The 142,622-nt window shown below is 37.4% G+C and overlaps 11 protein-coding genes, 1 long non-coding RNA gene and 1 pseudogene across 29 annotated transcripts; 9 read left to right on the forward strand and 4 right to left on the reverse strand.

Moving 5' to 3' along the window:
* Positions 1-3,926: 3,926 nt before the first annotated feature.
* LOC9330114 (exocyst complex component SEC3A) lies at positions 3,927-10,789 on the forward strand. 2 transcript variants are annotated; one of them, XM_002891320.2, is made up of 25 exons: positions 3,927-4,298; positions 4,798-4,868; positions 5,025-5,105; positions 5,265-5,332; positions 5,447-5,549; positions 5,723-5,871; positions 6,290-6,407; positions 6,519-6,623; positions 6,890-6,991; positions 7,086-7,223; positions 7,405-7,533; positions 7,619-7,699; positions 7,779-7,853; positions 8,034-8,204; positions 8,298-8,454; positions 8,544-8,608; positions 8,705-8,875; positions 8,963-9,042; positions 9,217-9,298; positions 9,555-9,652; positions 9,744-9,852; positions 9,931-9,999; positions 10,119-10,184; positions 10,268-10,357; positions 10,460-10,789. In XM_002891320.2, exons 1-25 carry the CDS (start codon positions 4,124-4,126, stop codon positions 10,568-10,570), a joined length of 2,664 nt encoding a protein of 887 aa, XP_002891366.1. In that variant the 5' UTR covers positions 3,927-4,123; the 3' UTR covers positions 10,571-10,789. The 2 variants fall into 2 exon arrangements, with proteins under 2 accessions (XP_002891366.1, XP_020870995.1); XM_021015336.1 differs by having other exon boundaries at positions 4,020-4,298; positions 8,705-8,878.
* Positions 10,790-29,364: 18,575 nt separating this feature from the next.
* LOC9327430 lies at positions 29,365-40,412 on the forward strand. Of its 4 annotated transcripts, none has more exons than XM_021015339.1 (6): positions 29,365-29,535; positions 29,616-29,802; positions 30,114-30,231; positions 38,759-38,786; positions 38,917-39,138; positions 39,237-40,412. In XM_021015339.1, the coding sequence occupies exons 4-6, from the start codon at positions 38,762-38,764 to the stop codon at positions 40,223-40,225; spliced, it is 1,236 nt and encodes a 411-aa protein (XP_020870998.1). In that variant the 5' UTR covers positions 29,365-29,535; positions 29,616-29,802; positions 30,114-30,231; positions 38,759-38,761; the 3' UTR covers positions 40,226-40,412. The 4 variants fall into 4 exon arrangements, with proteins under 4 accessions (XP_020870998.1, XP_020870999.1, XP_020871000.1 ...); XM_021015340.1 differs by having other exon boundaries at positions 29,638-29,802; XM_021015341.1 differs by having other exon boundaries at positions 29,365-29,531; positions 29,638-29,802.
* Positions 40,413-45,961: 5,549 nt separating this feature from the next.
* Positions 45,962-46,903, forward strand: LOC9327431 (putative F-box protein At3g24580). Its single transcript, XM_021015342.1, has one exon. The coding sequence runs from the start codon at positions 46,075-46,077 to the stop codon at positions 46,390-46,392; it is 318 nt and encodes a 105-aa protein (XP_020871001.1). The 5' UTR covers positions 45,962-46,074; the 3' UTR covers positions 46,393-46,903.
* Positions 46,904-47,771: 868 nt separating this feature from the next.
* On the forward strand, positions 47,772-51,669 carry LOC9327432 (annotated as a pseudogene).
* Positions 51,670-53,018: 1,349 nt separating this feature from the next.
* LOC9327433 (E3 ubiquitin-protein ligase CHFR) lies at positions 53,019-58,165 on the forward strand. Of its 2 annotated transcripts, XM_021015337.1 has the most exons (16): positions 53,019-53,219; positions 53,339-53,424; positions 53,554-53,705; positions 54,078-54,175; positions 54,414-54,458; positions 54,540-54,601; positions 54,696-54,787; positions 54,879-55,002; positions 55,160-55,246; positions 55,468-55,558; positions 56,291-56,398; positions 56,814-56,914; positions 57,239-57,304; positions 57,374-57,461; positions 57,632-57,692; positions 57,784-58,165. In XM_021015337.1, exons 2-16 carry the CDS (start codon positions 53,359-53,361, stop codon positions 57,980-57,982), a joined length of 1,440 nt encoding a protein of 479 aa, XP_020870996.1. In that variant the 5' UTR covers positions 53,019-53,219; positions 53,339-53,358; the 3' UTR covers positions 57,983-58,165. The 2 variants fall into 2 exon arrangements, with proteins under 2 accessions (XP_020870996.1, XP_020870997.1); XM_021015338.1 differs by lacking the exon at positions 54,414-54,458 and having other exon boundaries at positions 53,020-53,219.
* Positions 58,166-64,601: 6,436 nt separating this feature from the next.
* Positions 64,602-66,011, forward strand: LOC9327434 (putative lipoyltransferase-like protein, chloroplastic). Of its 2 annotated transcripts, XM_021015275.1 has the most exons (5): positions 64,602-64,777; positions 64,875-65,139; positions 65,232-65,382; positions 65,469-65,792; positions 65,920-66,011. In XM_021015275.1, the coding sequence occupies exons 1-4, from the start codon at positions 64,644-64,646 to the stop codon at positions 65,774-65,776; spliced, it is 858 nt and encodes a 285-aa protein (XP_020870934.1). In that variant the 5' UTR covers positions 64,602-64,643; the 3' UTR covers positions 65,777-65,792; positions 65,920-66,011. The 2 variants fall into 2 exon arrangements, with proteins under 2 accessions (XP_020870934.1, XP_020870935.1); XM_021015276.1 differs by lacking the exon at positions 65,920-66,011 and having other exon boundaries at positions 65,469-65,816.
* Positions 66,012-66,072: 61 nt separating this feature from the next.
* LOC110225464 (pentatricopeptide repeat-containing protein DWY1, chloroplastic) lies at positions 66,073-66,894 on the forward strand. Its single transcript, XM_021015277.1, has one exon. It carries the CDS (start codon positions 66,094-66,096, stop codon positions 66,835-66,837), a length of 744 nt encoding a protein of 247 aa, XP_020870936.1. The 5' UTR covers positions 66,073-66,093; the 3' UTR covers positions 66,838-66,894.
* Positions 66,895-66,911: 17 nt separating this feature from the next.
* On the reverse strand, positions 66,912-120,903 carry LOC9327435 (putative purine permease 20). 4 transcript variants are annotated; one of them, XM_021015272.1, is made up of 2 exons: positions 120,849-120,903; positions 66,912-68,139 (listed from the first exon to the last, which is right to left on the reverse strand). In XM_021015272.1, the coding sequence occupies exons 1-2, from the start codon at positions 120,886-120,888 to the stop codon at positions 67,004-67,006; spliced, it is 1,176 nt and encodes a 391-aa protein (XP_020870931.1). In that variant the 5' UTR covers positions 120,889-120,903; the 3' UTR covers positions 66,912-67,003. The 4 variants fall into 4 exon arrangements, with proteins under 4 accessions (XP_020870931.1, XP_002894053.1, XP_020870933.1 ...); XM_002894007.2 differs by lacking the exon at positions 120,849-120,903 and adding an exon at positions 68,229-68,319 and having other exon boundaries at positions 66,912-68,136; XM_021015274.1 differs by lacking the exon at positions 120,849-120,903 and adding an exon at positions 68,229-68,313 and having other exon boundaries at positions 66,912-68,133.
* Positions 68,309-70,271, reverse strand: LOC9330115 (probable polyketide synthase 38). 2 transcript variants are annotated; one of them, XM_021015270.1, is made up of 3 exons: positions 70,117-70,271; positions 69,229-70,025; positions 68,309-68,931 (listed from the first exon to the last, which is right to left on the reverse strand). In XM_021015270.1, the coding sequence occupies exons 1-3, from the start codon at positions 70,211-70,213 to the stop codon at positions 68,440-68,442; spliced, it is 1,386 nt and encodes a 461-aa protein (XP_020870929.1). In that variant the 5' UTR covers positions 70,214-70,271; the 3' UTR covers positions 68,309-68,439. The 2 variants fall into 2 exon arrangements, with proteins under 2 accessions (XP_020870929.1, XP_020870928.1); XM_021015269.1 differs by having other exon boundaries at positions 68,309-70,025; positions 70,117-70,268.
* On the reverse strand, positions 114,609-115,269 carry LOC9330119. Its single transcript, XM_002894012.2, has one exon. It carries the CDS (start codon positions 115,128-115,130, stop codon positions 114,609-114,611), a length of 522 nt encoding a protein of 173 aa, XP_002894058.2. The 5' UTR covers positions 115,131-115,269.
* Positions 117,758-119,907, forward strand: LOC110225465. Of its 7 annotated transcripts, none has more exons than XR_002329807.1 (6): positions 117,758-118,177; positions 118,774-118,837; positions 118,923-119,099; positions 119,178-119,226; positions 119,375-119,430; positions 119,522-119,907. It is a non-coding gene; the product is annotated as an uncharacterized LOC110225465 (long non-coding RNA). The 7 variants fall into 7 exon arrangements; XR_002329803.1 differs by having other exon boundaries at positions 118,956-119,099; XR_002329806.1 differs by having other exon boundaries at positions 118,774-119,099; positions 119,362-119,430; positions 119,511-119,907.
* Positions 120,904-123,249: 2,346 nt separating the features above from the next.
* LOC9330121 lies at positions 123,250-126,114 on the reverse strand. Of its 2 annotated transcripts, none has more exons than XM_021013820.1 (2): positions 125,459-126,114; positions 123,250-123,776 (listed from the first exon to the last, which is right to left on the reverse strand). In XM_021013820.1, exons 1-2 carry the CDS (start codon positions 125,470-125,472, stop codon positions 123,341-123,343), a joined length of 450 nt encoding a protein of 149 aa, XP_020869479.1. In that variant the 5' UTR covers positions 125,473-126,114; the 3' UTR covers positions 123,250-123,340. The 2 variants fall into 2 exon arrangements, with proteins under 2 accessions (XP_020869479.1, XP_020869478.1); XM_021013819.1 differs by lacking the exon at positions 125,459-126,114 and adding an exon at positions 123,984-124,454.
* Positions 126,115-139,058: 12,944 nt separating this feature from the next.
* On the forward strand, positions 139,059-140,510 carry LOC110224613 (protein JINGUBANG). Its single transcript, XM_021010935.1, has one exon. It carries the CDS (start codon positions 139,235-139,237, stop codon positions 140,285-140,287), a length of 1,053 nt encoding a protein of 350 aa, XP_020866594.1. The 5' UTR covers positions 139,059-139,234; the 3' UTR covers positions 140,288-140,510.
* The last annotated feature ends 2,112 nt before the right edge of the window (positions 140,511-142,622 follow it).

A 142,622-nucleotide genomic window follows, 5' to 3' on the forward strand; every position in this document is an offset into this window, starting at 1 on the left:
GCTAGTTGTTACGTTTAAACTCATTGAATTATCTCGAGTTTGGCATGTACAAAAACTGCCCTAGCAAAAGTTCCAAAGATATATCTTAATGTAAAGCCAACCAATATTTTTGAAATACCACACAAACCTATCCTCGAAACCAGTTTAGATATACTTTTTGTCGATGTAAAAAAATTTGATATATCTTTTGTCATATTTTTAACTAGTATGCAAACATATTTACTATTTACTTTGGTAATATTTTTTCTCAAAAATGACTATGATTAAGGCTTCGGAATAATCATCCAGTTTTTAACAAGTCGAGTAAAAATTCGCAAGAACAATTGTTTTAGAAAAAAGTTTGTACTTAAGCCTAGCTGATCCATTTAGTGTGAAAACCGAGGTCTGCATAACAGCCCTAATAAAGCCTCACTCCAATCTATCATATTCCTTAGTTATGTCTGTTTTCACCGCCATAGAGCATTTCTTCTTAGCACCAGATTTCTTCAACAAGTGGAGAATTTCTTCTTTGCGTTATCAATATACATTATCAGAAATTGCTCCATCCAAGACCAAAAGCATATTGGTTCTCAGACACAAGGGCGAGGAGGACATGCTGGAGTCTGCAAGATCTTGGAGATGATTTTGTAATAGACAATGCATAAATCAATAGGCCTATACTCATAGACTTTCTTTGGTCCTTGGACTCTAGGATTCAACTAAATGTGGATTTCATTGATAGCAGTTGACATTACCTCTGAGATGAAAAAACCTTTGAAATCTATACTAAAATTTTAAAGAATTTGAAATATATCTTATATTTTTAATAATTAGATGTTTGTCTTTAATTAATAGTGAACTAAAAATTCACAAAAAAATAATAAATAATTTGATTAGTATATAATTACAAGTTAAATCAAGCCAAAAATTTTAGAAATATATGTGTGTATATATATATATATATATATTTATATACAATATACTTATTTGTAAAGTAATTATGAATATAAATTATATATTTTAAATGTATTTTAAAAAATAATTACCTCAATTTTAAAAAATAATTCAATAGTTCAAAAAAGTTTACAATGTAAAAAATATATCAATTAATCCAAAAATAATTCAACTACTTTGATAGAATTCAATGAAAAAATTAAGTCGACAAAAAAAATAGTCAACAGTTCAAAAGGTCGACTATATAAAAAATAAACCAAGCAGAATATAACACACGATGGGGAACAATGTTAAATCAACGGTTAAAAATATTGATCTTATTAATTAATCAATGTGTAACAAAATAAGTCTACAAAGAAGAAATTAGTAATGAGGAAAAAGTATAAATCAACATACTAAAAAGAATTAGTCAACAATTCAAAAAATTGACTGCATAAAAGATTAATCCACGAAATTATAAATCAACTGTTCTAAAATAAATCGATGAAAAAAATCTAGTCGGCAGAACTGAAATAGAAGTTCACATTTCAATAAACCGACCTTTTTAATAAGTCAACATAGAATGAACTAAATTTACAATGAAAAAATAAGTCGACGGAAAAAAATTAAAAAATCAATTTACAATGCAAAAGTACAAAACTGTGGGACTTAAGTATTAAACCCTGGTTTAGGAGTGTCAATTCTATAACGTTTTACCAACTGTGCTACAAATATTTTACGTATTCTAAAGCATTATAATACACTATATTTGAATATTTAACCTGAGTCGGTCGACCCACCTCTTGCCTTAGTGGTTCCGCCAATGAACTCGCGTAGACCACAACGGTCTAAGAAATTCAAAGCTTCTATAGGTTCGTTTTTTCTCTCTTTTGATTTTGACATTACAATATGATCTCAGTGGCGGACCTACGTATTGTAAAGGTGGTTCAATTGACCCACCATTAATTTTGATCTTTTTTTAAGATTATATAGATTTGTTAATAATGAACCCACTAGATTTTTGTTTTTGATACCCCATTAATTCTGGCCCAATGTTTTTGTTTAATTAGAAAAGTTACAAAATGTCCACAAGAGATAACTATTTAATTTTTACCTATTTAGAAAAGCCCAGTATTAACCAACAAAGCCTAATAACCTAAAACACAATAGACCTAACTAGTTTTCTACGGAACTTGAAAAGTTATTTTCCAAAGCATCATCAATTCATCATCATCGGAGAGAAAAAGAGAACCACAAGTCCACAACAATCAATATATTATTTGTCTCTACTATGAGTAAGTAAATATATAGATTTAGATTTTAATTTCGTTTTGATATTAAAACATGATATAAAAGCTTGAATGGGTTTGATATTAAGTCTTGAACTCCAAGATTTTTACCTTAAAGATCGTGAAATGAAGTACTGGACAAGGTTAATCACATGCAAGAACTTGACTTCAATTTCGTAAGCATTAGAGTCCCATAATTCCTAAAGAAGGTCTCAAATGCAAAATATGTTGCGAGAATCAAATTAGGAAAGATTGAACAAAGAAATCGAATGAATTTTTGTTACGGCCAACTTATCTATTTGTGCTCGCTGGAAAACACCCTTCACGATAGTTTTCTGGTGACATTTTGACTCGAAGAGGTTGAGGGTATGTCAAATAAGTGGATATGAGAAGTTAAAGTGTAATAAAGAAGGAGACGAGGCTTGCAAGCACCTTTTCCAGCAAGGTGTTTGCGCGACGGCCAATGAGGAGAATGAAGTGGGGCGGAGATGGTGGTGTTATAGGAGGTGAAATGCTCAAAAACTTAGAGAAAAGGGATAGGATATGAAGTTAGAGTGAGCAATTATATAACAATGAAAGAAATAAAGGAGCAAATGGTTTTGATGCACGATGATGAACACATTCTCCCCTTGATACCTATACCAACACTTGGCTCTTGCTCCTCTTTGTTGTAACAACACACTTTCTAAGGTGACATAGACAAATCTTTAAGGGTTCTAACCAACCTTTTAACTAAAATGTCAAACCAATTAACAGGGCCGGCGGCCGGCCCGGACCTAAAGCCCATCAAGCAGATACTTTAGACAGCAAATCTTATATGTATTTTTAAAAGGCATTAAATTTACAAAAACGTCGTGTAGTTTAGTGGTATTTGGTATGTTTAAAAGTAGACAGTTGTGGGTTTGATCCTTGGCAACCATAAATTTTAACATTTTTTTTATTTTTATTTGTTGTAAATGAGCATCAAATTTTGTTGGGCTTTAGGTATCATGAACCTTTGGGTCGAACCTGCCAATTAACGTAAAAAGGACTATATATATAGGACTTCGATCATTTTTTTTTGAAAATACAAATTAAACCGCCTATTATAGGTTGATTGATCGTCATCTGTTTTAATTAATATTGCAAAGGAAATATATATTGTAGAATTACATATATTGGCGAAAAAAGAAAAAATTTCCGAAAACTAATTAGTCCCAGAAAAGGGAAACTAAGCCCAAACTTACATAGAAACTAATTAAAAAATAGAAATAAAAAGTGATGCAAACCACAAAACTTTTAACGAAAAATCAAAAGAAACAGGCTTGCCAAAACACTTTTAGCTCCAAAATGAACAAAAACCTACCACAAAGGACACAATAAATCTGTGACTGTAATGCAGCTACTAAAACCTGTTATAGCGAAAACAGGGTACCTCTCAAGTTGATTGAACTTAAATTTTTATCCGACAAGAAATATACGAGACACATAAACCAAAACTAATAATTTTATGAAAACTGCGATTACTGCGACGAAGACGGCTTGTTAGAAATATGGTTTGATTCTAAAGTTAATCAAATTGACAATTCCATTTTAGAATAAAATATTACAAAAAATACTAATATTTTATTTATTAATGTATATAAAGTTTGCAAAAATCTAATGAAAATCATAATTTTTTTGAAGAAGTAAAATTTTGTTTACATACTTGAATTTTCAAAGTTGTATACAAAGTCGTTTTTATTTTTTTTAATTAACGTTTTATTTTTATTTCTCACATTTTTGTTGGCATTACAATAAAAGCTTGCCACGTAAATTCGGAACCAATTTACTGAAATGGGAACAAAAGAGAGATTCAACTTTCTTAATCCGTAAGCCTAATTTTCTCTCCTCTCTTTTACCGGTCATCACCATCACCTCCTGGTGGATCCGCAACAATAACAATGGCGAAATCAAGCGCCGACGATGAAGAGCTCCGGCGAGCTTGTGAGGCGGCGATCGAAGGAACCAAGCAATCGATCGTTATGTCGATACGCGTCGCCAAGAGTCGCGGTGTTTGGGGCAAGTCTGGAAAATTGGGTCGACAAATGGCTAAACCTAGAGTTCTCGCTCTTTCCGGTGATATATCTTTACCTTCTTCTTCTTCTTCTTCTTCTCTCTTTTGATTCTTCAAATTTGATAGCATTTCTGTATTCATTTCACCTTTAATTACTTCGTTCTTCTTCGCGTTGTTTGGCTAGTTCTAAGGATTTGGATTCGGTGTTTATTGCATTAGATCGGAGTTTTATTTCCTGTACAGTTTGAATTATGGCATTACAGTCGCAAAGTTGAAGTCTACGAAAGTTATCGAAGAGAACCTGTTGAAATTCTACTGTTCCTGGCCCTTCCTAGACTCGTGAGAGCTCAATTAGGTTTTCCTGTCAACAAAAAGGATTTTGGTAGTGTCTATTAGGTGAATCAATCTAGTGTACTCGAGGAGAATCTGTGTTGTGTTCTGATTCAAGTGGAAGATATGTTGCCTCTGATCCATGTTTCAAGCTTTCTCGTCCAATTACTTTTTAGGTTCTTAATTGTTGTAATCAACTGAGTATGCTTTTTGTTATTCTGCTTGTTACAGTCAAATCGAAGGGTCAACGGAAGAAAGCGTTTCTTCGAGTGATGAAGTATTCAAGTGGAGGAGTTCTTGAGGTAATCATCATTTTCTTTATCTAAATGAGACACACTTTCATGAGACAATGTGATTTGGAAGAAAATTGATTGATAACAATCAATGCATACCATGGTAGCAGATTTCTCGAAGTTCAGATTGATTGATGATGCTTTATAATTGTTTTGTTCATCCAGCCTGCTAAAATGTATAAACTCAAGCATCTGTCGAAGGTGGAAGTCATAACTAATGACCCAAGTGGATGCACTTTTACCCTGGTAAGATTTTAATGAAGTGGTCAGTACCTAAGATTTCAAGAAGAAATGCATGCTTACTCAAATAATTCGTAGCATGCGGTCTAAGAGATTGTGTAATTGTAAAATACTGTTCAATATTTTCTATGTTCCCTCTGCTTTTGCTGATGCAATATCTTTTAGGGGTTTGATAATCTCAGGAGTCAAAGTGTTGCTCCTCCTCAGTGGACCATGCGCAACACTGATGACAGGTACTGCAATTAGGAACATTAGTGTTAACTCTTACAAGAAGATGATAAGCGATGATACTTTTGTTGAGGTAGTTTTCCTCATTTAATGCATACCTTTCGCTGTCGTGATTGTAGGAACCGACTTTTAGTTTGCATATTGAACATATGCAAAGACGTATTAGGCCGCCTTCCGAAAGTTGTTGGTATAGATATCGTCGAGATGGCCCTTTGGGCTAAGGTGCGGAATATAACTCATTTTGCCTTTATATTTTGGTCTGAAGTCTCTTATCTTCAAAAGAAGCTTTTGTATATACTTGTTATTCTCATTTTCCCTCCTTTCAGATATGCGAGTGCTTTTCATATAATAATGTTATCTGTTTTTTGTTTCTTTGTTTCATACCATTGTTCTAGGATAACACTCCAGTAGTCACTACTCAAAGAAGTACAGAAGATGGGGGGCCTGTTGCTGAAACTGTAACAGAAAGTGACTTGAAAGTTACTGTTGAGAAAGAACTAGTCTCTCAGGCCGAGGAAGAGGATATGGAGGCTCTCTTGGGAACGTATGTCTTTTTTGTTCCTTTCATCATTTGGTTAAATCCTCTTTGTTCACGCATTTGCTTCTTTTATTTGAATGTAATTCAGTATATGTCTTACATAGGAGGACTTCTTTATCTACTTTGTGTTATTGTTATATTGAATGAGGAGAGAAGAGTAAAATTACAGAGGACTCTTTCCGCGTGAATCTTAAGCTTGTGAGACTAGGTTTCTGACTAACTTAGAATTGCTTATATGTTCTGCATACTTAGTGATTCTAGAATCACTTCCTTGCATTTTTCTTCTTGATTGTATTTAGTTTACACTATTGGCATTGTTTCTTTGAGAACTAGCTGGCTGGGGATAAAAGGATAATGGAAGGAGAAATCTTTTCCACTTATTTTGTCAGTTTAATAACTCAACTAATATAACTGACATATACAGTTATGTAATGGGCATTGGTGAAGCTGAGGCATTTTCTGAAAGGCTAAAGCGAGAGCTCCAAGCGCTTGAAGCGGCAAATGTACATGCAATTTTGGAAAGCGAACCATTAGTAGATGAGGTAATTCCTTTTCTGCTAATTATTATTCTTAGGACTGTCGTGGAATTGGACAGTTCATGGGAAGACAGTGTTTAATTTTCTTGCATATATGATCATCTTCATGCTTTTCAGGTTTTGAATGGACTAGAGGCAGCAACAAATATTGTTGATGACATGGATGAATGGTTAGGAATATTCAACGTTAAACTTAGACACATGAGGGAAGACATTGAATCGGTAGGACTCTTGACCTATAAATGATCAATTTTGGTTTGTTTTATTATGAGGACAATGTCACTGCAGTAAGAAATTAGTTGTTGTATGTAGTCAATAAACTCATCTCATAAATATGCATTGCTTTTTTTTTTTTGGCTGGTAATTTCTTTATATTACTTCTGAAATCTGCAAGAGTAAGAGAGAAAGAGAAATTGATTTCAAATATTTTTGTTGCTACCTTCATATGTCAACACATGTTTCTCACTTTTTTATTTTGTGGTTACCAGATAGAAACTCGAAACAACAAGTTAGAGATGCAGTCTGTAAACAATAAAGCTCTTATTGAGGAACTTGATAAAGTTATTGAGAGACTGCGTGTGCCTTCTGAGGTTTGTTTCACTTTATTTTAACCAGATATATAGTTTTTGTGCTTGCTTCTCATCTGTCTAAATGGTTCACTTATAGAAGCGTTGTTGATTTTAGTATGCAGCATCCCTAACAGGAGGCTCATTTGATGAAGCAGACATGCTCCAGAATATTGAGGCTTGCGAGTGGTTAGCCAAAGCTTTAAGGGGTCTTGAAGTGCCCAACTTAGACCCGATCTATGCTAATATGCGAGCTGTATGCCTAATCACTTACATCTTTCTTATTCGCTATCTCTAGTTATTATTCTAATTTTTCAGTAAATCTGCCTGGCTTATTACATTACGTTTTGTGAATAGAAAAATACATAATAATTGTCTGATACATTCATTAAAAATGTCTATTTTTTTTTGTAATACTCTTGCTGGATTTTCTTCAGGTAAAGGAGAAACGAGCAGAACTAGAAAAATTAAAAGCTACTTTTGTGAGGAGAGCTTCAGACTTCTTGAGAAACTACTTTGCTAGTCTGGTAGATTTCATGGTCAGCGACAAAAGCTACTTTTCTCAGGTACTACTTTTATAAAATTCTATCGTTCCAATATGAAGTCTAGTGATTATAATTCTGAATAGTTATCACCACATCTTTTAAACAGAGAGGGCAGCTGAAGAGGCCTGACCATGCTGATTTGCGGTACAAATGCAGAACATATGCTCGTCTTTTGCAACATTTAAAGGTAAAACCGAGAAATAACTAGGTGACATGCTAAAAGCTCAATGCATTACATTGATTCCTTGTCTCCTTTCTTGTTGCAGGGTCTTGATAAGAATTGTTTGGGACCATTGAGAAAAGCATACTGCAGCTCCCTGAACTTGCTCCTTCGTCGAGAGGTGAGGACAAATATATCTTTCTTTATCAATTTGACCTGACTAACTGGAACACTTAATTGACTAAAAGGCTGCTAAAACCTACGGAATGATAATGTATGGAAATTCAGCAAACATTTTATTTTCTTCCTTTAGAGCGTTAAATATTCAGTTACCAAAGATTTGTTTCTTCAAAATATACAGGCTCGTGAATTCGCGAATGAGCTTCGTGCAAGCACAAAAGTATCACGAAATCCTACTGTCTGGCTAGAAGGATCTACGGGTTCTAGTCAGAATGCAAACACTGACACCTCTGCAGTGTCAGATGCTTATGCCAAAATGCTAACAATATTCATCCCGCTTCTTGTAGATGAGGTAATTGTTAACCGAATGATTTTCTGTTTGGTCTTTAGATGCAACTGATATATGTACTAAATCCTCATGTTTCTTTTTTGCTTCATACTACAGAGTTCCTTTTTTGCGCACTTTATGTGCTTTGAGGTACCAGCTCTTGCTCCTCCTGGAGGTGCTGGCAATGATAAGAAAAGCCAGTCCAACAATGACGATGGTAATGATGATGATGATCTGGGGATCATGGACATTGATGAAACTGACAAGAAAACTGGTAATCTTAAACTGCTTGCCATCAGTAAAGCTTTCGCTACATCCTCATATTCAAATGGTTCTGAAGCAAACAATTTTCCAATCATGCAGGTAAAAACTCCCCAGACCTGACGGCATTGAATGAATCTCTACAAGATTTACTTGATGGTATTCAGGTAAGACGTCCCTCAGTATAATGTTTCTATGTTAAAATCTAGAGTTAGCGTTCATTTATCTTACTAAATAAGAGATTTGTGTTCTTGTCACTGCAGGAGGATTTCTATGCTGTTGTTGACTGGGCATATAAAATAGATCCCCTACGGTGTATATCAATGCATGGTATAACTGAACGTTATCTATCTGGTCAGAAAGCTGATGCTGCAGGATTTGTTCGCCTTTTGCTCGGAGATCTGGAGTCGAGAGTTTCTATGCAATTCAGCCGTGTAGTCCGTCTACTCAGAGATTGTTTTGTTTTTGTTCCTGGCATACCATTCCTACTAATCAATTCAAGTTGACTTCTTTAACTGCAGTTTGTGGATGAAGCTTGTCACCAAATTGAAAGAAATGAACGTAATGTTAGACAGATGGGTGTCTTGCCATATATTCCAAGGTAATCAGGAACTCCCTATTGTTCAAAACAGTAAATTGCCTCGTGAATACATATTTTTTTCCTCACCGGATAGTATTTCCGTCCACCTTGTAAACAATTTCAATCAATTTTTTGGTTCAGATGGACTAAGTGATCAAAGAAAGCTATCCTAACACTATTACCTCATTTTCATAGATTTGCAGCACTTGCTACTCGTATGGAACAGTACATACAAGGGCAATCTAGAGATTTGGTTGATCAGGCATACACAAAATTTGTGAGTACTGCTATTCCTATGAGTTTATAGCATTTGACCAGTAAAATTACACAAACCATGCAAGCAAAGAATAATGTTTGCCATGTCAAGCAGAACAGGCAACCAACCTCTGCATCTGATCTTAGTTTACTTACAATGTATAAACCCACCTTTAGTTTAGTTCATTCTCGGCTTGAACAACAACAACAACATATAAATAAAGCATATCTCAGATATTCGCTTTAGCTGACAGAGTCTGACTCATAATGTTATATAGGTAAGCATAATGTTCGTGACCCTCGAAAAAATTGCCCAGCAAGATCCAAAATATGCAGATATTCTCCTTTTAGAAAACTATGCTGCTTTTCAAAATAGGTAGGTCCTTTTCTAACCCTCTGTCTCTTGGTTTATCTTCTTTTTCCCGACTACTCATATTCCCTAACATTGTACTTTTTTTTGTGTGCAGCCTGTATGACCTGGCTAATGTTGTACCCACATTAGCCAAGTTCTATCACCAGGCAAGTGAAGCATATGAACAAGCTTGTACGCGCCACATTAGCATGATAATTTACTACGTAAGTGGTGCTTCCCATTTGCAGCTAATAGCATAACACCCGTTTTTGTTTACTTCATGCGTTCTTTCGTCCCTGCAGCAATTCGAAAGGCTTTTCCAGTTTGCTAAAAAGATTGAGGATCTCATGTATACTATCACCCCTGAAGAGGTTAGTTGTTAACTAGTTGCACCATAGTTTCACTTTCTCACCGTGTAAACTATGTGTTGGCGTGTTTACTTAAAGTTTCTAGGGGGACAAAAACCTGATACATTTTTTCTATATTTCAGATACCATTCCAGCTTGGTTTGTCGAAAATGGAACTTCGGAAGATGTTAAAATCAAGCTTGTCAGGGGTAAAAAAATGTTCATTATGAGTGTATTAATTGTTCACAGGCCTGCTAACATATAGCTTCCCACTTCTTCTCTTTGTGTTTAGGTGGACAAATCGATTGCAGCAATGTATAAAAAGTTGCAGAAGAATTTAGCATCGGAGGAGTTGCTACCATCGTTGTGGGATAAATGCAAGGTACCAAAATATAAACTGAATTTATTAAAAAGTCGTTGATTAAAGTGTGAAAATGTGCGCTCAATGTTTTGAATAAATGTGTTATTGTGTGAACTTAAACAGAAAGAGTTTCTGGACAAGTACGAGAGCTTCGTGCAGCTCGTAGCCAAAGTATACCCGAGTGAAAACGTTCCTGGAGTAACTGAAATGAGGGGACTTTTGGCTTCCATGTAAAAAAAAACAAGTGATAGAACCAAAACTGAAGGCAGTTGTTATATATCGCCCTTTGTTACGACGTTCTTGGTCATTTCACATTTCACGGATACAAGTCATGTTACAAGTACTGTATGAGCACTATTAATTCTTTCTTTCTTTCCATTTTTCCAGTTTTATTTGTTGTAATGTTAAAGCCTGCACTAATCTAAAATGATTGTTTTCATTCAATACACGAAAAACTAGGTGTATACCCAATGTTTGGAGTAATGCGTTTAGTGTATTGATTTTGGAGTAATGATGTTCCAACTACTCCCTCCGTCTCACAAAGATAAATTTTTTAGAAAAAAAATTTGTCTCACAAAAGATAAAAGTTTTATGTTTCCAATGTCAAATTTAAACCTATTTTACTCTTATTAAACAACAATAAATAATATACTCTTTAAAATATATTAAAAGGTTAAAAGATTAAAATTGTCATTAACATTATTTCTTAAAGAATATGAAAGTTCTAAAAAATCTATATTTGTGAATATATATTTTTTTTGCTCTCGACTTTAAATTCGTTTGCATTTTAGTGGTTGAATATACGATTTTAATTAGTGCATCTACCTTTTGTTTTTTTCTTTTTAAAAACACAAATTGCATCTACTATGTCCAAAAATTTGCAACTCACAAAACCTAGAATTGGAAGAGGTTGTACGATTAGGACTTGAGCTCTTACTCTTTGACTCTTTGTAGCTGAATCGATGTTATTGTTGGGTGACATTCATACTATGTTATGTTTATGATATAGTTTATGGAGGGAGATGCAAATAAGGACGTGATTAATGAAAGTCACGTACGTGGTGGATAGGCTGCTTCGTGTTATGCATTATGTGTACACAAAAGATATCATACCGAAGAATGGACTATATCAGAATGATGGCAACAATTCGGTCCAATGGGGATTTATCACGACGGCTAGGGAGAATTTTGCTACTGGATTTAGAGATCTTGATCGTCGTTGTCTTCTTTCTTAGAACAGGAGGAACATGTGGCCAAGATTTTACGTGTATAATATTGAAGAAGGGGTGAAGAAGGTAGAGGAGAAGTTGGGTGTGTGAAAGCTGTTTCAGAGACGAACGGGTATGCGAGGGATGTGATGGAGTATATATTTGCTCTCACCATCTCCCTCTTCTTGCTCTCTCGACCCCTCTCACTTGTAGTCTCGATCGTTCTTCCTCTTTCTCATTTCTTTCACTCTCCGTTTTAAGGTTTCGGAGTCGGAGTAGTGGTGTAGTGGTGGCTCCTGCGTTTGACGTGGAAACAAAAAATGTATCTTAAAAAAAAAAAAAGTTTGGTAGAGTAGTCTAATTAGGGATTTTATTGCCAAATCTGAACTAATGTAATTATTGGACCAAACAAATATTTTTTTTGAGATGAGGCACTTTCAAAGTGTAATATACTTTTAAGATGCTTTAGGGCCTGAGTAGATTCATGGCAAACAAGAGTTTATGTTTATTGCTTTTCATGTTTTTGTTATGTGACAAACTCTAATTGAAGCCTTCTTTAGAGCATGTGCAATGCAAGTCTCTCACCATAGTTTTTCAACTATAAAAGTAATAATAAAATAAAAAATAATAATATTTAATTATATGAGTCTCTAAAAAAAGTGGAGAGAATCTCTCAAAGTCTCTCCTATGAGAGACGCTCTCAACTTTTTGGAGTGATTCACATAATTAAATATTATTATTTTTTATTTTATTATTATTTTTGTATGTAAGAGACTTTGGTAAGAGACTTGCATTGCACATGCTCTTCTATTAGTGTCTTCAATTTGTTTATATACCTTGAGGGGGAAAAAACATGTAATTAGAGGAAAAGAAAATATATATATATTTTTTTTCTTTTTTAAAAGTTATTGTTTTCTCGTTATGGAATCTTTTCGTTAAGAGTTTCTGTTGTTATATATATTCACAGAGGTGGGAGAGAATCGGTAGTCACAGAAGCATATAGAAAGAGTTTTTGAAAGTTAACGTAACGTATTTACTACGTTAACGTTGTTTTTCTTTTTGAATAAAATGTAAAATTTATTCGAAAAAAACTTTTTTACATCAAGTGCAGCGTTTGTTTTAGCGGTTTTTGATTACATAGGTCAGAAAAAAAACAAAAAAAGACTTTGTTATCTTGATCCAAACCAAATGGCCATACAACCGTCATACCTCCTATCTCCTTGTTCTCGAATGGAGGAGATTATGTTCCGGATTTGCTTGTCAAGACCCCGGAGTAGATGAGCTGAAGGAGTGGGTGTTTCTCCATGTCGTCGACTGTTCCGTTCTTTCCAAACAGAGTGTACCGTGAGCTGAAAGGTGTATCGTATAAGGAACAAGCACTCGTTCCCAAGAGACTTGTCTGTGAGGAGCTTTATGACTGTATCCCAGTTTGTGGTGAAGTGTTGTGGGAGGAGCTTACGAGTAAGTCCTGACCACACCTCCTTCGTGTAATGACATGTGAAGAACAGGTGGCTGCGTGTTTCCAAGGGTTCACGATAGAAGATGCATGAGGGATCAACCCCTATATTCCAACATAACATTCTATCTCCCGTGGTTAAACGATTCTTTATCGCAAGCCAAGCTAGAAATGAGTATTTTGGCGTGGCGTGTGAAAAATTAATTCTGGACCCTCACAAAGACGTGAGAAACTATCAACTGCAACAACAAGCTTCGGTTACGGTTGATAGTTGCGGATAGGTGGTGGATGTTGCGGTTGATAGTTCTCAAGCTGATTCCGGACCCTCACAAAGACGTGAGAAACTTAATTATGGAAAGAATCAAGAGGTATCATGATTCAGATGATGAATACAATGCCACACCGTTTCAAGCTGCTGGTGGAAAGATTGTTCAAGAAAAGTTGAAAGATCCTGGATCTTTCACTCTGTCATGCTCCATTAGGCATTTAGCTTTCAGCAATTGTCTATGTGATCTAGGAGCTTCAGTCAGCTTAATGCCGCTTTCTGTGGCAAGGAAGCTAGGATTCGTTCAGTATAGCATTGTGACCTGACCTTGATTCTTGCTGATAGGAGTTAAAGGAGACCTGTTGGCCTGTTAGAGGATCTGCCTGTAATGATCAATGAAGTAGAAGTGCCTACTGACTTTGTTGTGCTTGAGATGGATGAAGAATCTAAGGATCCTCTGATTTTAGGAAGACCTTTCTCGGCTTCAGTAGGAGTGATGATAGATGTTAGAAATGGGAAGATCGATCTCAACCTTGGGAGGTATATCAAGTTGCAATTGGACATCAACAACACTCCGAGAAGATCAACAATAGAGGGAAAAACTTTTGAGATTCAGAGAACAGTTCCAAGAGAAGGATTTGAGATTGTAAGAGTAAAGGAATCCGATTGGCTAGAGCTCAAAAGAAGGTCTGACGTCCAAGAGAGAACCATACAGAAGCTAGCCTGCACTGTCGAAGAGCTTAGAAGCACTCTAAGTCGAATTCAAGGAGGAGTTTAACCTCAGCCCAACCGCGACATTACTTCAAGAGAGAAAGTCATTTCGGAATCGTCAGAAGAAAAAGATTATCCACCAGAAGATGAAGCAGCCTACTTTGAGGAAAGAAGGATTGAGTACTCAGCTGTGGAATTATCAAGAGATGATGTTGAGTACGATGATAACCTCAGTGAGGAAGAGGAATTTTTAAGTCCTTTCTGTTATACTTTCCCTGCGTAATAAGTGTGAAGAGTCAAGCTAGAGACTTAAAACAAGCTCACTTGGGAGGAAGTCCCACGTCTATCCTGTACATATCTTTTATTTTTCCTTGTTATTTTTGATGCATTTTGTTAGTGTTTTCATGAGATGAGTGTAAAGAGCTGAGTGAAGTGGATTCTGTCTCTAAGTGTAAAGTATACTCGACCACATCCTACAATGAGCACAAGAAGTTGTGATCGAGTATAATTGGGGTCTCAGTCTCAAGATTTCTGAAGTTTCAACATTTCACTCTATCACGCAAGGTCACATGCTGATGAAGAGCTGTGGTCAAGTATAGGAGTCGACGTTAGCCCAAAAATTTCTAAAAATTCAACATTATACTCGACCAACAGAAGCTACAGAGACTTACAGAGGCTTGGATGAGCTTACAGAAGGTTGCAGGAGATTCTGGGATCTTTCCAGGAAATAGTACTTATAGAGACAAACGCATGGCCCACCACCCATAGTGCTTCCACGCGTTTTTAAAGTCAAGATAAGGAAATCTCCAACTCTTGTTCTCCACACACCTTTCCCATCCCAAAACCGACCCTATCTCCTTCCTTTCATTTACTCGACCTCCATCACTCACCTTCATCGTATTTCTCGCCCTCAATTACACACCACACACTCTCGTTCCTTTCGCGAACGAAACATCACCTCCATCAGTCGACCATCTTCTCGCCATCACTTCCATAGCTTTTACTTGACCACCATACGAAGCAACTCTGAAATTGACCTCACAACCTAGCTCCGCCACCTTCGATTTCACTCGACCACAGAGAGGAAGACAAGAAGCACTCGATCGCAGCTTATTTTCGACAACACCGAGAGGAAGAAGCAGCCGTGCTCATCTCCATCACCGTCTTCACCGCTCTCGCAATTAACCAAACACCACTCGACCTCTTCTTGCTTTTGCCTTCTCACATGCCGTCAATTTTGTCATCTCCTATCATCCATCTCTCCACTCGATTTCAACCAAGCAACCTCCACGCCGTTAACTTCTCTTCACCACTCTCGCACCACTCGACCACCGACCGCTTCTTGACCATGGTCAACATCTTGTCTTCCTCTCCACCGCTTGCAAACGCTGATTTCACTTTCGCCACCGTTTTCTCGCATTTGCCGGATTCACTCGACCACACCATCCTTGTATTCACTTGACCACCACGAACCGGAGAAGCCACCACGCATCACTCGACCACGAAAGAGTAAAAGCACTCGACTTCACCACTGCTCCCCTGTCTACCGATTTCAGTCGACCACCTCAGAGCAGAGAAGCGGAGCCATTCACTCGACCGCAAGCCCGATACTCGACCACGGTTCACAAATTCACTCGACCGGTTTGCTCTAAAACATCATACCAAAACTGGTTTATTTGATTTAAAACAAAACTGGTTATTTCAGAAAACTTGTTGGAACTAACGTATTAACATTTAGCTTTGAGTTTCATCTCTTTTCAGGATTCGTCATGAGTAACGCCACTGGAGGACCGTCTATATCTGTAGATGAGGACTACGACGTCAATGAAGCTGAATCCTGGTCCACTAGACTAGAGAGAGAAGAAAAAGCTTACGAGAGTTTCAGAGCTGAAATGGAACACTCAGCAGCTGAACAAAATCAGAGAAGAGCTGAAGTCGCTAGAGGAAAAAGAGCGATGACTGGAAGATACAAATTGGTTGATGAGGACTCTTAGGGAGAGTATGTGCCGGAGCAGCTGTACAGGGAGACAAAGCTACTGAACAAGCCTGATGAGTTCACGACAGAAGAGTTCATGGGGACGAGGTATCCCTGTTCTGAGACATTAGCCCACCTGGGGCTACTCGAGGACGTTCAGCACCAGTATGAGAAGTGTCACCTGGAGACTCTCATGTCATACCCATATGTTGCTTTCTAGAAAGAAACGATTCATTTTCTCTCCACACTGCAAGTGGAGCTGTATCACGGTCTGACAAAGGATGAGCTAGAGAGAGAGAGATTAGGGTTCATCACGTTTTCAGTGGAAGAGCAGAGCTATCAGTTGTCGATCCATCGTTTGGAGGGATTGTTTGGTTTCCCTAGTGGAAAGGGAACCAAACCCAAGTTTGAGAGACAGGAGTTGAAGGATTTGTGGCTTACCATCGGGAACAATATACCGCTGAACTCTGCGCAGTCCAAAGCAACCAAATCCGAAGCCCTGTAATTCGCTACTTCCAGCGCTCTCCAGCGAATGTTCTTTACTCTAGAGAGTCTGCAGGCATGGTGCCTAACACAGACATGGAGAAGATAGATTCAGCTCTCAAGCATACTCTCCGTCAAACAAGGAACGGGACAATCCTGAAAGGTGACCTCAATGACGCGCCTCTAGGGATGTTTCTTTTGATCCACCTGTGTGGATACAAGCAGTGGGCGGTGAACAGAAAGAGAGTGCGAGGAGCACTGTGTGTGGGTGGCGTTGTGACGCCAATTCTGATAGCATGTGGAGTGCCCATCACGTCTACAAGGATAGACGCGAGGGCAATGAATTTAGAGCATTTGCGCCGCATTGAGTTTCTGGAGCATGGCATGGTTGGGGAGTTCTATCGCTACAGGTTCGAGCATCCATCGAACAAAACCGCCAACATTCTTGCACCGAATCTACGAGTATACTCGCGGGAGAAAACATCGACTTCGAGTCTGCGCTCGAAGATCTTTATATCGAGTTCACTCAACCGATGGAAAAGGATGTTCCTGCACCAAATATTGCAGAAGATGAGATTGATGACATGGATGTGGACAAGGATGAGGAGTATGATACGAGCATGTATCACTTTGGCGAGCATGTGGCGCCATCTAGAGAGAGCAAGAGCCTGAGTGAGGCACACAGACACAACAACCAGTTGCAGAAGTGGTGCAAGAAACATGATAAGTTCATCGCCAAATGCCTAAAGAGTATCAAGTCTTTGAAGGCTATGGTAAGCTGCTCCTCCTCCAGCACAGTTATACCGCAAGGACAGCCTCCTCAGGATATGCCTTCGAGGAGATATGACGAGCCTGAACCGAGTCAGCACAGGCCTGAGGCCAGTGAGCAGGGAGTCTCACATGTCCCTGCGAGGCATTCATCACACGAGCCTCGAGAACACAAGAGGAGAAAGAAGGCTGCACTCGCTCGTTCCAACAGCACAGGGCGGCTTATCCGCTCTAGGAGATCACTCGACCGCAGTGCTGGCCGCAGCAGGAGGAATGAGGTCGAGTACCCACGCGGAGCTGAAGCCGAAACTGAGCAAGGAGATTCTTCAATGGCCTGGCAGGAATCACAGGCAGACATTGATGATCACCTCCGCTCCTTCTTCCAATGAGGTAAGTATCTCACTTCACCATTGTTCAATACCATCTCCTGTTTTTGTTTTTGATTTTTGTGATGTGTTTTGTCTTGAGTACTCTCTTCCAAATTTGGTCACACAGAGGACTGTGTGATTTAAGTTTGGGGGAGGGCTCAGGAAGTGTGTGAATTGATGACTCTTTTCTTTTCTTATTTTCAAATTTCTGCATTGTATATACTCTTGAGTCTTCATTCATCTAAGGCATAGAAAACCCATAAAAATTTGAAATTTTTTTGAAAATGTATTCCACCAAAACAGAGTGTTCATGTAGTTGCATTACATTTAGGATCGAGTCTAGAGCGTTTCATTTAGGATTGTTGCATATGCATAGGGGACAATGAGGATATAGCCTTGTAAGCATGTTGATTTACTAGATAAACTCAATGCCCTCGTTATTAGTTGTCTGATGCATATGAATGACTTTGAAGTAAGACCGCACCATGCTCTATTAAAACCACTCGATCGCATGTCATGACACCATTCCCTATCAACTTGAACTTGAATCTGACTTATAATTATCATGTTTGCATCGGTTTTGAACTCATGGATAGAATACATACTTGGATTTTCTTTCACCTCTTCACCACTCTTGCTAATCCAAGTAGCTGCTTCCTTGATTGGAGTAGTTCCCATTACCCTTAACCAACCTTTCTTTCAAGCCTTGTTATTTCTTGTGTGCATGTGAGGCCTATTTCAGGATTGAGCTCGGTAGAAAGTGTTAAGTTTGAGCCGACAAGAGTAGTATCTCATGTAGTTCCAGGCCACGGTTTTGGACTTGGTAGGACTAGGTGGGAACTTGAATGGGGATTGCTATTGAGTGTGAAAAATAAAAGAAAAGAAATGGGTTAGATTCTTTAGGAGAAGGAAGCTGAAATTCATATTGATCTAGTGAATTGTTTGGGAAGCATAGAATTTGCTAAGTTATGCTCTAAAAAAAAATGGCAACGAAAATATAAAAAAATGATAAGAGCCATAGAGTTTAAGAAAAACCCAATTCACTAGACTAGACTCATAGAGTTTAAGAAAAACTTCTCCTTAAGAACAGAGCCAAAAGAAAAGAAAAAGTGAGTTGATCCGAGAAATAATCAAAATACGCCTTTAGTGCAAAAGGGTAGACTTAGGATCATCATGGGTTTAGAGATAGGACGATCTACTTGTTATTCACTGCTTATGTCATTTGGTAGATGGGATGCTATTCTTGTATGCATAGGTTGGCTCTTACCTTTAGCATTCTTCTAAAGCTCATTCCCTTTTCATTGAGAGTCCCCTGTTTTTTGAAACTTAACCACCTCAAAGGAACCATCTTTGTCTCATAACCTGTCCTTAGCCAAATGAGTTCACTATCGATGTATTACTTGATTCATGTTTTTGAACTTAAATGAATGTTAAAGGGATTAGTTAATCTTGACGCTCATTGCAATCAGGTATAGGTTTACATCATAACAGAGCATGGCTAAAGTTTTTAAGTCGAAGTCAATCGCATCGCATCTTAGAACTATTAACTTGGACATTGAGTTTATCTACTTTATCTTATGCTTTGGTTCTGAGTCCCCAACTTCAAACCTCTCCTTCTTGCTATGTCTTCATGTTTGCTTGAGGGCAAGCAAAGACTAAGTTTGGGGGAGTTGATGTGTCTATAATTTGCATGTTTTCTGTATTCATTCATCATTGTTTTGAGTCTAGTTTCATAACATTCATCACTGTTTCATATCGTTCTTCATCGTTCTTGCATACTTTGCATGATTATGATAGGTTTGCATACATTCTGCATTTCTGAGTTGTTTTCAGGTGATTTGGAGCTGTTGGCGATCAAATTGGAGGAAGCGAGCCGGAGTCAACAGAGTGTACTCGACCACAAGATCGAGTGCCTCCTGCAACGTTTACTCGACCTTGTGGTCGAGTGAAAGTAGCCATAATCTTCCTCCTTCACTCGACCGATTCACTCGACCATATCACTCGACCACGTGGTCAAGTGACAACAGCCACCGTCCTCCTCAAGCACTCGACCAAGTCACTCGATCACACCACTCGACCTTGTGGTCGAGTGACACCAGCGTCAGGATTCCTGAAGCACTCGACCACATCACTCTGCCATTCACTCGATCACGTCTTCAGAGTCTTCTCAAATCCGCACTCAAGCTGAGCATAAGGAAGAGAAGAGGAGAAGAAGAAGTGTTTGGGAAGCAGTCTGAAGTTTCACTCGACCACAAACCCCAGCTTCTGCCCATTACCACTCTACGGGTCAATTCAGTGGATTCCCGATCCATCTTCTGTCGTTTTAGTTTTGCTTTGTATAAAGAAGTCTTCGAGGGTTTGTCCCGAGACATCGACATTTTACTTTGTTTTTGCTTCGAGTTTTTATTGCTGTTTAACCTAGTTACTCTATCACATCGCCGCTTTGCTTCTGCAACTTGTAATTCGAGATTTTTCCTATTTATTCAGATTTCACGTTTGATTGGTTTTATCACTTTGTTTCTCTACTCTCAATCTCTTTACTTATGCAATCTTCTTGTTTATTCGCGATTATGTTTTTGAGGATGTTGTCTGAGTGGACATAGAGTTCTTAAGGATGGGATAGAATGGTTGTGGAATCCGTAGTCTTTTAGATGGTTAAGTTTTAGAATTGATTGAATCCCTTATGGACTAGCTGTGTTTACTGCTTATTTCTTTCTTATCAACTGGAATTCGATCCTAAGCATTCCCGTACCCAGAAGGTGTTTGATGGAATGCTTGATCTACTAGTTCCAGAGATATGCGTCTCTATCCCAAGGGATTGGCCGTTTAGAGCGTTTATTGACTGTAATAGGTTGAATCGTATTGCCTGCATAATTAGATTCCGTTAATGGGAATTAGTCTGGGCTAGCTTTGCTTGAGGGTTTCTGTCACGGGAGTGAATTGATCTGTTGTTGAACCTGTTGTCTAGGGATAGCTTGATTGCGCTTTGTTAACCATCTGAATAGGCTAAGGAGACCACTCCATTCGATTACCTCATCCTCAGGAATTTCTCGTCTATTTGATTACTTTGTTTTCATTGCTATTGATTGATCGTTATCGTTGCCTGTTTTCGTATTTCTCACCTGTTATCACCACAGTACTCGACCACACCCAGTGTCTGGCAACAGACTGTGCAGTCGAGTACTTCTGTTATATTTTCTGCCTGTTACTCGACCACATCCTGCTCCTGGCATCAGCTAGTTGTGGTTGAGTGATTTCTGTAATTCTGCAGTTTTTCTGTTTTCTGCATGATCACTTAGAACTGCTAGAAACACCAAAACATGCAATTGCTTGGCTTGACTTAGTGACTTTTGATCACATCTCATTTGTTTGCATCACAACCATTTGGATTGACACCTAAAATACTACAACGACACGATAGTGTTTTAAGATTAATTGATCGTAAAAACCTATTATCAAGTGTCTTTGTCAAAATTATCTTGAACAAAAATATTTGTTACCTTCCTCTATATGATGACACTATACATCACAATAACTCTTACACAAGGCTGCATGGGGACTTGGATTTCCTTATTTTTAAATAGATTTCCTTTCCTTCTTTAGCATAAACTATGTCTCACATTTTAAAGGCTGGAGGAAAAAATTTACTAACTTTTTTTTGCAATAGTCGGCTATAACATTTCATTAAAAATGGGTAAAGAATATGATTTTATGAAGGTTTTTCATGTCTCTAGTTCTAAAATGCATACATATATCTTGACAATTTCATTCGGGTCATTTCCATTTTATTTTTGAAAGAATATAATATCTAATTTATGACTCTTTCTTCTCCAACCTGGTTGACGATCTTTATCCGTTATATCAGTCATGGTGGTGTCTTGCGCACCGGAGCCCAGATTCGCCAAATCGCTCTCGTACTATTGAAGCTCAATTTTTTTTTAGTTTGCTCATAAATTCAAGATTGTTAATTTCTTTCTTCTTATGGAAAAGAATATTTGAACGCACTACAAGAAATACAATGTTTTTCTACGGCCAAAATCGTAAGAAATTGGTAGGAAATAGATGTTTCCTACAATTTCTTACGAAAAATATTTGAAGGAAATCGCCCGTAGGAAATAGAATTTGGTAGGAAATTTCCTACGAAACCGGTTCGTAGGAAAGCGCGTAAAAAATTTCGTAGGAAATTGGTAGGGAGCTTTTCACCATCATCCTTCCAAATTTTCGTAGGAAATTTAACTATTCCTTCAACTTTCCTACGAAATATTTTTCACTAATTACCTACCAAAATTATCTTAATATTTTCCTATGATACACTTCCTACTAAATTCCTACCATTATCCTTCGAAATTTCAAAGACAATTTTAATAAAATTATTTATATTTATTTGTTACAAATTTTTGTCTTTTAAATAAAGTAAATTTAAGATTCAAAAGAAACTTAAAATTATATTTAAAATTAAACTCCATACAAATTAAAATTTATTGTACAATCCATTATAATATAAAGATTCAAATCATAATCATCTACTCTTGAGTCTCGTCGTCGTCGTCGTCTACGCTCGTGTTCGTTGTCTTCGTCACGTTCGTTGTCTCATTCGGGACTGTTCGATAACGCGGTTGTTGAATTTGTGAAAATTGTTGGAGGAGGAGCTTGTTGTATTCCATAAGATATGCGAGTTGACGATCTTTCTCAAAGTCACGATCCTTGAGTGTTTTAATGCATATAACATCTTATTTACCAAATATGAATTATGGAAACGTACCTAAATCCCAAACCTGAAACTTGATATTGTTGTATTGCACAGGAAACATATACTTTAAAATAATATGATTATTTTTTTTAATCTATAACTTAGAATTTGTTGAACTTATATTTCTGAACTATAAACTATGTAACACATGGTTTCAACTAAGTTTTTAAAATGTTATACTCTAAGTAGAAAGCTTGAAATCGGAATATTATAGATAAATAACTATGACACACATAATTTTCAATCTACTTTTTTTCTCTCATTATGATGTAACTTGTAAAGAAGATATATGGTGCCATTACCTAGGGTTGGGAAAAATATCAGTTAGATTTACTTTGATCCGTTATTAAATTCGATTCGATTCGATAAATCCGGATATCCTTAAATTTATGAAGCAAATCAAATATTAAAAATTAATATTCGTCAAAAGCGGAGCAAATCACAAATACTATAATCAATATATGCGGATATCCGCTTTGCTCCGGTAGACATATACATATATATATATCGATAATTACAAATATAAGCTATAATTATAATTTCTAAAATGGACCATTTAACAATTCTAATTATTATACTGGTACCATAAAAGGAAATTTGTAGGAATAGTACACTTTTAGGTGGAAATACAATGTAGCCCATTCCTTTTCAAAATAATAACAAAAATGCCATTTGTTCTTACATTTTTACGTTAGCTAGTAATATACTTTAAATCCATGTAACGGATAGGATTGTACTTCTCCCTCTCATCTCGCTTTAACATGTTCTTGCCTTTCGGTGAAGGATCCGGCTTATGTCTAACGACTACTAGCTTTTACAATGGTGAATGGTCGGCTTCGCTTTTCGTCGAGTATCATCTAGTTTTTCTAAGCGGTGATTAGCCCCGCTTATGGTTTAGTTCCGACGTATTCCGTTTTTCCAGTCTCTTTTACGGTTACTTTTAAAACTCATTTGTTCTGTGTTGGCGACAGCATTTGTCTATTTCCAGCTCTCGTTCTTAGTATGCGTAGACGTAGTACAAACATATCACTAACAAGAATTAAACCCAAAAGAAACAGAAGTTGATTTTATGGAAGAGACTCAGAAACTACGTCTCTGCAGGTGCAGTTCTCTACAGTCTGCAGAATGGAAGCAGTCTCGTTCTTAGTATGCGTAATTGTAGTACAAACATATTACTAACAAGAATTAAACCCAAAAGAAACAGAAGTTGTTTTTATGGAAGAGACTCAGAAACTATGTCTCTGTAGGTGCAGTTCTCTGCAGTCTGCAGAATGGAAGCAGTTTCGTAAAATCTAAGATTTCTATGACTTAATTTGGGCCTCATCGTTTTCTGACCATATGCTCGTTTGTTCAAACAATTCAAAACTGCTATGGTCCCTGGCCTGAAAGGATGTGTGGGCTTAGGCCCAAAATCTCTTAGTAATTCAAAACAAAAAAAAAATGTCTCTTGCATTGTCCGTTGACTTTCAATTTAATCACGAACTTCCTTTCGTTTACAAAGCCAATTGAGGCACATCGTTAAATGTGCCTCTCTCTCACATACTACTTATAATCAACTGTAAAACACCAATATTTAAGCTAGAGAGCTGTTTCCGGAAAACCATCTTCTTCTTGTTCCACGGGAGAAGATTACTATCGACAGACCGTGTTAGCTTAATATTCTGTTTTCTTTGGATAATGCTTTGTTTCATGCTCTTTTTTTTTTAATCTAAAGGTGCCTTTTGAAATGACTATTTTTACTCATACTCTGTTTTACAATCCAATGAGTATTGACCACACGGCTTAAATATTTCGATTTATCAGCTTTGTGTATTCAAAAAAATGTTAGACAACTAATTACTACGAATTATATTATGTATGTCACGTGTGAATTAATATTCATGGACTCTTACAATGACATTCGATAATGGCACAAAATGATTTATGTTTAGCCTTTTTTTTACTTTTTTCTTTAACAATAATTACTCCTTTTTCAAATCTCTGCAAAACGACGTATGTGGGTTTATTCCTGCACCGCACTAAGTTATTCATTAGTTTTTTACTCGATTATATGGGAAACCCAAAAAGATTCGGGTGAATTTCGAATTTTCTGTTCAATTCTGTTCCTCATGTGCGCCGTTTTTTCCCTCTTGTACGCCGTTTTTTATCCACATGTGCGCCGCCAGTTTACACATAGTTATACACAAGAGAGTAGTTATACCCAAGTTCCACATAGTTCTACTTTTGCTGTATTCCAGTAAGATTAGTAGTACGTGCCCCGGAAATTTATATTTCTAGTTGTACGATTGATTGAAATCGCTATCAATGTAATTCAGAATGTTTTACGCATTCATATGTTTAAAACGTAGATTGTTGTAACATTTTCGTCTTAATTTGGTTAATATTAACAACGTGAGCTTTAAAGTATATGAGTGTATTGTGTAGATTCACATTTTATTGTGTTTGCAAAAGGATGAACTTTCACTATTTGTAATTTTACAAATCTAGCTATTGCAATGTTTACAAACCTAATGTATTGTTGTTATTAAACTTAAATAACATTATTAAACCTAGTTATTTGTATTGTTTAGAAACCTATTGTATTGTTATGGCGGAGATGGACGCATAAAACACTCAGAATTAAACGTTTAGCCACTAATTTCAATTTTACAACTAGGAAAGTAAGTGATCTGGTTAAGATGGTGTCTTCTCCAACCTAATGGCTGGCATTTTCAGTGTACTTGGAGGAATTTCAGAGCGACAAGGAAGAATTCTTATCCTTCTCTTTATCTTTAATTTCTCGCAATGCTAATGTAAAAGCGGATCATCTGGCACGAAAAATTCGTACAGAACCGCTTCATATCACATTTGTAAACAACATTCCACAGGAATGGCTCTTTTGAGCTCTAATTAATTTTGGATGACAAAAAAAAAAAAAAACTAGGAAAGTAAGTAATCACTAGAGTTCATTTGTATGTTTAGATCTTATTTCTAGTATGAAACAATGCCTTTCTTTCTTTGTTTGGTAGAAATTTTGTGTTGGCAGAACATTTGCGCATATGACATTACATACCGCTCTCCAAAAAGCCGAGATACAGCAAAGGTATAAATCAAATATATTGAACTCTGTTACCTCTGTCCGCGATCAAATTGCTTTAGCCTTGGCATTTCTCTGCTACTTTTTATTTCATGTATTTCTATAATACTCTATAGTTATTAACTTATTATGCGACAAGTCGCCTGAGGCAACGACGGTCCTACCTATTTCTTTTTTGTTACGTTGACTTCTTCTCTATGCAATAACCGTTGCATATACTCAAAAGAAATGGCTTTATTATATCACTCGCAGAGCTTATTTTTCCACATCTAGACCATTCGCCGAGTCAACTAGGACTAACTGGGGCTGGGGACAGCAAGAAAGAGGATCTATGCATCGGTTCAATGCAGCAGAATCCAAACGGTTAATATGACATTTACTAGAACAAGTAAACAACTATATATTTATTGTTCGTCAACTTATAACAAAAGAAGGATAGAAAAGTGATGAGGAGCGAAAGCGCACAGTGTGCCTTTAGAGACCGTAAGGGATCCCTAGTGACAATATAAAATAATTTAATATGCTATGCGCACAGTGTGCATATTTAGGGCTTTTATACTTCAAACTTATATAAGTTAAAGTTGTGGAAACTCTATATGAGTTTTTTTAATCCTCTACCACCTTGTGGCTGCAAAAACCTCCTCAATAATGATCTACATTCCAGTACCACTTATGACAGACATAGTCCGTCGTATTGGGAGTCAGGGATTCCGCAACCTAGGTCCTTTCATTGTAGTTGAGCCTTTCTTTAAACAAATTGTCTTTTCCCGTGAAGTCCTAATCGACGTGGATCTTGATGAGTTCATGTTCAACACTAGACTCGGTAGAGAAGAATCTATCTATCGATCCTTCCTTTTAAGATGCGTAGCTGAAGGTCATGAGATAGCAAGATATATCGAATCTCTACGCCGTTTGACTCAAGATGGACCGTCCGTAGAAGCACTAGAGATGCTTGGAGAAGTTACTTATTCTTCCATCTACGCTATATTTGCATTTGCGGTCATGCTCCTTTGTTGGCTAGAGCATCTTAACGGTCCTTTAGCATCTTGGCCCTTTTCATCTCACTGTGGTATGTTCTTCCTCCTCCATGAAAACAACCTTAGTCGAGAGAATAACTACAGAATTCGAGAGAAGAGGGGTCGAAAGAGTGGAGGAGAATGAAATAAAGGATAAGGAGAATAAGGGAAACGATGATTACGACAATGGGAGAATTCTCGAATATGTGAGAATTGGAGGGAAACACAAAAACATTCGGATAAATTTCGAATTTTCTGTTCAATTATGTTCCTCACATGCGCCGTTTTTCTCTCTTGTACGCCGTTTTTATCTGCATGTGCGCCGCCAGTTTATACATAGTTATACACAAGATAGTAGCTATACACAAGATTAGTATTACGTATTCCTACAATTTATATTTCTAGTTGTACGATTGATTGAAGTCCTTAACAATGTAATTCAGCATGTTTTACGCATTCATATTTTTAAAAAGTAGACGTTTGTAACTTTTTCGTCTTAATTTGGTTTATATTAACAACGTGAGCGTTAAATTATATGAATGTATTGTGTAGATTCTTTAAAAATATATATAGTTTGTAATTTATTTTGTAACTAAAATAAAGAATTGACTTTAACACTTTGTAACATTAAAAACAATGAATGTACTTGGATTTGCCTGATTTTTATTTTTCTCACATTATAGTTGTTTCAATTTTTATGAAGTTGATGAGAATTATCACGAGGATGGAAAAGAGAAGATAGATAAGAAGAAATAGGACAAGAAGAAAAAACATAAGAAGAAGCATTGTGGGACTCAAACAGAAACTAGAATAAATTCGTTTGAAAAGTTTATGAGGATTATCGTTGTCCAATTATTTATGTATGTTCAACGTTCTCCACCAATATAATTTGATTATATTCGGCCCAAATTGTTGGGCTTATATTGGGCTTTATGAAGTTGGGGATATTTAAATTAGAGCTTGCGAAGAGTATGCTACTGCTATACCAAACTTGTGATTCTCCGCGTCTATTTAAACTATGCTAGAATGCTGCGAAAGCATAATTGTAGTTTACTTAACTCGCTCATCTTAGCCTCTATATTAACTCTGCTAGAACGCTGCGGCAACGTTGGGTTTGTTAAGGGTAGTTTTGGTATTAGAAAATATTGTACCATTTCTACAATTTTCCTTTATCGGGTACCAGTATTTTAATTAATAGTGGAAAATGGTCAATTTCAGAAAATTTCTTCTGTTTTATATGCCTTTTGTAAATTTCTGATCATTAAATTAATTATTTGACTAATAGTTTTAACAACTAAAGAAGAAATATATATATATATATATATTTCGATCTTATTAATAATATGAGTCTGAATTATTGTCTAAACTTTTTAGCCAGTACGGGACGTTGAATACACATATTTTTCATCAATTGGGTAATATATACCCGTTTTTAAAATTTTGAATCACAATATATACAGAAAAAATAATTGAAATTTTTTACACTTTATGTATTATATGATGACTGAAAATAGTTAAAAAAAAAAAAGTTCAAACAAAGATGATAGGAGAATCGTAATTTTAAATCGTAACCAAATCGTCTAATTATTTATATTTTTAAATATGAAATATCCGGTTCACAATTTCATATATGTTTTGAACCGATCCAAATAAAAATATGGAATATCCGGTGTAAGATTTTGAAATAAATTTTGTATCGGATCGGATACCAAAAATCTTGGATAAATTTTTAATCCATCCGGTACAGAAATGTACTTTAAAAATATACAGTACTAGGATTCAACCCGCGGTTCACCGCGGGCATTGGTTTTATGTGGTTTTTCTATTAAGTATTTGATAATGTTCTATATACATAATTTATATTTTGTTTTGTTTGTTGTTAAATTTTTAATTAGGAGAAAGGGTTTTAATGTGGTTAAACATGTGTATTAGTTTATATATCTGTATCAAAATTTAATATCGTATAAACTTTTTGATTATAGATATATCAAATTTCTAATATATTCATTAAGTTTTTTATTCAATCCGCGGTACATCGCGGATATCGATTTTATTTGGTTTTCATATTATATATTGAATAATGTATAATTTATAATTTTATAAAAGTATTTATGTTTTTTACAGTTAATTGAATAAAAAACGTTTTGATTTTTGTTAAGTAGAGAGAAGAGAATGTTTACGTGCGGTGCGATAATCTTGCAGGCCAATTTACTCTATATCTATGGAGTGGGAGACATATTATTTGGAGTAAGTATTTTAGGTCAAACCGTTGGAAATCTTAAATTTGGGAAAAGATGATTATTTAACCCATTTAATTTGATATTTAAATTTAGATCTGGTTTATTTCCTACAATCAGTCACAAAGATCTGGTTATTGGTTTTGGTAACAGTAGTTAGGATGTGATTTGATTGTAGAATGTTTTAATGTTTTTTTTTCCTAATTCAAGAATAAAATACCGCGGATTTGGTTGTTTCAATTTTTAGAAATATTCCTAATTACTCGCTTGAAGAATATATGCTCATATTTTCGATAGCCAACATATTTAAAATATTATTTTTGTTATGGTTTTAACGAATTTAGTATTCGTCATTCAATTTGAAAACTTTTAAATCCCCTAGATCATATAAATAGGGTTCCAATTTTTTTTTACATTAGTTGCTAAAATGAGAAGATATGATTTTGTTAAAACGACCCTAAATATATTGGTTGCAAAAATATATTGAAAATAGGGTTCAACCCGCAGTACACCGCGAATGTAGGTTTTATTCGGTTTTCATTTTATATCTTTAATAATGTATAAGTGATAATGTTAATAGAAATTAAATTAAGAAAATATGCTGTAAATAATAATGCTTGTGAAACGGAATTTTTGTACATTATAAAATCATAAGTTTACATGATCAAGACAAAATTAAACAAAATAGAAGGTAAATTGCGTTTAGTGACATAAGTCTTAAAAAAAAAGAGAAAAAAAGGAAAACAGAAAGACGTTTCTTACATCTTGATTTCTGATTTTCTTCGAGCAACTCTATAATCCGATCAGAGAATCCATCGATTCAGCATGTATATCCAATCAGAGAATCCATCGATTCTGCATGTATCTGGGCCGATCTAGATCGTTGGTAACTCAAACACGAATACAATTAATGTTCTTCATTTGTTGAGTTCTCATCTCTATCTAATTTCCTAAAATCTAACCCAGATCATATTTGGCTTCAATTGAGTGTGAATTATTGCAAAGAGAAGCCGGATAGCCACTCATGAAGGTAGGAAACACCATGACCGATATCTGAAGGTAGACAGGAGTCGAAAACCCCGATTGTCTTAATCCTGGCAAAAGTTAGATTTCAATGCGTGCCCATAAACCAATCAATCATCATCTCTATAAGGTTATTTTCTCAGTTATTATTTTAGATGAACATTTACATTTTGTGCATTCGATTAGGGATAAAAATCAACTTAGGTGTTTCTGTTTTGTACAAAAAGTTTGAAAAGCCATTTTATTGTTAAGGAATGCAATTTAGATGAAATCGTTGATTTTTTAAACAATATTTGATTGAATTGTAGTAGCATGATAAGAATTAAAAAACTTATCATTGCTTGAATGTGTTGAAAACCAATTTCACAACCAAACTAAATCGTTACTAACTAACCATTGTAAAACAATCGGAGAATCATATGGTTCTTCTATAAATTGCAGATATGCAAGACACCGACTTGAACTCTCCAAGCCGTTTTGTACAGCTTCACATCATCAAGGAAAGCAATTGATTGAGACATTGGAAAAAAGAAAAATGAGTCGTTTGCTGTGAGTAAAGGTAATTGTTGGATGAGTAAGAAATAAGAAAGACGTTTGATATTTATAGTGAAGTAGAATGTTAGGGTTTTTGGCTTTAAAATTTTCGAAAATCTTGTAGAGAAAGCAGAAAATATTGGATACGTTAACTATCATATCTTCTCATTGGCATCAAAATGAATGATACACGATTTTAGGGGAAATAAAGATATTGTATTGTAGTTTATGGTTAGGACTATATTAGATCATATATTTAAGAAATTTAGTTAGCAATTAGGCGAGATATAGAGAATATCTTACAATGTAATTCGAATATGCCTTTAATTAGATACTATATATGTTGAATGGTTAGGATCGAATAATTGTTTTTTTTGAAGTTGTTAAACCCGATTAGTGATTCGTTTTATTTATTTGGAGATATTTGATCCACTAACCACCCGATTAGAAACACGCGGATCCTCTAATCGTTTAGTGAGATTTGATGACAAAATTACCCTTGACGATTTTGATTAACAATGAACAAAATCCAAAATTGAAATTGAAATTGAGGCCAAATTAGACTATTTTTCAATTTGTACTTCCCTTTTAATAATAAGGGGATAGTTAAATTATTGTTCTAGACCAATTACCAAATTACACGTGTTGATAAACGCCACGGATGTGGTGGCTGAACGATATTGATGTAAAGCCCACCCGAAAGCCCAAATGAATTAAAGCCCATCTGATAATGGTCAAATAAATAGTCTCTCACCCTCTCGTATCATCATCGGCAGCCTAAGGCCATCATTAACGGTAGTTCCTTAGCAAAAATCTTAGGTGATAACTAATAAAAATTAAATGATAAATCACTATTAAAGTTAACAAACGTTCCTTAACTAAGAGACATTTTATTCACCTAAGAGGTGGACACGTGTCTCACTATCAATCGTCGCGTTTTCTCTGCCTCTCTCTCTCTTCTTGCGACTGAGAAACCGAAGAACCAAAATCTTCAAATCTTCGTCTCCTCTGTTGATTGTTACAGCCGGTGAATCAAAGGATGGCATCTTCTTCCTCTCTCTCTCTCTCTCTCACGTGTTTCTCTTCAAAGGTGAAGGAGATCATTTGGAGTTTAATCGGACAAGTCTCCGATGTAGAAACGAAGAAGATTACTTCAATTGAGATTGAGAGGCATAGAGAGAGATTTGATTATTCGATCGAATCAAGCTTTGTTTGTTAGTAGCGGGAATAGCTTATGAAGAAATCTCAATCCAAGCACTAATTGAGCGGTCACACTAATCCATGGCTATGTCAATTACTAGTAAATATCATATTCTGCAATCTAGTTTGAAGTATAGGTTAATTGTGGTCAGATTATAACATCAATGATGATGATGATTTCCTAAACAATGCTTCGTGATTTCATAGTTCGAACTCCTAATTGACAATTAAAGGAACAATATGGTGAGGATTGAGACGACGGAGTGAAGACGGTGATGAATCGAAGACTGAATGAGGTTTGTGGATGCAGGTTTGCTATGTTGCGTTTTGGGATGAAGTTACTCTTGCAACACAAGAAGCAGAGGGGTCATAAGATCAATGAGAATGATCACATTGGAAAGTGGCGTATAATGATTGTAAAGGATCTGCCTTTTACAGACCAAAGGCTTACTTTCTTTTCTCAAGTGAGTTATTAGAGTTGTTGAATGTGTAAGAGAGTCCAGCTCTTGTTTGTAAGTTTAGTCGAATCTCTAGAAGTCTAAGTGAGTCTAAGTGTGTGTAGTTAGTAGAAGAGTAACTAACTACTATAAGAATGCTATGTGTGTGATGTTGTAAGATCATTTTTGATCCAATAATAAAAATGTAGTCAATTAAAAGAGTTATCTCTTCTCTCTTAGTTACAAAACGTTTTGTGTTCAATCGAAGATCTAAAACAAGCACACGAGAGTAAAGAGAGATTGATGTTCTCTATGTCTTTGTTAAAACAGAGAGAATAAGAGAAAGAGGAAACTGACCTCAAAGAAGTGTGAAGAGGTCAGAATGTCAACAAATACATGTATAAGAAAATGGTCTTACTAAATTTTGGGCGAGTAACAATTTCAAAGGTTGTTGTTATCAATGAAAGAGCATCATAATAACCAAATATCAATACTGCAGTTTCACATTTAATAGTGCTCAGAAATCAAGTTTAAAATTATTGTGTTTTATGTCATCTATGTTATAAATTGTATCTCATGTATGTTTTAATTTTTTTAATTTGCAACAATTATTAAATTTTCTATAATTATAAATTTTATTTTTATATTAATATTTTTTTTTTCTAAGAACTACATGTTAAGAGCCTACTATTAATCACACAAAAATCTTAACTCAAAAATATTATCTCTTAACCATCACTTTTACACATAAATTACTTAAATATTGCTCAGTGTTGTAAACTGTGTCTTTCATTAATAGGATATGGGATATATATACAAGGATAATAGCAGGATACAGAGAATAAGGTAAAACCCTAATGGGCCATGGACCGGTTATGGAGTCCATCTATATGGTTTATAACACTCCCCCTTGGAAGACATAACCGTGCCCGATACTAAACCGGGATCTCTATAATGCGCTGGAGAATGTTGCCTCATTAAAACCTTACCAGGAAAACCCAGTGGGACAAAACCATGGTGAAGGAAAAAGAGTACAACACGCATTACTCCCCCTGATTTGAGCATCAGGGTAGATCCTTAAGTCCGCGCATCCCGATCTGATGAATGAGCTTCCGGAACGTTGAAGTCGGCAATGATTTGGTGAATAGGTCGGCTGAATTCTCACTTGACCGGATCTGTTGAACTTTGACCTGACCGTTCTTCTGTAATTCATGAGTGAATAAGAGCTTTGGCAAAATGTGCTTCGTCTGGTCTCTCTTAGTGTAGTCATCCTTGAGTTGAGCAATACAGGCTGCGTTGTCTTCAAATATGATGATCTTTGATGTAGTAGTAGATGCGCCTTAAGGAAGGCTGCCTACGTACCCTTGGAAGGGATCAAGCCACACATAGTTCCTATTCATTGACCATACCATAATCTGATCTTATGAATATCCTGCATTAGTAAATCAAACTAAACCAAAGCAAACTGGTCCTTCTTTGGTTAGATCAGTATAGAATAAACCCAAGTAAACAACGCATGAAGAATAGACTTTAAAACTTAATCAAACCTTCCTTTAAACCTTTCCAGTGCCTTTGGGTTGATCATGAACTAAATTTAGACAGAAGACTCACGGCAAAACAAATGTTTGGTCTAGTGTGTCTAGCCAAATTCATTAGAACTCCTATGGCACTGAGGTATGGCATTTCCAGACTGAATGGATCACTATCCAATCTGAGGCTTCTCACCACCATTGGGCCTGGTCAATGGGCGGGCATGGTCCTTATTAAATCTCCTTGAGTACTCTTTCAGTGTATGCCATTTGATGCACAAGGATTCCATTATTCACGTACTCAGGTTGTAATCCCAAACAGAACTTAATTATTGCCTAGGTCTTTCATTTGAGATTCTTTCTTTAGATATACTCAACTGTTTGGGCAATTACCCAGAGGTTTAAATCATTCATATACACTGTTATGATTACAAATCCTTTGTTTGCAAACTTCTTGATAAAAATACATGGACTGATCAGATCGTTTTTATAGCCTTCTCTGATGAGATATTCGCTTAACCGGTTATACCACATACGTCCGCTTTGTTTCAGTCCATATAAGGATTTGTCCAGCCTTATGCAGTGCTGTTCTCGAAAATCTTTCTTATCTTTGAGCTCAATACCCTCTGGTAATCTCATATATTATCCAGTGGACTTATATAAATATGCAGGCATTACATCCATTAGCCGCAAATCTTTCTCTTTTATATAGCCAGACTTAGCAAAAATTTAAATGTTTTAGCATCCACCACAGGGGAGTATATCTCCTCTATTTCTGGTCTTTGTGTGAATCCTTGTGCGACAAGCCGTGTCTGATATATCACGCTTTCACTATGTTTATTTCACATAATCACAAAGACTCATTTGTCCTACTGGCTTTACATTGAATGGTGTCCTTCGTATTGGACCAAACACATTCTTCTTCTTAATGATTCTTAGCTCCACGTTTTATGGTCTTGTACCATTTTAATCAATCAGGTCTTTGAGTGCACTCTAGTATAGACGTGGGCTCCTGATCCTCATTCATTTCAGTTGCTACCTTGTGCGCAAATATATTATCATTTATGTCGACATCTTTTCGGTTCCATTGTATTCTAGACATGATATAGTTTATAGAGATCTCTTTACACCTTCAGGACCTTGAGGTTTGGCGTCCCAAATCTCATTGATTGGTACCTTAGGGTTATGTCTACTAGCCGGCCATGTCTATGGTTTCTTGAACCTTCTCGGTTTCCCTTGCACCTTTCTTTGATTTCCGAGGGTTCTTGTCTTTGGAACCTTTTGGGTCTACCACGTTTCTTACGTGTTGTAGCCTCTGTAGCAACTTGATTGTGTTCCTTGTGAACATCAATACGTACTGGTGCATTACAAGCTGGTATGTACGATTTTGTTACTCTCTTTGGGTCATTATAGGAATCTTGGCAATTGTTTTAGCTAGCTTTTGCAGATATATAGTCTTTTGGATCTCTGATGGAGTCCGAGGATCTTGCCATGTGAAAGATGTTTGATTCCATATAAGTTCTTTGACCAGCTTGTTAGTCTCTCCACCCAGTGTTGGGAAAACGGATTCATTGAGATGACAATCCTTGTATCTGGCCTTTGGCTCGAGATACTTAATGATGGTGGGAGAATCATTTTTAACGTATATTCCCATCCCCTTTTGAGGTCCCATCATTTGCTCTCTGTGGTGGTGCAATGGGTACATAGACTGAACACCCAAATGTCTTAAGATGGGAAACGTCTGGCTCATGACCCGTTAGCAATTGGGATGGGCAATATCTATGCTCACTAGAATGGCCTGATGCGTATAAGCTCTTGTTGCATGTAATATTGCGTGTCCCCAAGCAGCTACTATGAGTTCAAGTATGGACATGTGCCACGGGGTATACTACTCTCTCCCTCATGGACATACTGTAGCCATAAAACGCTTGGGATATAATTTACCAGCATTATCTAGACATATAGTCTTAAGTATGTGGGCTCACAGACTTATGGTCTGGGCCAGCAATCTAGCAAACACCAAGTTTCTAGTTGCTTTGACTGGTGATGACCTTAGTATGGGTTTCCCTTGTGTACATGCTACACACGTGAGGTCCTTAAGGAGTGTGCCTTTTTGATTTTAATATCAGCTTTACGCATCATGTTAGAACCAGGCTGGCCAAGCCGGTCATGCCATTAGTGAATTTCTCAGTAAACCCTTTTGTTTACTGTATTAGCCTCTATCATATTGACCTTGGCATAGTAAAGGTCTATGACGCGGGTATAGTCTCTAAGACCTTCTCATGGTCTTGGGTGCTCTTAGTAATATATGGGAATCCTTTATTCCCTTCACCCTTAGTTTCAATGTGGAAACTATTCAAACACATTTCTTTGAAACTCAACAACCCCTTTGAGCTGGGTGAATATGAAGCATTTGAGGATGCGTGCCCTTGGGAATATGGGCCTGCCATGGGCCTACCCTTAGCCTTCACTAAATTTAGCTATACCCGCAATTTGGCTAATGAACCATGTCTTTAGATATTTCGTTTATTAAATTCTCATAATCATCTATCTCATGGTCGAAATCTTCTTCACCATCGTGATGAACTAAATGAGCTTCTTGATTCTTTTCAAACTCTCTTGATAGAGATCAACGAGATGCTTAGGTGTCCTGCACGTCTTAGTCCAATGGTTTCCCCATTCCTCATCAGTGGCAAACAAGTTTATTTGAGTGTTGTGGTTTGGGTATACCGTGGCCTACCTCGATTACGACCAAAGTCGGGTCGCTGGCCTTAACCATATGAATGGTTTCCTTGATCATATAAATTATAATTTCCACTTCTACCACGTTCATTCCATTTACCATGACTGTGGCCATGATACTTATCTCTTTGGACGTGGTTAGACTCTTTAGGCTCTTTAGGCTCTTTAGGCTCTTTAGGCTCTTTAGGCTCTTTAGGCTCTTTAGCCCAACGGGCTTCTGATAATGGGGTAGGACCAGGAGGTCTCATTTCACTATTTATAACTCATTGTTTTGCTCAGCAAGTAGCATATCAGAATCAATGTTCTCATCACGGTTTCTCCAAAGCCTCACTCCTTAGCACTCTCTATAGAGGAGTCCTCCCCAAAAACAAGAGTTTAGACTTGCATATGTGGTAAAAACCTTTTTCACGATATTGTTGCTGAGGCAATATATTGTTTGTGTGAAAGGTCGAGAATGCTTTCTCTAGCAAGTCATTCTCAGTAACTTCCTCACCACGGAATCTCAGTATTGACACTATTTTAAATAGTGCTGAGTTATACTCATTCATGGATTTGAATTCCTGGAATCTGAGATTCTCCCGATCGAATTGGGCTTTTGGGTAATAGCACCGTTCTTTGGTGGTTATATTGATTTTTTTTTTTTTTTTTTTTTTCAACTCTGTCCTGAGGTCCAGAGGATTCTTAATAGTGAGGTACTGATTTTGAGACTCTCATTGAGGTGATGGCGTATGTCAGTAATCGCCTTATATCTTTCTCTTCTGGTGACATTGTTTCCTTCTACAATAGATTCACCAAGCCCTTTTTCCTTTAGGACAATCTCAGTGTCCAAAGCCCATTTTAAATAATTGTCACCAGAGGCATTGAGTGCCGCATATTCATAATAGTTGATTTCTGATATCTATAATATATAGAGTTAAATGAGAACTCATGTAATCGGTTAGACCAAGTCATGCGTTATTTAAGACCGAGCCATGCTTGTCTTCAGCAAGTGTTTTCTAAACAATCATGTTATATATATATGGATGAAATCAACCCTAGAAGATTGATCTAGTATGCAACAACCAAACAATCGGATCATACTAGATTAGGATATTAGGATTTTGCGGTTCAGTTTTAGGGTTTTAGCATCCACGATTTATAGTACTAGGGGTTTTTTTTTTTGCTAGGATTTCGGTTTTATGTATGGAACTTTCTATTTATGGAATCTTTCCTTATATGGAACTTTCCATTTATGGAAACTTTCTATTTCTCATCTAGAAAGAAATCCTAAACAAACGTGTATTTTAGGGTTTTGGAATATTTCCTTATGAAGGGGTTCCCTATTTTGGTAACTTTCTATTTTGGGAAACTTGCTATTTTACAAAACTTTCTATTTCTGGAAACTTTCCTTATATGGAACTTTCTATTTATGGGAAACTTGATCTTAAACCATGACTTAGGGTTTATTAAACCGGTTTAACCTAGGATTTAGGGTTTCGGTTTACTTTCGGTTTAACCTAGGGTTTATATTAAAACATTCAATCTATCATGCCATTAAATATCTTTCCATTCACTAACTTCTCAATTAATTCTCCAATCATAAATCAAATCACATGTGCCAATTTTCATGCAAATTTTATCTTATCAAACTTTAATTGGATCATGTATATAAAGCATAATAAATAAATAGCACTTATCTTAATTGGAGAACTGAAACAGAGACCCGAGATCTGATACGGAGATTGGAAAACGTTATGTCTCTTAGCTGGTTGGGTCATCCTACAAAATCTCAATATATATAATCCTGATTCCTGAGAAACTCAAAATTTTGCTCATGGAAACATGGCTATTACATTAGTAAAAAAAAAAATAGGGTTTCTGTAATATACTGCATAAAACAGTTCAGAATCAATAACATATAATCCGTGCATAAATCGTACAAAAATATAGACAGGATTGATAATAAATAATCCGTGCAAAATTTGTGCAAATCTGCAGACAGAATTGACAACAGATAATCTGTGCAAAATTCGTGCAGAAATACAGACAAAATTGATAACATATAATCCGTGCAAAATTCATGCAAAACTACAGACAGAATTGAAAACAAATAATCCGTGCAAAATTCGTGCAGAAATACAGACAAAATTGATAACATATAATCTGTGCAAAATTCGTGCAAAACTACAGACAGAATAGATAACAGATCATCTGTGCAAAATTCGTGCAGGAATACAGACAGAATTGATAACAGATAATCCGTGCAAAATTCGTGCAGAAACAAATATGAACAGAAAACTTATCTCGATAGAGTTTAGAATTTTGTTTTACAGAGACGGCTAGGGTTTTGGTTTTGGTTTTTGTGAGAGAGATTTAGGGTTTCGGGATTTTTAACTTTCAGGGTGAGAGGCTATCGTGCTGATAACGTGTTGTAAACTGTGTCTTTCATTAATAGGATAGGGGATATATATACAAGGATAATAGCAGGATACAGAGAATAAGGTAAAACCCTAATGGGCTATGGACCGGTTATGGAGTCCATCTATATGGTTTATAACACTAAGAAGTATTTCTAAGACACTACCTATAATCATGCTCTAAGATTTAACCCTAATTTGTTTTTCTCCTTTTCCTCTTTATCGTCTCTCGATCTAACTCCGTCTACACCATGCCCAGAAGAAGACTTTTCGCCGGTAAGATCTCGGAATTGTTTGTAGATTTCATTTGTTTTAATCGTCTATGTAAATTTTAATGGATCTGATTGTTTTATTTTTTTCCGTTTCGTGATTGTTTATGACTTGTCCGTTTTATGAAACGTCGCAGTGGCTAGGACATTCGCCTTCTGGGACGTTCACAGTTGGCACCCGTCTAAGGATAGTATTTTTTTTTCCGACCCTGGTTATATTGGTTTGGCATTCCGCTTGCCTCTTTATGAAGAGGGTGTTCGAAGCCTGCGCTCAATCGATGCTTATTGTGGTAGGGATATGTTCTCCGAAGACCAGATGTTAAAGTGCGAAGATGTCGGAATCAACGTCATGCTCTTAGGTAAATTCTTTTACATAGAAAGAAAGAACCCTTTCCTTGTTTTTTTCTTTGTTTTGTCTTTAACTTTTATATATATATAAAATCGTACATACGTTCAGGGAATACTAGATCGGCATTCGTTAATTTGATGTTATGGGACATTGCATCAATGGCAAGGAGCCAGCGTTTTGGAAGTAAAAAACCAAATTTGGTGGTCTTTTCAAAAATCTCTGAGCACACGGAGATGATGACTAAGGCTCTTGTTTCTTTGAGACGAGTAGGTTGCAATGTTTTGTTTGCAATGCCTAATGATACCAATAAATCATATGGAGATTTTGGAGTCTCCTTATCTGAGGACGAGTATGGCAATGTTTCCTTAGCACTGCTGTCTGATCCCTCATCAAAAGTCCCAGTAGTGTCTTGTCCAGACCTATTTGATAAAGAAAAAGTACTTGCAAATGTTTATGATCCTGATGAAGAAGAAGAAGAAGAAGATGATGTAATGGATGTAGAAGAGGTAGAGCGTAGAGTTTCTCCAGAGCCTTTCATACCCCCTGAGGCAGAGGCAGAGAGTAGTACCTGTTTCGTCCTTCCCGAAAAGGTTGGTACATGCGTCTTCTGGGACGTCCAGGATTACCAAGTTCCTCTAGGTCTGCAGCCTGAAACGTTTATTCAGAATATCAAGACAGCTCTTGGAACAGAGGATGACATCTTAATCTTGGCTTATGGTGCTGATGAGAAATCTTTCCCGGATAGCTATCGTACCCATTCCATATTCACCTCAGTTTCAGCAGACAAATATACAAGACTTACTGTGATGATGGTGGACATTATTTGCTGGGTTGTGAAAAATCGTTCTGCGTGCCCAAACCTGTTGGTAATCGCGAATGCCAGTGTAGAAGATCCACAATTCTGGCCATTTCTTCTAGGTTTGGGATATAGAGGTTTCAATATTTTTGCAACAATCCCTGATACGGACTTACCTGATGATAAAACTGAGACGGCGGAAAGGCTTATGTTTAACAAGTCCTTATTGTCTTGGAAAAACCTTTCATGTAAACGAAAGCGTAAGGGCATAGAGGATACTGTTTCTGGTTCTGATGACTAACTTCTGTGCGCAGCAGGTCTCAACTACCCCCTGGTTTGACAACAATGTTTTATCATTTCTATGTACCTCTGAAAACATTGAGCTTTCATCTTTGTTAAACTCTTTCTTCTGTTGAACGCTTTGCTCTGTTAAACTCTTTCTTCTGTTTAACTTTTGCTGTTTTATTCGTTTCCCGTTCTATTTTTAAGCTCTGCTTTTCCCAACTCCTAAAATCCACTCAGCCTAGCTTCCAAATGCATACATCAGAATCAAACACAGTGCTGTTAAAACCTTTTATTTCCAAATCAAAACACATGAGCAACGTAACTAAGTATTAACACGTGTAAAAATTTGCTCAGTAAGCCAAACCCAACTTTGTACTCTGTTCTCGGAAAAAATATAAAGATGTCCTAAATTTTGTTTTGTCACGTAGAGTCATGAAATTAAGCTACAAGGATCTAGTGTATTTTATGAGATTTGGTTCATTTTACTAAGTTAATGAAATTGGAATGTAATGTGAGACTAATATTCTTTTTCTTTTAGCCTGTTCCTTCAAGCTGCAACCGGTCTTTGGTAGATCCCTCTTCAAAGCTCCTAGGCCATCTTTGTCAAGGTTGTGATAGAACGTGTTTGGTCTTCATTGGCTAATGCCATTTGCAGTCCCTCAAGTAGTTTCGAGTCTCGTTAACTTCTTCTTCCCTTTCATTGATTTATAACTTTCAATGAATCTTAGATCAATTTTAAACCGATCTTTATAGAACCAGCTTCACAAATCCTGTCGAATTGATCACACGATTAATCTACAATTTTAAGAACAAATCTTAAACCCTTAAAATGTCAGGACCAATTTGAAACCTGTCTGGTCCAGCCACATTCAAATGAAACATAAAAAGAGATCGAGGATGCAGATTTTAGTCATATTGGTTTCTTCTACGAACATAAACATGTAACCAAAAAGTCAAATATGTATTATCAATTTTTTGGGGAATGAATGTTGGGAACTTGTCAAAATAAAACTCAAATATGCATTTGGTTAGGAATGAGTGTATAAGAAGACTAAGTCAATTTTACTTGGATTCTACTTTGGTTGCAAATGAACAGCTGAATGGAACATTGATGTGGACATCAGAACCAAACCAGACCCGGAGTTGACTAGACCAGCAGGTTCAAGCCTCAACCAAACCAAACCGGACCAAAAAGGAGAATTTTGGCGCAAACCAAGTTCCGATCAAGCAAATGGCCTAGGACTGGATATTTACAAAGAAATCCATCCTAATAAGAGTATTGATTCAGCTGGAATCATAAATCACCATGGTGAATTGAAGTTGGTCCACGATGACTCACCCGGAGCACACGAAAATCAAATCCACCGTCCCAATGACGAATTTACCCGGCCCAAATTAAAGATTCACCAGCAAGTTACATATATAAAGACATTTGGTCGAGACATAATCAACAAATACCGACCCAATCAACTCAAGCGCCAAGAAGACCCACCCGGAGTAAGCCAACTACAAGATCATCGACCCGAAGTCACTTTTCCTCGACCTATCTTTGATATTTGCCGTCATTATGCATATTTTATGAAGAATGGTAGAGTCAAATCACTCACGGTTCGAGTTGGTTTAGGAGTTACTCATTTGGCCTTACCCGCGGGCCGTATGTTGCCAAGAATGGATTTTTCCATAATTGGTTCACTCCAAAACTATCATTGGCGACCAGGAGATACTCTAAGACATCTAGAAGAAGTCTTCCCAAGCACTAGTACCTACGGGATCAGGCGGATCCTTTCACACTTACATTTTCCTTTTCCGGACGCATTCACACTAGAAGCAATAAAGGAGTTTTCACAGCAGATATTTCCTTTTATTAAGTTTATACACAACATGGAGACCCTCTAAAACAGAAAGAGACTTCCAAAGAGCGTCCCCAACTTCACCAAACCTCATCCCCAAGACTTGCCTTATTTGGAGCCATTTTCATTTAAGGTGTTCACATTGCAACGGCTCGTTTCCTTTATGTTTGGGAACGAGATAGAGGATCCAAATTGCTTCCAGAATGTCCCAAGAAACCGCACCTACCTCCCCAAGCTGTCTAGATATAAAACTCAAGACATTTCCTTATTTGGCCGGATTTGTCATCAAAGCTCCAACGGCTCTATTCTTTAAAGTTTACGATTCTTTTCTTGTTTTAGCTTCTTAGGACCGTTGTTAATGAGCCTATAAAAGCTCAGTCTCGAATTTATTGTAAAGCACCCATTATCATTGATTTAATAAAAGTTTGTTTTCTATCAAAGAGAGTCTTTGAATTGTTCTTGTTCTTGTCTTTAGAATCTAAGTGTGGAATCACTTCCTTTCTATTGATTTACGGATCAGATTGCTTGTGGAATCAAGTCTTCTTGTTCGTGTGTGATTGTGTAATCAATCGCAAACTCCATCTCCATCTGCACCAACGCCCATTTCCGCGTGAAAGCTTGTCAACTCTTGACATCTTGTGATCAATAAGATTTGGTGGATTCCAATCTTATATCAAACATTTTTGAAAAGGGCACCAAAAAATATTCTTAAAACAATATTGATAAAGGTGAAAATACTAAACGATGCCAACATCATAAACGAAAACAACTAGAAGAGAAAGTATTGGGAAGAGCCGAAGAGGTAAAGTGACCGACTTTTTATCCTTCGCAATTCATCGAGACTTCTTCAAATTCTAAGCAATTTCTAATTCTCTAAAATTCATTTTAAATTATCCAAAATTATCCGAACAAAAATTATTCATATATCGTATTCGTATTATCTGACTTATTGAAAATATAAATTTGAGGTATAATTTTGAGGTATAATTTTGATATCCAAAATATTTTAATTCAAGTTGTGTACTTTGTTATTATCCGAATTTTTACCCGTAATGAATATATGTATGTGTCAGTTGGTGTTGAAAATAGTACTATTGAATCTGTTTGAAATCAGCTGAATTTAGTTTTATGCAAATGATAACTTAGGAATTGCTGAATTTGACAGAATGTTTTTACTATGACCTATGTTCATACAACGTCTCACCACGCAACCATCATTGGCAAAGAACTCAAGTAAGGAATTTGATAGCTTTCAACTCAAGTTATGTGTTTGCATCAGCACTTTTAAATTTTAGGAGATGTATTGGAATATGCCAAAAACTACTATATATTGCATATATTGTGGGATACCATTTGTGTATGTATCTATCTAAGAAACTATCTAGGATATTAAAAGCCGTTTGACAAATAAAACACCGAAAACCATTCCCATGAAACATTAATTATTATTTTCTAAATTTTTCTCACTCACACAATGTAATTTTGTTGAGGATCCAATAACTGATCAAGTTTTTATTTTTGTCAACTGATAATAATTAATAAAAATGGTTTATAAATTTAAACTAGGAGTACATAGTATACATAAATAGTATTATGTAGGTGCAATCTACCACTATAGTTTCACTTATGTTGACTTGGGAAAAACGACATAATTTCACTTATGTTGACTTGGGAAAAACCCTAAACCGACCTAGAAGACTTGAAGACCTATAAATACACTTTGAGGAGCCCTAGAATAAACAAGTCGGCCTCTGTCCGCACCTCTCTACAGAGAATTCGGTCTCTTGGCCGCAAGTTCTCTCTTTCACTTTCACCATAGATCTAAACACTTTTCTTTCATAGTTTCTTCGTTGTTGTTCATTCTGTTGCATCAAGGGAGATGGATCATTCTCTTTGTATCTCACTGATGAGTATTCTGAATCCTTTACTTTTATATTTAAGTTTATGATTTCGTTTTTTCTTAGCTTTCATCTCTTCTTATTTGTTTAGTTGTTTTGTTATAGATCTAGGGTTTTGTTGATGGGATTATTGTATCGATTCGTTTAGTTGCTGGATCTAGGGTTACTTTCTTTTAGTAATTCTTTCGGGACATCTTTTACTTAATGCATTGTAGTTAGGTTCGCTAGTGTTACTAATCCTTCGTATTGTTTCCAGCGTAAGTTGAGTAACAAGACTTAGAGTACTTAGCGAATCCAATCTTAATACGTCGAACTATGCGTCGTTGCCTGCGCAAGTTGAGTAACGGAGTATAGGGAGATTTGCCGGTTAGTCCTATGACCTAGTCTAATTCGTTTATTCGCCTTTCGTAGTTATGAATTTGATTATAACATATCTAAGATCCTTAATATGCTTGAAACGATCCTTAAACCCTATTCGAACTCCTTGATCTCTTACGTGTACTTTATTTGCTTTTCAGTTTCAAATTCGTTTCCGAAACCAACCAAATATCTTTTCGTCTTAGCCATATTCTTACTCTTAATAGACTTGTGCTGCAACCTCAATCTCTGTGGAATTCGATCCTTAAATACTACATACGATTCACTATGCACTTGCAGTAGTCGTGTGGTCTTTCGAATTAAAAGATTGAAGCGAAATATCACACGCATCATCAACAAACCCATTTGATAAATGGCAGATCCATAAAAAAAAAAAATAGGTCAAAAGTGGCAAAATCTCTAATAATCCCTTTATTATTACCCATTTTTTTTATTTAAGATTTTAGAATTGCATTCTAAAGACTAATCATCCGCATTTCTCACAATCAACCCCACATTACAATCACACGCTAAAAATAGTGATTTACTATTGGTTTTCTATGAATATGGGGAAACACCTAAATATGGAGAAGACTCCTATAACGCTCCAACCGTCCCTACTAGTGGGCCACACGTCCTCTCTCGGGCCCATGGGCCCACCCCTGTCCGACGACCGGTCCGTTACGTCCGGGAAGATTTAAAGACTTGTTTACCGACCCTACAAATCACCACATGATCTTTGTTAGTGTCTTTAATTTTTTTCTATACCTTGAGGGGGAAGAAATCTGTAATCAGAGGAATAGGAAATATATATATTTTTTTCCTTCTTTTTTAAGTTTTTGTTTTCTCGTCATGGAATCTTTTCATTAAGGGTTTATGTTGTTATATAGAAAAAGGTGGGAGAGAATCGGTAATCACAGAAGCACATATAGTAAGAGTTTTTGAAAGTTAACGTAACGTATTTACTACGTTAACGTTGTTACATCGATCCTGGTTGAAACAATGACGAACATGTCCAATCTTCCAAGGGATTTGGGTAAGGAGGTGCTCTGTAGAATTCCCTTGACATCTCTAAGAAGAGTCCGAAAGTAGTACCTTGATGATCAAGCAAAAGTAGAAGCAAAGAAAGGAGAGTTTATGATGGTCATGATGATGGATTTTAGGGTTTATTTGATGCGCGTCAATCTTCACAATGACGTTGAGTCATGTATAAAGCGTGAAGGTGAACTTTTTAGTTTAGGCGATGAAGTCGATGTATCTCTAAGTCTTTCACTGCGACGGTTTATTGTTATGCATTATGGTGGATAACACTAGGGTAGTGGTTTGGAACCCGTATTGGGGGCAAACCCGGTGGATCGAGCCTACACATGATTTCCACAAATTGTACTCGTATGCTCTTGGATACGAGAAGCGCAGCAAATCATGCCGCAGCTACAAAATCTTGAGATTTGTTGATTTTTTCTCCTACTATGTTGAGTTTAAAATCTACGATATTAACTCTGATTCATGGAGGGTTCTTGATATCAGTCCATACTGTCAGATACACTCTGATAGTCGTGGCGTCTCTGTCAAGAGAAATACGTACTGGTTTGTTAGAAACAGGCGACGTTTCTTAGTCTGTTTTAATTTCACAAGAGAGAGTTTTGGGCGGTGTTTGCGTCTGCTGTTTGAGTTTTCTACTTCATATACTGTCAGTCTATCTAGTGTCAGAGACGAGCAGCTTGCGGTTTTATTTTTTTCAGTGCTCTTATACATCACAGATGCAGATCTGGGTAACAACGAAAATTGAGCCCAACTCGGTGTCGTGGAACAGTAAGATATTCTTAGCGGTGGATATGAACCCACTTACTGCTCTTTCCTTTCAGTTAGAGGTTGGAGCTGCGAGTTTCTTTATTGACGAGGAAAAGAAAGTTGCTGTGGTTTTTGATAAAGGAAAAAAAGATTTAGTGTCCACTCACAACATAGCTTATATCGTTGGAGTGGATGGAATTTTGGAAGAAGTGGATCTTGGAATATCCGCAAACAAATTTTGTTATCCACTTGTGTGCTCTTATGTTCCGAGTTTAGTGCAGCTTTAGTTAGTCCATTTTACAATACCTATAAGATATTTTTTGCAAACTTGTTTGTTTTCTCTTTTATCATGCATGTTCTTTGAACAAAGATTATTTTTAGTCAATTAAATTTGTGTCTCATCCTTCTTTTTGTTTGCCATATATCTTCCTGCCAAAAAATTTAGAAGCATTAATTGGTTTTGTGTGATTTGGTTTGTTTCAATGAGGCTCTTTTAGCCAACATGTTTGGAAACTTGATCATGATAGGGATTGTCTCTTCTCTTGACCTTCTCATGAACATATATTTTGTCAATTCTGCTTCGTGTAGATGCTAGACGTCTATTATATGTTTAAAAGAAAAAAAAAAGTTTTACATCTGTCAAAACAAAATCCGCCTTGGCCGATTTGTCTCAATCGGTAACGTACGACTTGTGCTATTTTGACTGTATCTCTGCACATATAAAAATGGAGAGCTTCTTCGTCTCCCGATTATCAAACTCAAAAATCATTGAAGAAACAGAGAATTAGTCCTTCTTTGTCCCAGTCGGTAACGCACGTCATTTGCCATTTGCACATTTTTTTTTTTTAAAAATGGAGAGAATCGTCGAAAGCTTAGTCGTGCTTCTTCTTTGTCAAATCATCTTCTTCTTCTTCTTCTCGACGAGATTAAAGAGACGACCTTTCTTAGTTTCCAGAAATTCGTTGCACTGTCGATATTTTATTTTTTTCTTGAGTCTTTGCACTGATGACGACGGCGGAAACTGGACAATCCTCTGGTTAGCCTTGTTTCCTTCCTTGTAGTGCTGACTTCTCTAATTGATTATATCTCATTTTATTGTTCAGCGAATTTTTCGAATATCTATCGTCTCTTTTCTTGTGGTGTTTCCATTAAAGAATTTACTTTTTAAGTGTTCCATTACTTGTTTTTTTCAATTCCTCATTATTCTCAAACTACTGCACTGTCATGTCATGTTTGAGTCTTTCATAATGATTCTGTTCAAATTTGCAGTTCCTCTCGACACCAAATTCTCAGACATCGAGATTAAATGCGATGATATGGTAATATGCCCTGAGATTAAACCATCAATAACAAAGAATTTGGGTCAAGGTTCTGCCACTATACATAACAAGAGGTATGCCAATAACTTGTCATTTAAGTTACCTTCTTTTGCAATGTCTTATTATAAGTAGACAAAAGATCTTTATTTATCGAACCCGCATATGAATAACATTTTTAACTAGCTTCAAGTATCACTCTTTTCTCTGCTGCTAATTTTAGTTATATTAAAATCTTGTTTAGGATTTCTTTAAATCTTTTGCTGTTGGTGTTTTTGTTTTCTTTGTTTAACATCGGATCTTTCTTTATTTTGATTTGTTGCACTTTCTGGTATTTGCTTAGTTCGGATGCTATACTTGTTGACGAGGCTGTTGTCCTGAAAGATAGTGCTGTTGATATCATGAGTGGATCTGAAATTGTTCCTGTCCCTGGAGGAGAAGGTTATACCTGCTAATATATTTATCTCTTTGAGTCTTGAGTTTATTTCCTAAAGCCTATTTGTTTTCATTCAAGAAAATGGTTGTTTTTCAGAATGGATGCAGAGATCTGAGGAAAAACCTCAACAGGTGTTATGTCCACATTGCAGAACAACAGTACAATATGTGGCCAAAAATATGAGGTAGAATTATCTGTTCACTGCAAGCACTTTCTTCATATGTCAACACATGTTCTCACTTTTTTGTTGTTACCAGACAGAAACTCGAAACAAGTTAGAGATGCAGTCTGTAAACAATAAAGCTCTCATTGAGGAACTTGATGAAGTTATTGAGAGTCTGTGTGTGCCTTCTGAGGTTTGTTTCACTTTATTTTAACCATATGAATAATTTGTGTGCTTGCTTCTCTTCTGTCTAATTGGTTCGCTTATAGAAGTGTTGTTGATTGCAGTATGCAGCATCCCTAACAGGAGGCTCATTTGATGAAGCAGACATGCTCCAGAATATTGATGCTTGCGAGTGGTTAGCCAAAGCTTTAAAGGGTCTTGAAGTGCCCAACTTAGACCCAATCTATGTTATTATTCTAATTTTTCAGTGAATCGGCCTTGCTTATTACATTACGTGTTGTGAATAGAAAAGTACATTAATAATTGTCTGAACCATTCATAAAAGTGTGTCTATTATGTATTTTCTTCAGGTAAAAGAGAAACGAGCAGAACTAGATACATTAAAAGCTACTTTTGTAAGGAGAGCTTCAGAGTTCTTGAGAAACTACTTTGTTAGTCTGGTAGATTTCATTGTTATCGACAAAAGCTACTTTTCTCAGGTACTACTTGCGTAAATTTCTATATATCCAATATGAAGTCTAGTGATTATAATTCTGAATATTTATCGCCGCATCTTATAAACAGAGAGGGCAGCTGAAGAGGCCTGACCATGCAGATTTGCGGTACAAATGGAGAACATATGCTCGTCTTTTGCAACATTTAAAGGTAAAACCGAGAAGTGACTAGGTGACATTCCAAAAGTTCAGTGCAGTAGAATGATTCCTTGTCTCCTTCCTTGTTGCAGGGTCTTGATAAGAATTGTTTGGGTCCATTGAGAAAAGCATACTGCAGCTCAATGAACTTGCTCCTTCGTCGGGAGGTGAGGAGCACTTATTCTTTTCTTTATCAATGTGACTGCTGATTTACTGGAACACTTCATTGACAAAGGCTGCTAAAACCTACTGAATGTTAAAATTCGTGGATATTCAGCAATTCAGTTACCAAAGGTTTATTCTTCAAAATGTACAGGCTCGTGAGTTCACGAATGAGCTTCGTGCAAGCACAAAAGTATCCCAAAATTCCACTGTCTGGCTAGAAGAATCTAAGGGCTCTAATCAGAATGCAAACACTGACACCTCTGCAGTGGCAGATGCTTATGCCAAAATGCTAACAACATTCATCCCTCTTCTTGTAGATGAGGTAATTGTTAACCCATTGATTTTCAGTTTGGCCTTTAGATGCAACTGATGTATGTACCAAATCCTCATGTTTCTTTTTGGCTTCATACTATAGAGTTCTTTTCTTGCGCACTTCATGTGCTTTGAGGTACCGGCTCTTACTCCTCCTGGAGGTGCTGCTAGTTATAACAAAAACCGGTCCAACAATGATGATTTGGGTATCATGGACAAGAAAACTGGTAAACCTTCCGCTTCTTCCTCATATTATAAGGTCTAATGGTTCGGAAAGCAAAACAATTTTCCAATTTTGTAGGTCAAAACTCCCTGGACCTGAAGGCATTGAATGAATCTATTCAAGATTTACTTGATAGTATTCAAGTAAGAGGTCCCTCAATATGTTTTTTTTTTTGTGTTAAAATGTTTATATGTTAAGATCTAGAGTTAAAGTTCATTTATCTTACTAAATAAGAGATTTGTGTTCTTGTCACTGCAGGAGGAGTTCTTTGTTGTTATTGACTGGGCATATAAAATAGATCCCCTACTGTGTATATCAATGCATGGTATAACTGAACGTCAGAAAGCCGATACTTCAGGATTTGTTCGCCTTTTGCTTGGAGATCTGGAGTCGAGAGTTTCTATGCAATTCAGCCATGTATTCTGTCTATTCAGAGATTGTTTAGCTTTTCTTCCTGGCATATCATTTCTACTAATCAAGTCAAGTTGACTTTAACTGCAGTTTGTAGATGAAGCTTGTCACCAAATCGAAAGAAATGAACTTAATGTGAGATAGATGGGTGTCTTGCCTTATATTCCAAGGTAATCATGAAGTCCATATTGTTAAAAATGAACTTGAGGCTATCCTAACATTATTATCTCATTTTCATAGATTTGCAGCAGTTGCTACTCGTATGGAACAGTACATACAAGGGCAATCTAGAGATTTGGTTGATCAGGCATACACGAAATATGTGAGTACTGCTATTTCTATGATTTATAGCATTTCTATAATGTTAGCAGTAACAACCAACCAACCCCTCTGTATAAACCCACCATTAGTTTAGTTCTTTCTCGACTTGAACAACAACAACAACATATATATAAAACATATCTCAGATTGTCTCTGCATTTACTATCGTCAATTTCTTTTCTTTCTTTCTCGCTTTAGCTAACAGAGTCTGAATCGTAATGTTTTATAGGTAAGCATAATGTTCGTGACCCTCGAGAAGATTGCCCAGCAAGATCCTAAATATGCAGATATTCTCCTTTTAGAAAACTATGCTGCTTTCCAAAATAGGTAGGTCCTTTTCTAACCCGCTTTCTCTCTTGGTTTATCTTTTTTTTTCCCCGACTACTCATACGCCATAACCTCGTACTTTTTGTGTGTGCAGCTTTTATGAACTGGCTGATGTTGTACCCACATTAGCCAAGTTCTATCATCAGGCAAGTGAAGCATATGAACAAGCTTGTACGCGCCGCATTAGCATGATAATTTACTACGTAAGTTTGCTTTCCATTTGCAGCTAATATAGCATAACTCTCTCCTTCTTCTTTTTTTTTCCCATTCTTTTGGAGTTAATTGTGGTTCCTTCATGTGTTCTTTCGTCCCTGCAGCAATTCGAAAAACTTTTCCAATTTTCTAAAAAAATTGAGGATTTCATGTATACTATCACCCCTGAAGAGGTTAGTTGTTACTTAACTAGTTTCACCAAAGTTTCACTTTCTCATATGTTTTGGCGACTTGGCTAATACATTTTTTTCTATATTTCAGATACCATTCCAGCGTGGTTTGTCGAAAAAGGAACTCCGAAAGATGTTAAAATCAACCCTGTCAGGGGTAAACAAATGTTCACTAAGAGTGTATTAATTGTTCACAGACCTTTTACCATTAACCTTTCCATTCTTCTCTTTGTGTTTAGGCGGACAAATCGATTGCAGCAATGTATAAACAGTTGCAGAAGAATTTAACATTGGTGGAGTTGCTACCACCGTTGTGGGATAAATGCAAGGTACCAATTTAAACTGAAAAGTTGAAGAGAGTATTAAATAGCAGTGCATTATTAGCTCAATGTTTAAATCAATGTGTTGTTGTGTGAACTTGAACAGAAGGAATTTCTGGACAAGTACGAGAACTTCGTGGAACTTGTAGCCAAAGTTTACCCGAATGAGAACGTTCCTGGGGTTACTGAAATGAGGGGACTTCTGGCTTCCATGTAAAAAAAACAAGTGATAGAACCAAAACTGAAGGCAGTTGTTTTATAAGTAAAAAATTGTGTTCTTTCAATACACAAAGAAAATAATGTATTTACATTAGTGTGGATTTTGGTGTAATGATTTGTCACCAACCATAATTTCTCAGTATTTTTCTCTTTGCTTTCTTTTGATTTTAATTCGTTTGCATAATCTTGCATCACCTTGAAATAGTTCTCAAAAGGAAAGTTTATTAGCTCTTTCAATGATGGATAGGGATGTCAATTGGGCTGTCCAGGTCCAAATGGATATGTCCAAATGGGACCAAGACCAAATAGGACCATGATAGTATAAGCTCAAATAGGACCGTGTGCAATTAAGATCAAACCCAAATAAGACCATGACCAACTAGACAGTCAATGAGGCCCAAATAATATGATTTTCTATTTTCCGCCAAAACCGCAAAAGCACATTTTTTCTCAAAATCGAAGAATTGCATTTTTCCGCCAAATCGTAAAATCACATTTTTCCGCCAAAACTATAAAAATATTTTTTGGTAGTAAAAATGTCAAGTGTAAATCTTAATTTTTTAAAAAAATAAAGAAAAAAAATTTCTCCAAATTAGTAACCCTAATTTTTAAGGCTTATTGGACGATCCATGTCCATATGAGTTTGGCCCATTTGTTTGTGGACTAAATGGGCTTCTAGCCCATGTTGACCGCTTCGAATTTGGGCGCGACCAAATCCAGACCATTATAATTTGGACTGGTCTTGCCCATGGTCACGAAGCCCATTTGACATCTCTAATGATGGACTCTTATCGTCGTCGGCTATTGAAAAATACAAGCAAGAAAGTGCTCGAGAAGCTAGAGGATAAATTGAGGTACGCAAAAAGATGTTTCAAAGACGAATGGGTTTGCGAGGGAGACGATAGAGTCAGGTTTAACATTTTTGACTTGTAGAAGTCTATCTTTGTTGAATAAGCAACATCCAAAGTGATATAAGGAGTAGGATTCTTAGCGGCTTGTTTCCATCTCGTGTTAGAAAGGCTGCTTTGTGTTATGCATTATGTGTACACAAAAGATATTAACGTGAAGAATGGAGTATATCAGAATAATGGCTATTAGATAGTAGAAATGTCGCACATTGGAAGTTGGGAGATTTCTACACTAATATATAAGGGTCATGAGCCTTTTGTAATGGCAACAATTCGATCCAATGGGGATTTATCAGGATAACTAGGGAGAATTTTTCTCTCGGTTTAGATTAGAGGTCTGTATCGCGTTGTGATTGCTTTTTTGTTGTTGTTTTTTTATATATTAGTTTTCCAGTTTTTGAACTGTCAAAATTTGAATATAAATGACTTAACACACCGGAATGTGTCGGTGAAATCCGAAATTTTGGTTATGCGGAACCGGATGAAGCAATTATAAATAGATTCGGTTCAACTCCGTTCGGTTCGATTCGATTTAAATGCAGTGTCAAATTGGTAACGTACGGTCATTTGACATATTCCGGTGAGTGCAGACTGTTACACAAATCAAACCTTTCTTTAAAAAATTAAAAATGGAGAGATTCTTCAACAGAGAGAAACCCTAGACGAATAGAGGAATCGTGCTTACCACTCTCTTTCTCGAATCATCTTCTTCTTCGCGACGAGATTAAAGAGAGAGACTTTCTTAGTTTCTGTTGAAATCTCTTATTTTCGAGTATCTACTACTGTTCCTACGAGGTAATTTTCCACCACAAATGACAACTTGTCTTCTTGTTTCCATCAATTTGAAATTTGATTCCAGAATTCGTTGCGGTGATGGAGTAACCACTAAGAAAACGTTTGGAAAACTTTTGTAGATTTTGGAATTGGAAGTCCGATGACGACGGCGGAAACTGGACAATCCTCTGGTTCCAAAACCTCTGATGATGCATGGGCTAAACTGTCAGTATTGTTTCCTTGTGTTGCTGACTTCTCTAATTGATTACAAGTTTTCATTTTTATTCCATTGACGAATTCACTTTCTTTTGAGATTTATTGTGGGTCTTTCATAATGATTATGTTCAAATTTGCAGTTCCTCTGGACACTAGATTCTCAGACATTGAGATTAAGAGCAATGATATGGTAATATGCTCTGAGATTAAACCATCTTCAGTAGAGAGACATGAATGGTGCAGAATAACTAAGAATTTGGGTCAAGGTTCTGCTACTATACATAATAAGAGGTATGCCAATAACTTTTTATTTAAGTTCACTTCACTAGCTATGTCTTGTAGTTGTTGCAGATTGGAAAATTTCTCGTCTGGTTTACTAAGACTATTAGAAGGTCGCTCTTTCTAAATTGTATAGGGAATTTTCTTCGTAATGATACCATTTTCTCTATGGAACATTTATCTAGACTTGGAAACCAAAGATCTTCTTTATCCAACATTTTTATCTAGCTTCGAGTCTGCTGCTCATTTTGATTTGATAAACTCTTGATTTCTGGCTACCTAATTCAGTTTTGGATTTCTTTTAATCTCTTGTATGTTGGTGTTTTGTTTTCTTACTTTGCCATCACATCTTTCTTTATTTGTTGCCCTTTGGTGTTTGCTTAGTTCGGATGCTATACTTGTTGACGAGGCTGTCATCCCGAAAGATGGTGCTGTCGATATCATTAGTGGATCTGAAATTGTTCCTGGCCCTGAAGGTCAAGGTTAGACCTGCTTACCTTTTTATCTCTCTGAGTCCTTAGTTTGTGTCTTAAAGCCTATTTGTTTTCGTCTAGAAAATGGTATGGATAATTGTACTAGTCTAGGGCAATGAAATGCTTTACTTAGAAAATAATAATATTTGGTGCATTCCTGTTACATTGTATCTATGTTGGAGGAAAGTAATTGGTATGATTATATTGATATGTAAATGTTTCTCATTTAAGTAGTTTTGAGCCTCAGATACAGAAGCTGAAGTTTCAGACATTATTTCAAGTTACTGTTTGTGTAGGTTTCTTTGTTGCTGAAGTTACGTTTAAGAAAATAAATTTCTATATATTTTTAATTTGATTTTGTTCAATTTGGCAGGTTACCTGCAGTACAGATTTACAATAATGCCAGCTCCAGAATCCAGAACTCAGCTATTACAGGTGCTCTATAATACCCACTCATAGTCAATAGTCCTACATTTTTGAAAATTTATGTCGAATTTTCTTACATCTCTCTTTGAAATTCCTTTTCCAGATTTTAATAGACCCCGAACATGCAAAATGCAGTATCTGCTTAAACATATGGCACGATGTTGTCACAGCTGCACCTTGCCTTCATAATTTCTGGTCTGCAATTTGTTGATTTTGTTTAGTTCTCATTCATTACGGGCATATTTCACTCTAGTGGTAGTTGATGGTTGATGTGTTCTGCCTTCAGTAATGGCTGTTTTTCAGAATGGATGCGGAGATCGGAGGAAAAACATAAACATGTATTATGTCCACAGTGCAGAACAACAGTACAATATGTGGGGAAAAATCATTTTCTAAAAAACATACAAGAGGTATGATTATTTGTTTGCAAACATTTTCTTCATTTACATTTTACTTATGAATGTTCTATCCATTTGTAACTCGTTTCCTAGAGAATCTTTTTCATATAGTCTTGTGCTTCATTTACGCTTGAGCTTTTGATGACTAATTTAGACCCACTTATGTTAGGATATATTAAAAGTGGATGCTGCACTGAGACGACCAGCTGAAGATATTGCAGTGTTGGACTCATCTGCATCTATACAATCAAATCTTGTAAGTATTTGATGCAATATCTGCTATTAAGTAACTGTTTTTGTATATATATAAAGCCGTTATTCAAGATAAGTTTGTCTTGCACCGCGTTGACTTCTTGGTGTAGTGACTAAAATCATTACCATTTCTTGAATACGCTATTGCTATTTCTGGTGTAATTAGTCGTGAGTTATACGTACCTGCCATGTTGTCTTAAATACTACAATTGACATACATTTTAGATCATTGGGAGCAAGAGAAAACGTCGTTTGAATATGCCCTCGCCCACACTTGAAGAAAGAGATAACTTGCGTTTGCAATGCCCACAATGTGGTAATATAAATTTGTCTGGATGTTTGACTTATATCTTTTCACAGTATATAAGAGCCCTATATTTAGTCAATAGACTAGTTTTGAACATTGATTCCTTGGGAATGAGGTGAAGTGGGATAATTAGGAACTAGTAATTAATTAGTTTTTTTTTGTAGAAGAATTTATAGATTATGTAGTGGGACCCTAAGGTGGATCTCGGGTCGACGGGTTCTATCAGTTCTCGTTTGTCCAGGAATTTTCTCTGTTTTCATATGCCCATCTCTACTATCTAGTTTAACAAGGTTTCCTTTAATATCTCTAAAATACTGCCATTTCAACTTACTACTTTTAACTAGTGTCCTCTATTATTTCGTCTTTTTCAGTCCTTCCAACAACACTCTTTAAAATTTACTATATGATTGAGGTGTTTTTCCAAATTAGCAGTACAGTAAGAAACTAAACTTGTCCTAGAAATTTGTTGATGGCAGAGAAACTTTGAGACTAGAAATTGAACCCATTTTTCAGATCTCTCTTCTTACTGTTCTCCTAGTTTATTGAAGATAAATTGATTCAAAAGAAACCAAAAAATAAATTGATTCTAGTCCTAATAAAGAAGAAAATCTACTTGATAAATCTAAAATGGACGAGGACTAGTGGTACAATCGAAAAATGCTGTCATTCACGGGTTTTATCTGAGCATTCCTGTCTTCCATAAGTTGATTTATTATTTTCTGCCATCGGCTCTGTTGTCAGTTGCTAATATTGGGAGCTATCGGTGTGAACATCATGGTGCGCATCTGCAATGTCACATGTGTCAAGGAATGATGCCCTTTAGAGCCAATCTCCAAGTGCCGTTACACTGTAAGTTACAGTTACTTACAAGCTTCTTTATTTTGCATTGTTCACTGTTAAAATAATCTAGCATCTAGCTCTCAAGGATGGTTGCTGTTTTTTTTTTTTCCCGTCTTGATATTGTAAGTTCATTGTTGTTGATGCTTTCAATTGCTATACTCGGAAAATATGTACCAAGTGAATGGATGCTGTATGTCCTGTTGGTAACCATGTTTTGTAATGATATCTTTTATGTCTTCTACTAAACTGGGTAATAAAAACAATGGGATGCTGGTAGAATACAGAGAAGAAATTTTTTCTGTTTCTTAAAGCTGGATATTGCAAGGTTGGACTGATAAGAGACTAATATATAAACATGTTCTGTAGGAAAGGAATCTTTGACAATCATATACACACACACACAGTTAACTCTAGTTTATTGCAGGCAAGGGATGTGATAGGCCGTTTTGCGGTGCTTACTGGAGTTCCGAGAATGTTACACAAGGTGTATCTAGTCCAGTCTGCGGTCGCGAAACTTTCAGACCTGTAGGTTGAGCTATGATTATCAAATGTTTACCCATGTTAGTTATGTCATACTGTTGTATGTTGTATGAGTTTAGAATGATTTAGTTTAAGACTAAAATCTTAAAACTTTCTTAAACTTAGCTTTTCTTTTCTCTCTATGAGGTATTGCAATGCAAAACGTTACTGTAGTTAGGATTACTATGTTCAAGATAGTTTTGTTTTCTTTCAGTTTTCGACATTTACCCTGTGGTTTCACTTCTGCTTCAGTCGCTTGCATGATAATGTTCATAAGATATTTAAAATCTATTCCTCTCTTTTCTCATTATTTCTCGCTAATATTTACAGATCTCAGAACGCACAATTACAAGGATTCCATTCATAACCCATGAAATGAATCGCCATGAACAAGATGTAAGAAATTTTCTTTACCAGGTTATTGTTTTTATTTCCTTTTGGTGACATTCTCTGTGGATTTTGTAGATAACGCAAAGATGCATTACCCATATGGGGAAAACTGTGCCGGATGTTGTAGCAGAGTGGCTTAGGCTTTTCAACAATAGAGAAATCGGTAATTTTAAGAGTCTCAGCTTATAGCTATAGCACATTAAGAAACGTTAGACATTAAAAACAACTGAACTTGATTTACCTCCTTGAACTCTACAATGAGGAAATAGTTCTTATCATTCTTGATTTGCTTATGTCTTATGTATTGAGTTATAATAATGTCTTTTTATTCAGACCGCTCGAGAATGCCTCTCAATCATGCTGAGATGATAACTGCATCAACACATGTTTGCAAGTAAGTTACTGGTCCAGTGTGGATACTCTTCAAATCTAAGGTCTTTAAGTTTCTTTCGATTGTGTTGAATGTTATCTTATTATACATGCAGTGATTGTTATGATAAGCTGGTGGGGTTCCTTTTATACTGGTTCCGGATAACACTGCCGAGAGATCATTTGCCAGCGGATGTAGGAGCGAGAGAAGATTGTTGGTATGGATACGCATGTAGGACACAACACCACAACGAAGAACATGCTCGTAAACGTAACCATGTATGTCGTCCTACCAGAGGGAACCATCACTTTTAGTCCGCATTTCGTCTTTCCTCGACAAGCTTTTGATTGTATTTTGGGATAATCTCTGTATGAGTACTAGAAACTGTTCAAAATGGATAAACTATAATCTGATATGTACTATAGAAGATGATGTCGGGTCAAAAAATATCCATTTTGCTTTGATAAAACTATAAAAGTAATGATATTCTAGAAAAACATAAATCATCTTTTCGAGTGTTGATTTATGGATATCTATATTGGATGACAGACGATAGAAGATTCAATAATTAATTCTTTCTCTTACACACTATTTGATATTTCGTGTACATGTGGAAAAGACGACTCCATCCTTCACTATAATTAAACTATTTTTTTTTATTCTTTCTTTTTTTTCTTCCTTTCTTCTTGACGCAGTCGGAAAACACTAGGTTAAGCAAGCGCTAAACCTAGATTGAAATCAAGTTCGATAGTGACGAACTTAATGATAAAACTCTGAAATCCACCAGAAAAGGGTCTGAAATCCACCAGGAAAAGAGAAAGCTGTATGTTCTTATTAATTAGAATCAAAAGCATGTCCTGTAAATAACCTAGGATCTCTATATATATAGAGAATAAAACCAAAACATAAAATAGAAAACCCTAAACAAAATAGAAAACGTGAAATAAGTAAATATTAAAAGAAAAGGTAAATTCCCTAAATTTCTCCTACATCAGTCTCCTCCACTTCTGAAGAACTTGTCCTCAAGTTCTTTTCTGAATAAAGAATCTCATCTGCTTTGTCCCGCATCTCATCTCATCTCCTGACGCAGTCGGAAAATCCTAGGAAAAGCAAACGCTAATCCTATATTGAAACACAAGTTCACAAACAATGAACTTGAAAGATAAAACTCTAGAATCCACCAGAAACTCTAGAATCCACTAGAAAAGAGAAAATTTTAATGCTTCTTAAGAAAATAATTATGAGATTCTTTCTTACAATAACCTAGGACCTCTTTATATAGATAAATCCTAACTAGAGAAAAAAGAAATAACCTTGAAATAAGAAAATAAAGAAAAGTAAAACCCTATGAAAAAGAAGGAAAACTAATAGAAATTGCCAAAATATTAAATAGGAAAGAAATCTAAATTAATTAAAATCCTAACGATTAAGCTCCTGCATCAGACTCCTCCACCTCCAAAGAACTCGACCTCGAGTTATCTTCTGAATAAAGAATTTCATCGACCTTATCCCGCATAGGAGGGAAGTCATGTAGATATCCATCTGAACTCAGCTCCTTAAAATCAATTAGAATTTCAAGCACTTCTTCTAAGATTGTTGTCTTCTCCTTAACAACACTAGGATCGGACCCGCGGTCCACCGCGGGAGAATATTGGTTTACATACGTTGCATTTAATATTGTGTGTGTTTTCTAGTAGAACGAATCGTGTAGTATACTTATAAATATTCATAATAACGAATTGTAGAGAAAATGTAAAATTGTTTATAAATATACCAATCGTATTAATTATGATTTACAAAATAGAATTTTGTGTTTTAAAATTCTAAAATTAGACGATTCATGGGAATTAGAGCAGTCAAAATATGTCAAAAACCGCGGGTCGAGCCCACATCATCTCACTATAGGGCAGATTTGGGAAAATATATTAAACCCGCAAATAAGCGGGCCACATGGATTAATTCGCAGTGGGTCATAGGTTTAATCGGTTTTCATCCGCGGGTTGGCGGATCAGCCCGCATATTAGTATTTATTGATAAAATTATAATTTATTCAACATGTGGTAATTTAAACAAACTTTTGATAGTATTTTTATTTATTTATTTATTTTAGTAGTATTTTAAATTTTGGTTACTTTAAAATTATTTAAACAAAATTCATGGACAATCCCGCAAATCCGCATACATTCGCGGGACGGGTTTGTATTTCATATATGCTACCCGCGGGTCGTGCAGACCGACTAACTACAAGTCAAAATATTTTTTGTCTATCGCAAAACGGACTTAACGGAACGAATCAACTCGCTTTGACAGTTCTAATGGGAATATTATTTAGTCATACAACAAAATAAAGTTTGGACATAGGAATAATAGAATATGTATCTTATTTGTTAGATGAGAGATTGAAAGATGAAGTATAATGATTGAAAATTAATTATTATTTTTCATGATTCACAAAATTTAATAAATACTTATCATCTTGTTGATTAATTCTAAAATCATATTCAAGAAATCTTTATAAATTGAAAATTAAACTTCTTTGGTAAGCTATAGGTATGAAAATATCATAATTTCGATTTAATCTAATTAAATTATAATTAGTTACATGGATTTCATATCTATTTAATTTATACGACCAAAATAAAAATATCTATTTAATTTACACGACCAAAATAAAAATATCAATTTAATTTATAAAACAGATGGGTTATTTGTGATAAATTTTCTAGAAATTTTTAGAAGCAAGTAAAATATCTTTCAATTAATGATAACTGGCTAAAATGAGCGAAATTATTGACAAAAACGTTGATTGTTATGGAATTAGTCCCAAAAATATATGAACAAATTTATTATACGTAATTAATGTATAATATTGTTCGAAATATGCTTTTATTATTAGTTACCATAAGTACAATCAGATTTTATTTGATTTCCATAAATATTTGATTTTAATTCGATTTTTCATTATTAATTCGAATTTATATTCTAAAAAAATTTCAAAGATCCGATTTCAGAATTTCGGGTCAATTTTCTGATTTTAAACCGACCCATTTTCATTTGTACTTCTCTTTTAATAGTATAGAGATTTATCAACCCAATATTGTTTTTGAAAAACTCATCTGGATTTCTCTTGCTATGAATCATAACTAAGACACTTGAAATATTTCTCCCTGGATTCTTTTCTTTATAGTGCTTCCTATGAGCATCTACAATTAACTCTTTGAAGTTCTTTTGGATCACTAAAGTTCCATAGAATAATGGAATATTAGTCTTCATCTCATAGTCATGATTGCTCTGTTGATTTTCTCGATCAACTATCTCGTCCTTCTCAAATTCTTCATCAACATCCATGTGGGAATCTTGATTATCTTGTAGATTTCTTTGTCTACTCTCTTCCTCCATGGATTCTTCTTCATCAGAGATCAAATTTTCTTCAATCACAACACGATTGTTTCCTCCTTGTGGAACCTGAATTGATTCCTCTCTTGCTTTTTGTTGAATGTTAATCCTATTGATTAACGCCGTCAATTGATCTCCAATATCAGTTCCACTTCGTGAAACCCTAATTAGTTTTTCTCCTCTGCCTCTTTGTTGATTTACGTTGTTGTTGGTCTTGCTAACCTGATTTGTCAATGCCTTTATCTCCTTGATTAAAGCAGTTAGGGACGTGGTAACAGCCAACGTAAAACCCTGAAAATCTGCTTTGGTCACCGGTTGATCTCCCATGGCTGATCAAGTTTTGAAAAAAAGAGACAGGAGAAAGCCTGCTCTGATACCACCTAACGCAGTCGGAAAACCCTAGGTTAAGCAAGCGCTAAACCTAGATTGAAATCAAGTTCGATAGTGACAAACTTAATGATAAAACTCTGAAATCCACCAGAAAAGGGTCTAGAATCCATCAGGAAAAGAGAAAGCTCTCTGTTCTTATTAATTAGAATCAAAAACATGTCCTGTAAATAACCTACGATCTCTATATATATAGAGAATAAAACCAAAACATAAAATAGAAAACCCTAAACAAAATAGAAAACGTGAAATAAGTAAATATTAAAAGAAAAGGTAAATTCCCTAAATTTCTCCTACATCACTTCTTCTCTTCACGATTATGTGCAGACCAAAATCAAATTTTTTTGGGTTTCGATTATGTGAATACCAAAATCAAATATGTGGTAGATTCTGTGATTTATAGATGGTAGTGGTGATGATGATACTGGTGACGATGGATGATGATGATACCAACAATGATAATTTTACAAGCGGTGGTCATAGTTGAGATATCGATGGTAGTTTTAGTGATTTACAGGTGGTGGTGGTGATGATGATATTCGTGATGAGGATATCGCTGATGATGGGTGATGATGATATCCACAGTGATAATTTTACAAGCGGTGGTCAAAATAACGTCAAAGAGAGTCCGGCGGCTAAATGATTCATGGTGGATTGAATGGATCGAGCTGCGGGGTCCAAGACCTTGACGGAATTTGCCAATTACAGATTTGATGAGGTTAATCTATCAAGATAGGAGAATGGGTATCGTCGACGGCAACAACCATTGTTACATTCTTCTGGGTTGAATTTCATAAACGGATAACAAATTAATTAGCAGTGTATATAAAATGCTAACATATCTTAAACACAACAGTTATATTATCATATGATAAATGAATACGCTAATGTATAAGTTAACGGAAATAATTAAATTACTAAAGTAAATAAACCGGGTAATACATAAGTTATTGATATAATCATATAATAAATATTTTAACACGATAAATATTAATTTACCATGTAACTTGTACACTTATCGCGATATAATATGATTTATCGAAAATTGAGTCATAATCGAAAATTTGACCGGAGCTATTATCTGAAATTTTTGTTTCATCGATATCTATTTTGTTATAATGTTAAACAATTTGTTACATGCAGAGAGGTATTTTCGTCCAACTTATACAAATTGATGAGAGAGAATTAATTATACAAAAAACATGTATATATTCTTAATTTTTTTATTAAATAGACTCTTATTTTAAACATAAATTAGATAAACCATTTTCTCAGCAAAAATATTAACAATTTATGAATTAGGGCTTGATTGGTTCTCCCGCTAGCACCCTCCTAGCGGTTGCTAGCGGTCGGTTGCGGTTGTTAGCGGTTGGTACCAATCATAGAAACCGCTCCGTACCGCTTCAAACCGCTTGAAATCGCTGAATTTCAAAAGCTCCTTCCCGCAAGCGTTTGCGGTTGCGGGCGGTAGCGGTTGGATTTAAAAAAAAAAAAAAATCAAACGTTTACTTATAATTATTATAAAATATATTAATCTTATATATATCTTTCATCATTGTATCACGTTCTCATCAGAAACCCTAATCAATATTCTAAAACCTTATTTTATCAATGTCTTCCACCCAAACTGATGAAAATCAATTTGAATATTTTTTCTTTCATTATATATTGCTTTTCTTTTTGATTGAATATATGTTTCGATTTGTTTTCTCGAATAGAAAATTACTTGCTTTTTGATTGAATTCAACGTTATTTACAGTTTGTCCCATTACTTGATACAATTTTTGGTGTTAACGACCCAGCATAAAGTACTATCTTATTATAAAATTTCTTTATTTTTGAATAACTATTTAGTACTTTATTTATGGTTTTAATTATTAAGCATGTTCAATTTTTCTAATATTATCATAATAATATATTGGTGTTTTTATTTCTTTTTTTTTGTAATATTTTTTATTTTTTTAGTTTTTTATTTAACTGCTACCGCATCCGCTGGTTTACCAGTCATAAAACTTCCGCAAACGCATCCATTTTCAAACGCTAAACCAGTCGTTCAAAACGCTTGGTAACGCTTGAAACCGCAACCGCCCGCTTCCGCAAACTCCCGCAACCAAAACCGCAACCGCTGCGTTTAAACCAGTCAGACCCTTAGCCATTTTGTATTTTTTAGTTGCCAATACAAAATTAACTTCAATATCAATATAATTCGTACATAAACCAAAATTCTTAAAATGTTATGTTTTCTGAAAAATCTTGATTAAGTTATAATGTGAATATTTTTTGGTTTTATTCAATCTTCATGTATAATTAAAAGTCAATAGTTAATTTGGTTAAGTTTAGTAAATTTTAATTGGGTCCTTTTTCATATTTTCCATGGGTAAAAATGTAATTTGGTAATCATCGTCAGATGTGATTTGCGGAAACCCTAGAGCGGCGGTGGCAATTGATTTCTTCATTCATAATTCATCATAAACTTATAGATCCAGCACAAATAATCCGAATCGACCACAAAATAAAAAAAAAAACAAAAAAAAAAAGCTTTTGAAAAAGTCTCAGATCTTTTTATCTGTTCATGGCCAAATCAATGAGGCTACCAAATTGAATTTATCAATTAAAACCAATCCTATATAAAAAAAAAAAAAAAATTGAATCAAAATGTGGCTCAGAAGTGCTTGAAAGGTAATCACGAGATTAAAAAATCTCAATCATGTGATAAAAGGTCATTTTTTCTTCATCATCACCACAATTTTTTTTTTTTTAAATCAGAAAAACAACAACACAAATTGAAATTAACCGTAAAATATACACAAAAAATTATACTTTTAAACGACCCAAAAATCGTTGTTGATCTTAAAAGGATAACAAACAAACAGAACCGGTAACCTTAAAACCTTTTTCAAAATCAACAATGATTTTTGCTCGCTTGAAAACATAATTTTGACAAATCGAGATTTAAAGATTTGTGTGTTCTGAATAAATTCTCAGTGTTTCAGTTGTATATATAGTAAACAACCCAGAAATTAGGGCAAAACCTCACGCAAAAAGACCAAAATAGCCCTCACAATGTTCAGTTATTTCGAAATTACCCTCACAGTTTCCTCGGTGTCTCCGCCATTACTCTCCAAAACTCGATGATTCTTCTGCTTCTTCGAAATTTCTAAGCGTAAAGTTTTATAATTTATCTCGAAAGACATGATTTTTTCCATTGCAACAAGCTCTGTTACGAACCCAATGCTCCATCATCACCATCTTAGTGACTTCAACAGAAACAGAGCATCTAAGTCTATCAAGATAATAAACTCGAAGAATCACAAAAACCCAAGAAAGTAAAGTTCCTCTCTCTTTATTTTCTCTTTCAGGCATTTTAACGAACACGTTACGTGCATTCACCAACAATGCAAATAACATACTCTGTTTTGGCAGGTGTGAGTGTTTTGATCTCTATGATCAATTGGTTCCATACAAGAAAGCTTGGTCATGGCAAAAAAGCATTGTCAATGAGAAAATAGCTATGATTGATAGAAATCAAGAGTGCCCAGATACAGTGATTTTACTACAACATCCACCAGTTTACACAATGGGAACTGGAAGTACAGAGGATTATCTCAATTTCGACATAAAGAATGCTCCTTTCGATGTCTATAGAACTGAACGTGGTGGTGAAGTTACTTACCATGGTCCTGGTCAGGTAAAACACATTGAGTCTCATTTGTTTTCTAATCAAATTCATCAATGTTGAAGCTAATGATTGTCAGTGAATGTGATTGTGTGAAAATGTAGCTAGTTATGTATCCTATAATCAATCTCCGGAATCATAAGATGGATCTTCATTGGTACTTAAGGAAGCTTGAGCAGGTAGTCATTCGTGTTCTTTCTTCGGCTTTCTCCATCAACGCTACTCGTCTTGACGGTTTAACTGGAGTTTGGGTCGGTATGTCCACAATCTCCATTTTTGTTTTACTTCTTCCTGTGGTTTGATCTGATAGTGCCAGTGAACTAATACGTATAATTATATAGGCAACAAAAAAGTGGCGGCGTTAGGTATTCGTGTGTCGAAATGGATGACATATCATGGTCTAGCTCTTAACGTTACAACAGATTTAACACCTTTTAACTTGATAGTTCCATGTGGGATAAGAAACCGTGGGGTTGGAAGTGTAAAGGGTTTGATTGAGGATGGAGAACATGTAATTCGGGACGTGTGTTATGATAAGCTCGACGATTTGCAGTTGTTAGATATAGCTCATGAGTCGTTATTAAAGGAATTCTCTGAAGTTTTCCAGCTTCAAATCGAAAAGCAAACATTATTCAAACTGGAATGCTAACGGATTTGTGTCAATGGTACAACAAAATCCTTGCATTCTCGTTCAATGTTTTTGATTGGCATTAGTGGTTCTTGATCAAAAAGTTTTAATCCTTCTCCAATTACTAGTTACTCAGCTAACAAGTGATTTACGTGGTTATGCAGGAACCTTTTTGTGGACCAGTGCTAATAGGTAAACAGAGGTTTTATTGGCTGTTTGTGAAGTTGTCTGCTTCTGGTTGATATTTGTGTGTGAGATTGGTATCTCTATTTCTCTCTCCACACAATAAATTCCCCTCCAAAGAAAGCTTATCTGCTTGTCGAATTGACGAGAAAAGGATGGCACTGGAAACTGCTTTCTCCATGAGTTTTTGCTCCTTCCCTGTCCCCAAGGCAATCTTCTTTGAGAGAGAAACTTCATCTTTTCAACGAGTCATCTCGAGAGCAAAAGGAATTGCCGGTGAGGGTCAAGTTGAAAGCTGTATGGAACCCGAGAGAAGGATAAGCTCTGATGGAGTTGAGACTCAAGTCAAGGAAACTGCTGACAAAGTATTTAATAAACTGCCTGAAAGAAATTTAGATACTTGGAGCGGTGGCAGAGTAACAGCAAAAGAACTTTCAGGCTCAGTAGTAAGGAACACGGTACGAAAAGATACTACTTTACGACATATCTCACCTTCTAGTCATTCAACAAAGATTAGAGGAGATAAGCCGAAGATTTTAGGTGAGAAGAAAGCTATTGTAGATAGAAGCAAGGCCTACGTAAAGCTGAAGTCTCTAGCAAAAGAAGTGAGAGACGCAGGCTATGTACCAGAGACGAAGTACGTTCTTCATGATATTGATGAAGAAGCTAAAGAGAAAGCATTGATGCATCACAGTGAACGATTAGCTATTGCTTTCGGGCTTATAAACACGCCTCCAGGGACAACGATAAGGGTGATGAAGAATCTGAGGATATGCGGAGATTGCCACAACTTCATAAAGATATTATCGAGTATTGAAGATAGAGAAATCATTGTAAGAGATAACAAGAGGTTTCATCATTTTAGATATGGTAGCTGCTCTTGTGGAGACTATTGGTAGACTCTTGTATGAAAATATGTGATTTTTAACAAATTTATACTAAACTAGTTTTTTTTTCTTGCACATCTGCCAACTCTTTAACAAACATAGTACTCAAACTTTGATCTCAACATCAGTGAAATGGACAAACACTAAATTAATAGCATCACAATATACATAGTATCAATCATACTCTTACTAATTCAGTTTGGCTTGCTATTTCCTGTTTCGTAGTAGCCTTGTACAAGGAATATACATAAGATGCAAACCCAAGGATCCCAGCTAACAGAGCTCCTCCCTTAAACCATTCAATGTCGTCATCCATAAACCGAAACGCCAAAACAACAAAAATGTTCGCTAAAGGTGTGGCGGAGAAGTTGACAACATTAGAGAAAATAGAAGAAGCCAAACACACAAGACCCACAAGTCCTAAAGACATTACATGCCATGCAAGTGATAATCCGATGAGACTCAAAACGTAAAGTGGCTTCCCCTTCTTAAATGTCTCAAAATCTTCTTTTATATCTTTGTATTCACTGCTTATGAATAATCCAACCAAACATATCAATGTTGCAATCATAGAAGCATTGGTTTGCATCAACATTACCGTGGAAACTCTACTCTCTGTGTTAGGTATGACCTTTTGGAACCCCAATTGCATGATACATAGAGATAAAGAGAAGGCTACCGTGCCAAAGAAGGCACACCAAGCACCGTAGCTCATTTTCCAGCCTTCACTTTCGCAGGGATAATAGGCGTCATCCGAAGATGTAATGCCCGTGGCAACTCCAGAAAGGACGATGGATAATATGATCCAACGGTTGAATTTGTGTTTGTTGATAATTGCTGTAAAGATGGAAGTGAAGATCAGTTGTGTTGTGAAGATCCAAAAGAAGAACACACAATGAGTTCTCCCAATTGCATAGAGTTGGCTATAAGCCGCAGAGAGGAAACCGAGAGAGAGGTAAAGAATAAAGAGTTTGCCAAAAAAAGAAGACGAAGATTGAGTTTCTCTATGAGTGGAGAATGAAGAACGCCATAAGAGGAAAATGAAGGCTATAGATGGAAACGCAGCGTTTTGGACAAATGATTGAAGCCATGTGCCTTTAAATTGTTTTGGATCGTCACAAGTATCTCTTCCTGTTTGGATGAAATAGAAGTTTAGAAGAAGTGTTGATAAAACACGTCCTGTTACGACCAAACCAGAGCAGACAAAGATACAAATCCACCAGTTTCTTGTCTTAAGATTTTGTGACCGATCAAGAGCTATTGAAGTTGTTGCTCTTGGTTGATTCTCAACTCCAATATTAGCTTCTTCTTCTTCAAATAAACCAACAAAGACAAACATATACTTTATATTAATTCAACTTGTATAAGTTAAAACATTATCGGTATAATATGAATGCGCATACCTTGTGTTATTCGGTCCGGAGATTCGATGTGTAAACCCATGAAGTTCCTTGTGAAAGTTTCTAAACTAAATGGATTTTGCTCACACGAACATATATATAGATTGCAACTAGAGAAATATAGCCATGAACAGTGGCGGATATAGGGAAGAAAATTGTATGGGGCTTAATATAGGGCACTCCTTCCACATGAGCTAAAGAAAATTCATATGTTTTAGTTGATTAGTTGATCAACAACAGAAGACGAATTGCTGTTGTTGTTGTAACGATTCCTGTTGTTGTTGTTGTTGTTGTTGTGATGGCGATTTGAATTGTTGTTGTTACGTTGCGTTGCGACATTGGCCGTGACTGGAAGCGCAGAGTGCATAGTGGGAGACAAGAGCTTAGCTTCATGATTGATCAACTTCTCATGAACGTGAGTAACACGACCCTGAAGTTGCGAACATCTCCTTGCAGAGTGACCATGTACGCTGCAGATCTGACAGCGCCCGAGATAAGGACGTGGACCTCTCTGCTCTGTTTTGTTGTATGATGGCTGCCAGTTTGAAGACGAATTGCTGTTGTTGTTGTAGCGATTCCTGTTGTTGTTGTTGTTGTTGTGATGGCGATTTGAATTGTTGTTGTGGCGTTGCGTTGCGACATTGGCCGTGACTGGAAGTGCAGAGTGCAAAGTGGGAGACAAGAGCTTAGCTTCATGATTGATCAACTTCTCATGAACGTGAGTAACACGACCCTGAAGTTGCGGACATCTCCTCGCAGAGTGACCATGTACGCTGCAGATCTGACAGCGCCCGAGATAAGGACGTGGACCTCTCTGCTCTGTTTTGTTGTATGATGGCTGCCAGTTTGAAGACGAATTGCTGTTGTTGTTGTAGCGATTCCTGTTGTTGTTATTGTGATGGCGATTTGAATTGTTGTTGTGGCGTTGCGTTGCGACATTGGCCGTGACTGGAAGCGCAGAGTGCATAGTGGGAGACAAGAGCTTAGCTTCATGATTGATCAACTTCTCATGAACGTGAGTAATGGTCGGTGGTAAGTCCCTGCCTTCAATCTGATCTACAATTGACTTGTTGTCCTCCGATCTGCCTTCCATGAGTTCAATAATGGAAACGAGCCCTTGCACAGTCAACTTAGTAACATCGTATCTCATACCAATGTCGGAATTCAGACGATCCATACAATACTTACCATACTGCCCAACCAACACCAGACCACCAAAAGCAGCACCAAAACTGGGAACTACATATCGAACTGTTGAAGAAAACACCGAAGCTGCTCTACCACTAGCGTTCACCACCCCAAGAAGTCCCAATGTCGAAGAAACAGCATCCCTTGCTATAGACGCCGAATTGGCTTGACCACTTCTTCCCAACTTGATCTTTGACATGACAACCAAACTAGTTTTGCAATAGATGGCAAAATCTTCACAATTGTTCTCAAACAGATGGTAAGCACCAAACCCATTTCGTAGTAAGAGAAATTTCGCACGGAAAATAACTTCTTCAGGAGGATCTGAAGGTGCTGTTGTGCAAGTACCTCCTCGTTGTTTTGCGACAAAGAAAGCTGGAGAGACACCGTACTCGAAGAGATAGAGGTTTCCTCCGGCGAGAAAGCAATCAAGGCAAGAAGAGATTACACCGTGGAGTTTGGATTGATCTCCACACTTGGGACACGGGTTGTTGTCTCCTCCATGATTCGGAACACAACTAGCGATGAACTTGTCCAGGAAAGTCCCGGTTCTGGTTTCCAGATCACCTCCACGAGTGAAATGTATCACCTTCTCATCGCCTACATAGATTCCTGCGAATTGCAAACCCAAATTTGGAATCTTTGATAAACCCAGAAGTTAATGGATCTACATAGTTAGAGATAGAGAAAGAGATGGTGGTACCGTGGTGAGAGTAGGTATAAGCGTTACGCCATGAGTAGATGTGATCTCCAGGCTTCAATGTCTCTCTGGAGATTTGGTTTGAGAGTAATCCCATCATCCTCGAGAGCAAGATCCGGTTTTAGGTTTTTTCTTCGGATGTCCACTCCTTTTTACCTCAATATCTGAGCTCAGCTATTGAAAATACCTCCATAATTCTGAGGAAATTACAAAATTATATTGCTATTGTTATAATAATTACTTTATTATATGGTGTATATAAATATAAATAATGGAGAAAGAATTATACCCGCAGAAGGATCGGGATACTGAAAATAAAGAGATGAGAGGAGGAGAGAGAGTTCTTATAACTTCTTATTGTTGAAGTATGAAATGTGATTTACAACGAACGAATTCGTTCGTTTATATAGGCAGGAAAAAGTAAGTTACTATGCATGCATAGTGACGGTGGGCTCCACACAAAATATTATTTTACGATCGTTTACGCATGTGTATTTGATGTTGCAGCTTTCCTTGACTTTTACAACACTCCCCCTTGGAGACCAGTGTCACTATGTCTCTTGCGTAATATTTTATGTTGCCTCGTTAAAAACCTTTCTAGGAAAACCCGGTGGGAAAAACCATAGTAGGTAAAAAGAGTGCAACCGCGCAAGCTCCCCCTCGAATGATCAGGATCATAACTTACAGTCTTGTTGACGACGCATTCCAATGTTATGAACATGTTTCCTGAATATAGAGGTGGGTAATGATTTCGTGAAGAGATCCGCAGAATTCTCGGATGATCGGACATATTTTACTTCAATGTCTTTATTCTTCACGAGTTCTTGGGTGTATGAAAAGAACTTTGGAGGGATATGTTTGGTTCTATCGCTTTTGATATATCCTTCCTTTGTCTGAGCAACACATGCAGCATTGTCTTCATACAAGATAGTTGGCTCTGTATTCAGACTAATTCCACTACTGGTTTGAATATGTCGACTTATTGATCTTAGCCACACGCATTCTCTACTCGCTTCATGGAGTGCGATGATCTCAGCATGATTTGAAGAAGTAGCTACAAGTGTCTGCTTCTGAGAACGCCATGATATAGCAGTACCTCCAATCGTGAATACGTATCCTGTTTGGGATCGAGCTTTGTGTGGATCTGATAAATATCCTGCATCTGCAAAACCAATCATTTGACCATTTATATTTTTAGGATAAAATAACCCTAAATCAATAGTCCCTTGAAGATAACGAAAGACATGTTTAATTCCGTTCCAATGTCTTCGTGTAGGGGATGAACTAAATCTAGCCAAAAGATTGACTGAAAATGATATATCAGGTCGAGTGCAATTTGCAAGATACATAAGGGCTCCAATTGCACTTAGATACGGTACTTCAGGACCGAGTATCTCTTCATTCTCCTCATGCGGTCGAAATGGATCACTTTCAACGTTAAGTGATCTAACGACCATAGGAGTACTCAGAGGAGTTGCCTTATCCATGTTGAATCGTTTTAGCACTCTTTTAGTATACGTGGATTGGTGCACAAATATACCCTTTTGGGAATGTTCAATTTGTAGGCCAAGACAAAACTTTGTTTGTCCGAGATCTTTCATCTCGAATTCCCCTTTTAAATAGTTTGTTGCTTTCTGTATTTCATCTTGAGTCCCAATTATATTTAGATCATCAACATATACCGCGATTATTACAAATCCGGATTTTGTTTTCTGGATGAAAACACATGGGCATATAGGATCGTTTACGTATCCTTCTTTCGTTAAATGTTCACTGAGACGATTATACCACATTCGCCCAGATTGCTTTAACCCATATAATGATCTTTGTAACTTTATTGCACATAACTCTTTGGGTTTAGATTTCAATGCTTCTGGCATCTTAAACCCGTCGGGAACTCTCATATAGATATCTGTATCTAAAGATCCATACAAATATGCTGTAACAACATCCATGAGACGCATTTCTAAATTTTTATCAGCCGCTAGACTCATCAAGAATCTAAACGTTATTGCATCCATAACGGGGGAATATGTTTCCTCATAATCAATCCCGGGTCTTTGAGAAAATCCTTGAGCTACGAGACGAGCCTTGTATCTCGTAATTTCATTTTTCTCATTTCGTTTTCTAACGAAAACCCACTTGTATCCAACCGGTCTCACATCTTCAGGTGTGAGTATAATAGGTCCGAATACATTTCGCTTATTAAGTGAATCAAGTTCGACTTGGATGGCATCCTTCCATTTTATCCAGTCGTGTCTCTTTTGACATTCATATACAGACTGTGGTTCTGGATCTTCGTTTTCCTCATTTATTTCTTTTGCTACGAGGTATGAGAAAACGTCATCGACTTCATCCATTTTATTTTGATCCCAGATCTTTCCATTATGGATATAGTTGATAGAAATCTCATGATTTCCTTCAGGCTCATGATGCTCATCATTGTCATTAGACTTATGATTCGTTTCTTCCAAAATGCTTTCTGCTATTTTGGGAATATCGAGCTTTTCAGCTTCCTTTCGCTTTCTAGGATTTTTATCCTTAGAACCAACTGGTCTACCACGCTTCAGGCGTGTTCTAGACTCACGTGTATCGTCTGCTTTTCCATGTTCTTGTGGAATTTCAATCCGAGCAGGAACATTTGCAGCTGGAATATGTGATTTGGTTATCGTTTTAGTATCTGCAAAAGCATCAGGTAATTGATTTGCTATACTTTGTAAATGCATAATTCGTCGAACTTCCAGTTCCGACTGTTTCGTAGGAGGATCAAGATGTAACAAAGATGGTACACTCCACTTTATATTCTTTCCTACTTGTTTGTTTTCTCCCCCTAGAACTGGGAACTCTTTTTCATCAAAATGACAGTCAGCAAAGCGTGCCGTAAAGAGGTCACCAGTTCGAGGTTCTAAATACCTTATAATAGATGGAGAATCATAACCCACATATATCCCTAACCTTCGTTGGGGTCCCATCTTTGTACGTTGTGGCGGTGCTACAGGCACATATACCGCACAACCGAAAATCTTTAGATGAGAAATATTTGGTTCACGACCAAATACTAGTTGTAATGGGGAATATTTATGATATGCACTTGGTCTTATTCGGATAAGTGCTTCAGCATGCAAAATAGCGTGTCCCCATACAGAGGTTGGGAGTTTTGATCTCATGATCAATGGTCTTGCAATTAATTGCAGGCGTTTAATTAAAGATTCAGCCAAACCATTTTGTGTGTGAACATGAGCTACAGGATGTTCTACTTCAATTCCCGTTACCATACAATAATCATTAAAAGCTTGGGATGTGAATTCACCAGCGTTGTCTAGTCTAACTCTTTTAATAGGGTAATCAGAAAACTGAGCCCTCAGTTTGATTATTTGAGTTAGAAATCTCGCAAATGCAATATTTCGAGATGATAATAGACAAACATGTGACCATCTGCTGGATGCGTCAATTAATACCATGAAATAGTGGAATGGTCCACATGGTGGATGTATTGGTCCACAAATATCTCCTTGAATTCGTTCAAGGAATTTTGGTGATTCTTTATCAATTTTGGCTGGCGATGGCCTTATGATAAGTTTTCCAAGAGAACATGCGGCACATGTCTTTTTATTCCCATGATATATCTCCTGGATTTTCAATGGGTGTCCATGTGAGCTCTCTATGATTTTTCGCATCATCGAGGTGCCTGGATGACCGAGGCGATCATGCCATAATGTGAAATCTTCTGGATTTCTTTTAATCACTAGATGCGATTCGATTGCACTTATATGAGTATAATGCAATCCTGAAGGAAGTTTTGGAAATTTTTCCAATATAAGCCTTTTTCCCGATTTATCAGAAGTTATGTACATATACTTCTTTTCATTCTCAGTTGCAGACTGAGTATCATATCCTTGAAGGTATATGTCTTTGAAACTCAACAAATTCCTTTTAGATTTTGGAGAATACAAGGCATTTTTTATGGAAAACTTGGTTCCATTAGGCAACATAAAGTTGGCCATACCAGTTCCTTCAATCACGTCTACAGGACCTGATATTGTATTGACAATCGTGTTTGTCGGTTTTAAGTTAGAGAAATATCTTTTGTCCTTTAGAATAGTGTGTGTTGTCCCACTATCTGGTATGCAAATTTCTTGAGCCATTTCCTTGGAGATTGTTTCATCCATTTCTGTGATTAAGATAAACATCAATAAAAAGAAAGTAAATTTTATTCATAAAAGGAAAACACACAATAATTATACATTAAATTGTTGTTAAAACAACATTATTTTTCAAAATAACAAAAGCATAATATTATATATATGACATAACTAGAGACTATTTCAGCAGTCTCAATACAAGCTCTTTAGTTAACCGCAAAAGCGGTCTAATCCAAATCATTTGCAAAGGAGGGAGAATCGAGATACGATGTATCCTCGAAGTTTTCTGCTAAATTGACTTCTTTCCCTTTTCCTTTCGTGGAATTCATGTACAACTTACAAAGATGTGGGGGAGTTCGACACGTACGGGCCCAATGTCCCTTAGATCCACATCTATAACACACATTCTCACTCTTCTGGGTGGAATTTTCTTGGTGTTCCTTCCCTTTTGAATCATTTTGAGGACGAACCCATTTAAACGACCCCCTTCCACGTGAGTTGTAATTTCTTCCACGCCCACGATTAAAACGACCACCACGACCCCGATATGATTGATTCCCTTTCTCGGGATAGTTTACATCTTTTTTCTCCGGATTTTTTACATCCGTTGCATTCACTTCAGGGAATGCTTTGGTTCCTGCAGGCCGAGCATTGTGGTTTTTGATGAGAAGCTCATTATTCTTCTCTGCTATCATAAGCGCCACAATCAGCTCGGAAAACATTTTGTACTTGCAGTTCCTATATTGTTCTGCAAGAACATAGTGCTCCTTATGGAATGTAAGGTAGGTTTTATTGAGCATTTCGTCTTCGCTCACTTTCTTACCACAGTATTCCAACTGAGCCACGATTCTTAACATGGTAGAATTATACTGTGCTACCTTGTTAAAATCTAGGAACCTCAAATTTGCCCATTCGTCAAGGGCATGTGGGAGAGTTATTGCTTTCTGGTTGTCAAACCTATTTTTTAAAGCTTTCCACAACTCCACGGGGTCTTTTACATTTGCATAATCATGCATCAGATTTTCATCTAGATGCTTTCTTAGAAAAATTATCGCCTTTGCCTTTTCATTGGCAGGTGATTCATTTTCCTCTTTTATCGTCTCCAATAGATTCTGCGAATCTAAATGAAGTTCCACATCAGTGGTCCATGCTATGTAATTTGCTCCAGTGATTTGAAGAGCTTGGATCTTAAGCTTTTCAATGTTTGCCATTTGTTTTAAACAAGTAAACTAATGGTCAAACGAAATTCTTGCGGAGTAAAATCTACAACGCAAAGATTATAGATACACATAATAATGATTCCAAAAACAAATATTAAAAATAATCGAAACATTCTTCAAAACTTCAAAACTTCAAAATTCTTCTTTTTTTTTCGGAGAGATTTTTTTTTAGAGAGATGAAAAAATTTTGTTTTGATGAAATGAATGAGAAAATGAATGAATTTATAGATTGAAAAATACTATTCCTAGCCGTTGGAAAAAGTTGAATTTTTTGAAAAAATTTTGAAATTTTTCTTTGAGACCGTTGGCGGAAAAAGATTTAAACAAAAAAATTAATCTGAAAAATTAGAGATCAATAAGATAAAAATTATCGATTCAGATAAAAATATTTATACAGGTGAATAAACCATAATATAAACAAATAATTCACAGTGATATTATGGTGACGAATTATCCACATAGAAACAGTAAATATATATGTGGCGGCTCAGCCGACCGGTAGCAGAAATAAATATTTAAAGCAGTGCATAAAATTAAGGCGGCTCAGCCGACCGGCAACAGAAATAAATATCTAAAGCAGTACATAAAATTAAGGCGGCTCAGCCGACCGGTAGCAAAAATAAATATTTAAAGCAGTGAATAAAATTTCAGGTGGCTCAGCCAACCATTAACAGAAAATAATTAATTATGGTGCATGAAGTAACATATATATACATATATAGTTTCTTTTATTTATTTATATAATTTTCTTTTCTCCTTTTTTTTTTCTCATATTTTTCTTTTAACGAGGCGACATACCGCCCGGTATAATACCGTATTTTTTTTTTCAGCGATCATAGAGTGATCGTGCTGATAACGTGTTATAATAATTACTTTATTATATGGTGTATATAAATATAAATAATGGAGAAAGAATTATACCCGCAGAAGGATCGGGATACTGAAAATAAAGAGATGAGAGGAGGAGAGAGAGTTCTTATAACTTCTTATTGTTGAAGTATGAAATGTGATTTACAACGAACGAATTCGTTCGTTTATATAGGCAGGAAAAAGTAAGTTACTATGCATGCATAGTGACGGTGGGCTCCACACAAAATATTATTTTACGATCGTTTACGCATGTGTATTTGATGTTGCAGCTTTCCTTGACTTTTACAACAGCTATTTATTAGTACTTGTGTGTTTGTTTTGCAATTTTGATAGTTGGAGTGATACCTTGAAAATGTTGGTTAATTTTATTTGCAAATTATTGTGCTTAAAGGTTCAAAATGAAAACGAAAAAAAAAAAAGTTTCAAAATGAAATACTATAATTTTAGCCAGTGATAAAACCGAATTTTTAGAATCAAACTATTCTCTTTTCTTAATTTTTAAAAAGTACGGATCAAGAATAAAGTGGCAGGCGTAACTCCACTGAAATAACTTTAGCTCTTTAATTATTACACTGGTGGAGGTCCCCGGCCGGCGTGGGGTTGTATGTTGATTAAGACCAGAATTAGTAATCAATATTTAGGGTTGTGGAAGTCGAAACTAACACAATCAAGATTTGTCTAGGGTTTTATTTTAGGGATACAATAAACGCGAATTCTCCAAGAACAACAGAACGGATCGAAACCAAAGATGGTGTTCTTGATATTATTAAGAAAAAGATAGCTTTGATCGTACAAGAGTCTGATCGTAAAAGAAAAAGTGTTTAGCTTAAAAGCCTTGTGTAGTCTAAATTCTAGAGCGATATTGCCTCCCCCTTCTGTGATAGCTTTCAGTTTCTTTATATAGGGATGGTAAACCGCCTCTCCAGCGATATTCTCGGAAGATTTCCATTTATTTTGAAGTTGGCTCAGAATATCGCGGATTTAGGATAGTTTCCTTATTTTTCGGAGTCTTTTGGAAGATTTCCTGAATTGAGTCGATCCTTCGAGATTTCTTCTTTATCCTTTCCGAACATTTCGGAAATGATACTTCTTTATCGGGAATGATCCTTTGAAGATAAATATTCACCTAAGTCCTTGCCTCGGGTGACTCATGATCTCTCCTCGGGTAATTCGGGAGCTGATTGGTGTTTGGCTCGGATATCGGAGAGACGCGAGCCGGGCTTCCGAGGAGAATCGTCTCGGGTATCAACAAAGAACAGTTCGGAGTTAACTGGCTCGGGTACTCGAAGGGAGCCAGCTCGGGTTCCCGAGCTCGCTGGCAGATACCCAAGGCGATTGGCTTGCTGAACCCGAGGCGATTGGCATGTTGCCCCGAGGTGACTAGCATGCTGCCCCGAGGTCACCTCGGAAATTCCCTGAGGTGTCCAAAGTTTGGCTCGGTACTAAGAGATAAAATCTGACCCCAACAGTTAGCCCCCCAGCTCGTTGTCTTGAAGAGCAAGTGACGAGCTTCACGATTGTTAGTCCGAGCAATTTAACTTTGCCCCGAGCCTATCCTTGTTTTGAAGACGGTTCATGTTTTTTGGTGATTTGTATCCTCTTGGCGATTCGAATTCCCTTGACGCTTCATTTTCTTTTGCGTGTGATGATCGGGTTCCTTCCTCGAGAAGCGGAACGGTTCTCGCTGGTTCCCGAGATTTCGGCGAACGTAACACGCAATCCCGAGCTCACGCGCGCCCGACGCGCCCGAAATTTCAGCGGATGCGAAACATTCTATTTGGTTCACGCGTACCCGACGCACCCCGAACTTCTATATATACTAAGCTTCGAGCTCATTTCCTCATTTCGCAGCTGTAGAAGAAAATCGTTAAGGTTCGCTTCTCTTTTTCTCTGATCTTGGTCTGCTGTTTTTTTTTTTTCTTTTCCGATTTACTTTTCGTTACAGCGCCACCGCTTTTAGATCTTGGTAGATTTCTCCGATCTTTCGAGGAACTGTTTTTTCCGATTCGTCTCTAACGGTACACCCGAGCCAGAAGATGTCTCTTTCCGACTCTAGCGGTTCGATCCAAGGCAGAACTCTCCCGGTTCACAAAAGGAAGATGGTGTGGAGTAGCTCCTCGGATAGGTCCGAGGTGAATCTGTCAGGTCATCCCGAACCGAACAGAGACTGTGACGCAGAATCGTCATCTGGTAACCTGGAAGATCCGAGCCAGTTTACGGCTCGAGAGGATGCAATAGCTGACATGACTCGAGAACTTGATCTCCCAAAGGAACCCGAGGAGGAGCTTTGGAGGAAAAGACCCCCTCCCGTGGTAGGCGAGGCTGGAGGCTCTAACTGGTGTGCTGTGCCCGAGGCGTCAGTTTTTCCCGAAGCGTCAACCTTTCCCATCGTAAAGGACGAGGCGATCTATTACGATGACGAGGCGGAGGCCAGGAAACTGTAGGCGGCGATGCAGGGTGTGGTGATGGCTCAGAAGAAAAGACGAGCCAAAAAGGTGACGAAACCTGACCCTCCGGGCTCTACTTTGTCTACTGCGGACTCGCTTCGTGATCTTAAGGCTCGGTTCGGTTTCAGCGAGGCAGTTACTTTGCGACTTCCGACCTCGAGTGAGAGAGCCGATAATCCCTCCGAGGGGTTTTTTACCTTATACGAAGGATTCTTCTACTTCTGCTTCCTTTGGTTCCCGATCCCGAGGGCGATTGTGGAATACCTTTGGTCGTATAAGCTCGCCTTGGCTCAGATTACGACCCGAGGTCTAAGGCATCTTATTGGGGTCATAGTGCGCGGTATGGAGACGGGCCATGACATCGTGCTTGGTCATCTGAGAAATCTCCTAGAAATCCGACGAAACAAGGGCCCCGTGGAGAGATATTATATTTCTCCTGTTAAGAACAGGAGAGTCATTGGTGGTTTTCCAAGCAAAGACGAGAAATACACCGATCACTTCTTCTTCGTCGCCTTAGACGAGGGTTGTGTTCCCGAGGGGTGCCTTGAGAAAGTTATCTGTAAATGGGGGAAAATCGGTATTTAACCCGAAATTTATGCTTGCCAGTTGTGATCCAAACTTTCGTCTAACGCCTCGTTTTTTTTTATTTTTTTGTAGATCGAAATCCCTCCTTTCTTGAGAATCTTCCCGAGGGCTTCCTCGATACTCTAGAAGAACTTGCTGCTAGGAAGTGTCACTGGTCAAAGCATTTCACGCGCGAGAGGGTTGATAAAACTTTGAAATTGTTCCACGGCGTTTCTTGTTCTTCTTCTTCGTCTTCTTCGGATCAACGCGTCAGCGGAAGGCCGCCAAAAAGAAGGCGGCCGAAGAGCAGACGACTATCGAGGCCATCTTCAGGCCTCCGACTCCACCCGAGGCGACCGATGGCATTGAGGCGTCTGGAAGGCCCAAGCTTCGAGAAGATCTGAAGCTTCCTCCGGTTTCTCTGGACTCTGTCACGGACAACCTCGGGAATAAGTCCATCGAAGGTAGTGCCGCCGAGGTGGGAATCATCGATCAGGCCGGTACGAACTTGGAGACCGAGCCGGCGCAGGCTTCCGAGGACGAGCAGGAAGCGTAGTTTGTAGAATCTTCTTTTTTGTTTTGTAAGACTTGTGCCTAGACGGCTTTATCCATCTGAACATGAATGTTTAGTTTTCTTTTTATATCAAGTATTTTCAGGATGTTTCTTATTTTTCCCGAAATGTTTCCGAACCGTTCTATCCTTCCGAACCAGTTTGAAAACTAACTTCGATACCAGTGTTAAGGTAACTGGGTTTTGGTCAAATGGGACTATAACCTTTTTCGGTTGCGACCCGATCTGGTATAGTCACTAGCCAATGCTTAGAAGCGAACTAGGGCACCAGTGTCGAAGTCAACTGGGGTTTCTGAAGACAATTTCTTTTAGGCAAGATATCTCCGACCTAATTGTCTTGAATGCTTATATAGCGCGCTGTAGCAGAGTTCTTTGTTCGTGGATGTGGCCATCGTCCGATCGATCTGTGAACTTTAAGTCGATAAGATGACCGTGAGAAGTTTCCTAGGTGACTTTCGGGATAGATACCGAGGTAGATCAGATTAAAAACCCGAAGGGTAAACTTAAAAAAATTTTGTGGGAGTATGTGTATACGGACCCACTCCCCCCTTTTTTTAATTAGGGGGGGGGGGTAGCTGAACTCGTCCAAGGACGAGCTGCCTACGTACCCTTTTCAGGGATCAAGCCACCCCGTAGTTCAAGTTATGCGTACCTTAGGTTCCTAGCGATAGTACTTCCATAGATGCATAGCGTTCCAGGATCTTGGTATTACTCTGCCGTTCATGTTGGCGAGTTCGTATACGCCGGAGCGGACGACCTTTGATATCGTGTAAGGCCCTTCCCAATTTGCGCCGAGTTTTCCCGCATTCGGCTCGGCGGTGTTTTGAAAAACTTTGCGTAACACGAGATATCCTTCTTGAAAACGGCGATGTTTGACATGAGAATTGTAGTACCGAGCCGTCGCGTTCTGGTAATTCAGCATTCGAACAAGAGCCGAATCTCTTCTCTCGTCGATCAAGTCCAGCTCGTCCAGCATCATCTGAGTGTTGGAATTTTCCTGCTCGGGGAGTAAACGTCTTCTTATTCCTGGGATCTCGGCTTCCGTGGGAATCACGCATTCCGTGCCGTAGACGAGGGCGAAAGGTGTTTCTCCCGTGGCGCGACGCGGAGTGGTTCTATGCGACCATAGTACTCCTTCCAACGCATCGGTCCAGCGGCCTTTCTTCGCGTCGAGGCGTTTCTGTAGTCCATCGAGAATCGTTTTGTTTGCTGCTTCTGCCTGTCCGTTTCCCTGAGGATACTGAGGCGTAGACTTGCTGAGGCGAATTCCCCATCTCTCGCAGAATCCTTCGAACCGAGCCGAAATGAATTGCGATCCGTTATCTGTAACGATTTCGTAAGGTATCCCGTGGCGGCATATGATGTTCTTCCAAACGAATTTTTTGATCTTTGCGTCTTTGATGCTGGCGTAGGAGTCCGCCTCGATCCATTTGGAGAAGTAGTCTGTTAGTACAAGGACGAGCTTCTTCAGCTTGGAGTTGTGTAAAGGTCCGATAATGTCCATGGACCAGCGCATGAAGGGGTAAGGCGAGGTGATAGAAGAGAGGAGCTCGGCGGGTTGATGAATCGTTGATGCATGTCTCTGGCATTTGTCGCATCGTTGAGAGAATTTTTCACAATCTTTAACCATCGTCGGCCAAAAATACCCGTGGCGTTTGATTTTTATATCTAGGGCTCTCCCGCCAGAGTGGTTTCCACAAGATCCGCCTTGTACCACTTCCATGACTCTCCGAGCTTTGTTTCCTTCGACACAGACAAGGAGGGGTCGGGAGAACCACCATTTAAAGAGTTCTCCATCGATCAGAGTATATCGTGCGGTTTTTGCCTTAAGTTTCCGAGCTGCCCATTTTTCAGCAGGAACTTCTCCATCGGCTATGTAACTTCGGATGGCTCCGATCCATTTGGCGTCGCTTCCGTATTCGAGCTCGGTTGTGTCCGTAGCTTGCTGGTCTAGCAGTTCGATGTCCATTTCTTCCGGTTCTTCTGTCTCCCGAGCTGTTAGAACTTGATCTTTGCTATTATTCAATGCTCGGCTTTTCGATGAACTCGACCGGTATGATCCTCTTCAGATTTGGGTCGGAGGTTGAAGCTAGAGCTGCTAAAGCGTCGGCCGATGTGTTCTCGCCTCGCGGGATTCTAGTTAACTCGAACTCTCCGAACTATTTTGCCAAGTCTTGCGTGAGAGCAAGATACGCTTCCATTCGTTCATCTCGAGCCGCGTATTCTCCGTTGAATTGATTGGCCATGAGCTGGGAGTCGCAGAAGGCTCGCAGTTTTTTGATCTTAAGTCCCCGAGCCAGCTTCAGCCCCCGAGCCAGCTTCAGCCCTGCTATCAGTGCTTCGTACTCTGCTACGTTGTTAGTCGCGTCGAAGTTTAGCCGGAAGGATTACTCGAGGATTTCATCCTCTGGTGATGCTAAACGGATCCTGACGCCAGAACCTTGTTTTGAGGATGATCCGTCGACGTGGAGGATCCAGACGACATCGGACGAATCTTCTCGGGCATTTTCCGATGGCAGCTCGATGATAAAGTCGGCCAGGACTTGAGATTTTGCGCACGTCTTGTTTCTGTATTCGATGTCGTACTCACTAAGTTCTACTGCCCATTTGGCCAGACCTCGTGACTGGCTCGGACTGTGCAAGATGGCTCGGAGTGATATGGGCGCCATGACGACAATTGAGTGAGATTAGAAATACGGCCGTAGCTTCCGAGCTGACATCACTACGGCGAGAGCGAGCTTTTCAGTTTGCAGGTAGCGTGTTTCTGCGTCGGTGAAGGTTTGCGAAACATAGAATATTGGCTTCTGTTCCCCTCTGTCTTCTCTGACAATGACCCCACTTACTGCTGTGTCTGAGACGGCGATGTACAGGAACAACGGTTCGCCTGGGACTGGTGGATTAGCCAGATACTTCTTTAGTTCCTGGAAAGCTTCTTCATAGCTAACGGTCCATTCGAACTTCTTGTTTCCACGCAGAGTGTCGTAGAAAAGCAGGCATTTATCGGTTGAACGGGAGATGAATCGGTTTAGGGCTGCGACTCTCCCGGTGAGGCGCTGAACTTCCCGCTTGTTCTGCGGCGAGGACATGTTTAGTAAGGCATCGATTTTCTTTGGATTCGCCTCGATGCCTCGGTGAGTTACTAGATATCCCAGGAATTTTCCTGACTTTATCGCGAAACGGCATTTCGCCGGGTTGAGCTTCATGTTGTGTTGATTAAGCTGGCAAAAACAGTCGCGTAGATGGGCTATGTGATCGTTTTGTTCGAGGGATTTGACTAACATGTCATCGATGTAAACTTCCATCGTTTTCCCGAGCTGCTCGGAGAACATCCTGTTAACGAGCCATTGGTATGTCGCGCCGGCGTTCTTGAGTCCGAAGGGCATGACTTTGTAGCAGTAGATGCCTCGGTCTGTGATGAATGCTGTCTTCTCGCGTTCGTCAGGGTGCATGAGGATTTGGTTGTACCCTGCGAAAGCATCCATGAAGGATAACAGTTTGTTCCCCGCAGTTGCTTCCACTAAACGATCGATATGTGGGAGCGGAAAACTATCTTTAGGGCAGGCTTTGTTCAGGTCGGTGAAGTCAACGCAAACTCTCCACTTGTCGTTCTTCTTTTTCACCACGACAGGATTTGCCAACCAGTCCGGGTATCTTGCCTCGAAGATTGAGCCGATCTTCAGGAGTTTTTCCACTTCGGCATTCACAGCATCTGCGCGATCTCGGCCCAATTTCCTTCGCTTCTGCTTGATGGGCTTGAAAGATGGGTCCACATTCAGCTCGTGGCAGATCATGTCGATGCTTACTCCAGGTAGGTCTTCGGCAGACCAGGCGAAAGTGTTGATGTTCTCCTTGAGGAATTTGATGAGCTCGGTGTAACGTCCGCGTCCCGCGATCCTAAAGGGGGCCGGTTTGTTTTAGGGAAAACTAGATCATGGTCGAGAAAGACTAATGAATAAGTTAACCCAAGGAACGAAAGAAACGTTTAAGTCATGAAAGGGGTAGATGACTTAGACGGTTTCGGAGTAATCTAGTGGTCATGAAGAAATGATCATGGAAAGATTAGGAATGGCGAAGTCAAGGTCGAGAAACGGACCGAAAGACTTAGCCGGAAAGGACTGACAAAAGATTCCGAGTTAATCCAGCTAGGTGAGCTGGACGAGCTGGACGAACTAGCTAGCTCAGCTAGGTGAGCTAAACCAGCTGGAGGACTAGCTAGCTCAGCTAGGTGAGCTGACCGACAGCTCAACCGAACTCGGTGAACTGATCGAGTACTGACCCAGCTAGGTGGTCCGGTCAGCTAACACTCGAGCTGGTGGACTGTGGTAGCTCGGGATGAAGAGGTGTAAGGTTGAGCGGTTACCGACGAACGGTTACCGTTGGCCAAAGGGTAGATAAGGCCAAACGGTTACGATCGGAAAGACGCAACCTTTCGGAAGGGTGCAACGAACGGATGTGATGTTTCGAAAACATACCCATTCGGCCCCTATATAAGGGAGGACGCCTAACACACTTCACAATCACCATCACAACCCAAAAGGGGTCCCAAAACACTCTACGAAGTGTTGGTCGGAAAGGGGGTGCGGCTCGGCGAGTATCTCCGGAATCGGAATGGATTCTCGGAGCCTCGACCGAACTGATGCGCATGCTACCTCCCGATCCAAGGGTTCGATAGAATGTATTGAAGGATGGATGGGATGGACCGATCGTCTTAGACACGGATCGGATTGGACAGATAGATCGTCGGACAGATCGGATCGGACAGACCGATCATCGGACGGATCAGATCGGATAGACCGATCGTCGCACGGATCGGATCGGACAGACCGATCGTTGGACGAAAGGATCAGATCGGAGAAGAAGACGGATTCGGATAGACCGTCGCACAGACGGATCGACCGACCGGGATAGGCGGATTGATCGTCGTGTCAACAGGTCGGGTGACGTATAACCGGATCTATTTACGATCGGATAAACAGACCAAGGCTTAGATCGGCGGATTGATCGGTCGTATAGATCGGCGGGATGACCAACAATACGTATCGGAGATCTGGTCGAGGGAACATGGTGGATTACTCGATCGAGGATTCGATGAGAACCGCTGGAGGGTTCGACGACTTAATTGATGGTTCGGATCGATAGCTTGATTATGGGGTCGATGGATCGTCCGTTCTATAAGTCATACCGTCGAGGGAAGGACACGAAAAGGAAAAGGGATCGACAAATCTAAGATTGTCAATATGGAAGTATTGACGAATCCAAAGATAGACCGATAGATGATATGGTTAACGGGAAGTTAATCGGGAAGGCGTATAAGGAAAAGGTGTTCGAAGAAGTACGGGGATAAGTGCAACCGAACACACCCAACGGTCGCCCATGGATGCAATCTCACCGGTAAAGGGAGTAAGCACCGAGAATGGTGACGTGGTTCACCATGTAAGGATCTAATATCGCGGCCGCCTTCATGTATCAATCGCCATGGCCAATGGTGAAACCGATTAGGAATCGGTAACACCAATGGTGACTCGACGGATAACCAACTGGAAAGTCCACGGTGAGAACCGGTGGACAAAACGGATGTTGGACCCGCGAGCAAACCAAAGGCCGACGGACGAATGATTTCATGGGCTAGCCTACGATAATCCGATGGGTGAATCCACGGACCCTTGGGTGTGATAATGATATTATTCGGATCGCATGGATGGATCGATAAGCCGAAGGCTTTACCGTACACCATGGACCGGACGGATAAACGGTTAGTAAACCGTGGGCGGTCGTAGTGGTAAACGACCGGATCGGAAACAAGGATGGTTCGATAAGTCGAGGGCTTGATCGTCCACCATGAAACCGAAGGGGCGTACGTTTGAAGGACGGATGGACCAATGAGCCAAGAGCTTGATTCGGCCACCGTGAACCAAGGGAAACGTACGATCCCCAATCTCTATCGTAGGGACTTAGACCAGTGGGGTTGGTTGGATGTATGGTTAAGTAACGATAGAGATTGGTCCATCAATACACGATTGGTTAAGAATCGTTGTACGAATGGAATAAGGCAATAAAAAGGGCTAAGGGAAGGATCAATGGACGGATCGAAGAGGAATCGAATCCGCATGTTGGCCAAGGTATGTAAATAAATCTAACTTATTAGTTAAGATAGACGTTTAGGAATTTGGCCGTTGAAATTAGGATAACGGAATATGCAATCGTTAGACTTAGAATGGTTAGCGAACAAATTGCATGTCTTGACCGAATATAGGTTTGATCTAAGTCTTAAGGACAAAGACGATAAATTCGGTACAAGGGTCGGTTGGAATTAAACCAAGGGTAGAAAGACTTCCGCTGTGTTAAAAGAAAGCGATTATAGAATTAAGCCTCGTAAAGGCAATTCTATGTTAAATCGCGAAAAATATAGAGGTTCGGCCGGGAGGAGGCACGAACGTGCGTCAATGGTCTTCGGACGCTGAGACGTCCGGGACGGGACGCTACAAGTTGGTATCAGAGCATGCTTGATCCTAGGATGGATAAGTGCTCGGGAAAAATGTCATGGTAAATGACTACTAAAGGTGTAACTTAAATGATTGAGTCCTCGGGAAACCGAATTATGAACTTGAACATTAGTGTTGGTGAGCCGGAAGGGAATTGAGGCAAGAACGCGATTACATGCTTGGAAGCCAAGATGATTACCCAAGGGGCATGAACTACACATGTATCAAGTTAATAATTATTCGGAGAGAGGGGCTGATTATTAAAGTTGAAAAAGTTATGCTAAGTGTTTGGCGAATATGGAAGTTGAGGTGAATGAGATCGATGTGCTTGAGGAAAGGTTACCTAAGGCATGATCAAACACCAAGATATGACCCTTGTAATCCAACAACTTAACATAACGAGGCAAAAGGTATTGATCTATTAGAAGAATGACCAAGATCAATGGAAATTAGATCTCGTCGGAATTTTGACAAAGATCGGGAAATACTTGATCTATTCGGAGATTGAAAAGATCAAGGGGTACTGACCGAGTCCGGTGTGGACCAAGGTCGGGAATTATAGACCGAGTCCGGAAAGGACCAAAGTCAGGAATTATAGACCGAGTCCGGAAAGGACCAAGGTCGGGAATATTGACCGAGTCCGGTGGGGACCAAGGTCGTGAAAAATGATCGAGTCCGGTGTGGACCAAGGTCGGGATAAGTGACCGAGTCCGAAAATGACCAAGGTCGGGAATTATAGACCGAGTTCGAAAAGGACCAAGGTCGAGAATATGACCGTGTCCGCAAAGGACCAAGGTTGGGAAATCTTGGCCGAGTCTGGGTTGGACCAAGGTCAGAAATTTGTTCTAGTCGGAATTAGACTTGGACGGGTAACATTTGATCGAGTCCGAGAAATGGATCAAGATCGGGAAAATGGATCAAGTCCAAGAGAGGACCAAGATCGGGAAAATTTGATCAAGAGTCGGAAAATACCAAGATCGGGAAACTTGATCAAATTCGGAAATAGATATTTGATCAAGTATGAAATCTAAAGTCTTGGGAAGACTAAAGATGGGGAAATGTTAAGGAGTAACGAAACTCTAACACCCACCGAATTCGAGGACGAATTCATTTTAAGGGGGGTAGACTTGTAACGTCCGCGTCCCGCGATCCTAAAGGGGGCCGGTTTGTTTTAGGGAAAACTAGATCATGGTCGAGAAAGACTAATGAATAAGTTAACCCAAGGAATGAAAGAAACGTTTAAGTCATGAAAGGGGTAGATAACTTAGACGGTTTTGGGGTAATCTAGTGGTCATGGAGAAATGATCATGGAAAGATTAGGAATGGCGAAGTCAAGGCCGAGAAACGGACCGAAAGACTTAGCCGGAAAGAACGGACAAAAGAGTCCGAGTTAGTCCAGCTAGGTGAGCTGGACAAGCTGGACGAACTAGCTAGCTCAGCTAGGTGAGCTAAACCAGCTGGAGGACTAGCTAGCTCGGCTAGGTGAGCTGACCGACAGCTCAACCGAGCTCGGTGAACTGATCGAGTACTGACCCAGCTAGGTGGTCCGGTCAGCTAACACTCGAGCTGGTGGACTGTGGTAGCTCGGGATGAAGAGGTGTAAGGTTGAGCGGTTACCGACGATAAGGCCGAACGGTTACGATCGGAAAGACGCAACCTTTCGGAAGGGTGCAACGAACGGAGGTGATGTTTCGGAAACACACCCATTCGGCCCCTATATAAGGGAGGACGCCTAACACACTTCACAATCACCATCACAACCCGAAAGGGGTCCCAAAACACTCTACGTAGTGTTGGTCGGAAAGGGGGTGCGGCTCGGCGAGTATCTCCGGAATCGGAATGGATTCTCGGAGCCTCGACCGAACTGATGCGCATGCTACCTCCCGATCCAACGGTTCGATAGAATGTATTGAAGGATGGATGGGATGGACCGATCGTCTTAGAGACGGATCGAATTGGACAGATAGATCGTCGGACGGATCGGATCGGATAGACCATTCGTCGGATGGATCAGATCGGACAGACTGATCGTCGGACGGATTGGATCGGACAGACCGATCGTTGGACGGAAGGATCAGATCGGAGAAGAAGACGGATTCGGATAGACCGTCGCATAGACGGATCGACTGACCGGGATAGGCGGATTGATCGTCGTGTCAACAGGTCGGGTTGACGTATAACCGGATATGTTTACGATCGGATAGACGGACCAAGGCTTAGATCGGCGGATTGATCGGTCGTATAGATCGACGGGATGACCAACAATACGTATCGGAGATCTGGTCGAGGGAACATGGTGGATTACTCGATCGAGGATTCGATGAGAACCGCTGGAGGGTTCGACGACTTAATTGATGGTTCGGATCGATAGCTCGATTATGGGGTCGATGGATCGTCCGTTCTATAAGTCATACCGTCAAGAGCTTGATTTTGCTACCGTGAACCAAGGGAAACGTACGATCCCCAGTCTCTATCGTAGGGACTTAGACCAGTGGGGTTGGTTGGATGTATGGCTAAGTAACGATAGAGATTGGTCCATCAATACACGATTGGTTAAGAATCGTTGTACAAATGGAATAAGGCAATAAAAAGGGCTAAGGGAAGGATCAATGGACGGATCGAAGAGGAATCGAATCCGCATGTTGGCCAAGGTATGTAAACAAATCTAACTTATTAGTTATGCTAGACGTTTAGAATTTGGCCGTTGAAATTAGGATAACGGAATATGCAATCATTAGACTTAGAATGGTTAACGAACAAATTGCATGTCTTGACCGAATAAAGGTATGATCTAAGTCTTAAGGACAAAGACGATAAATTCGGTACAAGGGTCGGTTGGAATTAAACCAAGGGTAGAAAGACTTCCGCTGTGTTAAAAGAAAGCGATTATAGAATTAATCCTCGTAAAGGCAATTCTATGTTAAATCGCGAAAAATATATAGGTTCGGCCGGGAGGAGGCACGAACATGCGTCAATGGTCGCCGGACGCCGAGACGTCTGGGACGGGACGCTACACTCGGCCTTGATCTTCTCGGTTAAGTCGCTGCCGATTTCTACGCATCGTTCAGGTCGTTCGTCGTCAAGGCTGATGGAGATTACTAGATCCGAGGTAGGCTTCGTCTCCTCGCGTACCTCCTCGATCTGTAATTGCTATAACTGTTTAGATATAGCCTTCTCTTCGCTCCGGCCAAGTTTAGATTTCTTGTGGTCAGCTTCGGCCTTCGCTTCGGTGACTGGGTTTCGGAGTTTGTGCGCTGCCATAAAACACATCCGTGAATTTTTCTGACTACCCCAGATCGTTTTTACGCCATTAGGAGTCGGAAATTTGACACAAAGATGATATGTTGAGGCGACAGCTCGCTTTAGATTTAGCCACGGCGTCCCCATTATGACGTTGTAGATGGTAGGTTGATCGGTGACTGATAAGTTGACTATCTTTGTCACCCCGCCGGCTCGGACCGGTAATTGGATAGTTCCAAGCGTCATCAAAGTTTCTCTTGAAAATCCGAGGACTGGCCTCGGGGTCGGAGTTACTTGTGACATGTCGATGTTCATTTGTCGGAGTGTTTCGCGGAAGATCACGTCGATGGTGCTGCCGGTGTCGATTAACACTCGGTAATGTGATGACGAGTGGGTTGTTATGAGGCATGTCGAGCCCGTTCGTCTCGCTTTCCTCGAATGTGACCACGTTGTTAGGTCGATCGAAGGGTCTTGTCCAGTTGCTAGGCGCCTCGGCTCGGCGTTGATACGCTTTGATTGCCGCTACGGTGTCAGGACAGTACGGCGATCCACCCATTATGGTGAGGACTTTTTGCCGTGTACTGTCTCGGTCTTCATCTTGCGCTCCTCGGGTTCTCTTCTGAGACTCTTGGTTCCTTGGCTCGGGATCCCTTTCTATGTCAGTCTGCTCGGGTTGAACTGGCTCTGGCTCTAGGTCCTTCAGTGTGATATTCGTCCCGAGCTCTCCTGCCAAGAATTTTGACGCCAATTTAGCCCCTAGACTCCGGTATCGCGAGGTGTGGTGCCCAAAGATTTTATGGTGTTCGCAGTACTCTTGATCATTGCTTGGTGGCTGATCTCTCGTCCAAGTGAAAGTCTCTCTTCCTCGGCCACGTCCGCGGCCTCTGCCGCGACCTCGTCCTTGGGGCGCATCGATTTGGTAGTTGTGGGCTCCCGAAAAATTACGTCCTTCATGATATGTATACGTTTTGCTCTGGTTCGCCTTTTTCTGGATCGGTGGTGTTGTTTGAGTCTTCTCGGCTCGAGGTGCTTGCTTCGTTGGCTCGTGCCTCTTTGCTAGCAGCGCCATCTCTTCTTCATGGGCAACGAAATCCGAGGCTCGGTGCAGTGCATCGCGAATTGTCGTAGGTTTGGATAGGTTCAGCTCTTTTCTGAATTCCGACTTGTACCAAAGAGCTTTGTTCAAAGCCGAAAGGGCGGCTGCGTCTGTGATTCCTTCGACCTTGGCTAGCGTTGATTTGAAAGTCGTGAGGAAATCTCTTAACGGCTCGGTGGGCTGTTGAGACAGAGACCACAGATCCGCGTCAGAAGTTCCAGGGTCGATGAGCACGGAGTATTGTTTGAGGAAAAGTGTAGACAGCTCGTCGAAACTGTCAATCGAGTTTCGTTCCAGTCTTGAAAACCAATCTAGTGCGGGTCCCTTGAGGTGTTCCACGAACAGTAAACACAGACCAACATCCTTCTCTCCAGGTTTGAACCTGGCTCGGGCCACGGATATCACGAATGATTTAATATGACCCTTTGGGTCGGTTGTCCCGTTGTAGGTGTCGATCTTGAACTTTCCCAGATTGGAAATTGTCGCTTCGGAAATTCTTTTGGTAAAAGGTGTATTACGAGATTCTTCCAAGATCCGGTCGATATTAGGTGCCGAGGAGGATACGCTGTGCATCTGGGTTTTGACGAGCTTCATATCGCCCTCCGCTTTGGCTAGAGAGGCTCGGATTTCATCGAGCTCGTGCTCTCTTTCAGACTCTTCGGCCCATCTAATGTTTTCCTCGGTTTCCTCGTCATCCGTGATATCAGTCGGCTCAGCGAAATTAACCCCGGCCCGGGGTTGGTCACCGTGTGGATTGGTTGGCTCGTTTGTTTGATCCGCTGCGTTTGGCTCGGCGGGATCATCCTGATTCTCGCGTCGGGCCGGGTCGGTTTGGGCTGCGGCTCTGGCAGTGTCGGTCGGCGTCGCGAACTCGAGTCTTGTCGGATTGATACCAGGTAAGTCCCTCCGGGCTCGTAGCGGTCGAGTCTGAATACATGTGGTTTTGTGTTACCCACGGAATGCGACTTCGTTGATTTGCTGCGCCAAGGTCTTGTTTGCTTTCTCTTGATCGTCAGCTTTCTTCTGGAGTTGAACCATCATATTCTTTAGTTCAGTTAGGGTTGCCGTAATCGTCGGATCGGCTTGGGGATTTTGAGGGTTCGAAGCATTGGGGTTTCCTCCTCCGGCTAGCGGTATCTGACGATCGTCTTCGTTCACCATCCTCTCTGGTATTCGAGTCCTGCGTTCTTAGGGTAAGAGAATTCTAAAATAATATCTCCCCACAGACGGCGCCAAACTATGGAAGTCGAAACTAACACAATCAAGATTTGTCTATGGTTTTATTTTAGGGATACAATAAACGCGAATTCTCCAAGAACAACAGAACCGGTCAAAACCAAAGATGGTGTTCTTGATATTATTAAGAAAAAGATAGCTTTGATCGTACAAGAGTCTGATCGTAAAAGAAAAAGTGTTTAGCTTAAGAGCCTTGTGTAGTCTAAATTCTAGAGCGATATTGCCTCCCCCTTCTGTGATAGCTTTGAATTTCTTTATATAGGGATGGTAAACCGCCTCTCCAGCGATATTCCCGGAAGTTTTCCATTTATCTTGAAGTCGGCTCAGAATATTACGGATTTAGGATAGTTTCCTTATTTTTCGGAATCTTTTGGAAGATTTCCTGAATTGAGTTGATCCTTCAAGATTTCTTCTTTATCCTTTCCGAACATTTCGGAAATGATACTTCTTTATCGGGAATGATCCTTTGAAGATAAATATTCACCTAAGTCCTTGCCTCGGGTGACTCATGATCTCTCCTTGGTCAATTCGGAAACTGATTGGTGTTTGGCTCGGATATCGGAGAGACGCGAGCCGGGCTTCCGAGGAGAATCGGCTCGGGTATCAACAAAGAACAGTTTGGAGATAACCGGCTCGGAAATCCGGAGATAACTGGCTCGGGTACTCGAAGGGAGCCGGCTCGGGTTCCCGAGCTCGCTAGCAGATACCCGAGGCGATTGGCTTGCTGAACCCGAGGTGATTGGCATGTTGCCCCGAGGTGACTAGCATGCTGCCCCGAGGTCACCTCGGAAATTCCCTGAGATGTCCAAAGTTTGGCTCGGTACTAAGAGATAAAATCTGACCCCAACAAGGGTTATCAAGTTAGGAATATTTATTGATTTAATTTTATCAAGAGTCTAATTTTTGTAACGACATTAATATAGAATTATGGTAAAACGCTATAACTTTTGATAGATATTATTAGTAATCAACAATTAATAGTGTTTTTTAATCACAAACAATTATTAGTGTTTATATCTTGATATATATAATAGAATTAAATATAAAAAAATCTATATATTTAAACCAACAATATATTACTCCCTCTGTTTCATTATATTAGATGTTTTAGAGATTTTATTTTGTTTCATATTATAAGATGTTTTACAAGTTTCAATGTTAATTTAAATGCATTTGACCACTTATGACTATTTATATTTTGCAGTCATTATTATGATTGGGTTTTTTTTTAACTAAATATAAATGATGTTTTTAAAAGAAAATAAAGGATCTAAATATGTGTGCATTTACCTTAAATCTCTTATATTTTGAAACAGAAGGAGTATTAAATTAAAGATTGTAGGCATAAATATGGAGACTAAACATCGATAATATTTACGATTATCATTGTGGATGTAGGATTCACACTCGATTATCTTTAAGTATTTTAGTGGAGAAAAACTCTTGTAAAATCGGGAAATGAATATGAGAATTCGAATAGGAAACCAACCAATAAAAGAAGTAAAGAAATTTGATAAGAACAGAGTACAAAATGCCTTGTGAAAGTAATAAAGAGAAAAAAAATATATTGTATTGCTTAGAAGTAATGAGTAATCAGATTCCTCTCCTCAAACACATGCGTTTGAGGTTGTTTTTATAGAGAAAACATGATCAATGCAGTCATTTACTGCTCATAATCGCATTGATCCGCATTAATCATGTAAGTTACAATTTGACCGAAAGGGCTTGAATTTGAACTATCTTGGACTTCGCGTGGATCTTCTGAACTCTTTCTTGTTGACTCCGAACTCCCGCGTCCTGACGCTACCGCGAACCTCGAACAATATTCTCCTCGCTTTGGCCTTTCTCGATGCGAACTGTATGTTGAATAAGAGCGAACTTCGTGTTGGTAAAGATCGAGCTCTTTAATAAACTGAATCGAACTTCCGACTGATCGAGCTCGATTCTTACAATAAAACATCTAGAAATCCAAGAGGATTATTATGTAACAATGACGTGGACAGATCCAAGTGGATCCTACCGAAGATGTGTGGGATCCGACCCCAACATTTAGCCCCCCAAGTCTTGCGAGCTGAGTGCTCGGCTTGGAAGACTTAAGTAAACAGTAATTAATAACTCGAGATCTTTAACATTCCGGAATTATTCCATGTTTTACGCTATTACGCCGATCTCGGATAATCAAGAGATTTGATATCCCTGACAACCGTCATCATTAATTTCCTAATTTCATATTAATATTGCGGGGAAAACCGTCCTACTTCCCAATACTCTCGAGGCGGTCTTTCATCATACTTTAGGGTTCTAAGAGGTAATATTACTTTTCCATCTTATCTTCTTTACCTAGAGAACTTTCATTCTTATTGCAGAAGTCATTGTTTCCTTTCGGTAAAAATCCCTTTCGTAATGTCGAACCTTTCTTCCGAATTTCGCGAATACGAGGCTGATGATCTCGAAGCTCTCATGGGTGAAGGATCCGAACCTCAAATCCAAACCGGAGACGGGTTTGATCTTCACTCCAAGAGTGAATCGACTGTCGATTCTCTTAATGATCTTCGTAGATTATGTCACATCCCCCTTGAGGTAGAGATGGTAGTTCCGGAGCCCTATGAATCTCTTGAGTCGGGGCGAGAAGGTTACTGCTGCGCCTATGAAATTTATTTCAAAGGGTGCGGCTTATTCCTTTCCCTTCCTAAGATACTTGTCGTCTACCTCAACCATCTGGGAATTGCCTTCTCTCAGATGTCGCCCAACATGCTTCGGTATCTTTTGTGTACCTTCACTGTTGCGGCGGAGGCGGGCTACTCGTTGGGACTTAGCGAGCTCTTGGAACTCTTCTAGGCCCGCAAATCCCGAACTTCTGGGTATTACACCCTTTATCCGATTGTGGATCGGAATCTTATTGATGGTCTGCCCCTAAAGGACAACGCCTGGAGGAAGTTTTGATTCTTCTTCCGCGTAAATAATTTTTCTATTCAGAGTTCTTCCGAACTCCTTCGAATCCACTGGTCATCGAATTTGGGTAGAAACTAGGACTTAACTGAATAACTTTCCTATGTTATTTCATACTGCGTTCCAACATTTCCTTGTTTTCTTGCAGGTCCCCAAATTCGGCCAGTCCCATCCGTTGATTTTCTCAACTTCTACAAGGCCGTCTTGGAGAAGCCAGTTAATTGGAATTCTTTTACTTTGGAAAGAATTCACGGTGCCGGATTTTCTGTCCGAATGAGTCTCACTGACCCCGTCGACCCCCCTCCTGCTGAGATTGATCTCTCGAGTCTGAATGTCCGAGACAGGAGAAAGATCAAAGAGGCAAACAAAAAGGTCAAAGACCAGATTTCCCTAGTCGGGAAAAATAAGAAAAATGCAACTTCCACCGGGGACGACAAAGTCTACCAGAAAACTCTCCTAGTTGACGATGGATCCCTTGAAGGTTCAAAGTCAATGGCGGTTGCTGTGAACAATGCTCCTCCCTCCATCCCAGCAGCAGACAACGTGGTTGCTGCCACTGCTGAGGAGGAAATCCTTTCAGGTGATTCTTCTTTCATGAAGAAGAGGAAAGCCGAGGAACTTGAACCCCTGCTCCAGGGACGTCCCAAGAATACAAGGAAGGACAGAGCTGCTCCTTCGAATCTGTCAATTCCTGAACTTGCTGAAGCTCAGGATGTAAATCCTAATTCATGACTTGTTTTAAAGGAACCGCTGGGTTCTGGGATGTTACCCCCTAGACGTCCCCGAGGCAATACCTCTAGGGTTCGATCGTCCCCGAGCTCGGGAGTTGTTACCAGAGCTTCATCCCAATCAGGTACCCTTTAATTACCATTTTGTTACTTGAGATTAATTGATTTTTTTAAGAAGCTCAATCCTCACATAACTACCTTTATTCTAGATAAAGAGAAGATTAGGAATATGTTTAGATGCTTTCACACCCGCTTTGGGAAGAAACTCTCATCCTTTGATTGGTGGAAGCCTGATATCAAGAAGATATATATCAGCCATTCATTCCACTCCTCTCAGGTTCGACTATTTGCATCCTTAAACAACCGATCTCGAAAAATCTTTTTTTTTTTTTAAAATGCATCTTCTTTCATTAGGCAACTCTAGACGTGAATGGAATCATCAACCATTACGAAGAGGAGCTTGCCAAAATTTCCAAGAAGGCTGCTGTTGCTGAAGGGGAGATTGAGAAACTGCAACTGGATCCCAAAAGTTGTTACTTAGCGCTGATGATTCTTAATTTGCGAGCTTGCCATTTGTTCGATGGTAGTTCTCCATTAAGAATGAAATTTTTGATGGGTACCCTCCAATCAGCCCCCCAATCATTAGCGGAAGTATTATCCTTGAATACAAACTTCCTTGGTTCGGGTTCGGAAGGAATATCAGGTTCTTCGATTGTTTCCCGAACTTCTTCATCACCTGGGGGTGTCTGTTTAGTTCGAGAGGGTTCTTTAGCGGGAACCTCTTGACCCTTTAATTTTCTTCTTGGCTTTCTTTTAGGAAGTTCCAATGGTGAAATAAGTTCATCCTCTTGAGATTTTACTCGTGATCTGGTGACGACGAGTGAACTATTTTCATTTCCGGAACTTAATTTTGGAGTTTCCATACGTTTGGCCTCCAAAATGTTATCGTTTTCTGTTTCTTCAACCGAAATACTTCGCGAAGAAATACATTCAACTGGGATAACTCATTTAAGCTCGGGATCTGAGGTAGAAGCTAGGGCAGCTAAAGCGTCTGCCGAAGTGTTCTCTCCTCGAGGTATTCGAACTAATTCGAATTCTTTGAATTTTCCGGCTAATTTTTTACAGTCGTAATCTCCAGCAAACTGGTTTACAACTAGCTGAGAATCACAATAAGCTATTATTTTTTCTGCTCCAATTGCAAGAGCAAGCAGAAGTCCTGCTAAGAGAGCTTCGTATTCCGCTTCGTTGTTCGAAGCCGGGAACATTAGTCGAAATGATTGCTCGATTATATCCTTTGTCGGAGTTTCGAGCCTAATACGGATTCCGGATCCTTGTTTAGAAGAAGAGCCATCTACATGTAATTTCCATGTAGAGTCTATTTCAATAAAGGTTCCATCATCTAATGGCAGTTCGGTTAGAAAATCAGCCAGAACTTGTGCTTTTGTGCTAGTTCGACTTTTGTATTCTATATCGTACTCACTGAGTTCGATAGCCCATTTCAACAATCTACCGGACTGGCTTGGTCCGTGAAGAATTGAGCGAAGCGGATGAGAAGTCAAAACTTCTATCGGATGAGATTGGAAATAAGGTCTGAGTTTTCTAGCAGATATGACTACCGCTAAAGCTAATTTTTCCATCATGGTATATCCCGTTTCCGGACTGGTAAGAGATTTGCTTATGTAAAAAATCGGCTTTTGATCACCTCAATCCTCTCGAATTAAAACCCCATTTACAGAATGATTAGAAACCGAGATGTAAAGGTAAAGTTTCTCATCCGACTCAGGTTTTGAGAGAACTGGCGGTGTTGTCAAATACATTTTGAGTTGATCGAAAGCCGCTTCGCATTGATCATCCCACCGAAATTTTTTGTTTCCTTTTAAAATCTGATAAAAGGGAGACATTTGTCGGTGGACTTCGAGATGAAACGATTCAACGCAGCAATTCTGCCCGTCAATCGCTGGACCTCTTTAATGTTTTTCGGTGAAGGCATTGTGAGGAAAGCGTTAATCTGATTAGGATTAGCTTCTATTCCTCTTTCCGTGACTATATAGCCTAGGAATTCTCCGGAAGGTACACCAAAAGAACATTTAGGGGGATTTAATTACATTCCGAATTCATTCAGAATTTTGAAATATTGCTCGAGATGAGTAATGTGCTCAGATTTCTTAAGAGATTTCACGAGCATATCATCGATATAAACTTCCATCGTTTTGCCCAAATGTTTTGAAAACATTTTGTTAACTAAACGTTGGTATGTTGCACCGACATTTTTTAGACCGAATGGCATAACTTTGTAACAGTAGATTCCTCTATCTGTTATGAAGGAAGTCTTCTCTTCGTCTTCAGGATTCATCATGATCTGATTATATCCAGAAAATGCATCCATGAATGTCAAGAGTTCATTTCCGGCTGTTGATTCTACGAGCCGATCGATATGTGGGAGAGGAAAGCTGTCTTTTGGGCAAGCTTTGTTAATGTCAGTGAAATCAACACATACTCTCCATTTTCCGTTTTTCTTTTTGACTACCACGGGGTTTGCTAACCAGTCCGGGTATTTTACTTCTCTAATAGAACCAATTTTCAAAAGCTTATCAACTTCGTCATTAACCGCTTGAGCTCGGTCAGGACCAAGTTTTCTTCTTTTTTGTTTTATTGATTTAAAACTGGGATCGACGTTTAAATCATGGGTAATGATACTTTTGTCGATTTCAGGCATATCTTTCGCCGACCAGGCAAAAGTATGTTTATTTTCTTTCAGAAAATGTTACCAATTAATCTTTGATTTCTGAATCTAAAGTAGTACCGATTTTTACTTTTCGATCTGGAAATTCGGAATCAATTTCAATTTCTGTGGTAACTTCATTCGAACTGAGACCACTTGGGTAACGCGAGGTTCTTTCTTGCTTAGCATTTATCATTAATTGCTATTTAAGCTTTAAACGATGTCCCATGAGGTAACAAGATCGCGACGTTTCCTGATCTCCTAGAATGGTTCCGATTCCACTAGGAGTCGTAAATTTCACACATTGATGATAAGTCGAAGGTATAGCCTTCATTTGGTATATCCACGGAGTTCCGAGAATTATGTTGTAAGCGGCCGGTCGGTCGAAAACAATGAATTCTACAATCTTTGGAACCCTTGCGACGAGCACTGGTAGTTTTATGTTTCCCAAGGACATAAATGTGTCACTCGTGAAAGCTACTAACAGTGCTGGTGGACCGATAATGTCAGCTTTACTGATTCTCATTCTTTGCAAAGTGCTTATAAATATGAGATCTACCGAGCTTCCAGTATCAATTAGATACTTTGTCACTTCGAAGTTCGCAACATCTAAGGTTATCACAAGAGCATCATCATGAGGTCCTGCTAGTCCTTGAGTGTCCGAATCGTCAAAGGAGATAGAAGGTATTTGTTCTTTTGACTGAAAACCCATAGCGATCTAAATTGCTGCTGATTTCTTGTGCCTTTTGATCGATCTGATCGAATCTCGGCATAATTTGGATCCTCCCATTATAACATCGATCCTTTTCTTAGGAGTGTTCGAAGTTACGGGCCCATTGGGCTTGTGTTTCTTTTCAGGAGGATTAGAAGCTTCAGAATCTTCTTTTTCTTTGTGATAAGATTCCATAAATTTCTCGATATTGAAATTAGCGAGCTCTCCAACTGCCCACAGTTCGGTGAGGTGCTTTTTGAGTACGCTGCAATCTTTGGTAGAATGCCCATTTACTTTGTGAATATCGCAATAGGCGATTTCATCTCTAACCCAAGTATTAGGAGGATTATATCTTCCTCTGCTTGGGGAGGGTTTCCCTACAGCATTAGCAGCGGGATTAACTCCGAACCGTTTTTGATCTTTTGGTTCGAACTTTTTAGTTGGATTCGCAACGACTAATTTAGCTGGCCGATGCTTTTTAGCGAGGCTAAGCTTTTCTTCTTCTGCCTCCATCCAATTAGTAGCTCTGAATAAAGCATCTTGGATGGTACTTGGACGATTGACGATGATTTCTTCTCGAAATCGGGATTCATGCCAAAGTCCGTTCCTTAAAGCAGAAAGGGCAGCAGCGTGCGATACCCCAGGAATTTTGGCTATCACTTTTTTGAATTTAGCGATATATTTGTGAAGTGGTTCATTCTGATCTTGGGTTAAATTTCAAAAGATCCGCATCAGAAGTTGCCTTTTCCATGAACATGGAATATTGTTTTAGGAATGTAGAGGACAATTCCTTAAAACTATCAATATTTTCTGGTTCTAACTGAGTGAACCATAACAGAGCCGGTCGGGAAAGATTCTCGGAAAATAGTTTGCAAAATCCGACGTCTTCCTCGCCTGGTTCTAGATCAATTATGCCTGCGGCGATCTGAAAAGCAGCGAGGTGATTTTTAGGATCTCCTTTACCATCATAAGTTGGTAACTTAACCTTTCGAGAATCTTTGATCCGAAGTTTCGAGATTCTCGAGGTAAAGGGTGTTCGACGAGTTTCTTCGATTACTGGATCGATCTCAGGCGCCGAACTGGTCGCCTGATGAAATTTCGATTTCATTTCATTAAGCTCTTGACGAACTTTGATGAAATCATCTGATAGGGTGACATCAGGATCTTCCATAAGGAATCCGTCGTCAATAGGAAGATCTCCCTGATCCTGGGGAACTTCATCCCCGGTTGGGTTAGTCGCTTCCCCTACGGCTGCTTGATTGCTAGTATTAGCGGGCTGGCCTACTAGAGGAGTTTGAGTAATACCGAGAGTCGCGAATAACCTGCGCTGACGCGTCGTTGTTCGCGCTGAGGACAAATTATCCAAACGGCTCGAAACAGCGTTCTGCGCGTTTGACAAATTTGTCTGGGTGGTTTGAACACTTGTTAAGGTTTGCAAGGCAATCGCATCTCTCAACGGTTGCTGATCAGCCATGGTTTCTTGGTTGGGAAAGAAGAAATTTGAGATTAAAGAGTTTTGTGGTAACTCCCCACAGGCGGCGCCAAAATGTGGATGTAGGATTCACACTCGATTATCTTTAAGTATTTTAGTGGAGAAAAACTCTTGTAAAATCGGGAAATGAATATGAGAATTCGAATAGGAAACCAATTAAGAAAAGAAGTAAAGAAATTTGATAAGAACAGAGTACAAAATGCCTTGTGAAAGTAATAAAGAGAGAAAAATATATTGTATTGCTTAGAAGTAATGAGTAATCAGATTCCTCTCCTCAAACACATGCGTTTGAGGTTGTTTTTATAGAGAAAACATGATCAATGCAGTCATTTACTGCTCATAATCGCATTGATCCGCATTAATCATGTAAGTTACAATTTGACCGAAACGGCTTGAATTTGAACTATCTTGGGCTTCGCGTGGATCTTCCGAACTCTTTCTTGTTGACTCCGAACTCCTGCGTCCGGACGCTACCGCGAACCTCGAATAATATTCTCCTCGCTTCAGCCTTTCTCTATGCGAACTGTATGTTGAATAAGAGCGAACTTCGTATTGGTAAAGATCGAGCTCTTTAATAAACTGAATCGAACTTCCGACTGATCGAGCTCGATTCTCACAATAAAACATCTAGAAATCCAAGAGGATTATTATGTAACAATGACGTGGACAGATCCAAGTGGATCCTACCGAAGATGTGTGGGATCCGACCCCAACATTCATTTGGAAACTCCTTCCATCCCAAAGATATTGATGTCAAAACTCTTACGTTAATTTTGATATCACGCTCTTCTTCTCCAGATTATTTTTAATAATTGTCCACTCGTCAAAGACTGTCTTCTTGGGGACAAATTCAATTTGATGAGTATTGTCTTTGCACTATTGCAACAAAATCTCGGGATCACCTCCTGCTCCTCTGTGAGCTCTTCCGAGGTGTGGAATTTGGTTTTCTCTAGGCATTCTCCTCGACAAGGTTGCTTTGCTCTTGGACTGAGCTACTTTCTTGGACCCGACGCTCTTTCTCTCATGAGACATGTAAATAATTGTCCACTCGTCAAAGACTCGGTTCTTGGGGACAAATTCATTTTGATGAGCGTTGTCTTTGCACTTTTGCAACGGAGTCTCGTGATCACCTCCTGCTCCTCTGTGAACTCTTCCGAGGTGTGGAATTTGGTTTTCTCTAGGCATTCTCCTCGACAAAGGTTGTTTTGCCTAAACTAAATATCAATTTTCCTAAAAGATGCGAACGCGAAGTAATCATCTATAACCAATGAAGGTATATGTAAAACAAAGGTCGATAAATTCCAATGAATTTTAAAGTCATGAAAAGTAGGCCTAAGAGAACCGATAACATGATATAAATCAAAATCTATAAGTGTTATCCATCTAGGACAGGCCCTGAGATTTGAAGGGCCAAATACTCAAAAAAAGAAAAAGTTTTAGGTTAGTTTGAAAGATTTTAAAATTTAGGGACAATTATCGTAAAAATAAATAAAATTGGGTTCGTTCTGTATATAATTTTTGTTGAAGAATTTCAGAAAAAAAATTTGGGCCACAGCAAAAGTTTCTTGTTGCTGTCTCCAGGGCCGGCCATGTATCCATCGTCCTTGGACAAACCTGAATTCACGACGACATTAATACTCTCTATCGATTATAGTATGTATCTTGTGACTCTAACATGTGACTCTAACAAACAAAATAAAATTGTTAAAGGTATAGCAATCTTTCAGCAAACAATTAATTTTATTAGAAGAACCAAATATTTTTATAACCTCTGTATCTACCAGTATGAGTTGGAACGTATCGTCAAAGATTGAAGAACACTTAAACCAAATATTTGGATTCGGATAATTTGAGTATGAGAGTTTATTATTTTTTCAGATTTTATGACTTTGCGGTTCTGTTTCGGTTCGGATATAATCGGATTCAAATAATTTGGGTAGGAAAATTTATTATTCGTTTGGATTTTATGAGTCATCGGTTCGGATAGATGTCGGATTCGGATCTGTTTTTGGGAAGAAAAAAACTAAAAAATTGTTCAATTCAAATAAATATTGGTTTAATCTTACTAAAATTTGGTTAAATTTTGCAAAAATATGTATAATTTTAACAAATATAACTAAAACAATTCTGAAATGTAGATTATTTAGGATATTTTTTTGTTATTTGCTATAAAATTACAACTATATATAACTAATATTTTTGAATATCTAATTTTATTTCTAGTTATTGGATATCTTTTCGATTTTTGGTTCGGATCGGGTTCGGTTCTAGATTTTTCGGATGGATTTCAGATCGGTTTTTGGATTTCGGGTTTTACCTCAAGCAAAATTCGACTTCGTTAAAAAGCATACCATTTCTTGTTAAGTACTTAGTGACTTAGTGTGGTATCTTTGTCGGAATCATTTCAATACTTGAAGTATCGAGTAAGTCATCAAAGGATAAATCTTCAATGGAAATGTCATCCATCATGGGGTGATGATAGAGAAATATATTCCGTAAATTTGCGTGATCGGTTTCAAAGTTCCAGTTCAAATATTGTCCATATACAATACTGAAATATTATCTCGTCATAAAAGTTCTGGTGCAAATACACTGCTCGCACATGCCTACATACGACATTGGATTACCATACCAAAGAGCTCACCTCTGATTCTAACAACTCAAACTAAACTAAATAAAGTTATTTTTCAAATCATTTTGTCCACCCGTGATGAGGTACAGAGAGTTGCTAATGGTTTAGGCTAGGCCTGGACAGTCGGATTTCGGATCGGATTCGGAACAAATATATTTGGATAATTCGAGTATGAGAGTTTATTATCCGTTCGGATTTTATGATTTTTCGGTTCGGTTTCGGTTCGGATATATTCGGATTCGGATAATTTGGGTAGGAGAATTAATTATCCGTTTGGATTTTATGAGTCATCGGTTCGGTTTCGGTTCGGATAGGTGTCGGATTCGGATCGGTTTTTGGGCAAAAAAACTAAAAAACTGTTCAATTTAAATAAAAATTGGTTTAATCTTTCTAAAATTTGGTTAAATTTTGCAAAAATATGTATAATTTTAACAAATCTAACTAAAAGAATTCTGGAATCTAGATTATTTAGGATATTTTTTGTTATTTGCTATAAAATTACAACTAAATATAACTAATATTTTTGGATATATAATTTTATTTCCGGTTTTTGGATATCTTTTCGGTTTTCGTTCGGATCGGATAATTCGGATAGGATTATTTATTATCCGTTCTGGTTTTGTGACTATTCGGTTCGGGTTCGGTTCCAGATTTTTCGGATCGGTTTTCAGATTTCGGGTTTTATGCCCAGTCCTAGTTTAGGCTTATTTTATTCATTTAAGCACCAAATTTATTAGTTATGTCTTATTTTCTGTATTTATCTTCAAAATAGAAATATGATTGATTAATTTCCCTTCTTATTATACATGAATAGTCTTGAAAATTTATTTCAAATTTTATGCAGTTAAATATTAAAAATTATCAGAATCATATTAATTAAATGTATGACGTAATTATTTTGGTTGTATTATAATTTAAATCATTTGAGCATGTAATATATGACTAAACCATATCTACCAACATTAATATAATAGTACTTAAAGTGAAAATCATTTGTTACACCAAAGGAACCAAAGAGTGGTGTCTTATCTTCCAACACTGTGTTTGCCATGGACTTGTTGATGTTAACACAATGCTCAGTTGACTGAAGTGGAAGTTATCTATTTATCAAACGCAATGATAAAATTTTGGTCAATGACTACTGAATTGGATGAAACCATGAAGTGTTGTCTCACATGAAAAGAATCAAAAGACTTTATGGTAAAACTAAGCCTGGATACTTCTTCCTCATGATCTTACTACCAACTTAGATAAACAAATGTCATTAAAGAAGAGAAGAAATAAAGCTGGCAGTGGAATAAGCACAGGGTATGTAAGTAAGAGAAGAAAGACAAATAAAGAAATACACGATGCAGCATAACAGGAATGCTTATCTCATGAATAGAATAACGACCAATTCGGTACCAGTAAGTAAACGTATTCAAAACGCAAGAGCAAACAGCACAAGTGTGATTATGCGGAACAAAACAGATCCAATTGGAAGTAATCCGCTTCCAGACTATAAACTGTACACTGATTGCATTTGGATCCAAAACATAATGAAACAAAAGAGGCATTACTCATAGAAAACAACAATTGAAAGGGTAAAAACCGTGGATCCAACAGAGAAGAAATCAAAGTCACAATTAGAGAAATCTCAATTACGCAAAATGGATTATGCTTTTAGAAGCTTAGAGGAAAAACAGAGAATTTAGTGGCGAGTAGCAACAGAAATCGCAAACCCGGAACACGAATTACAAAAATTACGAGACAGAACACTATATACGCTGTTCATTAATCCAAAACCTCAACCAAAATATGAGAACGGAGAAATGTAATTTGAAAAAACAGAGAGTTTCAGAGAGAGACTTACAAGAGAGAAGAGGAAGGAATCGCAAAGCGTCCATTGGAAGAAGAAAGCTGAGGATCAGCTCCAGGGAAGAAGAAGATAGGCGGAGCCAGAGGAGGAGCCGTTGTGGTCTATTGAGGTATCGAGCTTGCCACGCTGGCTCAGCAGTCTCTTGCTCGAACCCGCTTTTCATGTATAGCCTCTGTGCTGCTTCATTGGCTACTGTCACATGCACGTACATATCCGTTATGCTTGAACCATATTCTCAAGGAGTTTGATTAAACATTCTTAGCCCACTCTCTTGGACTTCTCAATGAATTTGTAACCAACTCCATTACGATGCAGCTCTTTTGCAACACAGACGTTGCTTAAGTATGCTCTCGCAAAATCCACACCAATCTCCTATAACATAAAATACTCTTAGGCTTCTCAATTTGTCCAATATCAGATTCAAGTTCAGCATTGTTGGCAACACAAATACCTCTGGTTAAGATCAAGGCTCCCCACCACAACTCTGTCTTCAATGCCATCAGAGAACTGAGAAACAGATTTAGCAAAGCACATATCCATATCACTGCCGTTTTTTGTACACCAGGAAGTAACAACGAAATGACAATTCGAAATGTAGAGCACGATACATTAATGCAACAAACTCTCTTGAACAGATAATAAAAGATGAACAATTGAATAGACAGACCTTGCATGAAGAGAATAAATCCTCAGAAGAGCAAACATTAAACATGAACGTATAAAACTAAAACTCACCACATGACGTTGAGTGACACTGTAGACCATGTGTATCGGATTTTGGAATATGTCCCTGAGAAGATACGGTGAAGAGAATAAGAGGAAGAAGAATACCCAACGACTATAGTCTATTAGGTTAATTAATAAAAAATAACAGATTAGGAGTTTCACAAAAACAGGCAACTGATTAGGACTAAATTAAAAAAATTACCTACATGTTCATAATTGATATCATCAACCCACAACCATAGTGGAATAAAACATAAAAACATATACCACAAATATTAATTGGGAATTAAGTTTTAAAACGTTGTCATTCTATTTTAATTCAATCACCTTTAGAAGATGGAGATCGATGTTTCAAATTTTCTGTTAAAAGCGAAGACGTATCAAATATGAAGTTGGGCAACGTACATCAAACAAGAAAAACAAAGAGTAGATTAAAAATACATGGAAGATCACATGCTCGTGGAGATAATTTGACAATAACATTGATTATCACACAAAAAATAAGACTCATAAAAAAAAAAAACGATTAAAGTTATATGAGAGATTACATGCTCGTGGAGATTAGCCATAGCTTTTCAATATTTTGAAATTCCACAAAAGCATCGGTAAAACAAATAAAAACGCATAAATTAATCACAATATCATATAGATAGGAACAAATATAAATCAAACCTTTTCCCCCATCGATTTGTAACAATGTTTTGGAACATAAATTTCTGCACCGCACCTTGATTAGTCTGAAAAACATTAGATACGTAACGTAAATCATATAAAAATATAAAAAAATAAGAAAATCGAGACATTAAAGATAAAATATTACCCATTAATCAATTGAAACATCACTAAATCTTTTTCATGCATCATGGTTGCTTTCACTCATCCAAAACCTACAATCGTTAAAAAAAACCATTAGAATTTATAGTAACGAAAATAAGATGTATAACTAAAAACAAATCAATGCAAAAACTCAAGGTTAGTGATGATCCGAAAGTGTAAACATGCAAGGTATTTATATCAAGGTAAGAGGCGGTGTAGGATTTTTTTTAGGGTTTTCCTTTTTTTTGACGATAATAACTACAAAAAAGGAAGTTATATATTTTTAAAAAGCACACCATTATCATATCAATTAATATTTGTAAAACTACCATTTTTTTATTGTTATCCATGTTAAATTAAAATATAAATTATTTGTTATGGAACAATAACATAACTAATTAAGATTTATAACTATATTTGACATTATCATCTTAAATATATCAATATTATAATAAATATTTTCCTTTCCCGATTAATTTTTTTTTGGTATAATTCATTTTCCGATAAATTATGAAACGGATCTTTTTACACAAAAGGTAAAAAAGAAAAAAAAAAAAAAAAACAAACCCATCAATCGTCTCCATTCACACGTTTCTTCATTATGATCACGTTTTTCACGTTCATGGAAGCTTCATCATACATTAACACTTACAAGTTTCTTAGTTTTTATCCAAGGTTTCTTCGTCAAGTCTGTATCCAAGGTAATAAATATTTGTTCTTTTCATTGGTTAGAATTATAGGGTGCAGGATAATATTGACGGCTTAAAGACATAACATGGGCAAGATACTATGAAACGCTTGACTATTCTGCTTCGACAGATCAACAAGTAAAATTCTATCATTAAATTATTGGATCTCTGTTATTGCTATGAATATATGGTTTATGTTAGGATTTCAAGTTTTGCCTTCGTTTAGAAGAATTATATTCACACGACGAAGAACACGATGAATTCGATTAAAGCTTCCTAACTGGTACTTCGTTGATCCTTTTTTTTTCTTTTTTGGTTAATTATCAATTTATCATGTTTATTGTTTCCAAATTATTGTTTGCTGGTTAATTCCGAAATTCAATTTAATTTTTCCAAAATTAATTAGATTTCATTAAGGGTAATTAAGTAATTACGTAAAATCAAGGACTCAACAAGAGCCGAGAGTCCGACACGTCAGCAAAAACACTTCTCAATTATGTTATTTATAGATTAAACTAATATTATTTTCAAAATTGTAGTAAACACATAAAAATATATTTTAAGGCAAATTTTTATGATTTTTTAGTAAAATTATGACTTTATTAAAAAATTGAACAGAAATTATTATAAAACATCACAAACTTCCAATTCAAATGTTTAAATAACAAAAAAAATAGTTGTTTTATACTTGCAATAAAAAAATAATCGGGATATGTAAGAATAGGCGGAAAATAATCGGATTAGGCGGGAATTAATCGGATTAGACGGAGAGTAATCGGGTGACTGATTTTTTTAAAGGATTAATCATTAATCGAGGCGGAGAGGGTGGGTCTAGCGATTAAGCGGGCAGTAATCGGGCTAGGCGGGGATTTTTAGAACAAGGCTTCAAACCAATATATATAGGTTTAGAACAAGGCTGCAAATCAAATATATATAGGTTTGCAAAAAAACCCTAAAAATCGTCCATTTTTGCAACTATGTGCTAGTAGTTGGAGGGTAAAGTTGCAAAAATGGACAACTTTGAGGATATCTATAGACAAAACGTAAACAATAGTATGAAATAAAGTAATAAACTAATTCTCAAATTGTGGAGCCTTTCTACCTTCATTAAGTCATTGTTAACCTAATTTTGAATATTCATGCATAATTAAGTTTCCATGAGACCAGATTGTTTTGTCTGATATATTATGTATCAGTTTATATTTTTCTAATAACTATGTGCTAGTACAAGAATAACGATACTAAATATGTGTTTCTGGTTTTGTTATGAGTTATTTTATTGATCAACTTTTTTAGTTTGTTGAAATGTTAAATATATTGATCAACCAAAAAAAATTGTATATGAAAAAATAAATAAAAAGAAACAAATAATAAGCCCAAAATAAATTGGTTAGCAACACATTTCTAACGGACACCTGGCGCCTAAAAACATTTTTGGAGAAGAGCTTCATAGTGTAGTGAGGTTGAGAAATGCAAGAAGGTGACTGTTTCAGATTTTTTGATGGTTCGGACTTCGGATGTGAGATGTGCTAGCGGCTGATGGTTGTTCATGTGTCTCTGTTCATATATCTCCTCCATATATGACACTAGTACATGTTTCTTTCTTGTTTAGTTTCTCTAATTTCCTTATTTGGTTTGAATACAAAATAGGCATTACGCAACAAAAGTAATATGTGACACATCGATGATTTTCAACTGAGTGAATCCAAACCAAACCCCATCAACGTTATGTAACATGCCATGAAACTTGTTAGAGTGGAGGACAAGAACTTGAAGCTTCTGCAAGGAATTCAACTGGAAGGGAAACATGTCGTCGATTCTATTGCTTCCCACATTTAAAATTTCCAAAGCAGAGCAACCAATAAGAGAAGCAGGATGGTTACCCTCTATTCAGTTGTAACTGACGTCCAGTGACATTAAGCTCTTGGCATTCAGAAATATTTCGGGAAGAATTCCGCTGAGTCTGTTGTTACGGAGATTTCGATATGAAAGGGAACTCATCAGAGTGTCTAAACAGCGAGGAATAGAGCCGTGGAGATTGTTGTTTGATAGATCTAGAACCTTTTGGAGAGCTTCGTCCACATATTCATCGAGGTATCTCTCCAGTGAAGTTATTCTTAGAACTCAAAAAGTATTTGAAATACTTCGAGGACGGGATGAAGAGTGGTCCTTGGAAAGCATTTGAGCTTAGATCTACAATACTGATTTTAAAGCTTTTAAGGATCCATTAGAACCGGTGAGAGAGTTGTTAGAGAGATTCACGTCGTACAACTCTGGTAACCTCCACAACCAGTCTGGTACTTGACCTTTGATTTTGTTGTTGGAAAGGTCTATGGTACTTAGTTTTCTTCCGTATCATATGAACTCAGGGAACTCAGTGATGTTGCAGCCTCGCAAGTACAAACTTGATGGAAAATTCGTATGGGAAGTGATATTTGCTGTTGAAAGAGGGATGCCCCAGAGATATTGTGACATCCCAATTTTATCAAATGACAAGGGTTTTGTGTTACGTTTGTGTGCTCGTGTGATATGTATATCGCCGTCTCTGTTTTTGGACGAATTAAAAAGAAATGTTTTGAGCAAAACCCTAAGCCACCATTATTGTAAGACTATCGAAACTGTGCCTCATCGTCTATTATCTCCAGTCACCGCCTTGTGTGTTGTTGGCGTTGGTTGCCACCGCCGTTCCAAAGCTTACGTGGCCGCCGTTGTGAGAAACCATCGTGAGTCTAGTGGAGGAGAAGAGAGAGAGAGAGCGTGATACCATGGCCACCGTGTGTCAACGGAGATTGCCACTACGAGTCCCAAGATGTCAGCCGTAGTCACCAGAGAAGTTGTAGTCCATCGACATGGCTTTGAGGGTAAGAAACCCTAGATTTATTTGATAACTTGCACATGAACGTTCTGGCTTTGTCTTATAATCTATTGTTTTGTTTTGATTGTGATTGTTGAACCATGAGTACTCTAGCCACCGTGAGGTTGAACCGCTTTGTTGAGCCGTGGAGGAAGTCCACTGAGAGTAAACGCCGAGAAAGGTAACGGCCAAGTCTAACTCTCGTGGTTGTTATTGTTGTGTGTTATGTTGATTATTGAACCGGATCTTAACCAGTCTAAAACGAAGCATCTTAATTTAGTTAAGACAAGAACCGTAACTTAATTCATGTGGACGTTAGTTATTGTGGAGTCCTGAAGTGAATTGTGTAATCGTAACGTATGCTTTGGTTTGTCATTAAATTATTAGATTTGGGTTGGTTTAATCATTAAACCAAGTCAAATTAATTTAATTAGAAGAACACCAAAATCAATTAAGCGAGACTAAGAATTTGGTTTGGTTATTAAATTAAATCATGGATTATGAATTGGATATAAACTTGATCCGTTAATCTAAACCATTGCAGTCCAAGATTATTGCTAATGTGAGTTCATGATGTTCTAGTGGTAAACCGAGGATTCAACCTGATTGGCTAAGGTGAGAACTAGTTGGTGTCTTTTTCATATACCGATATGTTTAGATAGTTGCTTAGTTTAAGGTTAAGCCGAGCATACCTATATGTTACATTATAAGTAACATATATTTGGGTGATGATTGTAGTATATTATATTTATACGTATTTATATGTAGATATATACCTATTTATAAAACGAACTAGTATAAAATGAGAACAAAAAATGAATGTGTGTTGGTTGATAAGATGATTGTGTGAAATGCATGTTATATTGTGGTAAAATAATTGGTGTAAGATGAGAGAATGTGCCAATGGCACGAAGATGCGGTGAGCCGCGGAGAGTCCTCCAAGGAGGAATCCTTGTAGTTTTGTGATTGTCTATGGACGCGGGTTGCGGATAGATCAGGATGGCTGACGAGCCGACGAGTGTGAAGTGCCAGGAACAAGTGCAAGAGGCACGATGTGATCCATAGCACGAGCGAATAGTGCCAGGAACAAGTGCAAAAGGCACGATGTGATCCGTAGCACGAGTGATTTGTGCCAGGAACAAGTGCAATAGGCATGATGTGATCCGTAGCACGAGTGATTAGTGCCAGGAACACGTGCAAGAGGCACGATGTGGTCCGTAGCACGAGGATAAGCGTGTGTTGACATGTTGTATTCAACCCGTCTTTAGGGCGGTTATGGGACGTAGTCTCATTTGTTTGATGTGTGTGTCTTTGACACGTGATTGACTGCTTGTCTTAGGTTTAGACTTTGTGATTGTCTAAGCGTGTTTGTGTATGAGGACTTCGTGAGCCCTGAGGCTTGCCCTCACTAAGTGATTTTCAATTGCTCACCCCTCTCTCTTTTGCAGGTTAGTTAAGTCAAGACTTCGTTTGCCGTTGTTAATTGGCGGGTTTGCATTTAAAGATGGTTTGGGCCAGACCAGGAAGTCAACACGTTGACCAGCTCCGTGTAGCAGGTTCGGATCCTTTCAGATATAATATTGAGAGCTGCTTGAGAGGCTAGAAGACATTTAAGTCAACTATTGGACCGACTTTGTCGTAATTGTTTTTTTCAATAAAAAATTATTGTAAATTAGGTAATAGAGCGATATTTCCAATCCCAATAAAGTCTTTGAATTGGTTATAAATCAAATCTATTTGGTTCAATGAGGGAATCTTGAGTAGTAGGCCTGGGCAAAATATTCGTTAGATCCGCTTCGACTCGGTATTCGTTTCGATTTGATTCGAAAAATCCGAATATCCGTAAAATTTTGGAGCAAAGAATATAGAAAAATGTAGTATTCGTAAAAACCGGATCAAATATCAAATATTGATTTTTTTTAAGTCGGATTTCCGCTTCGATCCGTATTTTTTGATATGTATTTGTGTATATATATAAATATATATATATTTTTTGGTTAATTTTTTATGATATATATATGCATATCATAATATATTTTTGGCTTGTATTTGTAAACTCAGTTTTTTTATCTTTTGGATCTGTGTTTGTGACACAATTTAATAGTTTTTACTAGTGAAATGGAATTTATTGAAGGAAACAAAATCAATATCCCTTAAAAATAAGAAGTTGGTATCATGCGACGATATCTTTTTCCTAAATTTTATCTTATTATTCGTAATTTTACATGCGAGCGCTTAGCTTTTTAGGTTTTAATAGGTGCAGAAGTATCGAAGCGGATATCCGCAAATATCACAAAAAAAATCCGGATATTCGGAACGGAAATTTTCGGATCAAAACAAATCACAAAATCAAGTATTCGGTTGAGACGCGAATATTCGCTTCGTGCCCAGGCCTATTGAGTAGGGATGAAAGAGTGGCTGCCGTAAAAGAAATATCATCAGCTTTAAAAGTCTCTAATTTGGAGAATTGGCTAATATTTGGTGGAAGGGAACCTGTGAACTGATTGTTAGAGAGAGAGAGTGAACGTAGTTGGGTCAAATTGAGTATTGAAGCTGGCAAGTTTCCACTAAGTTTGTTACTCTCAACATTAAAATAGGTCAATTTTTTATATTGCCAATTGAAGATGGGATTTCACCAACAAAATTATTTAAAGAAAGATCGAGATGAGTGAGATGAGAAAGGTTCCCAAGTGAAATCGTAATCTTCCCTGAGAAGGCTGTCAATTCAATGGTCAGCTCTAGCAAAGAGTTATTTTCACAAAAAACGGGAAGATTGCCTCTCACAATAGGATTGTTCCCTAAGTTAATGAACAATATGCTGGGTATCCAAACAACACTGCTTGGAAATTCTCCAAACAGATTGCAGCCGGTAACCTTTAGTGATCTTAGAGACCGAATGTTTAAAAACTCATGGGGATATTTGAAAAAACATTTACGTAAATATTCCAGTTCTCTAAGGTTCCTCAAGTTTCGTGCAAGTAGATGAAGAAAAGATTCATCAATGGATAAAGAAGAATAGGAAAGATCAAGAGACACCAACTTGGTTAGCTAAAGAAGCTTCGTTGGAATTTGGCCTGAAAATATAGAATAAGAGAGGTCTTGTTTTTCTAGCCCCATAAATTTATCATACATAATTAAGAGAGGTCAAGTCTATGGCGAACTTGTTAAATTGTTGTCACCAAGGTTCAGATCATGGAGATGAAGCAGTCTAAAAAGACTACTATTGGATTTGAGCTGGCCATAAAATAAGTTGGAATTAAGATCAAGCCCAATCACTTTGCCTGAATTAGCATCACACGTAATGCCACCAAATTCATATCTACAACACTATGGATTGTCTATCTATAGAAACATTCCATGGATGAATAACGCTATTCATCTTCAAAATATTTTACTTATGTTATGCTCATTTTTTGCTTAGTTTTTGCTTACTTTTGTTCAATTTGTTTTTTTTTTTATTATTTAAACTATTTTAATAATCATAATATATTGATAGATGTTTAGTCACTATAAAAAATTTGCATCGAAAAAGTTTAGATTGGTTATTTAGAACAAGGTGGATAGATTAGTTACTTTAATTTTTTTTTTAATATTTAATTTAATTTGAACATTAATTTAACTATATTATAATTTAAAAGATTTCATAAATTCTATTATCCAAAATTAAAAAAGTCACGTTTCAATACTAAAAGTATGAATCCATGGACTTACGGTTCTAGTTGTTATGTATAGAAGTTTATCTATAGACCATTCTAACTTTTTTTTTGAAAAATTGAACGTAAGCGAAGGTTTATTTTTTTTTATATAGGCACGGGCCTATATGCATACCTTTCTAGAGGGAACTAACTAACAATTATTGTTAAGAAAGTATTATAAGTAGTATGCAAAAAGACAATGAGTAATAGACTAACAATCACATAGATAGATGCATAGCGGCTTTCTCATTCAAAGTTAACATTATTTCTGAGAATACATAATGGAGTTGCCAAATTTGTTACATTGAAAAGGAAAAGTGTATAGGCCTCTGATATCTCATTTTAGTGAATATGGATTGTAGTTGAATGACTAGTCTCTACCATCAAGAAGAGAAGAGAGGAAGATTTATAAATCAGACATTCAATTTTTGATCTTTTTCTATTTCTACCCCTAACTCTTTTTGTTTATTTTTCACTTTAAAAACTGAAAAGATAATCCTCCTATTAGTGATATTTATATATATATATACTGAATCAATATTTATTTATACTTGAAACTAATATTTATTAATTTATAAAGATATTTGTTTCAATCGTTTATATTTTTTAATTTTTTTAAGGTTTTGTAAGGTTTTGGCTTTTTGATTAAAACGTAAAATATTGTAAGGTTTTGGCTTTTTGATTACCAAAAATAAAATGGTAGTTGTTTTATAATGGTAATAGTCAAAATACAAAAACTTATAGACACATTAGTTTACTGCTCAAAAGAATCCGGAGCACCAATCTTGTTCCCAACTCTACGGACACAATCATTCCATGTTTGTTTACTTTTCGGAATACCCTTAGATGAAAAATTCTTAAACTCATACGTGGCGAATATGATTTGAACCAATCCAAGATGGCAATCTTTTCCCATCTTCAATATATCACGACAACATGCATCTGTAATTGGCGTCGTCTCATCCAACATGTTCTTGAAAACCTCATTTCCGCATTTTGTGCTTGGCTTGTCAGCGCAAGCCTCAAGGAAATCGAGCTGTTTGTGTGAGTAATGGTGAGAAATCTCCATGTCATATTCTATTGCGGGTGATATGGCAACATCTTTTGGTACCTCCTGTGAATCTGGATCAATTTCATGGGAGAAAATTGGACGATTCATGTAAAACATTACTACGGACACGATCATTACCATGAGAAGAGACTTTGCCATATTTGCTTTTGGTTTGGATGTAAGAATGCTTTTGGTTTTGGATGTAATTAAGAAGATTAATGACATGAAACAAGAAAACAAGAGATGTTATAGGGCAATCTGTAAGGGGGTATTTAATTGATAAAACGGTTATTCATTAATAGTTTTATGTTACTGGTTTCATAAACCTCAACAGTTTTGTTTAAAAAACGTTTACATTGGAGAGAAATTTTACAAGTTTAACTTTTAACTTGTCTTGGATGGAACATAAGTAGATTTCGGGCAAACTTGAAGATAACCACAACATTCCTTTTTCTTCAAATTATTACAAATGAAACTGATATAGTAGACAAAACACGATTACACGGAATGAAAAAAAAAAAAAAAAGATAAAAGAAAGGATTGATTCTGTTTGGTCTAGTTTAGTGAGATTTGAATTTTAAGCTCTTCCTTTCAAGACATGCCTTCTTAAACCGGGAATGTGAACGTTTGTAATGTAGTCCTTCCAGTTAATGCTTTCAACATCAAACCCAAACTCGCTCTTCTCGTCCTCTGACATCATCTCCATTAATATCTGTGTATTGTTGTTATCAAATCTGTAGTAAACGGCCTAGGTCGTGTCATACTCCTCCTGCAGGGAAGCACCAGAGAACCCTAGAAGAAGAAGATAATGCGTCACCTTCTTTGAATTGGAGTCGACCTCTGCTTTCGCAAGCTTATCTCTCTCAATTGGAGTATCCGCTGAGTATATCTTTCTTTCTTTCTAAAGTTTCTACTTGAGACTTAAAATTGCTGAGGTTTGCTTTTTCTTTTTGGTTTTGAGTCAGTCTTTCAACAATTGGAGATTGACTATGTCATTGAAGAGAGTCAAATGGAGTTGTTGCCATGTTCTTCAGGGTCAGCTCCAATTATCAGAATCTTCGGTGTAACCCGCGAAGGTGCTTTTTAAACTCCTTTACTTTGTTGAAAAATCCTTGCATTTGAGCACTGTCTAATAATTCACATTATTTGTTATCTGTGGTGAAGCTTTTTTTTATTTGTTATGACTTGTGTCTAAAGATGGTTGAATGTGACATGGTGAACGATTGATTAATTTGTATTCCTAGTAAAATGTCAGGTTACAGTGTATGTTGCCGTGTTCATGGGTTTAAGCCTTATTTTCACATTGCGTGCCCATGTTTATAAAATCGGTCTCAGTATTGAGGTACTTACTATGATTGTTCTAGTTTATTTCCAAGATCAGTGTTCATATTCGTTTTGTTTTATGTGCATCTGTCTGTTTCAGGAAAGGATGAGGAAATCCAATAGAAGTAGCAAGGTCAGTAAATTTGTTCACCATATAGAACTGGTGCAGAAGAAAAGTATTATGTACTATCAGCAGCAAAAGTCCGAGAATTTTCTCAAAATCGTTATTGCACTTCCCTCAATGGAGTCGACTTGTCTTGGTATATCTCCTACTGATATTTTTCTAGCTATTCTCTATAACAACGTGTTATTTTACTGATATTGTCAATGCATTTATTAAAACTGCTTAGGTAATGTACGTGATAACTCTCAAGTCATGTGCTTTTATTTTGGTAGGCAATGCTAAGAGATCACAAATTAAGTTCATATTCACTAAATTCTGTCTCAGCACATTTTCTTTCCAAGCAGGTGAAACCCGTTTTCTGCTTAAAATCACTATTATATAACGTGTAGTTAAAAAGAAGCGCAAAATAGACGAAAGTTATCGACCATTAGTGAAATGGATAAACACTGAGTAATAGTATGAATTACATGAAAGTGTATAACAACACAAACTACACAATTATACACACTTAAATACATATGATCAATATATAATCATACTCTAGTTGTTTCGCTTTGGCTTGCTATTTCCTTTTTCTTGGTAGACTTATACAAGGAATATACATAAGATGCAAAACCAAGAATCCCAGCTACCAGAGCTCCTTCCTTAAAATATTTAACGTCGGCATCCATAAACCGAAACGCCAACACAAGGAGAATGTTCGCTAAAGGTATTGCGCAGAAGCTGACAACATTAGAGAAAAGAGAAGAAGCCAAACACACAAGCCCCACAAGCCCTAAAGACATTACTTGCCACGCAAGTGATAATCCAATTAGACTCCAAACATAAAGTTGCTTCCCCTTCTTAAACGTTTCCAAATCTTCCTTGATATCTTTGAATTCACCACTTACGAATAATCCAACCAAACATATCAATGTTGCAATCATTGAAGCATTGGTTTGCATCAGCATCACCGCGGAAACTCTACTCTCTGTAGTTGGTATGACCTTTTGGAATCCTAATTGCATGATACATAAAGATAGAGAGAATGCTACCGTGCCGAAGAAGGAACACCAAGCGCCGTTACTCATTCTTGAGCCTTCATTATTTTCGCAGGGAATATAGGCGTCACCTGAAGATGTAATGCCTAAGCCTGTGCACTACAAAAAATATGAGCATTGACAGCATATGACGATAGCACGGTTATCGTAATTGCTATTAAAGATGATACTCGGAATTTGATTATAATACCATAGCATTTCAAAAACGCTAATTATACCATAACACATTAAAAACGCTATGCCTAGTAATATAAGAGTGGGAAGTTAAAATCACTTTAAACTGCCAACATTTAGCAAAAATTTTACATTTAGCGCACGCCCAAAAAAAAAAAAAAAATTATATTACTAAACAAAACCTAATTTTTCTTATCTTTTTCTCATTCTACTTCTCCTTGGATACCTTTTCGCTCTCTTCCTCTTCAAATTCTTATTCCTCTTCATAATCTACCGATTAAATCCGCCGTGATGTCCATATCTCCGACTTCTCGTCCTCCCTCAATCCCACCACCTGTTATCTCACCTCTCCAGCTTCCTCTAACCTCGATCTCGTTTCCCAAATACAGATATATCAGATCTACCCTATCATTCAATAATTGGGATGGATAAGAAGCCCTCCGTTGTTTCAAGGCAGTGGTAGAGATTCTGGTAATGGTGGATGGGATAACGATGATTCGTTCAGATCTTCATCTACAGATATGAGGCGTGGTCGTGGTGCTCCGGCGAAGTCGGAATCGTCGGAGGATATATATTCTCGGTCTCATATGCGGTAACATCGCTCGCTTCATGTAAGTCTCTTTATCTCTTGCGCTCTACACGTAATTTCGATTTTCTTAAATCTGGAGATTTTCGATTTCGATGGCTTAGTTGAAAATTTTGTTACTGATTCGGTGTTTTAATCTAATACGCGTCAAAATTTCTGGTTAATTTTGTTGTTGATTAGGGTTTATAAGTTTCTGGTTTGGATTTGTAGGTGAATCTTTAGTTTCTTTTTTTTTTCTTGTTTTACTTTTGAGCCTTTGTACATTGCTTGATGAGGCTCTTACACAAGTCGTCGACCAACCCTCTTTTGCTTTTATAATTGATAACAGCAAGCGTAAGTTCATGAGCTCCATCTTTTGTTATTAAACCATCATATGTTTCAAGTTGACTTGATTTTAATATACAACGATGTGTGGTGATAAAAACATAAAAGAATGTGACTTGGTGTCCTCTAATAATTGTTGTAATAATGAAAACATGTGACTTGGTGTTCTCTAAAAAATTGTTGTAATAATGAAAACATGTGACTTGGTGTTCTGCAACAATTGTTGTAAAATTTCTCTTATGTTAAGTAGAGTGATGTTTATGATTCCCAATATATGTTGTGTTATATGTGTGTTAGGAAGCATTGGAAGAAAGAGGAAAGCTATGCAGGAAGAAAGTCTTTGTTTTTGGATGTACATAACGTAAGCTATTTCTCTAATCTTTTTTCTTGTTTTGATTATTGGCAGCCACTTTCTTCTTATCATTGGACTTAATACAACTGTGAAGCTATACTCTAACACTAATTAATTCGAGACTTAGCCAAGAGCTTTGCCAATCAAAGCTACTGGAATCAATGGAGAAAGAGTCATATTTCTTACCGGCGCAATGTATGATGCCTTGTCTCAGAGTTAGTGGTGTTGTTATAGTCACTGAAGTATGCCACAAGGATAAAGAAGTGCTCTGGTAAAAAACTTTGCTTCTTTGTTTATTTCTTTTATGTTCCTGAGTTGCTTTGATTCTGAAGGTGACCAAAATTAACAGATGAAAGACCTCAAGCCATGGCACTTGTGTTGTAATTCTGATTATGAAGGTACTTAAAGCACACAAGTTCAAGCATCTGCTCAATATCATATTACAGAACCTAATGCCTATTTTGATACTTTCTTTTACTTTTATTCCTTCTTGATTCATATTAACAATTACTGAGATGGAATAATATTTCTAGATTTTTGAATTAGGCTTGGAAAATTATGCCGGAGTTCAAGTAAGAAGTTGCGGCCATGTCTGGGCTCGGGTAAGGAAAATTTTGGTCTCGTTTTAATGGGATTTCATTAACAAACGTACATGAGTAAAAGAAAAAACCAATGAAGATAGGCTTGTTGCAGGTGTTATAAAAGTTGTTAAGGTTCTCTAATGGCTCTTTCACTACGAGCTTCATCACAACTATAAGGTTTGAATCTCTTTAACCATGTAAAGAGATTAGAGACTGTGATATATGAATGATTCTCTTTTTTTTTTCCTCTAGATGTCTCTCTAAGTTTGTTATCTTTTTTAAGTTTGATGCAACATTGATTTTAAGATAAGGACTATAGAGGGATTATGCACGGGAATGCTAACGGCAAGGCAAAACACATAGAGGAGACAAGATTGAAGTTTGTCTTTATAATGTTAGCTTTATTTTGTTTAAAACTTGGTGTGATGTTATGTAAAAATGGATAATGTAACAATATTGTTATGTATGTTGATGATTTATGAAATATAAAAATTATTATTATAAATCCAAGATTATTTTGCAAAACAAGATTCAAATATAATAATTTTATATAAATCACATTAAATTTCTATGTCAAATATAAAATTCTACAATAGAATATAAAATAACACTAAATGTGTGCTATAATATAGTATATTAGAGAACCCTATTATCGCTATAACTGAACGATCTACGATAGCACGTCAAAAAATGCTATTGTATGGGTAACACCTACCATAGCTGCCGATGTCATAGCATTTGTGAATTCGCTATGTTATATGTATGATAGCATATTTTCCGCGCTAATGATAAACATATTTCTTGTAGTGGTGGCAGCTCCAGAAAGAACCATGGATAATATGATCCAACGGTTGAATTTTTGTTTGTTGATGATTGTTGTAAATATGGATGTGAAAATCAATTGGGAAGTAAAGATCCAAAAGAAAAACAGAGAATGAGTTCTCCCAATAGCATAGAGTTGGCTATAAGCCACAAAGAGGACGCCGAGAGAGATGTAAAGAAGAAAGAGTTTGCCAAAAGACGAATAACAAGGAGTAGAAGTTTCTCTCTGGGTGGAGAATGAAGAACGCCATAAGAGAAGAAGGAAGGCCGTAGAAGGAAACGCAGCGTTTTGGACTAAAGACTGGAGCCATGTTCCTCTAAATCGTTTTGGGTCATCACAAACATTTCTTCTTATTTGGATGAAGTAGAAGTTTAGAAGAAGTGTGGAAAGAACACGTCCTGCTGCGACCAAACCTGAGCAGACAAATATACAAATCCACCAGTTTCGTGTCTTAAGAATTTGTGACCTATCAAGAGCTGTTGATGTCGTTGCTCTTGGTTGATTCTCAACTCCAATATTTGCTTCTTCTTCTTATAAACCAACCCAAAAAAAAAAATTATAACATATATAGTTTTTATGAATTAAGTCATTATAGTTGACACATGAATGCACATACCTTGTGTTATTCGGTCCGGAGATTTGGTATGGAAACCCATGAAGTTTCTTGTGAAGAATTAACTATAAACTTTAGATGAAATAGTACCTTGTTTTCATGAAGTTATACCTGAAACTCTAAATAGAATTTTCTCAGACTAGAGATAGGAAAGAATATTGCAACAACTAACATAAACTAATACCATGACTTTGGATCATATATATGTATAGGATAAGTCATATTGATGTTCAGCAATAGTAAAAAATCTATAGTCAACTATACCAGCCAATATAATGATGAGTGATTACCCAACTGGACGAGCACTTCAACGCAACGAACATGATCTATTGAATGATTAAAAGATATATACGAAGCATTAGTAGTTGAAACTTTTATGGGAAGACAAAACACAAATAAGAAAGGAATAAAACAAATAATTCTTAAATCATGGAGACTTTCTTACTTCATCAAGTTGTTGTTAACACTCTTTTGAATATACGTATAAGTTTCCAGGACCAAGCTTTGTCGTCTGATTATGTATCAATTTATATCTTATTTGAACTTCTAATTATTACATGTATTGCCGTACGAATGATTAATGATATGAGTTATATCTCATTTTTGTTTGCATTTAGCATCATATGTGTTATTTTCTGCTTTTTCTATACAAAACCGGCTTTAGGCACAAGCTGGTGAAGCATGTGCTTGCGGCCCCAAAATATATAGTTCTTAATCGGCCCCATATTAGTAAAAGTCTCTTTAGTCTAATGGTTCAAGGGTATGGAAATATTATAAGTGTCTGAAGTTCGATTCCTTAGAGTAACAATTTTTACCTGTTTTGATTTTTTATCCTTTGTTACAAAATAATTCGGCCCAAAATATTAAATTGGGCTTGTGGCCCCAGTTTTCCTTGAATTCTACATATTTAATTGACCAACATTTTTATTTGCCAAATTGACTTTTCAATCCTTCTTTTAACAAGGTTTGGAAACGTGCTTACGTCCTTAAAACTATGTTTAAAAATACTTTTTGGAGGACCAAAATTTACAGAAATTCTCATAATTGGACTTACAAAAGTAGAGTTACTTTATTGTAGCACCCAAACATTAGTCATGTTCTGCATATTAAATCTCAAATAAGAGTTAGTCCATATAGACTTACTCATGTATTATTAATAACCATCAGTAAGCAAATGATGTGAAATCTCCTCGTTAAACATCAATAATATTAATAACACTTCAAGTCTACAACCACATTGAACAATACAAAACTACATGAACAATACAAGTCCACATTGAACAATACAAGAACAACACTCATGACTCAACCTATCACTTTATTCAAACGAAACATGATCATACAACATAGAACAACAACACATCATTTTCTTCATCCACGATTTGGCTTCCATCACTACATCTTCTACCCTCTCAAATATCTCTTTCGCGAGCTTCATTTTCATCTTCTCAAAAACCATCTTCTGCTGCTCTGTTCTCTCTATAGCTTCCAATCAGGGGCGGAGGTATAAGCATAACAAGGGGGTCAATTGACCCCTATGAATTTATAAAAATTATTTATTTACTTGTATATTTAGAAGCAAAACTCACAAAAATAGTTTAAAATGTGCTTATTGACCCCCACAAAAATTTGTTTCGAAATAGATTTTAGTCATTAGATAAAAATTGACCCCTATAACCGTAATGGCTAGCTCCGCCACTGCTTCCAATGGAATATGGGTCGAGAAGTAGCTTCCATCGAGTTTAATTCGGTTTATGGTTTGGGTTTCTTTGTTTCTTATCAGGTTAATGACTTCAACCGAGTAAACCAACCGCTATGTGGAAATAGGTTTCGAAGTTTCGATCTGGGAAATAGATGTAAAACTTTGTTTTTGGGGGTGAAATAGACAAGACTACAAGAGGGTCAAACTTTGGATGGAACTGGTGCTATGTGAATGTTTCGGTGGGGGAAATAGATCGTTGACCCATATTTTTTGGTAATGGACAATACAAGGTGAGTGAACATATAACCATAGTTTTAAGATGGAAATGACGGCAAGAACATGTGCATGTAAGAGGTGGAGTATGAAAAGGATTTCTTGTTTCCATGCATTGCATGTCATATTGATGAATAAGATTATGCCTGAGGATTAGTCTCCCATTGGTATTTGACATCAACATGGGTTAATCAATACATAGCGGATCTTGGCAGTTATGTTAATTTGTTGCTAGGTTTTTTTAAGTTGTAGGTGTTTTATGTAAGCCTTGTATTTGGTCTCTTATTTACTACTCTTATACATATGTATTGAATTGAAATCCTTCAAACTCAACCTCTTAATACTTAGGTAACTTGATAAACATAGCCCAAAGTTAAACTCAAACTCTTAACGTACTCTTAACTCATTAGTTAATTTTTGGCACACACAAAAAAAAAAAACTATTTAGTTAAATTGATGATACACATTACAAGCTTATAGTTAAAGTCATGAATATTTTCATAAACCAAATCACAAACTCTTATGCAAAGATGAAAAAATAGGCCATGAACAAGACTAAACCAAACACAATGAGATCTTTGCAGCAACGTAGCTCTTTTATCTCTTTATCACAACAATTGATCACGGCTTCGAGATTTCTAATCTTCATATCACATACTCTTAGGTTTGTTTTGAGAGCTTGTATTTCGTTTCCATAGCTATTGGCTAATGCCTCAGAAGTGTGTGTTTTACATGGTAAAGTCTCCATCTCATGTTCGACATCATGTAAATCTTTCTCTACATTTCCCTTGAGCTCTCTAATCTTCATATTAATTACTCTTAGGTGTGCTTGAACTTTGTTTCCATAGCTAGCTAATGCCTCACAAGTGTCTATTTTACATGGTAAAGTCTTCATCTCATGTTCGACATCATGTAAATCTTTCTCTACATTTCCCTTATTTAGTTGTATCTTCTTCCTGTCAATCATTTCAAAAACAATTTAATGAAAATTCAAGTGAAACGGATAAATGATTTGATATATCTACGATCATATGGGTAAACTGACTAATTTATAATTGATCAATCTTTTAGTAATTTAGAAAATCCTTAAAGACAGACAACAATAGTTTAATTCTTTTAAATTATTTCTTCAAAGTTGGAATAACTTGAAGTATAGATTAGACCTAGCAAGAGAGTGGGTAAAGGTAGGCATATAGGTGGGAGAAATATCCTTGATCATATTTGGATCGTACAAAGAATTTAATTTTGCTATCTTATTTAAAATCTCTTTTTTACGTTTTGAGTTTATGATGTCTCTCTCTTTCCGGTACTCTATTCTTTTCAATTCTATTTTCTTCCTCAACATTTCTTCTTCAGTTTTTCTTCATTTTTACTGCTTGCCTCACATTTATATAGAAGGGATTTGGAGCAAGTTTAGGTGGGGTCATTAAGGAAATGATTATTATATTATTTAAAAGATATTTTCATATTTAATACTTTTAGATTTGGTTTCATAGAATTTAATTGATGCTATTAGTATCTCACATTACAACAAATTAAATAATGTGTTCATTTTGACTTTCTATCTAATATTAATTGGATCCAAATACACGTACACAAGATTACATAACCATACATTACATGTCACACTATGATTAACTCTATCTAAACTTTAACTGTAAATACATTTTCATAAATAATGATCTGATTGCCTTCAATTTTTAATAGTTAACTAAAAACTCTTAAAATAGTACTAAATCTAAAGAAGTTAGAAGAACAATCCTATTTTTTAAAGGATGGATATATCTTCTATATATATATATAGTAAGGTAATGAAGGATGGAATCATTGCAAAATTGTATTTGAATAACTTTAAAAAAGATCATATGTACAAACCATTAAAAAGATCATAGATTTAGTACTATTTTAAGAGTTTTTAGTTAACTATTAAAAATTGAAGGCAATCATATCATTATTTATGAAAATGTATTTACAGTTAAAGTTTAGATAGAGTTAATCATAGTGTGACATTACATGTATGGTTATGTAATCTTGTGTATGTGTATTTGGATCCAATTAATATTAGATAGAAAGTCAAAATGAACACAGTATTTAATTTGTTGTAATGTGAGATACTAAGTATTGTGAGGAGGAAGTTCTGATTTTTTATCTATATGTGATGTCACATCATTAACTGTTTCTTAACATAATCATCATGATATAATATAAAGTTGATAAAAACCGAAAAATATTTTCTACATATGTTATGATTTAAATTTTTAAAAACGTACATATATTACTCAATTAATAAAAAAAAAGTGTGTGTTTCTATACTATGTCTAGACAATGAGTTAGAGTCGTTTTATAAATAAGAAAAATTGAATCCAAATCCTAGTCGTACGATGCATGTGAATCATTTATTACAAATTTGCTAGCATATTTAATGGAAAAATTAAATATAGTAGAAGAATATCAAAAGATATATCTAGACTCTAGTTACATATATGGACTCTTCAAATTTATGGAAGCCAAAATTTCTTACAACATTTCTCAAAATTAAAGAACCTACACTTATATATGACTTATGCATATATATTTTACAACTATGAGAATACATATATGTATAGCTTCACAACGAGTAATGCAAGTTACAACTTACAAACCAAACGTCATGGCACCCTTGAAGAATCATCGGGATCTTGATCGGCATTACTTTCTTGCTTTTTGCTAGTAAACGGGAAACCAAACAGTAGTTGAATTACTGATCTGACCCTGTTCGCACGTCGGCGTTGGCGTATGCGCCGTAGAATCACTTCCCGGTCTAGTGTTTGTGTGGTATGAATACGTTTGATGCAAATATGAGTAGACACAAAATCTGGAGTTTCAGTGTCTTCACGAATCTTGATCTTGTTCTTGGCTTTGTCGTTCGGTTTGGCTAGTGAAGAAGCCATGAAATGGAAAATGACAATTCAGGGTGTTGCCATAATATTCGTGTCGGTATGGTGTGGGTGAGGACGAATGATCCAAATCTTTGGGGTTTATTTATACATAAATAGTATATTGTTAAGGCTAAAAAATACTCATTTGTAGAACAGTTATTAAATCTTTCGATATATAGAAAATCAATGATTCAACATGATAATTGGCTGGTTAAAAGCTAGGATATATATTTTCCATCTTTATGGAATCACAGAAAATTCTTTCCATTTTAATATAATTGTTGGTTTGACATGTTTAGTCAAGTGGCTAAGTTCATCTGACTCCGCCATCTCCACCGGAGTTCGACTCCAGTAAGTCGCGTTACCCCGCGTAGTAGGGATTGGCTATGGATCGGGCTTTGTCGATCCAAAGATGTCAAAAAAAAAAAAAAAAAAAAAAAAAAAGAGACATGTTTACGTGAATTATTAAAAGTTGAATATTTAACTATAACCCTACATAAGCATAATAACTTTTGAGATTATATTCTATTTTATTATATTATTTTTGGCTAGAAAAACAAATTTAGCTGTGTATTTATAAAATATTTCATTGGAGTTTAAAACATATTCTTATAAAAACATATATCCTAAACGAATTTTTTGGTGAAACTGAACAAAAAGCAATATTGAAATTGACATAAAGCTATTACTCTATCTAAACAAGATATAAAGCGTATCCATAAGCTTACAAGAGATAGAATGACAAATGCGATCTCATAAAACACGTTTAGAGAATAGAGACTTTACTTAATTTTCATTTTTCCAAGAAACTAACGACAAAAAGAATCAGCATTTATATACTAATTCATTTTTTATATTACTATATGAAATGATATTCGATACGAAAACAGAAAGAAGAAGAAAAAATAATACTCGCTAAAATGCTAATTAGTGCTCATAGAATCTTAACTTAATTAAAGGTATAGCCAACTTTTTGAAAGTAGACTTTAAAATGAAAGGAAGAGCATCAACGCTAGGTGCTTCGACTTTCTCTCATTATACAAACACTCTAGTCGTATTTTTATATAATTTTGTAATTTCATATATATACGTAATTACGTATCAAAACAAAGTTTGATTTTTATTTTCTTTCTAACTTTTCAAATAATATACAAAGGATATATAACAAACAATTTTTTTCTACAAAAACATATTAAAGATACTAATTATAGAGTTTCTGAAAGATAATACAATAACAAAAATATTGTTGAGAATTCAGAAGCTCAAAAGACTTAAACTTTCTAGAGTATGAACCTCATACAACCAAGACTAAAGTAGTTTGGTGCAAAAACGGATTTGTTAAAACAGAGAGGCTTTTGTTGCAGCAAGAAAACAGAGCAAAGAGATATTAGAGATGAGAATAGAGAAGAAGGGAGCAAACACACGTTTAACGAGTTCAGCAGTGTCAATGTGACACTACCTACATCTCGCCGAGACCTTGTCTCGGAATCCACTAGAAATGAACAAAGATACAAGAGATATTACAATGTGAAAACACCTTCTCGCTAACACACTAATACTCTGTATCACACCCTTGTTCTAATGAGAAAACCCACCCCAAAGCTAATGCTTTCTATGTGTTCCTCTCTCACCCTCTTTCTACATTGTGTGCTGCTACAATCTCTCTCACGTCCCCAACTACTTAAATACAAGGAGACATCCTTAAACCTAGTGCACAAGATGACAAAACACAAAGGCTCCTCTTTGTGGTCCCAAAAGTAACTTAACCCAATTCTTAACTTGACTAGAGTCAAAACCTTAGTTACTTTTGATCTTCATTTGATTGTAAACAAGTTCTCATCTTTACAATCTCCACCTGAGAACATGTTGATCAATCCTAAACCAGCCTGCACTTAGCTTGAAGAGAGAGATTTTGAACCCTGAACCTTGGATTTCAGTCTTGGCTCTGAGTATCATTACTTGGCCTTTGATCCTTAGCAGTTTAAAAAACACTATAAACCTGCTTGATCCTTCCTGCATTAAACTTATATTCAATACACTTCAGCTGTGACTGCTCACACTGCTGAACCTGAGCAATCAACACATCTTTAGATCACGAGTTGTGAAACCCAGCTTCAATGCAGTTTTGCATTAAGCTCAACTCTTCCCTGATCACCTTCTATGATGCATTCAACTCCTGAATACTTGATATCACCGCTCAGAAAACTCTATTAATAAGTTACGAAACGCCTCCAACTTGTTAATATCAACAGAAAACTCCATAAGCTTCACCACCTATGAAACGTGCAATCACACATTCTCCACCATGGCCTCTGTTAGGACCACACACATGTATCAGTGATTGTAATCATCCTTTTTTTTCGTTCTGCAAACCTGATTCCTTTGTCGACTACTTGATTCATCTCATGTGCACTGAGCCTTGAATCAAATCTTTTTTCTGAATCTTATGCAGTATCTGAATCATCTTAGCTTCAGCTTTGAAGCTCTTGATTCACCATTGCAGACAATCTCATCAGCCCGTTAAGAACCACTGAAACCTGAGATTACTTTTACAAACCTGTTTAACAAAACCAATCCAGAACACATCCTTTGTTCAACTGTTATGTTTAAACAGCCTTTACCAGCAGATTTTAACCACTACCAGCAATCTTTAAACCTGTCTCACATCAACAAGACCTTGTGATAACCCTGAGACAATCCTTACAGCACCTTTCACATCCATTCTAGAATTCTGATGCACTTTCTACTGTAGTACAGTCCTGCAAAACCTGCGGACCTCCACCAAATGATTTGAACCTTGCACCATCCAATTTTCAGACTTAACCAAAGTCTTTTTCTTCTTTATCATCATATGATACTTGAAGATACTCCACTTGAATGGCCTGCAAGTATCTTTCTCTGAGAGGATACTTACATATACTCCCCTTTGATGCAGACAACCAAAACTAAAAAAAAACTCCTTAGTTGTTGTCTTCCAAATGCATTCTCTGCATTTACATCCTTCATAGGATTCCTTTTTCAGTTACCAAGACCAGCTTTGAGATGGGTTGTTATCAAACTTGATACACAACACTTTCACATTCCCGAAGTGAACAGCCTTGAGACAACTCCTGCAACACTCGTGCTTGTCTCCTTTCAGTTTCTCCTTTAGAGAACTCACTTAACCACTTCAATGTCTTCATCTTTGTTTACATCTTAGGATCTTCTGAAAAAAGCTTTCAGAAACCTGCAACTCTTTCATAGAAACCTGCAGCTCTGCTTCTGGATATCATCACCAACAATCAGCTTCAAAACCAAAAATTGTAACCAGCCTTGTACCCTCAGACTATAACCTTCTTTGAGCTGAAAAACCCGTTGATAATAAACTGTTCTTGACTTGTTTTCTTATTAGCATACTGAACTTCCATGAATCTGATAAACTAGTGAGTTACACAGCCATTTAACTCTTTTATCTTCAGCTAACCTTCCGAGACACCATCCACAAACATAGCTCCACCATGAAGGAAAAAATATCCTTAGATATGCATTGCTCCTTTTGTAGCAACAATACTCCACCTGAAACTATAACCCTTGGATGCACTTTTTCTCTATAAGCTGAGCTTCACCAATCTGAGTTAAAGCCACTTTTCACTGTATCTTGGATTCATTTCCACGTTCTTATGAATCACCATGATTACTTGCTTGAGAAAGTGTGTCAAAACATGAGACACATCTTCTTTCTTCCTTCAGCCACCTCAAATGATCCATTTGCAACTAGAAAACCACTAAGAACTTGTCTTTAATTTCTGCAGCCTTGTCCTCTCTTTACTTGGAACATTCTTCATGATCTAATTGTGAAACAACTTAGGCTGATACACCATCAAACCATACCTCAATCTCATAAATAAAATCTTGTACTTTCCTGTAGCCAATTCCACTATATACTTGTCTTGCACCGCTGTTCAAACGAACAGGACACGCCGCCTAACACCCTTTGGCTAGGAAGACTTTCGACACAAGAAAATAGTACAGCCAATTGCATACCATCAGATGCTTCTTTTAACACTTGAAGATCTGATCCAAAAAACACAAAACACAAGATACACTCTGAGAAAATATTGCTCCACCCGAGATAAGAACTCCATGTTCCTTAAGCAAAATCACCATGTGTTATGCCAAACACAAATTTGCGTAGAACATGAATCTTTTATGCTGCCACTACCTTGTCAAGAGAATTCGTTCTCATGACCTACAACCACAAACTGTCCAGCTTACACCAAACAAATGGACTTACAAATGACGCTGCATTCCCTCTGAAAAATAGCAGCCTTGTAGCTTCACGTTCTCTGATAATCCACAACCTATAGACTCTTTCATTCACAAGAACTGAGAACTACACACAGAGATAAACCTGCAACCGAAACCCCTTTCAAAACTCAGCCAAACCATTGAAGTGAACACCTCGAGACTTCCAGTTTTTATCAGCTTATACCGATAATAACACTGACATACCAACAACTTTTCAGTGCTCCAGCACATCTTCTCGATACAGAACAATAACAGCTTTTGTTGTTCCAACAAACTTGTTCCTGTTCTAGCAAACTTCATTCTCTGATTCACCCAATTCTGATCTGCAAAACCCTTTTTAGAGAATCCAGAAAACCTTACTGATACTCCACAGCCTAATACACGTAAAATTCAAGCTTCTAAGGCGTCCCTTAGTCCCATGAATGTTATGAGTTTCCGAGGCTGCGATTACAACAGTATTTAAACACCACCTGCAACTGATTTTACCACACAAATGTTGACCTGAAACCATCACTGAATCTTGGCCAATCGCTTGCAAAATCATAACACTGCCTTTGTGTTAACCAGCTTTCAACTCCCATAAACCTGCAGAACTTGAGCAAATCTGAAACTTCAATACAGAGCATCACAAACACCTTGTGACTGCAGCGGAATTAGACTTGAAATTTCCCATAATTTGAGTCTTGAAGTTTATGTTTTGATTCCTACATAAACTCTGATCGGTTTCTTCAGCAGTGATCAAGAAGACCATCTTTGATCACGTATTTCTTTCATTCATCTCTGAATTTTCTTTGTGCTAGCAACATGTTGACTTGTGAGTGATTATAAATCCTTCTCACTATGTTACAGCTTCTTGTACCCTTTAAGAACTTAGAGGAAACCTGATTTCATGACCTAGAAATCACCTCACTTGATTCAAAACTTCTGCTATATATGAATCTCTCCTTATGGTACAACTTGTTAACATCTCACTTTCACACTCAACTACAAACCATAACCTGAGCTTTTGCAGCAACCTCTGAGACAGTCTCTGTAGCTGTCTCTGTAACTGTCGTTGGCTCTGCAACAGCTCTGAAATAGTCTCTGGAGTTACCTCTGTTACTTCTTCTCCTGTTTCAACAGGAACTGCTTCTAAGATAGCAACTAGAAAACCTGCAACTTTTGCTTCTTTTAGATGATGTGAATGAGATGCTTTATTGTCACCAGACCGAGTCTTACAACTCCTCCTTTGGTTCGTGCTCTTTTCCAAGAGACATAGATTGCTTTTCCAACCAGAGACAGTCATTTCTCCACAATCTCTCTCAACACCTGAGAAAACCCAACAGTGCTCCACCAAGAAAGAGTTTTATGACATCTTTCTCTCTTCTACACTATTTACCAAGAGCTTCTGTTTGATTCTTGCACCTGAGACGCTTCTTGTCTCTGCACAAACAAGCTCTCCACAGAAAGGTCATGGATGCTTAAAGCAAAGGAGCCTTGCTGCTCTAGCTTTCCAAAGATCCAACCTTTTTCACCTTTCTTCACTCTCCTTCTTTCTCTAGATCTTTTCTCTCTTAGATCTGAATCTTCTTTCTCTCTTTTGCTTCTACTTCTCTTAGATCTGAGACTTTCCTTCTTGAAATCTCAGTCATCTTCAACGCTTCACTCATGCTTAGACACCAGCCATGAGTTTCTCTTTCCACAAAGCAACGTTTCCACAAGCACCAAACTTTACCACTTCTCTTCTTGATAAAACATGATTCTTTGGCTTGGAGAACCACAAAAAAACACAAAACCTAGGCTCTGATACCACTTGTTGAGAATTCAGAAGCTCAAAAGACTTAAACTTTCTAGAGCATGAACCTCATACAACCAAGACTAAAGTAGTTTGGTGCAAAAACGGATTTGTTAAAACAGAGAGGCTTTTGTTGCAGCAAGAAAACAGAGCAAAGAGATATTAGAGATGAGAATAGAGAAGAAGGGAGCAAACACACGTTTAACGAGTTCAGCAGTGTCAATGTGACACTACCTACATCTCGCCGAGACCTTGTCTCGGAATCCACTAGAAATGAACAAAGATACAAGAGATATTACAATGTGAAAACACCTTCTCGCTAACACACTAATACTCTGTATCACACCCTTGTTCTAATGAGAAAACCCACCCCAAAGCTAATGCTTTCTATGTGTTCCTCTCTCACCCTCTTTCTACATTGTGTGCTGCTACAATCTCTCTCACGTCCCCAACTACTTAAATACAAGGAGACATCCTTAAACCTAGTGCACAAGATGACAAAACACAAAGGCTCCTCTTTGTGGTCCCAAAAGTAACTTAACCCAATTCTTAACTTGACTAGAGTCAAAACCTTAGTTACTTTTGATCTTCATTTGATTGTAAACAAGTTCTCATCTTTACAAATATGCTTGCCGTCTTGTTTACTTTCAGAAGGTAAGCATACCCAAGTTTTTGAGTATGCCATTGTTTTCTGTTTTCTTTTGGTGGTCTTCCGTTATTTATTCTTATCTCCAGATTAGTTATATACAAACAACACAGACAACATTGTCGCAGATACCATCATACCAGTCACACGCGATAAATTCCACCGGAAAGCGTATAAAACTAATTTACGGTTAATGGTCAATTTATTGAAGTAGGGTGCTTCATAAAAAAACTCCGTTGGTTCGTAATAATTAGGGATTTTTGCCAAATGTACCACATTTTTCAAATTTTTTAGCATCTCTACCACAATGGAGAATGGTTTAGCACTTGTACGACATTCATGTGGTATTGTGGTATAAAAAAGACGGTTTTGCCATTGGCTGATGTGACAGATAAAGTGTAATATTCATGGACAAGTTTATGGGGGACAAAAAATCTATTCGGGGACAATAATCAAACGAAATATAAAAATCAAACAAAATGAAAAGACCGCAATTAGAGTTTACATACTAAAATCCAAGAACAATGAATTAAAATTGAGGGACAAAAACCAGCAAACATGCAAAAATAAGATGAAATTATGGAAAAACTCAAACTTCGGGGACAACTGTATGTAAACTTCTTTTTCTGTGCTCAATCTATGAATTTTGTCCCCGAAATTTGAGCAAACAAAAGGAAGGGCAAAATGGTCATACACACCTCAATTGTGGTATGAGTGATAAATGGGCCTGCAATGTGGTAGAATGAAAAAGAATTGGGCCAAAATGTGGTATAGATGCTATCTTTCTCTAATAATTAAACAAAACGTACAGAAAGAGTGGTTAAAAGATTTATTCAAAAAAAAAAAAAAAGCGATGGGTGGAAGAGGAACATGTGTGCACGGTCCAAAATGCTACTGAAGATGTCCATATTTGGGTAGAAAACATAGTGGTTGGGCCAATACAGTCTGGGTTCGTCCACATTGAGACATGATTCCAATATAACGACTATTACATATTTTTTTTTTGTTTGACTATTAGTTAACCTACTAGCTTTAGGTTGTGGTATCACTCGAAACGTGTAAAGTTGATAAAACATAGAGTATATATGAATATATGGAATTAACTTGTATCATATGAGATAAATGATAAGAGTTTATATACATGAGTCGAAGAACCAGACAATAAATGTATAGAATATTGAATGGAGTAATTTGTAGAGGTATGGCATTGCTAAATGACTCAATTAAGATAGTCATATCTTGACATATTTTTTTTAAGATGGCCGCGAAATGGTCAGTCGAAGTATACCACTATTTGGACTTAAAAAAAAAAAAGTATACCAGAAGAGATTCATGAACATATAAAAAAGATGGAGATTAAGGCCTTGAAGAGGAAAGTCATTTACTTGGCCATGGGTTAGAACCTCGAATCAGTGACTGCCACTGGCTAGAGTTTCGAAAAGGAGGAAATAGTCTTTTCAATATATCTTTTGATAAAAAATATTTTTGACCAAATGTTAGATATTTACACTAAAGTTCAGAGCCGACTTGCTCTGATACCAAATAAAGTTCAGAGCCGACTTGCTCTGATACCAAATCAAGTTGAGATCTTCTTATCTTGACTTCTCTGATGCCCAATTCAAATCAGGATCACCTTACCCTGACTTAGTCGCTGACTGATTCAGAAAGTAGTTCAGCAACACAAGAACAAGAGATTAAAGAACAACCTTTCTTTATTGATTTAGAAACTTCACAAAACTAAATCTCTCTTAGGTCTTTTGGAACAACTCTCCAAAGCCTTATCTCTTGGGTCTTATGGAACAACTCTCCATAAGCCTCTTCTTCTCTCTTTAGGTCTTATGGAACAACTCTCCATAAACCTCTTCTTCTCTCTTTAGGTCTTATGGAACAACTCTCCATAAACCTCATCTTCTCTCTTTAGGTCTTATGGAACAACTCTCCATAGACTCTTCTTCCAAAATAGAACTTAGCTACCCCTAAGTCTATATGAGTCTCTTCCTCTAGACTCTCATGAGATCTGTCTCAACACCTCCACGTGTCTCGACTCTCTTCTTGAGCTCTCTCCTTTGAGCTACACGAGCTCCCCGCTGAGCTTCACGAGCTCCCTGCTTGAGCTGCTCTCACGAGCTCTCCTCTGAGCTACCCTCTGAGCTACTCTTTGAGCTACTTCGGCTATACAAGCTACTCGAGCTCCTTGAGCTCCTCTGAGCTGTTCGAGCTCCCCTGAGCTTTTCTTCTTCTTCTTCATAAGGCTAGTATTTATACTAGAACCAAGCTTCTCCTTTGCCTATTGTGAATAGGAAGACTTACAAATCTTGTCCAACTTGACATTATTTGTATTTCCTTTTCTCTTGATTTCCTTTCTTGGATTTCCTTTCTTGGATCTCTTCTAGCATCTTCTAGAAGGAGATAACTTGCTCCTCAAGTTAGTTGGAATTATCCAACATTCTCCCCCTTAACTCCAACTTGAATTCCGGGAAGCTTGATTCTCGCCAATGCCTTAGTAAGTGTGTCCGCCTTCTGCTCCACACCTTGAACATTCTCAACTTCAACCTTTGTTGAGATACGATCTCTTGCTCCTCCTCAGCTTTTGAGAACTTCAAATTTGACATCTTCAAATTTGACTGCATCTTAGTATCCACAAGCATTCCTTGAGCATCTCCCTCTTGTTCTGCTCCTTGAATTACTTCTTGTACTAGTGCTTGTACTACTTCAACGATTCCTTGAACACAACCGTCTTGTTTTGCTCCTTGAATCACGTCTTGTACTACTTCATGTACTACTTCAGCGAGAAGTATTCCTTGAGCACAAACCTCTTGTTCAACTCCTTGAATAACTTCCTGTAGTACTCTCTCTACTACTTCAAAGACTAGTACAGAATACCCAAATATCATAACCCAACTTGGTTTGATATTCTCTAGACCCCGACTTGGTTCTAGCATCTCTAGAATCTGACTTGATTCTAGCATCATTAGAACCTGGCTTGGTTCCAATATTGACCAACCATCTACCTTCTTGAGATGCGGCCTCGTGGTTGTCTTGAGTGATATCCTCCATGACATCATCTTCTTCATGTCCTTCTCCAGCATCTTCTCCGTGAATCAATTCCAAAACTTATATGACCTAACCGAGCATGCCATGTCCTTGTAGATTCATTAGCAATTCATTCAGTCAGTCCTTCAGTGAGTCCTTCAACGAGTCCTTCAGCAAGTCCTTCAGCACGTCCCTCAGCAAGTCCTTCAGCTTGCAGACATGTTGCCTTGCTTATCTCCAAACAACTTGATGTTGACCAGCCTTGTCACATCACTTTGGATAAATCCTTCTTCTGCTTTTGGTTGTGATCACCGGTTTCTCCTCCTTGAGATTGCAAGGTGGACCTTCCACGCCCCATGCCTCTACCGGAACTGTCACCTCCAAAGCTTCCTCTACCATAACCACCGTAGTTATAGCGTCCTCTGTTATAACGTCTTCTTGTTATAACCGCCTCTGTTTCCTTCTTGAAACTTCCCGTAGCCTCCACGCTTAGGGTTTGAGGTCCTTGATCTTCACTTTGGGTTTCTTCCCCAACACGTTCTTCATACTCTAGTAACCTCCCAACAATATCTTCAAACCCTATCTGCTTTAGGTCAAGAACTTGCTCCAGGGATGCTACAATATGAATGAACTTGGTTCGTGGTTGTGGATTCTCGCCTGCCATACTTGCTTACGAGTCACGTACCACTGGTCTTGTCTAGAGTCTTCAAACTAAGCTCTGACACACCACAAATCTTGTCCAGAGTCTTCAAACTAAGTTCTGAACTTGTACAGAGTCTTCAAACTAAGCTCTGCCATACCACAGGTCTCGTCCAGAGTCTTCAAACCAGAAGCTCTGATACCAAATAAAGTTCAGAGCCGACTTGCTCTGATACCAAATAAAGTTCAGTGCCGACTTGCTCTGATACCAAATCAAGTTGAGATCTTCTTATCTTGACTTCTCTGATGCCCAATTCAAATCAGGATCACCTTACCCTGACTTAGTCGCTGACTGATTCAGAAAGTAGTTCAGCAACACAAGAACAAGAGATTAAAGAACAACCTTTCTTTATTGATTTAGAAACTTCACAAAACTAAATCTCTCTTAGGTCTTTTGGAACAACTCTCCAAAGCCTTATCTCTTGGGTCTTATGGAACAACTCTCCATAAGCCTCTTCTTCTCTCTTTAGGTCTTATGGAACAACTCTCCATAAACCTCTTCTTCTCTCTTTAGGTCTTATGGAACAACTCTCCATAAACCTCATCTTCTCTCTTTAGGTCTTATGGAACAACTCTCCATAGACTTTTCTTCCTATATAGAACTTAGCTACCCCTAAGTCTATATGAGTCTCTTCCTCTAGACTCTCATGAGATCTGTCTCAACACCTCCACGTGTCTCGACTCTCTTCTTGAGCTCTCTCCTTTGAGCTACACGAGCTCCCCGCTGAGCTTCACGAGCTCCCTGCTTGAGCTGCTCTCACGAGCTCTCCTCTGAGCTACCCTCTGAGCTACTCTCTGAGCTACTTCGGCTATACAAGCTACTCGAGCTCCTTGAGCTCCTCTGAGCTGTTCGAGCTCCCCTGAGCTTTTCTTCTTCTTCTTCATAAGGCTAGTATTTATACTAGAACCAAGCTTCTCCTTTGCCTATTGTGAATAGGAAGACTTACAAATCTTGTCCAACTTGACATTATTTGTATTTCCTTTTCTCTTGATTTCCTTTCTTGGATTTCCTTTCTTGGATCTCTTCTAGCATCTTCTAGAAGGAGATAACTTGCTCCTCAAGTTAGTTGGAATTATCCAACATACACATGTTAAAAAAAAAAGATTGCTTGTAAAACAACAAAACCAGGAGGCATAAATCGACATGTGGACATGCAGTATTGGGGTAAACCATTAGGATGGATGTAAGAACACAACTCCGTACAGAAAAGATAATAAGAGACAAGTTTCATATAATTCGTATTTGGTACATGCATTTGATTTTAAATCTACACATGATGATTTGTATTGTTTATTTACTTATTTATGAATATATTATGTCAATAGAGATTATTGATCGTCTAATGGCCAAAATTCGTAAACGGTGATATGTAAATTTGAGTCTTTGCACAATTATGTCCCTCTAAATTTAAGCTGAATTATAATTTATTAATTAAGTCACTATACGGTAGTAATTTATATAATTTCTGTGGCTAACCTCTATCCATATTGTGATTTTTATATTTTTGACTAAGGAATATGTACACTTGAAGTAAATGAAAATTACATAACTATTAATTGAGTTCCTTACTTACATTCGTAAATCTTGTACCTAGCCTGATATATGGTATTTAAGATTCTGTAATTTAAGATTCAATCGATATTTTCACTAGAACTAGAACCGAACTAAACCCATCAATTTCGGTTCGGTTCGGTTCGGTTCTATGTGGATCAATATTTGTGCCTAGGCCTAGTACGTCCGTTCTGGTTAACGAAGCTCTATGATGTCTTTGGATGTTATGGAACACGGTTACACGATGTTGCTTTAACCACGAAGTCAAACCAGAGAAAAATCACAATTGAGATATGCTGATAATTTATATATAATCTATAAATTGTTTGTCTACTACTGAGTCAACTAGCATCTTTTCATTTTATTATATCTCAAAAATTTGTTTTTGTGATTTTCATTTGCTCTCTTACCATCAAAATAATTCATTGTGGAAGCATTATCTTTGCTTCAAAGTAGGAGTGAACGAAGACTTGAGTAAATGGCGTGGAAGAAAAATCTAAAATCATTCATACTTAATTATCTCCCATTAACATTCGGATCATGAACAAAGAAAATTCATGATTGAAATTTGCTTCAAATATGTCACATATTCATATGAGATATGGACATACACAAATGAACATCTTTTTCATTTTAAAGATTTCACATTTTTGGCATGATATTGTATTACATATTAATTGATAACTAATCTTTCATTCCTATCAGTTAGCTGTTTTATGGTTTTCACATATATTTAAAATATAAATTTTAAGATAAAATCTAGTATTATTATTTTTGTTGTCGACAACTCATACTTAAACGAAACTAGTACAAACCACTACACTACATGTCTTAATCATGAATTGAGTCTAATATCAGATCTGTAGGTAAATTTTTGCAAATCTGATGATTCATTTGCTAAGTTGTCGTTAATTATGTAATTAACGGAAAAAGGGGAAGATATTCTGCCTAGAAATCCCTATTCGATTCACATGATATTTATGCGTACACACTATCCCAAAGAAGGGGATATCTTACGACGTGCGTTAACCCTCTAGCCTTATCGTGCCTATCCACAAATAGCACTTCTTGCTTAACAAAATTGGTTCTTTACTTAATCAACCAATGATAACTTCTCAACAATTTAAAGTTTTGCTACCAAAAAGTGAAAATATGAAGACAAAGTCGTATCATATATTATACGTGCCATCTTATTATTAGCGGTCCCCCCACTTACTTTAAAATTATGACGAAAAAATAAAACAATGTTATCATATATTCATTTACACTCATGATTCATTCCCTATATAGCTATATTTAGAAATAAGGACAAAATCCATAGGGTTCACTTATGAAGATTATTTTAGTAAAACAAAACGAAATTATAACTTGTTACGTGTCATACTCTCATTTCTTAGCAACTCTCTTATAATGCAACTACCCTCAAACTCTTTTCTCCATCTTCGGACAGTTTAACTTTCTGAAACTCTTAAGAAACTAACCAGACTTTAGATTTTACGACCAAAATGCCTCGCTCCGACCCGACCCGCGGATATTCCGATGGAGACAGCCTTGTCGGAGAGATTGTCCGAGAAGAAGGTCACATTTACTCGTTAGCAGCAACAAATGATCTTTTGTATACAGGATCAGACAATAATTACATTAAGGTTTGGAAAAACTTAAACGAGTTTAGTGGTTTTAAATCGAACAGCGGATTGGTGAAAGCCATAGTGATTAGTCGAGAAGAGAAGGTGTTTACGGGTCATCAAGACGGTAAGATCAGGGTTTGGAAAACCTCGTCCAAGAACCCGCGAGTGTACACACGCGCCGGGAGCTTGCCAGCTTTGAAAGATGTTTTGAAGAGTTCTGTGAAGCCGAGTAACTACGTGGAGGTGAGAAGACGTCGTACGGCGCTTTGGATCAAGCATTCCGACGCCGTTTCGTGTTTGAGCTTAGTGGAAGATCAAGGGCTGTTGTACTCAGCGTCATGGGATCGGACGGTCAAGGTTTGGCGGATCCATGACTTGAAATGCATCGAGTCTATTAAAGCTCACGACGACGCCGTGAATTCTGTAACGGCCACCGAGAGCCTTGTGTTTACGGGCTCCGCGGATGGAACGGTTAAGGTTTGGAAACGTGAGATCAGAGGGAAGCGTACCGTGCACTCTCTGGTCCAAACTTTGTTAAAGCAAGAATCAGCCGTCACGGCTTTGGTCGTAAGCCACGTGGCGGTTTATAGTGGTTCAAGCGACGGAGCTGTGAATTTCTGGGAGATGGGAGAGAAGAAACTGTTGAAGCATTGTGGAGTTTTCAAGAAACATAGACTCGCTGTGCTCTGTCTCGCGGCGGCCGGAAAATTGTTGTTTAGCGGTGCGGCGGATAAGAAGATATGCGTGTGGAGGAGGGAAGGGAAGGTTCACACGTGTGTCTCTGTATTAACCGGTCATACTGGACCGGTTAAGTGTTTAGCGGTGGTGGAACCATCGGGAGAAGAAGAAGACGGAGGAGATGAGAGGTTGGTTTTGTATAGTGGAAGTCTTGACAAATCGGTCAAAGTTTGGAGGGTGCCACGTCACTAGATGTATGATTTTATTCGGCTTCTAAGAGATTTTGGGATGTATTGTAGCCTTGTAGGTAAATAAGAACAAAAACCCAAGTCAAATGATGAATTATGAGGTTCGTCGAGTAGGATTAATATGATATTATTAGTAGTTTAATATATCTATGATACATATATAATTGAGCTAGGGTTATCGTTTGCTAATGCTAGCCTATAGACGGTGAATATCAAATATTAAAAAAACTTGTTATTCACTAATCGGAGTAAAGTAAGCAAAGAAACTGGAGAGGTAATGGGTTGGAAAGTTTATAGCTTATTCAGTGTTCTAAAATACGGTTTATACGGCCGTATATACGACGTATATACGACGTATATACGTTGTACAATGGGAAGTCGTATTGTATTATAGCTATACATATGTTTAATACGGTGAAAGCTATATGGTTTGTATATACGGCACTTATACGGCGATTATACAGCGTATATATTGTAAAATCCGCATATACGGCGTTTTTTTTTTTAAATGCTCAAAAACAAAAACTATGTCATTTTATTAGTGTTTAAAAAAATGATTTGGCAGAATTGTCAGTTTGGCTCTAAAAAACTTAATCATAATAATTAACTATAAAATAATTTTATTGTCATTCTTTTTTATTATTTTTATGCTTATTAGTTATTTACAAATTTAAAAATATTTTGTAAAGTTGAAAATTTTAATTTTTTTTGTATTCATGTATATTCATCATGCTACTATATATATGTTTTATTGTTATATATATATATATATATATTTATTTATTTAACAAAAAATATCCACCGTATATATAGTCCCTTGCCGTATATACGTCTATACGCTATACGGTGCTCCACCGTACGCCTACCGTATAGCATATTCTAGAACACAGAGTTTAATGAACAAACTGTTCAAAAAATAGTGTAAATATACTAGCTAACCCGATAAATAAAAACCCATGCATAATTAATCCGACCCAAGAAATACATTAAAAACGTATTTAGGGAAACTATTACGTGCTTTCAATAAATACGTGTAGTCAGGGCCGGTTCTACCCATATGCGGCAGGTGTTCATACACAGAGTCCATCTAATTTTGTCTTTTTTTTTAACTAAATTTATTAAAATTAGGTTCTAAATTTTTTTTTATAAAAATACGTAAAAAACTAGAATTTAACCCGCGGTACACCGCGGGGCTATATTTTTTTAAGAAAATATAATGTTATTTTTTTAAATATTAACTGAGATATATCATATTAATTTGTATTTTTAAATGTAGATGTCTATCTATGTATTATTTAGTGTATGATTACTATTGTTTAGGTTTTAATTTTTGAAGTATAGATAAGAAAACATACATTTTTTTAAGTAACGATGTATGGTGAATTTTAAAATTTTGAATATTTTACTCAGCAGTATACCATGGGTCGGTTTTTTTATAACTAAAAAATTTAATTTTTAAGTTGTATTTATTTTGTTAATATTGTTTCTTTTGTTTTGTGTTTAAGATTGTATAACTGTATTTTGATTGTTAATTTTAGGATTTTCACCGTGATATAACGTTATTTATTAGTATCGACCCAAACCCGTCATTCTATATAAACTCATCTATATTATCCCGTTAGCTAAATTATGGGTGTTATAAAATCTAAGAAAATAAATTATTAATGTTACAAAATAATAATTTTAGGATCTCATCCGTGGTATACCGTTCTTTGAATGATTCTAAATTTATACTACAATATATATTTTAAATTTATCGTATAAAATATATGATTTCAAGTTTTTGTGTTTTTATTTTATTTAAATAAAACAACGGCTTAGTTGATGATAAATATAGTTCTTTTTCTTGTATGTGTCTACGATTTTTCTATGTGAATATTTTGATTATTATAAATTAGTATTTTTATTGATATGCAAAATGTTAATATAAATATTTGCTATAAATTGTTTTTGAAGATATATGGAAAGATTGTATAGAGATTTTTAGAAACAAATTAGGCAAGATATTGTTTGGTTAAAATCTTTTATTTAAATTTTGTAAAAGTAAATAATAAATGCTAATGACATTGACTCGTAAATAAGTCTCAACTCCAAGATTTATTTTCTAAATATACTCCAAAAATGTATATATAGATTAGGACCAATTATTTTTTTCAGCTCATGGTCCTTAAATTTTTTTGAGCCGGCCTGCGTGTAATGTACGTATAAGATATGAACTTTAAATTAAAATTAGTAATAAGCAAAAATTTACATTATATGTATCTTTAAAAGGTAGATGTAGATAGGAAATCTAGATATCAGAAATGCGACAAATGTCAATTTAACTTTAATGTTTTTAA

This window comes from Arabidopsis lyrata (assembly GCF_000004255.2).
Source record: "Arabidopsis lyrata subsp. lyrata unplaced genomic scaffold ARALYscaffold_1, whole genome shotgun sequence".
NCBI classification, from domain to species: domain Eukaryota; kingdom Viridiplantae; phylum Streptophyta; class Magnoliopsida; order Brassicales; family Brassicaceae; genus Arabidopsis; species Arabidopsis lyrata.

What these genes read in the sequence shown, in the direction of transcription:
- LOC9330121 (XM_021013819.1), bottom strand. Translation starts at nt 124,165, where the DNA reads ATGTTGAGGAAGAAAATAGAATTGAAAAGAATAGAGTACCGGAAAGAG. An exon ending in TTTACCCACTCTCTTGCTAG is followed by an intron (nt 123,777 to 123,983) that starts GTCTAATCTATA and finishes AATGATTGACAG; the next exon opens with GAAGAAGATACAACTAAATA.
- LOC9327431 (XM_021015342.1), top strand. Translation starts at nt 46,075, where the DNA reads ATGCAGATCTGGGTAACAACGAAAATTGAGCCCAACTCGGTGTCGTGG.
- LOC110225464 (XM_021015277.1), top strand. Translation starts at nt 66,094, where the DNA reads ATGGCACTGGAAACTGCTTTCTCCATGAGTTTTTGCTCCTTCCCTGTC.
- LOC9330114 (XM_021015336.1), top strand. Translation starts at nt 4,124, where the DNA reads ATGGCGAAATCAAGCGCCGACGATGAAGAGCTCCGGCGAGCTTGTGAG. An exon ending in TGAAACTGACAAGAAAACTG is followed by an intron (nt 8,455 to 8,543) that starts GTAATCTTAAAC and finishes CCAATCATGCAG; the next exon opens with GTAAAAACTCCCCAGACCTG. An exon ending in CGTTGTGGGATAAATGCAAG is followed by an intron (nt 10,358 to 10,459) that starts GTACCAAAATAT and finishes GAACTTAAACAG; the next exon opens with AAAGAGTTTCTGGACAAGTA.
- LOC9330119 (XM_002894012.2), bottom strand. Translation starts at nt 115,130, where the DNA reads ATGTCATTAATCTTCTTAATTACATCCAAAACCAAAAGCATTCTTACA.
- LOC9327433 (XM_021015337.1), top strand. Translation starts at nt 53,359, where the DNA reads ATGACGACGGCGGAAACTGGACAATCCTCTGGTTCCAAAACCTCTGAT. An exon ending in TCCTGGCCCTGAAGGTCAAG is followed by an intron (nt 54,176 to 54,413) that starts GTTAGACCTGCT and finishes TTTGAGCCTCAG; the next exon opens with ATACAGAAGCTGAAGTTTCA. An exon ending in TTTCAACAATAGAGAAATCG is followed by an intron (nt 57,462 to 57,631) that starts GTAATTTTAAGA and finishes CTTTTTATTCAG; the next exon opens with ACCGCTCGAGAATGCCTCTC.
- LOC110224613 (XM_021010935.1), top strand. Translation starts at nt 139,235, where the DNA reads ATGCCTCGCTCCGACCCGACCCGCGGATATTCCGATGGAGACAGCCTT.
- LOC9330115 (XM_021015269.1), bottom strand. Translation starts at nt 70,213, where the DNA reads ATGATGGGATTACTCTCAAACCAAATCTCCAGAGAGACATTGAAGCCT. An exon ending in TTATACCTACTCTCACCACG is followed by an intron (nt 70,026 to 70,116) that starts GTACCACCATCT and finishes TGCAATTCGCAG; the next exon opens with GAATCTATGTAGGCGATGAG.
- LOC9327435 (XM_021015272.1), bottom strand. Translation starts at nt 120,888, where the DNA reads ATGGGTTTCCATACCAAATCTCCGGACCGAATAACACAAG. An exon ending in TCCGGACCGAATAACACAAG is followed by an intron (nt 68,140 to 120,848) that starts GTATGTGCATTC and finishes TTGGTTTATTTG; the next exon opens with AAGAAGAAGAAGCTAATATT.
- LOC9327434 (XM_021015275.1), top strand. Translation starts at nt 64,644, where the DNA reads ATGATTTTTTCCATTGCAACAAGCTCTGTTACGAACCCAATGCTCCAT. An exon ending in AATCACAAAAACCCAAGAAA is followed by an intron (nt 64,778 to 64,874) that starts GTAAAGTTCCTC and finishes CTGTTTTGGCAG; the next exon opens with GTGTGAGTGTTTTGATCTCT. An exon ending in TTTAACTGGAGTTTGGGTCG is followed by an intron (nt 65,383 to 65,468) that starts GTATGTCCACAA and finishes ATAATTATATAG; the next exon opens with GCAACAAAAAAGTGGCGGCG.
- LOC9327430 (XM_021015339.1), top strand. Translation starts at nt 38,762, where the DNA reads ATGCCCAGAAGAAGACTTTTCGCCG. An exon ending in CAGAAGAAGACTTTTCGCCG is followed by an intron (nt 38,787 to 38,916) that starts GTAAGATCTCGG and finishes GAAACGTCGCAG; the next exon opens with TGGCTAGGACATTCGCCTTC. An exon ending in AATCAACGTCATGCTCTTAG is followed by an intron (nt 39,139 to 39,236) that starts GTAAATTCTTTT and finishes ACATACGTTCAG; the next exon opens with GGAATACTAGATCGGCATTC.